Source organism: Arvicanthis niloticus, chromosome 30 (genome assembly GCF_011762505.2).
Source record: "Arvicanthis niloticus isolate mArvNil1 chromosome 30, mArvNil1.pat.X, whole genome shotgun sequence".
NCBI lineage: Eukaryota > Metazoa > Chordata > Mammalia > Rodentia > Muridae > Arvicanthis > Arvicanthis niloticus.
The window spans coordinates 11,121,598-11,243,525 of record NC_133438.1 but is presented as its reverse complement, the minus strand read 5'-3'; the positions used below and the strand labels follow the sequence as shown (position 1 = coordinate 11,243,525).

General features: G+C 37.0%; 1 protein-coding gene across 1 annotated transcript; it reads right to left on the bottom strand.

Annotated features, from left to right (window-relative positions):
• Positions 1 to 5,118: 5,118 nt before the first annotated feature.
• Positions 5,119 to 107,836, bottom strand: Clvs2 (clavesin 2). Its single transcript, XM_076927907.1, has 6 exons — positions 107,331 to 107,836; positions 105,937 to 106,813; positions 81,323 to 81,497; positions 27,360 to 27,470; positions 21,882 to 22,102; positions 5,119 to 9,829 (listed from the first exon to the last, which is right to left on the bottom strand). The coding sequence occupies exons 2-6, from the start codon at positions 106,323 to 106,325 to the stop codon at positions 9,742 to 9,744; spliced, it is 984 nt and encodes a 327-aa protein (XP_076784022.1). The 5' UTR covers positions 106,326 to 106,813; positions 107,331 to 107,836; the 3' UTR covers positions 5,119 to 9,741.
• Positions 107,837 to 121,928: the final 14,092 nt, after the last annotated feature.

The following is a 121,928-nucleotide window of genomic DNA, read 5'->3' as shown; positions in this document are numbered from 1 at the left end:
TGGTAGTTTAGTCCTTTGGAGCTCTGCGGGTCTGGTTGGTTGATATTGTTGTTCTTCCTATGGGGTCGCAAACCCCTTTAGCTCCTTCAGACCTTTCCCTAACTCCTCCACGGGGGTCCTTGTACTCAGTCTGATGGAAGTTTGGCTTTGAGCATCTGCATCTGCATTGGTTAGACTCTAGCAGCGCTTCTCAGAAGACAGTCATACCAAGTTTCTGTCAGCAAGCACTTCTTGGCATCAGCAATAGTGTCTGGGTTTGGTGTCTGCAGATGGGATGGATTCCTTAGGTGAGGCAGTCTCTTGATGGGCTTTCCTTCAGTCTCTGCTCCATTTTTATCCCTATTAGAATATTAGGATTTACAATGAAGACTTTAAAAGCCAGAAGGGCCTGAACAGATGTTATACCAACTCGAAGAGACCACGGATTAAAAAGCAAAGCATTCAATCACAATAGATGGAGAAAGAAAGACATTTCACAATAAAACCAAGTTCAAGAAGTATTTATCTAAATTCCAGCTCTACAATAGGTGCTAGAAGGAAAACTGTAATCTGAAAAATATAACCACATGCAAGAAAAAGTAACAAGGAATAAATAATCAGATCAGTAAGTCAAAAGACAGGGGAAAAACCTGCACCACCACAACAAAATAACATAATCAAAAACACTGCTCACTGTTAACACTTATCAATGGTCTCAATCCACTAAGAAAAAGGTATAGACTAACAGATTGAATCTGAAAACAGAATTTATCTTTTTATTGCACCCAAAAAACAGACCTTACCATCACTGATAGACATCACCCCAAGATAAAATGATGAAAAAACTATTCTAAGAAAGTTGACCCACAAAGTAAACTGGTGTAGATACTTTCATGTCTCACAAAATAAACTACAAACAAAAACCAAGTAGAAGAGATAGGGAAGGGCTATGTACTCAACAAAAGACAAACTCATCAAGAGAATGTTGTAACAAACCACAAGGTCACCCAAGCTCATAAAAGAAACAGGAGGTGTCCTGTAGCCAGGCAGGGCCTATAGTGTAAGGATAATGACACTAGCACACTGTTAAAACCTTTGACCAAAAATTTGTCCTGTCTACAAGAAATCCAGTGACAAATATGGAACAGAGACTGTGAGAATGGCTAACCAATAACTAGCCTAATTTGAGACCCATCCAATGGGCAAGCATCAAATCCCTAACACTATCAGTGATACTCTTACATTGTTGATATTCTTGTAGACAAGAGCCTAACATAACTGTCTTCTGAGCATCTTCACCCAATAGCTGACTGAAACAGATACAGAGACCCACATCCAAACATTGGATGAAGCTTAGGGACTTTAGTTTGAGGAAAAAATCTCCTGAAGAGGATCTGAAGAGGATAGGAACTCCACAGGAAGGCCGACAGAGTCAAGTAAGCTTGACCCTTGTGAGCTCTCAGAGACTGAACCACCAAGCAAAGAGCATAAGAGCATACATGGACTGGACCAAAGGCAACCCCCTTCCCCAGCACATAACATAAGCTCAGTCTTCATGTAGGTCCTGTGACAACTGGAATGGGGGCTAATCCTAAAGTCATTTCCTATCTGTATAATCCATTCCTCAACTGAGCTTCCATGTCTGGCCTCAGTGGAAGGGGATGTGCCTAACCCTGCAGAGACTTAATGCCCCTTGGTAGACAAATACCCAGGGGGCCTCACCTTCTCAGAAGAGAAAGGGAGTGGGGATGGAAGTAAGGGCTCTGTGAGGAGGAACTTGGAGAAGGGAACTATAATGGGGATGTAAAATAAATAATTAATGGAGAAAGAAAAGAAGCACTGGTACAAGTAGAATCATATTTTGATACTCATACAGTAATAGTGGCTGGTTGCAATACCCCATTATTGACAATAGAGAGGTCATCCAGACAAAAATTTAATAGAAAAATTTTGGAGCTAAATAATGTCATAAATCAAGTGGACATAGCAGGTATTTACAGAACATTTTACCCAAACACATACAAATTGTCCTTCTTCTCAGAAGCTCATGGAGATTTCTCCAAACTTGACACAAAGTAAATCTTAAAAGACACAAGAAAATTGAAATAACTCTCTGCATTCTATCTGATCAACTTGGATTAAAGCTATCAGTCACAAAAGAAACAACAGAAATCATACAAACTCATGGAAACTGAATAGTCAGTACCGAATGAAAAATGGGGCAGGGCAGAAATTGGGTAAGAAATTAAAGATGGTTTTAGAAATTAATGAAAATGAATATACAACATACCCAAACTTATGGGACTCAATGAAGGGGGTTCTAAAAGACAAATTTACAGTACTAAGTGCCTACATAAAAATTGGATAGATGTCATATTAGTAACTCAATGGCATACATGAAAGCTCTAGAGAAAGGGGAAAAATGAAATCTAATAGGAGTGGATGGTAAGGAAAAAATTCAAACAAAGGACCGAAATAAGTAAAATAGAAACACAATTACAGTAAAAAGAATTAATAAATAAATTATGCCAACTCTTCAATAAGCAAGCTATAATATATATAACCACAGAAGTTAGGAATATAGTACAGGAATAGAAGGGGTAGATGGGGAAAAAATAGAATAGTTATGGGTGCATGAGGAAGAGTGGTACAGGAATAGGAGGATTAAAGACGAAGAGGGAGAAAAGAGAGGCCAGTGGAAGAAATTTGGGGAGTGACAGTTAACTTAGAGGCTATTTGAGAGCCATATGAAATCTAATATAGTACATGCTTCTTAAAATGGGTACATGGAGTACACATTGCTGGACCCATGGTTCCAGCTGCATATGTAGTAGAGCATGGCTTTATCTGGAATCGATGGGAGGAGAGGCCCTTTGTCCTGTGAAGGCTTGAAGCCCCAGCGTAGGAGAATTGCAGGGTGGTGAGGTAGGAGTTGGTAAGTGGGTAGGGGAGCATCTTCATAGAAGCAGAAGGAAGGGGGTAGGGGGTTAATAGAGGGAAAACTTGAAAAGGGGATAACATTTGAAATATAAATAAATAAAATATCCAATAAAAAATTTAAAATATACATAAATGTATAAGGCAATCTAAATGATATTGGTCCAACATCTCTCATCCGTAAATGAAGCCTCCTATATGTACAATCGTGTGTCTCCGCATCTATATATGTTTCTTGTATTTTTTCTTTGTCTCTTTTTCTTCTGTTGTCTGGTTGTTTTGTCCAACTTAAGCTTGTTTGGTTTTTTTTTGTATCTTATCTTATTTTATTATTATTCTTTTGATGCCTGCTTGTTTTCTAAGTAGAGACAGAAAGGATTTTGATTCAGATGGGAGGTGAGGTGAGGGGATCTTAGAGGAGTTAAGGGAAAGGAGTTATACTCAGAATATATTGTATAAAAATGTTATCAATGAAAGAAAAATAGAAGTAAGAAATACACACACATGTGCATATGTTCAGAATTAATCTTCTCTGAACAAAACTTTACCCCCTGCTAAATATTTGATGGCCTCATCTTATTTTAATGTAGTTTCTATTTTGAAGAAACTATCCATTAAATGAAAAATATTGCACAGATTTAATAGGCTGCATAAGAGAAGAAAAGCAAACATTAAGATAATGATTGAACACATAAACAAACACACACACTCAAACATACAATAGAAAATTGGAAGTTTGGGAAAATACTAGCTCTTCAGTGAGGCTGAATATTTTATTTTACTTAACATTTCCTTCTGAAATTATTTTCAATTATATTTATGTAAATAAATATATATATAATTCTTATAATCCTAATTTCTGAATTTGAACTCTTGCCTAATCCAACTGTTTTCTATAAAGAAGTGAAAGTTATACCATGTATAAGGTTATTTTTCTCAGTACACACTGTTTTACTTCTTCACACTCTGTTGAAGGATTGTAAACTGCTCAGATGCTAAGTAACGTCTTAGTGAAGTGAATTATGCAATTATATATTTCCCTTTGTTTCAAACATACAAATATTAGGAAAAAATGAGGCATTCCTGCCAAGGAGGGTGGGAAGAATAATCTCTTTAAATAAAATTCTCATTCACTTTGAATATGTTTCACTAGTAAATATGTTTTCAAATGTAGCCCATCCAACACCTACAAACTCAATGGATACCCTATATAAAACAAATACAGTTGACAGAACTGTATTTTTACCAAAAATATTTGCTCTTTAATGTTTCTCTGTTAGAATAAGTTACTAAGTACATTATGCTTATCAAAAGTTTACTCGAGATTACTAATATTACATCCTTGTCACATTTCTAAGAAAAGAAATAAAAGTATTTCCCTTTGGAGTCATTTAACCAAGAGAGAGTCCATATTTGAATTCTTTGTGCTCCCAGTACCTTCTGGCTTTTGTCTCTCCATTATATGACTCTGAATTTGCCCCTGATTGAAGACTGTCTTGTGATTCTCTCCAATGTGTCTGTCTGTTTGTGTGATTGTCTCTGTGTCTACCAAAGGGCTTTGCTTGCTTTACTGGCCAGTATAGAAAACATCTAATGGAGAAGGAATGAGGAATATTTTACAGAAATCTTTATCAGGGTTTTACAAGTGAATAAGGCACTGGCTTCAACATACCCCAACTGACCAGATAACAAACAATACTAAGAATATCATTGTTTTTTAATCAATGTCCAAACTTGAGCACAAAATTTATGGTGGATATTCATTTTAGGAGACTGTTTTCAACAACTGTATTTGTTGCTTTCAGCAAATGATACAAATGCATTGTTCTATGTCAGGGCATGTAAGAGTACATAAGATTACAGCTATGCATTGTCATAGATTGCAAAACTTGATTACGTGGGAAACCCAAGGCAAGTGAGTTTGTTGTTACATTGTTCAGAGAAAATTGTACAAACAGGCTGAGCACACAGTAGGATAGCATTGTTAAATCTTCAGTGACCTCAAGGTATATTATTAATTCTATGAAGTCCTGCAAAGCTCTCAGTCTCTTAGAATGTAAGAGATATGTTTTATCATAATGCTTTACCACAAAGAACTCCCTCAAGAGATCTAATAGTAAATAATGAATAATGGAGTAAAAACAATATATAATAGAAATAGTTAATAAATTTAAGGAAATAATAAAGTGTCTGGCACTTTTGCAAAAATTGTATACTTTTATTTTAAATATTATTGGAACCTTAAAGACAAAGAATATGTATGCTTAGCTTTATCTTTAAATGTATTTTGTTTATTATAAAACTTTGCAACTAAAAAACATCATGCAATGACACAAAGTCTAAAACAAAACTAGATCAGGGATAAGACAATGGCTTGAACCTGTGATATGTCAATCAGTTATATAGATATTGAGATTTTTCAAAATCATTGAGGGTTGGGTCATGCTAAAGATATTGTTTAACTTCAATTTAAGATTCTATCTAGGTCAATTTTATTCACAAAAAAATAATGTCATAATCAACAATTCTGAAAACAAAGAACAGAAAAATTTGCATGGAGATCTGAAACTGAATCAAACAATGACAAATACCTTCTACATTGTCAACACTGGCCAACTCTTGCTCTAAAATGCAGTTATAGATATAAAAATTTGGTTTCTAAATAATTTTTATTTCTACAGTAACACTTGAACTCCTTTGAACAATAGGTCCAATTTGAGCATTTCGCTACTCACAACTTAAATTTTATGTTTTTATCTACAGTCTAGGTGGATTAATTCCCATACTTTTTAAATAGCAAACTTTATAACAGTGTGTGTGGAATTAAGTAACCTCTGAATTTTTATGAACTAAAATCTTGGATTCATGAAAACTCTTCTTTAGACTGTAAAGTCAGTCAGTGAGCTACTAACTGTGCAAAGGCAAGGCTTGCTTCTGTTTCTATTTATCCATCCAATATGAAGTGCTGCGCAATGACAAGTCATTAGAGTAACGCACCGGAAGCTGTTTTCCTCACATAAAAACAGGAAAGTCCATTTGTTCCATATGTGCCTTTTATTGCAGCAGCCTCACAGGTTCAAAGAGCACTGTTATTTCAGGCTCATTGTACACATAGCAGGGTTAAGCTGGAATGCCTATGGCCTACTGATGTCAAGTATCAATATCGTATGCACTAAAAGTTGAATTAGCAAATGCTGTGACTTGGGTTTGGTCATTTTATTCTGTGTGTTGATAATCTTTCTGGAATACCATCATGGCTCATGGCAACTTTTCAAGAATATTTAATATATATGTACTCAATGAAAGGAACAAAGGGATAACATGAACCAACCCAACTAGGCAGATTTTAATAAAGTGGCAGATATATAGTCTCTCAGCAGACTTTCTTAATAAAGCATCCTTAAAGGGCCATTGGTATGCTGATAAACCTAAATTTGCATGTGGAAATAGAAACAGCCCTCTATGGTTCTAAAGGTTTCTTTGTGGGATGACTCATATCTGTTTCTCTTGTAGCCTAAAATGATTATTCTTTCATGGTCTATAGTGTCTGTTCTGTTCCCTTGGGAATGTTACAGAAACCTTAAATGCTTGATTGAACCATGTGACCTGCACATCCATATTAAAGAGAATAATTTACATGATTTTTCTCTTTAGGGATATGAAAATTTTAATAGCTGTAGTGAGCATTTTCTATGAGATGGCTTATGGAATGTTTCTGCCTACACAAATGCAAACTATTTTCTGAACAAAAAAGCATGCATACCCACTTCAACAACTTGCTTAAAATTTACTTAATATCTTCATAATATTTTAACATAGTGCTCTGTTTTGAATAGCATGGATTGATGTTACTACTTTCACCTTACACAACAAACAATAATGTATGAAAATCATTAAGCCACTTCCTTGGATATCCTTCTTCAAGTGTTTTCTACATGTTACATTTACAATACTGAAGAACATATTGATATGTTGGTTTTTCTAAAAGCAGAGTGCAAATAAATTGAGTATGCCATGACTGATGCTTTATTCTATTTTTTTTAAGAGGCACTACTTCATATTCCTTAGAGTATATGTTGTAATATTATTTTATTTAGTATTCAACAAATTGTGTCACCAAGAACATGGTAAGAAGTGTTCTTTGTTTCTAAACCAGTTTTGGAAGCAGTTGTTTTTGAAACAACTGAAAGAAAGATATAAACAATGGAACAAAGTGAAAAAATAATTTAGGATTTGGCATAAGTCTCCAAGGGTAAAACGCCTGCCTTATACACTCAGGACTAGGGTCGATGCCCATCATTATTTTTAAAAAGTACACAACAATTATCTAGTGGACTATTTAAAATTGAAGTGGTATCTCTTTGAAGTTCACAAATGTCAAGTATTGAGACAATTTTTAAAGGTGAACTATAGAATTCAAAGCAAAGAGTAGACTCCATCAAGACCATCTAGTCTGAAAGAATACCGGCATGCTTATTCACTAGATCATGGACCATAAGCACTGTTACATGATGTAAAACACTACATGGGGGAAAGTCTGCCTAAACAAATTTTTTACATTTCAATAAATAGTCTTTAGCTCAGCAGCTTTCAACCCATGGCTAGAAAATCAAAAGGTATCATTGTTTTAATTTGTTCATTCATTTTATAAATATTCTATACCATCTAGCCAAATTCAGTTGCTTATGTGAATAAGAGCAAATGCTTGGCAAAGCCAGATGTGGGATTAGGAGAGAATGTAGATAATACTAGTTATTTTTATATGTAACACTAACTTTACAATAGGAGAAGAATGCTGGCCATGCTGGGTGACTTCTGAAGCTGGTAGTGTTCTGAAAAACTGTCAACAAATGATTCATATCAAGAGTATAAGGTGGCCTGTCAACACTTACATTATTCTTGCTTCATTCCAATGACTCCTAGTACCAGATGCATGTTTATAACAGAATCTATGTCATGTAGACAACCACAATAACAGGTGCATCAGTTCTGCTCAAATAGAATTGCCCTGGCGTTTAATCCTCATTTCATTCCAATCTGTGACATGATGTAGGACAATCAATCACTATTACTCTGCACCCAACTGAAGGTTGTCATTCTTACTTTAAGAATAAAGCTGTTTTGAAAAACTCATTATCTTTGTAATTTTGTAAGTAATGTTGTAAGTAATTTTGTTACTTACAAAATTTGTTGATTCAACTTTGAGATTTGAGGCTGCATAATTATAACTGGATTTTTTTTTTTTTTGAAGTTTTTAGCTACTGTCTGTCAGGACTGTGAGATGCCTTTACATATACTTGTTTCCCCTATGGGGAAAATATCTTAGAGATATTTTTTTCTTTTAGACAAAGAGTGGTACGTTTTCAATCTCAAAATTCATCATGCCAAGAGCATGATGAAACTGCTGCCTTTTTACACAAGAATTAGACATTCAAATTAAGATGTTTAGCATTGGGTATAATTATAATTTATGAAATAAGTCTTTAAATTATATACAAATTTGAGTCTATACTTAAACTGTTATATGTTGTCACCAGTGTTCTCCATCACTCAAATTGTATTTGCCAGGTGTCATCTACTCTTTCTGCCTTTTTCTCAAAGGAAAAGGCAAGCATGAAAACAACAGGATAATTAGTTTAAATGTAAGAAAACCTCTTTTGCTCCTCATTGCCTGATACCTGTGTCACATTGAGATTTGTTGATTCTTAAAATGAAAGTAAAACCAACCACATTTATTAAGATGATACACATTCAAGATTTTATTTTATGATGTACTAATCCCTTGAATAGGTAGGTGTCCTGAAGTCTGTCACATGGTTTCATTTCTGTTTACTTCAACCGTCATTTTCCATGACATCTCAAAGCCTGTCATATCAAGAATTTATTAGAACTCAATAAAATTGTATATGTTGTAAGTGATATTTATACTTTTAACACTTCCACGATGATCTGAAATTAGCCCCCATTTGTAAGTGATAAATTTTGTGTTCAAAATTGTCTGTCAAAATGATTCAGGAGCTAATTCTCATTTGTTTTGTCAAAGATTTGGGTGAACATATGTTCTAAAGCACATCAGACAGGGGTTACAATGGGAACTTAATTAAAGAAACATTGTGAAGACAGGTATTTAGACAAAAAACAAAAAACAAACAACAAACAAACAAAAACAGAATTTCTCATCTTAACATGTAAAAACACATTTTCTTGAAAAACTCCAAATCAAACAACAGAGAAGAGCTCAGGTTTGCTTCAGTTTCCAAGCTCGTCAATCACTCTTTTTCTTCAGGGATGTTTCCAGAATAGTTTCTCTGAAACAAAAATCACTAAACAGGAAAACATTAATCATAACAATTTCCTGGAAATAATTGACCTTGCTGTGACCAAAGTATGTTGAATACTGACAATGTTTTGGACATTGAAACAATTCCCTATGATAGCAGATACATGGCTTCATAGGAAACAGGGATACAATTCATTAAATTTTATAGGGTATGTGTCCTTATTCTTCTTATTATAGTCCATATCACTGGCTCAAACATGTGAGTCAATCTTTCCCAAATTAAATTACTACCAAAATTTACAAACTAGATCTGAAGACTATATTGTATTTACAAAGAACTTGGCACTTACAGAATAAATTATTGACCTTTTAAAATCTAGCCCAGGGCACCCATGGTTTAGGCAAATGTGAAAGCCAGATGCCTTGTGCATTATGCTACATGAACATGAATAATGTTTTCCCGCAGGTAAATCCACAGTGCTGTCCCTGCTGCTGAAACACAGGGCCTCCCATTTTTAATCCATGGTCTAAGGGTGGAGAAGTTCTCAGTCCAGAGAAAGTAAAGGCTGCATGTTTTCTTCTTCACTTTTATCCATGCGTTTCAGTGCTGTAGGGTCCACTACTGACTGAGATCTGGAAAGAATAATGCCAAGGTCAATGCAGCCCAAGTAATTACCCACAATTATTCTCTTCAGCTTTTTAAATTCACCACTGCGTCCCAGATGGCCCTGAATTCTCTTCCCCTGCATCAAGATATTTATGAACTATGGATGCATACATGTAGAGTTTGGCATTAGAGTGAACAGACAATCTCCTGGCCTCCAGGGTAGTGAGCAGCAAGAGGTTCTATGCAGAGAATAATAGGATTGATGTTCTGATAATTTAACCAGAATATTCGCTTTGAAATACTGACATTTTCTAATATAGGACAGATATTTTCTGATAAAATATTTATGGATGGAAAAAGAAACTAGTGGAAAGATGATTTTGCCATCAGCAAGAGACTTTATTCCTGCTTTAAAATATCCTATTAGAAAAATCCAAAATATTTATAACTTATTTTTTATCATCTCTTAATTAGAATTATGATGTCAACCAAAAAAATCAGAATTTCAGTGTAATTTTGTTATGTTTCCCACTAGAGTATCCAAATAAAAGAAACCATATGCTTGAATGTTTCAAGAAATAGTTAAAGATATTTAAAGTAAAAATATTTATTTGGTCAAGACATGGATGAAAATGCAGGGCAAAAATGAAACAGAGACTTAAGGACTGGCCCAACTTGAGATACATTCCATATGTGCTCAACAAATCTTGACACTATTATTTGAGGCCATATTTTGTGTGTAGACAGAAGCCTTATTTTGTGTGTAGACAGAAGGCTGTCCTCGGAGAGGGTCTACCAGCAACTGACTGAGACAAATGCAGATACTTACATCCAACCATTAGATTGAGGTTGGAAACCCAATGGTAGAGTTAGAGAAAGGACTGAAGGAGCTGACAGGGATTGCAACTTTATAGGAAGAACAGCAGTGTCAGCTAACCTGCATCCCTCTGAGCTCCCTGAAACTAAGCTAAAAACCAAGAAGCACACATGGGCTAGTTTATGGCCCTGGGCACACATGTAGCAGAGAAGTGCCTTGTATGGTTTCAGTGGGAAAGGATGTGCTTAATCCTGTGGAAACTTGATTCCCCAGGGAAAAGGGATACTGGTGGGATTGAGGTAGGCATGGGAGGGCAGGTGGGGGATTACACTTTCAGAGGTGGGGTGGGGGTATGGGAGGGAAGAACTTGAGGAAAGGAGTACCAGGAAGGGAGGCAGCTTTTGGAATGTAAATAAATACAATAAATTAATTGTAAACAGATTAAAAAAGAGAAAGTACATGATTTGAAAACCCATATATATATGTGTGTGTGTGTGTGTGTGTGTGTGTGTGTGTGTATGTGTATGTATATACATATGTTATATGAATATACTATGCATATACATGTGTACACACATACAATTATACATATATACATACATATGCCCATTATACATATACATATATGCATAGAAACATATACATGACTGAAAACATACATACATGCATATATACATATATGCATATATAGTTATACATACATACATGTACATATATACACATATATGCATATGCATGTATACATATACAAAATGTGTGTATATATATACATATATGCATACACACATGTATGTGCTTTTATTAGTAATGTGGAATTGTATTGCAGATACTCATTAGGAAAGAGAATTAAAATGGTGAGGAGAGAAAACAATGACACATGCTATTATAGTGGCAGGAAGAACCCATTTTAATGCCTATAGCATTAAGAAGCAGATGCCCTTTTAAAGCCCCCTCCAGTAATTTCTTCCACACTGCTGCATTCTACCTAATTGCTTTTTGCTGTAGTAATATGCTTCTTAGCAGACTTCATTAACTCCCAAAAAGGAAGACTCTGGGCTGAATCATAATTGCACTTCCTAATAAAAACAAATGTAATGGAACTAGTTATATTATTAAAAGTACAAGATTCACCAGAAAAGACTCGATTTATTTAATAAACAATTGTTTCATAAAAGAAAAGGAAAATAGGTTTCTTTTTTATTAATAATTTTATTCATTTACATTTCAAATGATATCCACCTTCCAGGTTTCCCTTCCACAAACACCCTATCCCATACCCCCTCTCCCCATCCCCTTTGACTCTATGAAGGTGCTCCCCTACCCACTCACACACTCCTGCCTCACCGGTCTAGCATCTCCCTATACTGGGGCATCAAGTGTCCATGACTAAGGGCCTCCTGTCCCATTGAAGCCAGATAAGGCCATCCTCTTCTACATATGTATCTGGAGATCTCGCCTTTGGTTTGTGGTTTAGTCTCTGGAAGTTCTCAGAGATCTGGTTAGTTGATATTGTTCTTCCTATGGGGTTGCAATACCCTTCAGCTCCTTTCATCCTTCCCCTAACTCCTCCATTGGGGTCCCCATGCTCAGTCTGATGGTTTGCTATGTACATCCTCATCTGTATTGGTCTGGTGCTGATAGAATCTCTCAGAAAACAGTCATACCAGGCTCCTAACAGTGAGCTCTTCTTGGCATCAGCAATAGTGTCAGGGTTTAAAGTCTGCAGATGGTATGGATCCCTAGGTTGGGCAGTCTCTGGATGGCCCTTCCTTCAGCCTCTGTTTCATTTTTATGTCACTGTCTTTCCTTTGGACAGGGACAATTCTGGGTTAAAAATTTTGAGATAGATGTGTGATCACATCCCTCAACTGAAGGACATGTCTGTCTACTGGAGGTGGTCTCTACAGGTTGTATTTTGTTGGGGATTTTGGCTAAAGTCACTCCTGTTGGGTCCTGGGAGCCTCTCACTTACCTGGGGTCTGAGACTTTCTAGTGGCTACCCTCAGTTCCCGATCTGCCACTGCTACATATTTCTAGTCAATCACCTGACCCTTTGTACTTTTCTCCTATTCCTTCCAATACCTGATCCTACCATCCTTTTTTTCCTTTCCCCTCCTGTTTTCCTCCCAGGTCCCTCCCTCCCTCTATGTCCTATGATTATTTTCTTCCCCTTTCTATGTAAGAATGAAGTATCCACATTTTGTTCTTCCTTCTTCTTAAGCTTCATATGGTTTCTCAGTTGTATTGTGGGTATTTTGAAATTTTTTCCCACTATCCACAAATCAGTGAGTATATAGCTACCAGGTGTGTTCTTTTGTGACTGGGTATCCTCTCTCAAAATGATATTTTCTAGTTCCCTCCATTTGCCAGTGAATTTCGTGAACTCATTGTTTTTAATAGCTGAGTAGTACTCAATTGTATAAATGTACCATGTCCGTTCTCCTAATGAAGGACATCTGGACTGTTTCCAGCATCTGGCTATTATAAATAAGGCTGCTACAAACATAGTGGAGCATGTGTCCTTGTTATATGTTGGACCAACTTTTGGGTATATGACCAGGAGTGGTATAGCTGGTTCCTCAGGTAGTACTCGGTCCAATTTTCTGAGGAAATGCCAGACTGATTTCTAAAGTTATTTTACCAGCTTACAAGCTTGCAGTCCCACCGGCAATGGAGGAGTGTTCCTGTTTCTCCACATCATTGCTAGCATCTGCTGTCATTTTGATCTTAGCCATTTTAATAGATGTGAGGTGAAATCTCAGGGTCTTTTTAATTTGCATTTCCCTGAAGATTAAGGATGTTGAACATTTTTTTAGGTGCTTCTCATCCATTTGAGTTTCCTCAGTTTAGAATTCTCTGTTTAGCTCTGTGTTTCCTTTTTAAATAGGGTTATTTGGTTCTCTGAAATCTAACCTCTTGTGTTCTTTGTATATTTTGGATATTAGACCTCTATGGGATATAGGGTTAATAAATATTTTCCCAATATGTGAGTTGTTGTTTTGTCCTATTGACAGTGTCCTTTGCCTTGAGTTTTATACAAGGAGATAAGAATGGATCAATTTGCATTCTTCTACATGCTAACTGCCAGTTGAACCAGGACCATTTGTTGCAAATGCTGTCTTTTATCCACTGGATGATTTTGGCTTCTTTTTCAAAGATCAGGTGATCATAGGTGTCTGTGTTTAATTCTGGGTTTCCAGTTCTATTCCATTCATCTACCTCCGTGTCTCTGTATCAATATTACACACCTTTTTATCACTCTTGCTCTGTGAATTACAACTTGATGTCAGGGATGGTGATATCCCTGGAAGTTCTTTTATTGTTGAGAATAGTTTTCACTATTCTGGGTATTTTGTTATTCCAGGTGTACTTGAGAATTGCTCTTTATATCTTTGTGAATAATTGTGTTGGAATTTTGATGGGGATTACATTGAATCTCTAGATTGCTTTTGGTAAAAGGGCCAATTTTACTATTTTAATTCTGCAAATCCATGAACACGGGGGGTCTTTTCATCTTCTGAGGTCTTCTTTGATTTCTTTTTTTTAGAAACTTGAAATTCTTGTCATACAGATCTTTCACTTGCTTGGTTAGAGTCCCTGAAAGATATTTTACACTATTTGTGATTATTGTGAAGGGCTTCATTTCCCTAATTTGTTTCTCAGCCCATTTATCCTTTGAGTAGAGGAAGGCTACTAATTTGTTTGAGCTAATTTTATATCCAGCCACTTTGCTGAAGTTGTTTATCAGATGTAGGAGTTCTCTTGTGGAATTTTTGAGTTCGCTTATGTATAGTATCATATAGACTGCAAATAGTGTTATCTTGACTTTCTCCTTTTGAATTTTTATCTCTTTGCCCTGCTTTTGTTGTCTAATTGCTCTGGCTAGAATTTTGAGTAGTACATTGAATAGACAGGAAGAGAGTAGGCAGCCTTGTCTTTGTCCGTGATTTTAGTGTCATTGCTTCAAGTTTCTTTAAGTTTAGTTTGATGTTACCTATTGGTTTGCTGTATATTCTTTATTATATTTAGGAATGTACCTTGAATTTCTGATTTTTTTCAAGACTTTTAACATGAAGGGGTGTTTTTTTTTTTTTTAAGTGGGAAGATTTGTTTCTTATGTCAATTTCACTTTATCTGAATATTAAATAGGTGCTAGATATTAGATCATGTGATTAAGTTTTGCTGTGTTTCTCTGTGTGTTTCTCAGGGGAAAGAGATATCAGATAAGGAGAAAAAGTTGGCAGAGAGAAAAGGGAGTAGGCAGATGGAAGAATCACAGGGTAAGATTCATAGGAATATTTTAATCTCTGAACTTACAAATGAATTTCCAAACAAAAACAATAGTATTACGTATTCATAGTGAAAAACAACAAGAAAAATGAAAAATTAATTCTTTACAACAAAACAACATAAGTGCATCTACTGCCAGGCAGTGGTGGCGCACGCCTTTAATCCCAGCACTTGGGAGGCAGAGGCAGGCGGATTTCTGAGTTCGAGGCCAGCCTGGTCTACAGAGTGAGTTCCAGGACAGCCAGGACTACACAGAGAAACCCTGTCTCGAAAAACCAAAACCAAAAATTTAAAAAATAAATAAATAAATAAATAAATAAATAAATGCATCTACTGCTTACACTTTGTATTCTGTATTAATCATTTTCAATATGTAAATGGCAAAGCTGTTTAAGTTGCACAAAGCCCACCATTAAATTATTTGTGTTTGCCATATATTTTGCTAAAACACATATAGATAGATACACACATATATTGTTTGAAGCTTGGATGGAATCTGACATTTTAGTAATATAAAAAATATGGTAATTTTCTTCTCCAACCTAGAATTAAATTGCTACATTATTTCCTCAGGCATTACAGTTATCAGAATAGTGAATGGGTGAACGTTACCTCCATGTACACAATTTCAGAAAAGAAAAGTGCTCAGAAAGATGATTAAGGCTGCCTTTGGTATTTAGTTGCCTCAACTGTACTGTACTTAGCATATATGAAAGAAGAGAATGGTTTGTGTAAGATCATAGCTATTACTATTATTCCACCCATTAAAGGAAACTCTCTTTCATAATTTTACCAATTATATCCAGAAGTTCTGTTTAACTCTTGTGTCTTTGCAGTGAATAACTTATTCCATTTTTTTTTAATGTTAAGGACTACAGAAATAAGTTTGCTGGTAAAATTACTGCCATGCCTATGTGAGGACCTGAGTTTAGATTCTTTAACACCCAATTACAAACTGAGTATATTACCAGTGCCTCTAAACACAACTGTGGATGTAGAGATAGGAGGATCCTTGAAGGTCACTGGCCTGCCAGTGAAGTCAAATTGTTGAGTTCCCAATTCAATGACCCTGTTTCAGACAATAAAGTAAGGAGTCAAGGAAGGCACCTGACATTGACCTCTGGACTCCATATTCACGTACACCAACCCACATAAACATACACCTACACACAAACACATACTCATACACATATGAACATTATGTAGATATGCACATGATAAAACTTAGAACGTTAAATTTAGTAATCCAATACTTATTTATTCAGTAACTATGCAGCTATAATAGGTTGCACCAAAATATTTTAGATCTGCATTTCAGAGTCAAGTATTTTAATACTGGATGCTTTTGTAGCTAATTTACTTGCTCTATAATTGTGGAAAGGCTATTAAAACTCCTATGATTATGTTCTTTTATATGTATAATTGTGGGAGAACCTTACTTTACATTGTGATTGTGAGGATAAAATATAATAACACATACCTAAACCTCACATGCACACATGACCAGCAGAAAGGGTAAAGTAAGTAGCTCACAAAACAAGGTTGTCAGTTAACTGAAATTAGAACTAGAATTCACTTAACTTATTGTATCTTACTCTCCTTATTAATAAGATGAGACTAGTACTATCGTGTTAGATAACTTCAAGAAATATGAGCGTCGATTTATGCAAGTCAGTAGAATACAGACTGACATGTAGCAATAAGTGTTCATACCTTTCAACAAAATGAATATCTGCAGCAAAACAGCATTTTCAGATTAAATGAATTCATAGTGGCTATGACTGCATGCACAATACCTGAGTAAGAACAAGCAAGCCAAAGTCCCTGCATGGATGAGCAGTTGCGGTCAGGAAGTGTTGGAATAGCTGCAACTCATGGGGTACTAAATCCTTACTGAGAAACTATTGGCAATTGGTGACTTCTAAGAAAGAGTCAGTTTTCTTTAGAATAGTAGTCCCTGAGAGGTTACTTATTATTCAACAAAAATATATTAATCCTACCGTTGTCAGGCACTATCTTAGGACTTGAAGGGTATAACGTAAATGACATCTCAAGCACTAAAGACAGACATACTCTAGTGAACTTTGCATGTTTTCAACTAATCATGTTCTCTCCCTGACAAATTCCAACAGCAAGACAAAATCCCAATAGGATTTTAGAACCTTCCCACATTATAAGCATACCTGAAAGAAAAAGAACCTTTAAAATTCTATTCAGCTCACAGCAAAGGCAAAAATACTGCTTGGGTAGTGAGTGGGCTAAAAGCCTGGTAGTCAAGAAACGAAATTCCCCAATTAATTGGACAAAAGAAGCAGGATGCAAACTGATTCAAATTATGGCTATCCAGCTTATCTAACAAGGACATGTTACTCCATCAAAATGATGTTTTTTTAATAAAGCGAAATGCAAAACATATCATTAGAAGGTTGTGACTAGTAGACTAGTAGAATGCTAGTTTAAGGCTATCAATGTGAGTCAACAACCCGCTTTGACTTCTTGCAATAGCAGCTATTGATAGAATAGAAGCTCACAAGATCTACACAAGAAACCTAGGTAAACTAGTCACACCCAGTTCAAATGTCACATGTTAGTCATAAATACTGAAGATAGACTACCACTGAATGCCAGAAAATTCCCCCACTCTTTCTCTCAACTAGTATGTAGTGTGCCACCTCAAAGAGCCCACTTTCTCCAGGAACAAAGGATTCAGACAATAGAAAAACACAGCCACAATAGAATCCATAAAGTTTATGCTGTAAACTAAATATCAAACTAGCCCCAGTCATTTCACAGCACAGCTAAGTGGTATGAAAAATAAAACATTTAAAGGAAATGTGGTTGATATACAATTACTAGAATGAGCAGCACACAGGAATGGTTGAGACTGGGTGGTTGAAAGGGGACAGGGACACTTTTGAAGAGGTGTTTGACGGCTACTGAGCCATTTGAAGAGCCATGTGGAAAGGACTCCAGCCAGAGGTGACCAGTAAAGGATTTAGAGAGAGAGAGAAGCTGGAGAAGCTGAAGAGCAGAGAGATAGTTACTAGATCTGTAAGTAGGAGAGGAAAGAGATACGATTACCCAGTGGAGTGTAGACAGGGCAGGTGATGCAGTGTCTTATAAAGCCATAATGAGTCGTTTATGATATAATCCACAGTCGTTTAAATTTTAAATAAGAGTTGTATATAATGACTTAAATCACATTTTTTAAAAGGATTTTTGGATTTCCATGTGGATTACAAATGAGAGAAGGGAAATTGTCAGGAGCCATCTAGGATAGGCTAAGACTAGCAGGTGGCCTTCCTGGCGGTCCCCCATTTTTTGCATGGTCTGCAATGCATGAGCTCAATGACAAGGTCCTGGAGAGACTTTATCTCAGGATTGATTCTTGCAGCTGATATGACTTTCCTATCGTTATTAAACTAATATAATAATCCCTGGGCATTAGCTCACTGGGACAGCGAGCCTTCACAGGACCAAGGGCCTCCCCTGCTGGTGATGCCAGATAAGCCCATCCTCTACTACACATGCATCTGGAGCCGTGGGTCCCTCCATGTGTTACTCTTTGCTTGGTAGTTTAGTCCTTGGGAGCTCTAGGTAATCTCGTTGGTTGATTTTGTTGTTCTTCCTATGGGGTTGCAAACCCTTTCAGCTACTTCAGAACTTCTCCTACCTCTTCAAAAGTGTCCTTGTCCCCTTTCAACCACCCAGTCTCAACCATTCCTGTGTGCTGCTCATTGTAGTAATTGTATATCAGTCACATTCCCTGTAAATGTTTTTTTTAATACCACTTAGCTGTGCTGTGAAATGACTGGGGCTAGTATGATATTTAGTTTACAGCCACTGAGGTCCCTGTGCTCACACCCATGATTGGCTGAAAACATCACCATCTGTATTGGTCAGGCTCTAGAAGAGCCTCTCAGGAGACAGCTATATCAGGCTCCTGTCAACAAGCACTTCTTGGCATCAGCAATTGTGTCTGAATTTGGTGGCTGCATTTGGGATGAAACCCCAGGTGGGGCAGTCTCTGGATGGCCTTTTCTTCAGTCTCTGTTCCAATCTTTATCCCTGTTTTTCCTTTATACAGGAGCAATTCTGGGTTAATATTTTTGAGATGGGTGGATGGTCCTATCCCTCAACTGGAACTGTGCCTAACCTCTATGGTCTCTCCAGGTTGTCACTCCCCTTTGTTGGGCATTTCAGCTAATGTCATCCCTAAGGTCCTGGGTGCTTCTCACTTACCTACGCTCTGGGATTTCCTAGTGGCTACCCCTAGTTTTCCATCCCTCACTGCAATACATCTAAGTTCAATTTCCTGACACTCTGTTAATTTCCCCCATCTCCTCCCACACTTGATCCTACCCCCTTGTCCCCTCCCCCTCTTCTATCCGTCCCATGTCCCTCGCCCCCCTCTACCACTCATGATTATTTTGTTCCCCCTTCAAAGTAAGACTGAAACATCAGCTTTAGTTTTCCTTCTTGAACTTCATATGGTCTGTGAGTTGTATCATGGGTATTTAGAGCTTCCTTTATAATTCAGAGCAATTACTTTTTTCCTAATATCCACTTATACATGTTACATAGTTTTACAGTACGTAACATGTATGTTCTTATGTGACTGGGCTATCTCACTCAAGATGATATTTTCTAGTTTCTTCCATTTGCCTGTGAATTTTATGAAGTGATTGTTTTTAATACCTGAATAGTACTCAATTGTATAAATGTACCACATTTTCCGTATCCATTCCTCTGTTGAGGGACATTTGGGTTATTTCTAGCTCTGGCTATTATAAATAAAGCTTCTATAAACATAGTAGAGCATGTGTCCTTGTTATATGTTGGAGCATCTTTTGGGTATATGATCAGGAGTGGTATATGTGGCTGCTCATGTAGTACTATGTCCAGTTTTCTGAGGAACTGCCAAACTGATTTCCAGAGTGCTTGCACCAGCTTGCAATCCTACCAGCAATGAAGGAGTGTTCCTCTTTCTTCACATTCTCATCAGCATCTGTTGTCACATGAGTTTTTGATCTTAGCCATTCTGACTGGTGTGAGGATTAAGCCAAAACCATTCAGTGAATAAAAGACAGCTTTTTCAACCAATGGTACTGGCTGGCTCAAGTGGTGGCCACCATGTAGAAGAATACAAATTGATAGATTTTTATCTCCTTGTACAAAGCTCAAGTCCAAGTGGATCAAGGACCTCTACATAAAACTAGATACACTGAATCTAATAGAAGAGAAAATGGGAAAGAGTCTGAAACACATTGGCACAGGGAGAAATTTCCTGAACAGGACATCAATGGCCCAGGCTCTAAGATCAACTGTAGACAAATGAGACCTCATGAAATTACAAAGCCTCTGTAAGGCAAAGGACCCTATCATCAGGACAAAATGGCAACCCACAGATTGGAAAAAGGTCTCCTAAGTTTTATATAGCTCACTTCCAGAGAGGAAAGTCACACTGTCATAAAAGGGTATACAGGCTTTCTTTCAACAATTTGAAAGTCTCCAGATGAAACTTATACACCACACACAAACACACACACGCACACGCACACATACACATATGCAGACACAAACAAACACACAAACAGAGGAAGTGGGGAAAAACAGTGAGAATACAAGTTTCCATGAGAACTAAATATATTATTTTAAAAGAGACACACAGGCCTTTTATGATAAATGTTGGAGTATAATGACAAATTTCAGTAGATTTGCTTCTCTTAGATGACAGTTATCCAACAGCAATTACTTTACGGATTTTTGTTTTAGAGACTCTCTTAGAGTTGGAGAAACTCAAAGATTTTGTTACATAATTTCTAATTTTAAATGCAACTCAGCACTGAACAGAATCTTCACAAGCTATCAAACAATAATTCAGGAGGTTAATGAATCCTCGGGTGTACTGATACTTATTGTATACAGATGTCAACTGAAGCCTAAAGTTGGCTTAAAGACAAACTTGTTAACACATGAGAAAATGATTGCAGGGAAGCATTCCATTTCTTTACTTTTACTCCCGGGAGATGTTCAGTTGCCTGTAGTGAGCAAAACATCATCATCATCATTAACACTATCATCATCATCATCGTCATCATCATCATTACACAAATATACTTGTATGTGCATATACACATGAGACAGAGAGAGATAGGGAGAGAGAGAAAGAGAGAGACAGACAAACAGAGACAAAAGGACAAGACAGAAATAAACATAAAAAGACAGGCAGAGACAGAAAAGAAGGTAGGAAAAGAGAGAGAAAGGAAAGGAAAGGAAAGAGAGTCTTTAGGACCATTCATGATACTACCTGAATCAAAACCAAAACCAAAGAACCACCAAGCTTTCATGAGAAAAGGGTGCAAGATAGGCTTTAGCATGACAAGTGAACTGTGTCTTCCTTGAGGTAGCTGGGAATGACACACTTTTATGAATGATGATTAGATTTGAGTTATCTGTAATCATCATTATGTTGCACTCTCCTGGGGTCTGTAGATGCCTGAGACTCAATCATATTGTTTGCTACAGGAAGCGGAAGCAATTGAGCAGAATGTGTCTACCATTTTCCCACCCACTAGCGGCATAAACCATTCTGAGGCAAAACAGGAAGATAGGTTCTATCTCAACAGTTAACCTTTTGATGATTAAGCCTATACTGATAGAGAGAGAGCTTGGCACACAAAATGGCTACCTTCAAACAGACTGGGCTGAAATACTGACAGGTAATACAAGTTTGAATGTAGTGTTTGAAAGTGTGTGTGTGTGTGTGTGTGTGTGTGTGTGTATTGTTTGTGTGCCTTTGTGTATGATTTGCACGAATAAATATATCTTTGTCACTACAAGACTTTAAATTGCTATCTGAAAGGAAATAAGACAAAAAAAATGAAAACATTTATGGTGAGGAGGGGGAGTTAAACTCGGCCTGCCTTCTCCAACCAGCTTTGCCCCTTCCTGGTCTCTCCATAGCATACCTCTTCATGGATTTTGGAGAGAGTTCCTTGTCCACTTCCTTCACAGGCATGCTATAGGAATCCACGTTGTACTCGCTGTCATCATCATACTCATGGTCTAGCAGGGTTCGTGCCCATGTCCCCATGTCATATGGGGGCAACATTCCTCCAAACTCAGAAGGTAGGATCTCAGGATGAATTAGTTGGTGTAGACTGTTCAGGTTGTTACCATGCAAAAATATCTAGAAATGCAAGGTGAGAGGCAGGGAGGAAACACATAGAGAAAAAACTAAATACAATCCAAAGGCCGTGGGGAAGGGGTGAGGCTAGAAAAACAAATTCAAAAGGCTTAAACGTTTCTTGTCTCTCCTCTATTCTATTAAGCAGACAAGACTGTACCATCATCTAGCATTTCATATAAAGATCCTGAGGGTCAAGAATGTTTCGTTTTTGGAAGTACAGATAGTTACTGGGCCAAAGACTTAGAATCACAAACTTGATTTTCTGCTTCTTTGATAGGACCATGAGCAGAAACTAAGCTCCACATCACCTTGGTGTTGGTTGTGCAAACATGGTCATATTCATAATGGATGCTGCTCAGTCAGCCTCTTCCCATGAGAGAATTATCAGTTCCAGTGCCATCCAAGGTTTCAAAGCCAAAAGCTGCTGTTTCTATTTATTGTCAATAAAAATCGGAATATTGTTACTGCTCTATTGTCGCTTCATAATTTGAAGTGGATGCCATAAAGAAGATTAAATTAGAATCCTCATAAGAAACAACAGAGTGAGGCCCATGTCCCAGAGGATGTGTGATCTGAATTATTGTCAGCACCCTCTATTTTAGAGATTTACATATTCACTGTCCAAATGAAAATTAGAACAATGAATTGAAAAGGAACATATCATAAATATACTTAAATCATTTGTATTATTGTCAACAGAGTATTTTTTTAAGATAAAAACTAATTAAAGTCACAATCTCAATTATATGTTACCTCTATCAAATGGCACCAATTTCTCCATTCTTTTTGTTAAGAATCACTTATATATTTCTATTTTAAAATATTTTTAACATCACAATTATTAAAACTCCATTTATTAACATATTGATATAACAAAACTTTCCATGAAATAAGATTATGCCAGTGAATATAGCACAACTTTCAGTAGTTAATAATACACACTATTATTAGTAGTCAGGTCTCTAAAGGAAATATCACACACTATATATATATATATATATATATATATATATATATATATATATATGAAACTGAGCTGGAAGTTTCCTACCTGTTGGCTGGATCTTGGATCTTATAGTTTCTGAAGGTGCTGTGAATACTGCTTGGGAAAAAAAGACATCAGCAGTCTTACCTTGCTACTATCTTGTTAAGTGCTATACCAACCTGTCGGGCAAAATTTGCCCACGGGTATAATACGGGTACAACTGTTATGAGGCATCCATTTGTTCTTAGATTAGTTCTGAAACACGATTCACAGAAGGAATTCATAATGTATCCTTTGTAAATGATACTAAAAAATATGGCTAAAGGATGAATCAGTGTATGGGTATAAAAAGAAACACCCAGATGCCCCTCAATGGAAGAGTGGATGCAGAAAATGTGGTTTATTTACACAATGAAACACTATTCCGCTATTAAGGATGCAGATATCATGAGTTTTGCAGACAAATGGATGGATGGAACTAGAAAATATCATCCTGAGTGATGTCAGACCAAAAAGACATCTTTCATGGTATGTACTCACTAATAAGTGGATATTAGACAAAAAAGTACAGAATACCCAAGATATAATACACAGAACTCAAGAAGGTTAAAAAGCTGAAGGGCCCACATAAGGATGCTTCAATACCAACTTGGGAAAGAGAAAAAAGCAATCATGGGGGGGCAGAAAGAGGGAGGGACCTGTGTGAGAGAGGGGACAGGGAGAAGAAAAGAGGATCAGGTATTGGCAGGGGGAGGAACAGGATTGAAGCCCTGAAGGACAGCAGAATGAATACAAGCAACCTCTGGAGGTCAGAGGTGGGAAAACCCTCTAGAATGTACCAGAGAGCTGGGAGGTGAGAGGTGCTCAGGACTCAGAGGAAGGGACCTTAGATGAAATGGCCAACAGTGGGAAGAGGGAACTTGAAGAGTTCACCTTCAGTAGAAACACAGGGCATTAAGTGGAGGGATGGGGTTGCTATCCTATAGTCAAAAACTCTGACCCAGAATTGTTCCTGACTTAAAAAAACTGCAAAGACAAAAATGGAGAAGAGATTGAAGGAAAGAAGGTCCAGTGACGACCCCAAATTGGGTTCAGCTCAAGGGGAGGCTCCAAGGCCTGATACTATTACTGGTGCTATGGTGTGCTTACAGACAGAAGCCTAACACGGCTGCCCCTCCAAGAGGTCCAACAAGCAGATGACTGAGACAGAAGCAGATACTTACACCCAATCAATGGACTGAGAAGGGGACCCTTGTCATTGAATTAGGGAAAGGCTGGAAAAAGTTGTGGAGGAAGGTGACCCCATAGGAAACCCAACAGTCTCAACTAACCCAGACTCCTGAGATCTCTGAGATCTCAACCAGGCAGCATACACTAACTGATACAAGGCCCCCTGACACATATACAGCAGAGGACTGCCTGATCTTTTCTCAATGAGAGAAGATTCACCTAACTCTCTAGATACTTGAAGCCCCAGGGAGTGGGGAGGTCTGGTCTAGGGTATGGGTGGGTTTGTATGGGGTAGGGACATCCTTTTGGAGAAGGGGGCCTGGGGAGGAATGGGATAAGTAACTGTTAGAGGGCAGACCAGGAGGGGGATAACGACTGGACTGGAAACAAAAGATTAAAGATAATTTTAAAAAAAGAGGTACTGAGAATCAGTGATGATTGAGTGCTCAGCCTTAAAAAGATATTTTATATTATTTCATCCAAGGCTCTGGAAACATTGCAGAAGAAAGCAGAGAAAGATTGTAATAGCCACAGAAATTATACTTTCTGGACATGGCCTATTCAATGAAGTGATGATCTCATAGTACCTGTAGTTGCATTGCAACTACTCTGCATAAGATTAGGCCTACCAACAGATAATCATGAGATGGAAGGGGATGCTCACATGATCCTACCCTTTCTTGCTGACCTATTAGACAGTAGCTCTTATGGGATTAATCATCTTCTGCAATTGTATGCCCACTTATGAGACTACAGGCTTCAAGGATCATAGAGAAGACCCTGGTTAAACACAGTGAATTAGGAGGTGAGGTTTAAGGTGATGGGGTAGAAAGAGACAAGAGAAAATGGGTGACAGTAATCAGAATACAGTATATATGCATATACATGTGCATATATTTCATTATGCCTTTATGTGCATACACATGTGTGTAAAATTGTCAAAAATCGAATTTTGGAAAGTTCAAATGTATGTGACTGGCAAGTCTCCCTTTCTAATCAAAAGTTTTCATCATCAGTTATGTATCTTTTATTCCCAATCTGATGAGAGATTTTTAAAGTGTAATGTTTTCTTCATTTTCGTTTCTATCATTACAAAAGTATAGATATACCTCTCAAAAAGGCATCATTGATATTATACACAAATTTCTATAATATTTCTTTTAAGAGTATAGTTTATAAGTAACAGATGAACAGAATAACTACATTCATATTTATTGTCTGTACCTTTACAATCCACAGAAGTGAATATATAGAAAAATATATCCATATCATTATGTAAACTCAGGGGAAAAACATTCATCAATACACTAATATTTTTCACAATTTATGGAAGATTAAAAACAGATATGAGGCAAACCTTGGCCAAAATGTACAGAACAGATTTCTAAATAGGCTATTACAGTGGTAGAAGATTTCACCTGCCTCATGGTAAACAAGGTTATTTGAAAATATAACACCTTTTTACTGCAGTTTGTAACACACAGAGAGACACACAGACATGTATACATTACCCTACAGCATTGTTGAAAGTGTTAAATGAAACACACATTATGCCTTGAGAACAGCATGTGGCAAGAGTGAACACACACAAGTAGAATTTGTGCTAAAAAAAAAATCCCCAGCCAATGTTTGGGATAGCTTGATTGCCACTTCATTAAACAAAGCTTGAAGGTGCATTTGCTCAGCAATGCTATGTACTTTTGAATTGTAAAATATGCATAATTTCATACTTAATGGTAGAAATAATTCAGTATAAATTACAGTTGTTTTTAGAGTTCTTTCTCCTGAAGCACTAGAATATTTTTAACAAATTCACACACCATCAACCCTCTGCTTGCTACTGCTTGATCTGAACATATAATTATTGTGCTTTCATGCTTGGAATGAGGACTTTGCAAGACTGGAAGGCATGGAGTGCTTAATCACTGAGATTCGCATTGCTGTTGTCATCCACATAGGTTTAGAATTAGTATACTTTACAGTGTCACTAATTGTTTCATGATGATTAGCACAGGAAGGTAAATAGAACTGGAGGCTTTGAAGGAATATTCTGGCTTGACATTTTCCCATCTGGGTCTATTAGGAAGCAAGTTGCTTATCAATTCTCAAACTTCCTTTCTCGGCCCAGAAATAGGAGAGCATGTTCACTAAATTTACTTTTCAGAATTCAGCATAAAATCAGTAATCAGAGCCTGGCAAAGAAGAACTAGGAATTGGTTGATCTGTGGCTATAAGGAAAATAAGATGATGACGCCAGCTAAAGATAGTTCACTATATGTATGTGTGTGAGTGTGTGTATGTATGTTTGTTTGTATGTATGTATGTATTTCTTAAGCTACAAAAAATATTTGGAATGTTTTCACTGCAAAGAAATACTAATTTTTAAAGGGATATATATGATTACCTTCATTTGAATTGTTTATGAAGTATATATGTTTAAATACATAGTTGAACAATGTTTTAAATCTACTTTACACAGCTGTTAAATGGATAATTGAAATTCTGTGCAATTAAATACATTTTAAGATTCTGTGTTCAATAAAAATACCTACTCAATTTAACATGTACTATGATGCTAGTACTGAATGTTTTAAATAATTATATAGTTATTGATCATGATTGTCATTACAAAAATATATCAGAGTCTGCAAAATTTACTTCATTTTAATAAATATTATAAAACAAGCACTCATTTGTCAGTAAATAAAATAATGATTTACATTTAGATCTTACTTGAAAACTAAGGGTACCAACAATAATAGAATAACATAGCAGGGGTTTTTGAGGTTTACACTGACATTTCATTATTTGGTAAGAAAGTAGGAAAACTTGTTTTCAAATATCCCATTCATGAAACATTATTAAGAATTCAGAGAGCTTATGGGCTATCTAAGAATCTAAAAATGTCTTCTATGATGAATATTAACATGAAAGGATAAAAGAAATTTTATCGTGGCTGACATTAAAAACCAGCTATGTATAACAAATCATTGAATGGGGGTGAGGACAGAGATCAGATTTTAAAACAAAGAAACAAAGTACCCTTTTCCGAGTCTTCTCTTTCAGGAATGGACGAATCACAGTATACAAGGCATGGATATACCAAGGTTGATTGACAAAATGAATTCCTCCAAATCTTGCAGGGAAGCTGTCCTAGAACAAGAAAGGTATAGATGTTAGAACAGGTTTTTCTACACTGTATGGTTCAGGAAATATTACATGTCATTCAAAAGTGTTAATCATATGCTAAAGAAAGGGATCAAGCTTAGCCACAGTAAGACTCTCATAAGACATTAAAACAATGCGCAGTAAATCAAATCTTTTCAAAGAGCAGGTTGCTGAAAAGAACATCATTTTTCAGACTGTGTATTTTAAGCCCGCTAAATTCTAAGTTACTACCATCACAGAAATATAGAAAATAAACATATTAGAAAAAGAGTTAAGTACTAGTTTTATGTAGAGTAAGTGATTTATTTAAATTATTTATACATATATTTTATACATATTATTTAATAATATCATAAGCCTCAAGATTTAAGTTCAATTCCTGGGACCTATATATGACATAAGAAGAAAAATGCAGTTTGTCCCTTGACTTTCAAACTTACACTCTGATGAACCCACCTACCTTTGACCTCACAGTAAATAATAAATAAATAAATAAATAAATAAATAAATAAATAAATAAGATGACTCAGTGGGATGGGTAAAGTCACTTGATAGCCTGAGTTTAAGCATGGGAACTAACTTAGTGAAAAGAAATAAGCAATTTCCATAATGTGACCTCTGACATCCACAACTATAACATAGTTTATACTCCTAATCACATCAAAATTTAAAAATTAAATTAAAGCACAGTTGAGTTACATTAAAAACATACCTTATTATCCTCCTATTATTTCTACACTTTATTGTAAACATTCACCTTTTCTTATTTATATATTAAAAAGGAATCATGCTTAAGGAAAACAAAAACCTGAGGTTGTGGTGCAGGAATTTTCAGGATTCGTTCAGTAGGTTAAATAAACATCAAAGGCACTCTGAGTTCACTCCAATGGAGAAAAGTGGTACTCTAGTAAAGCCTACTTCTTCTCAGCAAAGCATCCCTGGGGTAGGTTTGAGCCCAGAGTGATGAAGAGAGGTCTACTCTGCCTACCTGTGGCCCAGTGCCTAGGGTAAAGGGATTCCTAACCCAGATCACTCCCAAACTTGACACTTGGTTCAATATGCTGAGAATCATTTCCAAAGGGCCTCCATATAAAACCAGAAACACTGAAACTAATAGAAGAGAAAGTGGGGAAGAACCTCAGACACATGGGCCCAGGGGAAAAGTTCCTGAAGAGGACACCAATGGCTTATGCTCTAAGATCAAGAATTAACAAATGGGACCTCATAAAATTGCCAAGCTTCTTTAAGCAAGGGACACTGTCTATAGGACAAAATGGCCACCCACAGATTAGGAAAAGATTTTTACCAATCCTACATTTGATAGAGGGCTAATATCCAAAATTTACAAAGAACTCAAGAAGTCAGACACCAGAAAATCAAATAACCCTATTTAAAAATGGGGTACAGAGCTCAATAAAGAAGTTTAAACTGAGGAATATCAAATGGCTGTGAAGTACCTAAAGAAATGTTCAACATCTTTAGTCATCAGAGAAATGCCAATCAAAACAACCCTGAGATTCCTGTTGAGACCTAAGCTGGCCCACTTTGGACGGCCAAAATAATGTTGGGAACCACACTAGTCCCTGTTCGGGCGGCCAAAAATGTCCCAGCCCGAACAAAATGTTGAGGCCCGGTCCGACCCACGTTTGGGAGGCCACTGTATCCCGGCCCAAGCTGCCGCTCTGGTCCTCAGGTCGGGGTTCAGCAAGAGAGAGAGTGAGGACGGACTCGAAGAATGCAGACCAGACAGAGTGTAATTCAATCCCATTTATTCTTCAGTCTAAGTCCCAAGTCTTGAGTTCCTAGTGCCTAGTCCCTAGCTCCTAGTCCCTTCAAGTTCCAAGTTACTTCTTCCAAGTTCTCTTCCAAGTGCCTGCTACCTGTCTTCTCTCTGCTGTGTCTGGTTCTCTCCTCTGTGTCTTCCTAATGTCTGATGTGTCTGATTCTGATCTGTTCTGTCTCTGCCTTTTATATGACTCACTTCTAAGCCACGCCTTGTGGTCACACCTTTAATCTTGCCCTTAGGTCTTGTCTCTAAATCTTATCTCTAAATTACACTCTTAAGTCACATACCTTTAATCTCACACACCTTTAATCTCACGCACCTTTAATCTCAAGGTATCTAAACCAAGATTATCAGAGTGTGCTCAGCTGTTGTAGGCTATTGTAATCCAAGTCACATGTCAGGGTATATGGCTCAAGATGGCTGCAAAGCTGATAGCTGCTTTCTGCTTTTTCTAAAAGTTGGCCCCCAACAGAGTCCAACTAACACCAGTCAGAATGGCTAAGATTAAAAACTCAGATGACAGGAGATGCTGGTGAGGATGTGGAAAAAGAAGCTTGTACAACCAATCTGGAAATCAGTCTGGCGGTTACTCAGAATATTGAATATAACATTAACTGTGGATCCAGTGATACCACTCCTGGGCATATACCCAAAAGGTGCTCTAACATATAACAAGGACCTAGCTCCACTATGTTCAGAGCAGACTTATTTATAATAGCCAGAAGCTAGAAAGAACCCAGATGTCCTTCAAAAGATAAATGGATACAAAAAAAAATGTGGTACATCTACACAATGGAGTATTACTCAGCTAGTAAAAACAATAAATTAGTGAAATTATTAGGAAAATTGATGGAACTAGAAAATATCATCCTGAGTGAGGTAGCCCTATCAAAAAAAGAACACACATTAGCACGCATATTCCTTGGTAAATGGATATTACCCCCAAATCTCACACTACCAAGACATCACTCACAGACCACATGAAGCCCAAGAAAAAAAAGGCCAAAGTATGGGTGCATTGGTCCTTCTCAGAAGGAGTAACAAAATACTCACAGGAGCAAATATGAGACAAAGTGTGTGGCAGAAACTGGAGAAGAAACCATTCAGAGACAGCCCACCTGGAGATCCCTCCCAAATGCAATCACCATATGCAAACACTCTTGTGGGTGTCTAGAAGTGCATGCTGACAGGAGCCTGATAAACCTGTCTCCTGAGAGGCACTGCCAGAGCCTGACATATACAGAGCCGGATAGGTGGATACTCACAGCTAACCATCAAACTTATCACAGGGTTCCCAGTGGAGGAGTTAGAGAGAAGACTAAAGGAGTTTAAGGGGTTTGTGGCCCCATGGGGAGAGCAGCAATACCAACCCTGGGTCTAAACTGCTAGCCTGGGAACACACATGGAGGGACCCATGTCTCTAGCTGTATTTGTAGAGGAGGATGGACTTGTTAGACATCAGTAGGAGAGGAGGGCCTTGGTCCATTGAAGGCTGGATGCCCCAGTGAGGGGAAATTGGAGGGAGGAGAGAGGTGGGAAAGGGTGGGTGGTTGGGGGCACACCTTCATAGAAATGGGAGGAGGGAGGTAGGTTTTCTGGAGGTGGATAATGAGGAAAGGTGATAACATCTGAAATGTAGATAAATAAAGTACCCAACTTTTAAAAAAGAAGAAAAACAAACAAACAAATATTGGAATTGGCTATGACAGTCGAACATTTGAGACTCTTTAGCAGCAATTTAACATTACCCATATTACAGGGATTTCTTATAATTGTCAAAGACAAGAGACAGTGGAACGGGCCCATGGAACTTTAAAACAATATCTTCATAAAATAAAAAGGGGGGAGATATACCCCTGTAGACCACAAATTTATTTAAATTGTATTATTTTTCTTTTTTATTTTAAATTTTTAAAAAATTTGGATGCCAAGGAACTTTCTGCTGAGTGTCTATGGTGCTCAACAGCTAGGCATACTTATGCATAGGTAAAAGGGAAGGATCCACTTTCTGGCATATGGCATGATCCTGATCAGGTATTAAATATGGGGAAGAGGGCATATTTGTGTTTTTTCTGCAGGATGCTAAAGGAGCATGGTGGCCACCAGAGCAATGGTTGAGATGTGCTGATACCAGGACAAAGAATGATGCTGACCTGTGAGCTTGCTGAGTGCCCTGACAATGGTGATTTGGACGCTGTATTGGACATTAGTTCCCAACCCACCATTGCTTACCTATACTCCTGCTGAGACAAGTTGCCTTGCCTCAAGTTCTTAGACCTTGTGGAACAGAGAATCAAAAAGAGAAGTTATAATGCCCCTTGTATTGTTATTAAATGTGACCTGTTATAAAGACTCAATCATAGACTGGTCCAGAAATCAATCCAATATTAGAAATAACAGTCTTCACTTGACAGTCTGGTTCTGGACATTTTCAGAGACATATTTGGAAATTAGCTGCAGTTCTCTATGATGTTATGTTAGCAAGAGATAAAGTTGGGGCAAGTTCTGGATTTCAAACAGGTGTTAGCAAATGTGTTAAGGCTCTTTTATTTGTCAAGTTAAAAATAGTTTTGTTTCTTTTACAATACTTAATGTAAGTAGCATTAATTGTATAGCTTCTAATTGTGTTTGTGTTTTTGAAATCTGGCATGTCAGTTATGGAGGTCTATCAACCAGCTTTTGTTTTAGTGCCCTGAGTATCACAGAACCTTGGTATTCTAAATATAGCTTGCAAGTACTGGAAGAAATGAATCAGGCTTTAACCAGATGCAAGAGGGTAACAGGATTGATTATTGCTGGTATAACAGCTTTAATTACATTAATTGCTAGCACCACTGCTTCTGCAATTGCTGTGACACAATTAGTTAAGACAGCTACTTTTGTTAATCCTTTAGCAAAAAGTGTTACTTATGTGTTGAATATACCAGAGGATTTAGATAGGCATTTGGAAGAATGGATTGGTGTTCTTTATCCTATTCAAATTACTGAAAGGAGGTTAAGATTTAAAGGGTAAAAAGCCATCTTGAGTGTTAGTTCTACAATTTACAGTGGTAGTCATTAGAATTAAGAAAAAGTTTAAAGACACTTTCAGTGTATTTGGCATAATTCTAACACTTATCTGGATGTTTTAACTTTGCATAGTGAGCTTATGAATTTTAAGAATACTGTTCTTCTGAGCATTGATTCTTTAGATACTGCAGATAAAATTACCCATAGCCTGAGGTCAGTATATCTATTTTGGTCCATCTTCAAAAATGGCATATATAGCTCGATCATGCTAGCCCTTTTTGTCCTGGGAATACTTTTATTCCTGCCCATTGTGTTAAATTTTTTCTTCAACAACATCAACATGTTGGCAGCCAAGGTCATCGTTTGAATCTGAAAATGGACCCCCAAACAGGTATTCAAGTAACAGGCTGGCAAGCCAAGGACAGGTAAGATTCTTCACAGAGCCTTACCAACCTAAGACAGAAGTGCATTGCTTTTGATAATGCATATTCCATAATTAGTAAGGAAGGCATTCTTGTCAGAACGACCTAAGACAGGCTCAGTCTTGTTAATAAAATAAAACATGGGGAGAAATGGAGAGCTTTAGGCTGCTTGGCAAGAATTCGACATGGGCCTAGTACAAGGAAATGGGCGGCTTGGAATAAATATGACATTGGCCAAGGACAAGGAAGTAGGTATCAGGCAGGAATCTAAAATGAGGCTAGAACAAAAGTGATTTCAGGTAGAAATCTAAATCTTAGGCTAGAACAAAGAAGTAATATCAGTCAGGAATCTAAATTTTAGGCAAGAACAAGGAAGGAGACCTCAGACATGAAAATGACTTTGAGCTAGGATAGGGAAATAGGCTCAGATATTTTGGTCATCCTGATAAGTACTTAGAAACTGTTCATTGGAGTGTTCATGTAATTGGGTTTAATGCCTTGCTTTTTCCTATTTGTGTTTATAGTCTTGCTTGTTCCTTGACTATTTGCATCTATTATATTGGTAGAATCTCAACCTAGAACTGACCGTAATACATGCATGCAATCAAAGTGGTATAAAAGCATAAACGAGGAGGGGGGAATGTGATAGGGGATTCTAGGGAGGAGAAAGGGGGGAAAGGTATGACATCTATATTGTAAATAAATAAAATATCCAATAAATAATAAGGGGGAAAAGCAGTCTGTCAGCCCAGAATACAACTACAGAATACAGGATAACATACAAGGTGCCTATCATTGACCATGCGTAAATCCCAGCTTTACCCTGCAAACAGGGTATTAAAAAAATGCAATTCAATTAGGGATGATGTGCTCAAAATAGGTTGAAGAAAATATATGAGTTATATCTTCTAAGAGTTCCCACTGGCTCCCCGTTCCCATTCATTTATGGTTTTTCTTGGGCAGAGCACTTAGTGCACGATGCACAGAGTTTATTGTCTCAACGCTAGAGAGAATAGAGAATAACCCACCAACATCCCACTGACATCAGGATTTCTCCCAGCCTCTGCTAACAAGACACTCAAGCAAATATCCTCCTTTGTCAAATGATAGATTTAGAAGTAGCCCCGGCACTCAGCATAAGTTCCCTCCAAAGTGGACACTATTACAAATAATTACAAGATGAAGATGTGTCAAAAGCAAAACCTCTATTTTTTTATCCAACTCTCCAGACTTTGTGAATGAGGAGAGCATATATCTAATACATGTGCATATCAGAAGTGCTCATATGGAAATTTTGCCTATTTTTCTCACAATAATGTCTGCCTTAGATAGAGATTTTGAACTATTATTATGATAATTCAAATTTGTAAATTAATTTTCTAGAATACAAAACTGTAATATTACTGTTAATAGTGTTGCCAAGTGGGAAAGAATAACATAATTTCTGATACAGTCAGGATGTGTAGTTATTAAGCTGCAGATGAACCACTTTATAAGAATAGAAGCCATAGTTCTGGAACCATTTAAGTCTAGAATTTATGACACAAATGTGTAGTTTTAAGAAGTGTCATTACTTGTCAGAAGATGTATTTGTAATTTACTCATTCATAATTATGTCAAGGTTTCTTTCCATGTTTTTGAAGCAATTTGAAGTACTTCAAACACTGTGTGTACCACAACAATACACATATAATTTTAAACTTTAGCAATCAATACACAGTGATTACAAATTTCATACTTTATTTCTTGTAGACCTGAGAATTGAACATACAGTATTCTGCTAGATAGGATAGCATTGTAGCATTCACCTACTTCCCTGCAGCCTTATTTTACTTTAACAATTTTTTATTAAAGTAGTTTTTACAGTATTTTCCTCTTTCCTTTCCTTCCTTTGACACATTCCACATGTCTCCCCAACTCAGACTCACTACTTTTGTCATTAATTTTGAGGAAAAATCTGTCTAACTTGCCTAAACTGCCCTTGAAATCACTCTGTAATCCAGGGAGAACTTGAAATTAAAATCTCCATTACCCTCTCACATAGCTAGTATTACAAGCTTGTACCAACATGCCTGGCAACATGCATCTACTCTTCAAATTTTACTAGAATATAAATCATTGCATCATACCTTTATGATTGTTGTGATATAAAGTGATACATGTTTTTAGAAGTGTTTACTATTTTTTAAATACTATTTAAAGCACCACTCATGTTCTTACAGTTTAAAAACAAAAGCACTATTATAAATATCTTGGTCTACGTTTCCAATCTTACTCAGTTAAGCATTATATACATGACATGGAACTCTATAAAGAAGCTTTGGAACTGTAATAATAGGTATTCATAATAGCCATAGATATACAGCACACACAATATTACTTTTTGTGCCATAATGTAGGAAGTACAAGTGATTACTATAGCAGTTGGTATAACTGGTTCTCTCCCAGACTCTCTATTAGTTTTCTTTCACTGTGTTTAAACCCACCACAATTTCTGTGCTTTGACATGCTAACCATATTGCTTCCCTTAATACATCTTGTGGAGATATCATTTCTGAATAGTATGGTAATGTAGGAAACTATTACACCCATATTTCATAGTTTTTACTAAGTATATCTCATCTGCTAAAAATGTCAGATTCCTGAAAGAACTCAAACTGGCACTTGTTCACCATCCAAACTCCCACCCCTACATTGCTATCATCTGCAAAAGAAAAGAAGTAGATTATAGATGTGGTTTTACACCCTTCATCATTGTTTCTGGACAGAGAATTCAGACAAGTTGTTCATTATCTTCCACAACATTGTTCTAGCACAAACATTCCAGCTTTTTTTCAGAGCTGAGGACAAAACCCAGAGCCTTATGTTTGCTAGGCAAGCGCTCTACCACTGAGCTAAATCCCCAACCCCACATTCCAACTTTTATGTGTTGTGCCAAACTGAGGAAAGACCACCAAGAAACTATTCAATTGCCAGCTAATAAGAATGTCTTTTTCTGTTCCAGCCTTATAATTAGTAATCACTATACTTAAATGGATGCAAATAATGGGTTGGAAAACAAAGAGACTGATCCTCATAGGATACATATAAGAGGATTCAGCTTCCAACTGTACTCTTACTATAGCTAATCTCCTTTCTTGTAGCTACTACCTGTTCCTTAATGTGTCATGCTACCCAAGCAGACAATGAACTTGGTTAGATGCAGAACATTATATAGAAGCAATTGTCTAGCAATAAGTAAAACAAATTGTGCTCATCTATCTGTAGGGAAAATAATGAGTCACATATTCTATAATAAGGCTATTTGACACTTGGTAGTTTATCACAGAGAAGAGGAAATAAAACCTAGTTAAAACAAAATAAAGAGCCAAAGTCCTTTTATAAGAATCAAGTCAACCTCCAAAGATAAGTGGCATATAGTGATTTTTTTATCTAATATCAATCTGTGTAGCAAAATGTATGCAAACCACATATTTATATGCTCATCATTCATCTACCAAATCTGTGTCTTAATTTAAGTGTCTTAATAAGGGGCCCTTGGTCCTATAAAGGCTCAAAACCCCAGTGTAGGGAATGCCAGAACTGTGAGGTAGGGGAGTACCCTCATAGAAGCAGAGGGAGGCAGGATGAAATAGGGGGTTTCTGGAGGGGAAATCAGGAAAGGGGATAACATTTGAAATGTAAATAAATAAAATATCCAACTTTAAGGAGTAAAAAATAAAGAGCAAACATAACAAATAAGATTTAAAAAATAGGCACATACTAAGTGGTTCTGGTTGTATTAGAAAGACAGCAGGTCACATTACTAAATAGAGTCTTGGAAAAAATGAACAGCTGTGCAAAGGTGTCAGGGAGATGAGAGCATTAGCCATCAAAACATCGAGAAGCAGAATGTTTTGGTGGTGGAGTGTCAAGAAGACTGGTGTAGGGTAGAAGCTCACATCATTTGTTCAAGGAATAGTGGGATGTTCTTATACCCAACTTCATTCAGTCCAGTATCACTTCAGAATACAGCTAGGTCTTGCATTCAGCTAATTATTGCAATATCAAGTCCATGTTCATAAATAATTTTATTTTATTGACAAATGTTCATATCATCACATTACTGTGCATTTTACAATGCTCTTACATTCGTATTACTTTCATTATGCTCTAAGCATCAAAGTAATGCACTTACCCTCTATCATTATATTTTCCAGTATATTTTTCTGAATTCAACAAATGGAACAAATGTTTCCAGCTTGAATTAAAAAAGAAAGAAGAAAAGAAAAAAAAGTAATGTGGATTTGCCCTAAATGAATCATTTAAAAAATGTTAAGAAAAGACTGACTTGATTTTTATGTGGCTTTCTAAGTAGAGTTTGTTTGTGGATTTTTGATGTTTGAAATATTGTATTTTGAAATGATTTTGCTTGTCAGCCATTTAAATGTTAACCCAAATACACACAAATACATAGATAACATTTGAGATGCAAGTTTGAATCAGAGGACTGATTTTCAAGGTTTGCCTTGTAATTGTTTTAGAACAAAATATCTGCTATTGTTTTGATTGTCTGTCATAAATTCACGTCAGTATGTACATCTCACCAAATACATACTGTGCTTAACTATATATACATCACTTCTGACATTGTATTTAACTTTTCATCATTTTTAAAAATCTTTCTCTCTCTCTCTCTCTCTCTCTCTCTCTCTCTCTCTCTCTCTCTCTCTCTCTCTCTCTCTCTTTCTGTCTTTCTTTCCACTCCAGATTTTATTTCCTTCCTGGTCCACCATCTGACTGTTCCACAACCCATTCCTCCTCCCTGGTCCCCTGTTTCCAGGAAAATGTCCCCAATCCCCACCCAACCCCATTAGACTCTCTGGAGCCCCCAGTCTCTTGAGGGTTAGGTGCATCTTCACTGCCTGAACCCAGACCCAGCAGTCCTCTGCTCTATTTGTGTTGGGTGCTTCATATCAGCTGGTATGGGTATATGCTGTCTGGTTGGTGGCCCAGTGTTTGAGAGATCTTGGGGGTCCAGGTTAATTGAGACTGCTGGTCTTCCTCCTCAGCTTCTTCCAGCTTTTCCCTAATTCAACCACTGGAGTCAGCAGCTTCTGTCCATTGGATGGATACAAATATCTGCATCTGACTTTTTCACCTGCTTGTTAGGTCTTTCAGAGGGCAGTCTGATAGGTCCCTTTTTGTGAACACTTCGTAGCCCCGGTAATAGTTTCCAGCCTTGGGACCTCTGATTGAGCTGGATCCCACTTTGGGCTTGTCACTGGACCTTATTTTCCTCAGGCTCCTCTCCATTTCCATCCCTGCAGTTCTTTCAGACAGAAACAATTATGGGTCAGAGTTTTTTACTGTGGAATAGCAACCCCCTCCCTCACTTGATGCCCTGTCTTTCTACTGGACGTGGACTCTGTAAGTTCCCTCTCTCTACTGTAGGGCATTTTATCTAAGGTCTCTCCCTTTGAGTCCTGAGAGTCTTTCTCTTATTTCCCGGGTCTCTGGTGCATTCTAGAGGGTCCCCCCCAAACCTCTATCTCCCAAGGTTGCCTGTTTCCATTCTTTCTGCTGGCCCTCAGGGCTTCGGTCTTTTCCCTCACCCAAGACCAGATCAGGTTCCCATACCCTCTCGAGCCACTTTCCCTCCCAGTTCCCTCCCTTCCTGCCCCCCCCTTGACTGTTTTCTTCTCTCTTCCAAGTAGGACTGAGTCATCCTTACTTGAGCCATTCAGCTTATTGACCCTTTTGAGCTCTATGGACTGTATCTTGGGTATTCTGTACTTTTTTGGGATAATATCCACTTATTAGTGAGTACATACTATGCATGTCCTTCTGTGTCTGAATTACCTCAGGATGATATTTTCTAGTTGCATCCATTTGCCTGCAAATCTCAGGTTGTCCTTGTTCTTAATAGCTAAGTAGTATTCCATTGTGTAAATGAACCACATTCTCTCTATCCATTCTTCTGTTGTAGGACATCTGGGCTGTTTCCAGCTTCTGGCTATCACAAATAAGGCAGTTATGAACATACTAGAACACGTGCCCCTGTGGCATGGTGGGGCATTTTTTGGATATATTTTGGGTATTACTGGGTCTTCAGATAGATCTATTTCCAATTTTCTGAAGAACCTCATGATTGACTTTCAGAGTGGTTGTACCAGTTTGCAATCCTACCTTCAATGGAGGAGTGTTCCTCTTTCTCCACATCCTTGCCAACATGTGTTGTCACCTGAGGTTTTGATCTTAGCCGTTCTGATTGGTGGAAAGTGGAAGAGCGTTTTGATTTGCATTTCTCTAATCACTAAGGACTTTGAATATTTCTTTAGGTTCTTCTCAGCCATTCAAGGTTCCTCTGTTGTAAATTCTCAGTTTAGTTCTATAACCCATTATTTTGATTGAGTTGTTTGGGTTTTTTGATAGTTAGCTTCTTGATTTCTTTATATATTTTGGATTTTAGCCCTCTATCAGATATGGGGTTAGTGAAGAATTTTTTCCAATCTGCAGGTTGCTGATTTGTCTTATTGACTATGTCCTTTGCCCTACAGAAACTTTCCAGTTACATGAGGTCTCATTTTTCAATTTGTGATACTAGAGTTTTGTTAGGAAATTTCTCCCTGTTCCAATGAGCTCAAGGTTCTTTCCAACTTTCTCTTCTATTAAATTCAGTGTAACTGGTTTTATGTTGAGGTCCTTGATCCACTTGGACTTGAGCTTTGTGCAATGGACAAATATGGGTCTATTTTCATTTTTGTACATATAGCTTTCTACATACATTTTTCTACATACAGATAGCCATTTATTGAAGATGCTTTCTTTTTTCCATTGTATATTTTTGGCTTCTTTATCAAAGATTAAGTGTCTGTAACTGTGTGGTTTTATTTCCGGGTCTTCAATTCTATTCCATTGATCAAAGTATCTGTCTGTGTATAAATACCATGCAGTGTTTATCACTATTGCTCTGTAGTAAAGCTTGAAGTCAGGAATGGTAAATTCCCCAGCCATTCTTTTATTGTTAAGAATTGTTTTCACTATTCTGGGGTTTTATTTTTCCATATGAAATTGAGAATTGCTCTTTCCATGTCTTTGAAGAATTATTTTGGGACTTTGATGGAGATTTTATTAGACCTGTAGATTGCCTTTGGTAGGATAGCCATTTTTACTATATTAATTCTGTCAATCCATGAGTATGGGAGATCTCTCCAATTTCTAAGGTCTTCTTCAATCTCTTTCTTCATAGACTTGAGGTTATTATCAAACAGATCTTTCATTTATTTGGTTAGAGTTACCTCAAGATATTTTATATTATTCGTGGCTATTGTGAAGGGAATTGTTTCCCTAATTTTTTTCTCAGCCTATTTGTCATTTGTATAAAAGACAGCTATTGATTGGTTTGAGTTAATTTTATATCCAGCCACTTTGCTGGAGTTGTTTATCAGCTGGAGAAATTCTCTGGTAGAATTTTTGGGGTCACATGTATGCTATCATATCATCTGCAAATAGTGATACCTTTATTTCTTCTTTGCCAATTTGTATCCTCTTGATCTCTTTTTGTTGTCTTATTGTTCTAGCTAGCACTTTGAGCACTATATTGAATAGATATGATGAGAGTGGGCATCCTTATCTTGTCCCCAATTTTAGTGGGATTGCTTCAAGCATGTCTCCATTTAGTTTGATATTGGCTGTTTGTTTGCAGTAAATTGCTTGTATTATGTTTATGTGTGGGCCTTGAATTCTTGATTTCTCCAATACTTTTAACATGAAGGAGTGTTGCATTTTGTCAAATGCTTTCTCTGTATCTAAGTGGATGATCGTGTGATATTTCTTTGAGTCTGTTTACATAGTGGATTACATTAATGGATTTTCGTATATTGCACCAAACTTGCATCCCTAGGATGAAGTCTACTTGATCGTGGTGAATGACGGTTTTGATGTTTTTTGAGATTCAGTTTGCAAGAATTTTTATTATTTTTGTAATGATATTCATAAACAAGGTTGGTCTGAAGTTCTATCGAGCTTGTTGATTCATCCACAGGGAGATTATCAGTAGTTGGATTCCCTCCAGGGCTACACAGTGAGACTTTGTCTCAAAAAGCAGCAATAATAACAACAAGAAGCTCTCGTTTTACCATTAATAGTTGGCTAAGAAAAACTTCATGATACCATGGCCCACAGAAACAAAAAAATTTTTTCCCGTTGCTGCTGTTCTTTCTTGGTATTCCGTTTCTGTACAGTTACAAAAGAATCTAATATTTTTTTCAGTTTTGTCCAGGGCATTTTTTGTTAAATTAATTAGACATGATGTTCTAATCTAATAGTGTTGCCTAAAAGATAGGTTGCATGTGAAGGGCACAGTGGAGGGACATATTTTCCCACTGCACACCATTAGCAGAACTGTTATAACAGTGAATCCTCTGGAATATAGCCTTCAAATGGTCATAGATAGATACATACCATAAGGAGACCAAGTATCAAACAATATTTGGAAGGTAGTGGCATTTGGCTACATTGTTTTGATAAGTACAATCAACATTCATTATTTAAATAAGGTAAGTTTGGAGTTGTTTGTTTGTTTGTTGTTTTGTTTTGTTTTGTTTTGTTTTGTTTTGTTTTGTTTTGTGTTAGGTGCCATCCAACAAAGTAGAAAGAATATTCTCAGATCACTAAGCCCATGATGACTGTCAGGGCTACTCTAGTTCATGAAACTTACATGTCCAGAGAAGAACATTGCATGGCTTTCCTCTTACCGAAGGCTGAATTCTACTGAACCATGTTAATTAAGGGTCTTTTTATGTCCTGTCATTACTATATATAATGCATGCCATAATTTCCAATTTTATCTTGATTTTTAAACATAAAAAAATAGTGGAGTTGTTTAAATTTCTCACTTTTCACCACTAAATTATCACTTGTAAGGAGAAGTGGTATGTTTATTATTTATGAAAAATACCTCTATGGTTAATCTTTGTATTTCCTTTCTCTTGCTGTATTTTGAATACATATATAATGAAATAACATGTAACATGCTTGGCTTATCAGTTCTAATAATAAATCCACTATTATTCAAAAGAGAGCTAATACAAATAGCTAACTTGTAACATACTGAGTTATCCAATAACTGAATGAGCAGAATGCCTCTTTTATGTGCAAAATAGGTGTAATGTTCTCTCAGTTGTTTCTCTGTCAAAGGAGACTAATTATATATTGAAGGGCACCACAATCAGCAGTCCCCACATGAAACATTGAGTCAGTTCTGTCTTTGACTATTAATATATGCCTGAAGCAATCAGGTGAGGGACCCCTGAGAACATAATAGAAACTGATCTCATATGTTTTCACAATTCACTAGGCATCAAGTTCAGTAAAACCTCACAGAAGAGAACACATAATAAAATTACCTATCTTCCAACAAAAGTCATTCCAACAGGTTGCTAAGTCAGCTCTTACTAAGACTTATAGCTTCTATAAGTCTGACAGCAAGAATGTCTTACTCATACACTGACCTGTGTGCATCAGTAATGGATCAGGTCACCTACTTGACTTTTAAATTACATGAAATAATGTGTATTCACAACTGCTGATCCCACATCCAATCTTGCCTAAAGGCCAGTCACATAACGAAATATTCTAGGAGAACTGAAACTAGTGAATTACAATAAAACCAGACAGAGCTTCATAAATGGATATTCCAGAACACTGTTGACTTATCTATCACATGTGAAACTAGAGGCAGCTTTGTTCTGAATAGGGCTTGGAAAATGGGAATTGTCATGTCTGTTAAAGGTACATAAACATAAAATACTCTTGGAAAAATTTTAAAAATTATTGTTCATGTTCCCCCATTTTACTTTTTGTCATCAATTATAAGAAACATAATAACTGAAGCAAAATTCTATGTACAACAATGTTTACTTGACTTATATATTTGGTAACTAGTAACATATTGTAATCAATTTTAATTTACTTCATTGGAAAAAAGAATAAATTAATAATGTATTTGTAGTGTAGGATAGTCAAGAATCACTGAATAGTATTTTCTATCATTTCCTAACTGCAAAATGGAGCCAATAAATAAAAAAGTAACCTATTTTTCAAAAGAATAGACAGCATTTGAAAAAATAAACCTAAAGGTATCTTAGTTAACTTTGTGAAGTACAATAACAAATGACTTTGTACATTATATGTGCTTCAAATGTTCTGAATGAACATATATTCATACATGTTTATATGTATAACTATATACCTTCATAAACATGCATAGTAATGCAAATCTTACCTAATTTTCAAAAATCAGTACAAAAATAATAATATTTAGTATTCCAAGCATCAAAGAAGTTCAATAATAAATATTTATTAAATTTCAGTGCTGAGAAATGTAAGGGGAGTGGAGAGGAAGAGTCTTCTTTCCCTAGAGAAACTTATGTTCTGATAGCAAGAATAATAATATTGAAAAAGAAAAGATCATTGCCACAAGATGTCATGAAGTTTAAAAAGAAAGGATAAATTGTTGTGGAGAAGATTAGGAAAGATGAGGAAAGAGATCACGAATTAGACAGTGTTTGGGAGATATCATTTAGAATTTGTAGAGGAATGTCACTGGAGGAAAGAATAGAGAAAGAAACATAGTAAGGCCCAGTTCTCTTTATAATACAATTACTATGGTGGTCAGTAAGCAGCTAAAAATGTGTTCACAAAGGCTTGGCATGTCACAAAGAAGACATTTTTGAGCCTTCTTAACATTGAGAATTGTTTGGTTTGGTATGTCTCTTAGCACTGGGTATTACTGAGAAGAGAGTGATATGGAAAAATCATAAGTAGGACAATAACTGTACCAGAATTAAATAACCTAGAATAAAGATCCAGTGTTTTAGTGTTTATATTTTAGTGCAACAAATATGGGACAGCTAAATTCAAGATATTAAAAAAGAAAAAAAGATGTAGAATTTTAGTTTCATAATTTTTTTCAATTACCAAGTAATATGTCAGACAAGTAAGTACCTATATATCAGGACCCTCATAATTCAAGTTCTGGCCACCATAGGCATCGAGGAGGGTTATGGGTATGTTAGATAGAAGTGGGACACGAGAACCAACAGACATGAGACTAAATTGTCTCTGGTACAAATTTGTTGGAAAAACAAGCAGATGGTGAATTTTTGTTTTTACCTACAAGTCTCTTAGATAGAGAGATATAGAAATATCTATTTGATTTAATTACAGTGAAAGAAAATATAGTGATGTTTAAAAAATAATTGAGACCAAGATCATGGCATTATGCAAGTTGTTAATCCAGAGTCTTAAGCTATATTATTGTATAAAATCTAAAAGGAAAATAAAGCATGTACGTTAGAAGTAGAGGAAGGCAGAATCTCTACACCTTCATAAATGACTAGATGAGAGGTATAGGAGAGAATACCATTCATTTTAATCTTGGTTATACTATATAAACTATAAAACATATATGCAATGATGAAGATGGTGGTGATGATATGATATTTTTCTCCCTAATTTAAATTATTGGCCTTTGTCATGAGACTGGACAGAGTACAGAACCTCAGGGAATACATTACTGAAGCCAGAATCATTATTTCTAATAATTTGCAAGGACACTTTAAGCTCTGGACCATTTTCCAGATCTGTGTAGTGTCCATATGGATTGTGAAGCCTGAGCCTATAAAGATAGCTTGAGATAATCCAAAGATTGTTCAGGCACATGTTTTTCAAAGAAGTTCACATGAACACAGGTTGTGGCTCAGACTATATGTAGCTACTCTGTATGATATGGCTACTGATCAGTTCCTGTTTAGTTTCCAAACATTTACTGGATGGTAGAGGGTGATGAAGATGGTAAATCATTTTGTCTATTATAAGAAATTCTGTTACCTGATAGTTTTGCACCAAGATAGAAGCAATGAGTGCATTTGGGGGCCATTGCCCACTTTCAAAATTCAGAAACCATGGACTATATCTCTAAATATCATTTTAAGATAACAGTTCAATGTTTCAAATGTTTTTTTCTTTAATTTTCTTACATTTATTCTCAAATCCTGTTGATACTTAAATTTTTCCTTATCATTTTAATAGTCACCAGAAAATTCATTTATCTCACGGACTTTTCTTTTATTTAACCTCTCTCTGGATCACTGACAGGAAATAACCACCCAATGTATTCCTTGATTTTCTTTCAAATAATTGGTCTCTTCCTACAAATAAAGATTTCAGAACATGGAACTCAGCAAGCTGTTGGACAGCAGGGCACTGTACTAGTATTACAACCTCAGGGATTAGCATGTATATTTGCCATAAAATTACTGTCTATTCAGGGCCTCTATTCATTCTTAATTTCCATGATGAGAATTGAAAAGTTAAATTAGTCATGTGGCCGACCAGCACATATGATCAAGACATACAAGTATTTCTATATTTCCATGCATAAATGTCTATGATCTTTGTCTCCTAAATCTCAACCTAGATAGATAGATAGATAGATAGATAGATAGATAGATAGATAATAGATACATAGATACATAGATACATAGATAGATACATAGATAGATAGATACATAGATAGATAGATAGATAGATATATAGATACATACATAGATAGATAGATACATAGATACATAGATAGATAGATAGATAGATAGATAATAGATACATAGATAGATACATAGATAGATAGATAGATAGATAGATAGATAGATAGATAGATAGATCAATCTTCATCTTGAATATTTGAGACAGGCATTGACAGCACAGCCAGAACCAGTATCAAAGAAACAAAATGAAAACAGAGAGAGTAGAACTATTCCAAATTTTAAATAACATGTTCACATTTTAAATAACATTTATCAAAATAGATTACTGAACCACCTTTGCTCTGTTTCTGATTTTGGGGGAAATCAATAAAGGGATTAGCAAAATGTCTTTTCAAGAATTCCCAGGGAGTTTAATCTATAGATCTTTGAAACACACACCCACACACAAACATACACTCATATACACATAGACATCCCCACTATAAAATAAATTTCCTTTCCCACAGAAAACGTGTACTTTCTTGAGAACTTTATTCTGCAGTGATTTATTTGGCTGGAATTTCATATATATATAAATTATTTACTGGATATTTTATTCACATTTCAGATGTTATCCCCTTTCCCCATCCCCCCAAGAAACTCCATATTCCACCCTCTCTTCCTGCTTCTATGAGGATGTGACCCCAACCCATCCACCTACCCACTCCCAACTCCCCACCCTCGAATTCCCCACACACTGGGGCATCAAGCCTTCACTGGACCAAGGACTTCCTCTCCCACCTATGCCTGTCAAGGCCATCCTCCCCTACTAATAGAGCTGGAGCCATGGGTCCCTCCCAGGCTGGTGGTTTAGACCCTGGGAACTCTGTTTGGTTAATATGGTTGCTCTCCCCATGAGGCCACAAACCCCTTCAGCTCCTTCAGTCTTTTTTCTAACTTCTCCATTGGGAACCCCATGATTAGTTCAATGGTTAGCTGTGAGCATCTGCCTCTGTATATGTCAGGCTCTGGCAGACCTCTAAGGGGACAACTATATCAGGTTCCTGTCAGCCTGAATTTCCTGGCATCCACATCAGCGGCTGCCTTTGGTGACTTCACATGGGATGGATTCCCAGGTGGGGCAGTCTCCGGAGAGCCCCTCCTTTAGTGTCTGTCCCACATTTTGTCTCCATATTTGCTCCAATGAAAATTTTGCTACTCCTTCTGAGAAGGACTGTAGCACCCATACTTTGGTCTTTCTTCTCCATGACATCGATGTGGTCTGTAGTTGTATCTTGGATATTGCGAGCTTTGGTGCTAACATCCAGTTATCTGTGACTGCATACCATGTGTGGCTTTGTGTGTGTGTGTGTGTGTGTGTGATTGTGTTACCTCACTCAGGATGATATTTTCTAGTTCCCTCCATTTGCCTAGGAATTTCACGAAATCATTTGGTTCTTAATAGCTAAGTAGTACTTCATTGTGTAAAGAACCATGTTTTCTGTATCAATTTCTCTGTTAAAGGACACCTGAGTTCTTCCCAGCTTCTGGCTATTATAAATAAGACTGCTATGAACATAGTGGAGCATGTGTTCCTGTTATATGTTGGAGCATCTTCTTGGTATATGCCCAGGAGTGGTATAGCTGGGTCCTCAGGTAATTATTATTTATATTATATCACAGTTATGTTCAGCAATATGTGGCTAGCTGATCTGCATCATTTTAAAAAAATATTTGCTCTATTCTTTTTTGAATAAAAGTGGAACTCATCTTTGCACAACTTAGGTGGACTTCAGAAGTTTTGTTGAGAAAAATTTGAAGTCCTTTCACCCAATTTCTTCATCTATAATAATCCATCCTATCTCTCATACACAGAATTTGTCTTTAGCTTAAGTACTATTGATATTTATTTTTTACTTTTCATATTCCATTTCTTCAACACTGGTCTCATGTGTTTTCATGTTCATGTGGCTATATTCACATATGTGTGCCCAGTAGAAAGTTTCATTTTGAGATTTCCATAATATTTAAGATCCCCAATATTATGAAAGCCATCAAAATGTTTTCATATTTATAAGGTAACAAATGCTACCAGAAAAATGAAGTAGTATTTGTCAACCTTATTTTCATCCAGTGCATACCACCTTATGATCAAGTAACATGGCAAATATGAACAAATAAATCAGAGTAATAAATAAGAGGATGGGGAAGAATGTTGTGAAATGCAATCTTCTAGCTGTGACATGGGTAGTACTTCTTAACTTACAGCAGCTGTGATTACTTAAACAAACAAAAAATTCAGTCCAGCCAAAATTCCAGCACAGATGGGGAAGGTATTCTCTAGGCTCCATCCCTTACTGTATGTAGATCAAGAGGTTGTTGATGGCTTCTTCTAGGTAAAGGGGAAGTGGTTTTCAAGGGGTTGGTGGTTGTTAGGTATCCTATGTTGGCCACAAGTCAATGCACATATGGGCAGCACTAATTGTACTTAATGAGTTATCAACAAATTTAAAAAAAAAAACAGTTAAAAGTTGGTAAGAAAATATGTTGAGGGAACAAGTAGAATTGGAGGAGAAAATAAGGAATTGTATGTAACCATATTTCTATTGTACACATCTAAAAAGTTCTTAGGAGCAAAGAAACTCAGAATGGCATGACTCTTTTGTAACCTCAAGATCTGTCTCAAGTGAAACACCTCCAGAAAGGCCACAATTCCTAATTTCCAAATAATTTCACCAACTGGGAATAGAGTATCCAAACTTCTTAAGAATTTAACAAATAGGCAGATTTTTACTTTGAAAATTTTTCTTTCATTTAACATTTTTCCTAATACATAGATTTGCCCAAAAAAACAATAATAGCAAAAGTCATATTCCTGTTGTTAATTATACAAAATGAAAATGTTTACTGATTGTAATTGTACAAAGTTATTTACTTTTCTGTTGCTGTGACAAGATACAATAACCAAAACAACTTATAGAAGAGCTTTTGGGGGGGTAATAGTTAGTCATGGTGGGAAGCATAGCAGTATGCAATAAAGCATGGCACTGGGGAAGTTGCTGTGGGTTCACATCTTGAATTATAAAAAGAAGGCAGAGAGAAAGAGAAACTCAGGATGGTATGATTGTTTTGAAACCTTAAAGCCTTGTCCACTGACATACCTCTAGAGAGGCAAGCCACAATTCCTAATCCTTCGCAAAAGTTCCAACAGTCATCCTCATTCAAGCCACCATGGTATTCTTCAAAGTAGAAAATAAACATCTTCCTCACTCACAAAGTACTTCCTGTGCCTGTTATATTGGCACAAGGTGACCTCACTCTCCATTTCATTGTTTCAAATACAATGTTTCATTGACTCACTGACTTTTATTTCGACTTTAAAACTGTTAAAATCTCATATGAAGTTTGCAAAAAATCTAAGCTGTGTAGTCCTGTAAACCCATTGTACAAATTTAGGATTGAGTTAGTTCACTAGAATAAAGCACCAAACCCAGAACACTGGCATTACTGCAATCCACTGGGCTTATCCGTATACAGTTTGTTTTTCTATCTTTTTAATATGGTATTTTAAAAGGCATCTTTAAAATTTATCACAGAGGGAAGGCAAGGCAAGAACTCGGGGCAGGAACCATGCAGGAATTACTTATTGGTTTCTTTGTCTGACTCAACGGCGGCTCATGATTACCTAGCTTTCTTATACAGCCCAGGATCACCTATCTAGGGATGATTCTGCCCACACACATTAATATGGGTCCTCCTGCATCAATTTATAATCATGGTAAGCTCCCAAAGTGAACCTAAAATTACCAACAATCTAATCTGACCTAGGCAGTTTGACACTCAAAGTTTTCCTCTCAGATGATTCTAAACTACTTCAGATTGACAGCAAATACTAACTAGAATACCTAACTAAAGTATCATTTTGTTATTTACACTCTGTGTTTGACTAGAAAAGCTTTGGATAGGTTATAATGATACAAAAGTATTGATACACTGTGATGTATAATTGTTAATGCAAATAATGATATGTAATTATTTAAAAGTCAGTGTTTCCAGAAATAAAAATAATAATGTGGATGCATTTATTTGTCCCCCCTACTCTTAAGAGACATCTTTAAAAGTTATGAGAAAAAATGTTTTCATGTGTATATGTGTATGGGTGGTATATGTCTATCTATCCAACATATGATATGTGGGTATGCATATATGCACAAAGGCAAATGTATGGTGTCTCTCTCTATTCTGCAAGTTATTTTATTTAAAAAGTCGTCTGTCACTAACCCAGTAATTCAGGTTTTAGCTACAGTATCGCTCAGGAAACCCAAAGGATTCAGCTGTCTCCTCGATCTTATTCTCAGACCAGCTTTTACATAGGTGTTGATCCGAACACAAGTCTTCATTCTGACACTACAAGAACTGTAACCACTTTCCCAATTCTTAAGCTCCAGAAATATTTTAAAAGAAAGAAAATAGCTGCAGAAGTGAAGAATAAACTAATTACTTCAATTATGCTGAGGATTCTTTAAGACAGTAAAAGTAGATAAATGAATACAGCAGAAACAATATAAGCATAAAAACATTGAAGGCAGAGGATCAGCAGACAAACTGACCAAGGATTAGTAGATTTAAAGAAGTGTTAAATGAAAAGCAGTCCAAAGTGAAAGTTATAGAGGGCAGACAAAGCTAGAAAAAAACTGTGGGAAGGCTAAAACAAGAATGTTTTTAAGAAAGAATCAGAATAAAAGCTCAAATAAACATTGTAAAATGTGACTATAAAATACTGATGATGGACCATAGGTGTCTTACTAGGGTCTTTATTGGTTTTAAGCTAATACCTGAGTGGAACAAATTAAAAATTTAAGAATTTATTTGTGCTCACTTTTCAGAGTATTCAATGCATGATTGCCATGTACTTAAACAGAACAGCATGGCCATGGAACACATGGCATGAGTCTGCTGTCCACATCGTTTGGACATAAAACAGAGAATAAATCAGAAATGGCATGAGATAATGTATCTTCAAAAGCCCATATGCAGTAACTTCCAGATTTCACAACTTTAGAAAACGGGACTACTATGTGACCAAACAGTCAAGTCATAAGTTTATGGGAGAGCATCTTTATTCAATCCATAATGCTGCATAAGTACTGTTAATTAAATGCCCTTCTAGATTATCATTTTATACATATATCCTTACTTAATACTATCATGCTAAGGCAAGTATGAAAAGAAGAACAATAAGGTTAAGTATCTTTCTTAATGAGACCAGTGTAATTTGTTAAATATGTCCTATAGGAATACATTCAGATACTTTAGTAGAAGAACTTGAAGCTTTACTCTCTTACATTCTTCTGGAGAAAAAAAAAATCATGTAAATTATCATATTTTTGTCTTTAGCCTTATCAAATGTATAAACTGATAATTAGAATTGCATATAATTAGAATTGTATATAATTAGAATTGTATTTACATATGATGCAATTTAGTGATTATATATATATGCAATGTGAAATAATAGTAAATCTAATTAATATATCATCACCTCCCATAGTATTTGTGTATGTGTCTGTGTGTGTGTGTGTCTGTGTGTCTGTGTGTGTGTATGTGTATGTGTTAAGAGCTCTCTTAGGAAATTTTAAGCATCCTATGGTACTATGGCATTATTCACTTTGGTCATCATTCTGTATGATTAATTCCTAGAGCAGAATCATTTTGTAGAAGTGAATCATTTTGTCTTTTAACCAACCTCCCCACATTTCTACCTCTTTTACCAGACATGAGATCTGGAGTCCAGATTGGCATTTTCTTGTGAAAACAGTTATCCTCACAGATGACAGTCACAGAATAAAAACCGCCCCTTTCCTCCAGTCTATGAACAACTCAGTGACAAACATTCAGAGAAGATTGTGAGTATTCTTGCAAAATTGTTTTAATCCCATCCTAAAGCTAGCTGATATAGTTTCTTGAGAACCTGGGACTTACTTTATTTATTTGAGCAGAGATAGTTTGGGCATCAGATGTTGACACAGAAGAAAGAAGTGCTTTCATGTGAATATGCTCAGAGCTCATGTCAGTCCAATAACAGCTGGACTTGAGGATTGGGTTCCAGTTGTGGAGGATGGCAAAGAGAAGATCTGGAGAAAATGTTACCAAAGGTCAAGATGACCTTTATGCTTCACCAGTGTGTAGAGATCAATTTTGAAGCAAGCAATCACATAGGAGTCTGAACAACGTAGTGTTCATTGGAAGAAAACATGACTTCAAAATGACGCATTCCTGGCTCACACTGCCAAACATTGAGAACATTAGAGCTGGACATTAGAAAATGTTCTTGAATAACTGGGATTTCACTGAAGATTAAACATTGCTCAGTGAATTTAAGAACCCACTCTCTTATAATAGCTGCAAAGAGCCCGAGATAAAAATCTAAGATCAGGCACAGACAGTGCTGAACAAGAAAAGACCTAAATTTACACACTTTATTAACAACCTCTTTGAAAATCTATTTCAAAGAAGAGAGGAAAGTAATATTAAAGGGAGACAGTAGGATATGGCAAGATAAAACATGTGTTAGTGAAAAGCCTTGCATCCTTTCTCAAGAGCATTGGCACAGCTTTTACTGTGGTCTCTTTGGCCTCCGAAAATCATTCAGAGGTGACAAGCACTAAACTAAAAGAAGGCAATGTTTCTTCAGCTCTAACAGCCATTCTCTATATACATCAGTAGTTCTCAACCTTTCTAATGCTGCAACCTTTTAACATAGTTCCTCATATTGTGGTGACTCCCAGCTATAAAATTATTTTTTGCTACATTATATCTGAATTTTACTACTGTTATAAATCACAATGTAAAAATCTAATTTGCAGAATATATAAATGAATCCTGTGAAAGCATCCTTCAGCTCTGAAAGGGGTCACAATCCACAGATTGAGTAGATAACTCAAGAGATCTGGTCGCAATGCACTTTAGACAAAATCTATTTCACCAATCTGTGTTTTGATGCATAACCTTCTTGGTACCTAGATTTGCCATCATCAGGTTGTATTTGGAAAATATATGGTTTATGATCTGCTTAAAATGAAAGTGCCAGCGTACTGCAACTGCTAAATATATTTCTCATTAAATCATCTTTTATCAAAAGATCACTAGCTTTAACTACTAAAATACACTTTTCTGATCAAATCAAAACTTACACTCTAGAAAAATCTTATTTTAGAATTTTAAGTACAGTATTTGTATATAGCTATGGTGATTATTGTTAATTGTCAAAAATGACAAAACTTTAAATCACCTGAGAGATGGGCCTTTGAGCATGCCTGTTAGAGATTTTCTTGCTTATACTAATTGAGGTGGGAAAATCTAGCCACTGTCAGCAGCATAGTTTCTGACAGGATCCTGAACTGTATACACAAAAAAAGGAAGCTGAGAAGCCACAGAATTTCATTATTCTCTGTTTCCTGATAGTAGATATGATGGGACCAGTTGCTTCAAGTCACTGGTACACTGATACCCTTGCCATGATACAAAGTGCCTTTCAACTGTGAGCCAGAAGGAACACTTTTGTAAGATGCTTTTGTCAAGAGTATTTTATCACAATAGGAAAAGTAAGATGATGACCTTCTATTTCACCTCAAATGAAGTCTAAAATTATTTCCTACTTTTTTTAAAATTAATTTTTGAAAGTGTATTTTCATTCCAACTTTCCTTTCTCTAAGTCCTCCTACATATCCTTTTTCAATCTCCTTCAAACTTATGGTCTCTTCATTTCTTTATCAATTGTTATTTTACTCATATATACAAGGTTACTTGTATATATTCAGAGCTGACCATTTGGTACTGGACAACCAACAAATGCTAAGACATAACTGAAATAGGCTACTTTCTAATAGCTAGAATACATCACAAATATAATTACTTCTTTCCCTGTCCCTCAACATATACTGCCTTAATAGTGCATTGCCTTTCTCTTTTTTAATCTTTTTAAAGGTCCTCTATTCAGTGTACTTAGGCTCTTTTCCTAACAAAGATCTAATTGCCTTTCTTTTTCAGCACCATTGGTAAATTATTAGCACTTTTACTAACCAATTTACAACTTAAAATAGCATAATAATGGAAAATTTAATCACATTTTTCTAATGATGGATATTTGATATACTGAAAAATATACATGCAGTTATTCTTTCTTTTCCTCGGTATCTTACTTTGTGTACTATAACATAAACAGTACACATTGCTTGGCTTAAACACCACTCAATTCTCATGGTCATGAGGGCTTAGAAGTTAAAGACTAAAATGCTACCATGGCTGGCCTCTCTTGAGGGCTGGCTTCAATACTGCCTCACATATGTAAGCTGACAAAGACAGGAGACAAACTCTTGAGTAAATGTATGAGGAGCATAATCCAACATGGTAACTTCAAAAAGCATCCAACCTGCTTCCTTTGAAGATAAACCAACAAAATATAAATTTTGCAGAAAATATAAAAGAGCTGCACTCTTTTCAAAAATAGTTTCATAAGACAAAAGGGGTGGTGAGAAAAAGGCAAACTATATAAATTATACATATTGAGGAGTACGTGGATGCAAGAGAGAGCCAACTTATGAGAGGAATTATTTGGTTTCAGAGGTTTCAATCCATATTGGCAATGGTGATAAGGCAGAGCAGAGCAGCTCAGGTCATGGAAACAAGGAAGCAGACATTAAACACACACACACTAACTATCTGCTTTCTTTCCCTCTGTAGTCTATTAATGCCCTCAGCATTTAGAATTCTGCTGCTCACATTCAAGGTGTTATTTTCAGAAGTTAGTTTCTTCTGTAACTGCCCTCATGATGCACCCTCAGATGTGTTTCCAAATCCAGTCAGTGCTGTGGTCAAGATTAGCTATCACAGCCCATTGTCAATTGGACATACAAACACATTTTTTTAGTGTTGAAATTGCTTCAGATTTTCAAAGGAGCAGACCTTCCATGTATTTGAAAAATAACTTATGTACAGAAGAGTGTATTAAGAATACAATAGTAATCCTGTGGCCAACAGCTTCTGTACAACCAAGGTTCTCATGCATACTTCAGCGGAATTCCAAAAGATCCTGGTTGCCAAACTGTTAGAGAGTCTGCTCTTTGGGTTGTGCTCCATGTACATAGAGAAGCTGAATCTTAAGAGTATGCAGAAATAATCTTATATAGAATGTTCCATGCGATTTCTAAGATTCCCAACATTTTCTCTACAGTATTTTCCTTTATACAGATTGACACACATGCATCTGCTAAAATTGATTTAGATCTGTTTGTTCTGGTAGATAATGCCAAATATAATCCTAAAATGTCAATAAATAACATTTATGGGTTGGAGAAAATAGCTCTTGCCACAAAAGCATGAGGACTGAAACCTCCAGAAACATGTAAAGCTCAACACAATACCACACATGCATAATCCTAATGCATCTATGCAAAGGTACAAAGAAGAAACCATGACATTTTAGGGCCCAGATAAGGAGGATACACAGTAGGAAGCCTGTCTTAAACAAATAAAAAGAGTGGTAAGAATGAACACTTCACATTACCCTCTGACTTTCACAGTTGAACTGGATCACAAGGAAGCTTGCCCTCTCACATGAATGTATACATGCATGCATACATGCACAGAGTACACACATACACACACACCAAAAAAGATAAAAGTAATGTCATTCCTATTATTTAAGAAAGATTGCCTTGGGGTTCTAGAGTTTTTATTTTTTTATTGGATATTTTATTTATTTACACTTCAAATGTTATCCCCTTTCCCAGTTTCCCCACTAGAAACCCCCATCCCATCTCTCCAACTCCTGCTTCTATGAAGGTGTTCCCCCACCTACCCACCCACTCCCACCTTCCCACCATGGGATTCCCCTACATTGGGGCATCGAATCCCCACAGGACCAAGGGCTGCTCCTACTACTGATGCCCAACAAGACCATCCTCTGCTACATATGCAGCTGGAGACATGGGTTGCTCCTTGTGTACTCTTTGGTTGGTGGTTTACTCCCTGGGAGATCTGAGGGGTCTGGTTGGTTCATATTGTTGTTCTTCCTATGGGGTTGCAAATCCCTTTAGCGCTTTCAGTCTTTTCTCTAACTCCTTCAGTGGGAACCTCGTGATCAGTCCAATGGTTGGCTGCTAGCAACCACCTCTGTATTTGTCCAGCACTGGCAGAGCCTCTTAGGAGACAGCCATATAAGGCTCCTGTCAACAAGCACTTCTTGAAATCTACAATAGTGTCTTGGTTTGGTGTCTGTATATGTGATTGGTCCCCACGTGGGGCAGTCGCTGAATGGCCTTTCCTTCAGTCTCTGCTCCACACTTTATCTCTGTATTTCCTCCTGTGAGTATTTTATTTCCCCTTCTAAGAAGGACTGAAGCATCCACACATTCATCTTCTTTCTTAAGCTTCTTGTGATCTGTGAATTGTATCTTGGGTATTCCAAGCTTTTGGGCTAATATACACTTATCAGTGAGTGCATGCCATGTGTGTTCTTTTGTGATTAGGTTACCTCACTCAGGATGATACTTTCTAGTTCCCTCCATTTAACTAAAAATTTTATGAATTCATTGTTTTTAATGGCTGAGTAGTCCTCCATTGTGTAAATATACCAGATTTTCTGGGTCCATTCCTCTGTTGAAGGACATGTGTCCTTATTATATGTTGGAGCACCTTTTTGGTATATGACCAGAAATGGTATAGCTGGGTCCTCAGGTAGTGCTATGTCCAATTTTCTGAGGAACTTCTAGATTGATTTCCAGAGTGGTTATACCAGCTTGCAATCCCACCAATAATGGAGGCGTGTTCCTCTTTCTCCACATCCTCTCCAGCATCTCACCAGCATCTGCTGCTATTTTTTCTTTCATTTTTTATTGGATACTTTATTTATTTACATTTTAGATGTTATCCCCTTTTCCCATTTCCCCGAAACCCTCTATTCAATCCCCCCTTCTCCTGCTTCTATGAGAGTGTGCCCCAAGCCATCCACCCATTCCTACCTCCCTGCCCTTGAGTTTCCCCACACAGGGGCATCCAGCTTTCACGGGACTAAGGGCCTCCTATCCTATTGATGCCAGACAAGGCCATCCTCCACTACATATATAGCTGGAGCCATGAGTCCTTCCATGTGTGTTACCACGCTAATGGCTTAGACCCTGAGAACTCTGATTGGTTGATATCGTGACTGCTTATGGGGCCACAAGCCCCTTCCGCTTCTTCAGTCTTCTCTCTAACTACTCCATTGAGGACCCTGTGTTCAATTCAATGGTTAGCTATAAGCATTCACCTCTGTATATGTCAGGCTCTGGAAGAGCCTCTCAGGAGACAGCTATATCAGGCTCCTATCAGCATGCACTTCCTGGCATCCACAACAGTGTCTACCTTTGGTGACTGCACATGGGATGGATACCAGTGTGGTGCAGTCTCCAGATGGCCCATCCTTCAGTATCTGCTCCACACTTTGTCTCCATATTTGATCCCATGAGTATTACTCCTTCTAAGAAGGATCGAAGCATCCACTTTTGATTTCCTTCTTCATGGGCTTCATGTAGTCTTTGAGCTGTTTCTTGGGTATTATATACATGCTTTTGGGCTAATATTCACTTATCAGTGAGTACATACCATGTGTGTTCTTTTGTGATTGGATTACCTCACTCAGGATATTTTCTAGTTCCACTCATTTGCCTAAGAATTTCATGAAGTCATTATTTTTAATAGCAGAGTAGACTCCATTGTGTAAATGTAACCATTTCTCTGGTAAAGGACATCTGGGAACTTTCCAGCCTCTGGCATGTGACACAGTGAAGCATGTGTCTTTGTTATATGTTGGAGCATCTTTTGGGTACATGCCAGGAGAGTTATAGCTGGGTCCTCAGGTAATGCTATGTCCAATTTTCTGAGGAACTGCCAAATGATTTCCAGAGTGGTAGCACCAGCTTGCAATCCCACCAACAATGGAAGAGTGTTCCTCTTTCTCCACAACCTCACTAGCATCTGCTGACACTTGAGTTTTTCATCTTAGCCTTTCTGACTGGTGTGAGGTGGAATCTCAGGGTTGTTTTGATTTGCATTTCCCTTATAACTAAAGGTTTTTGAGCATTTCTTTAGGTGTTCTTCTATCATTAGAGTTTCTTCAGTTGAGAATTTTATGTTTAGCTCTTAATCGCATTTTAATAAGATTATTTTGTTGTCTGGAGTCTAACTTCTTGAGTTCTTTGTATATATTGGATATTAGCCCTCTATTGGATGTAGGATTGGCAAAGATCTTTTCCAAATCTGCTGGTTGCCATTTTGTCCTATTGACAGAGTCCTTCGCCTTACAGAAGCTTTGCAATTTTATTAGGTTCCATTTGTCAATTCTTGATATTAGAACATAAACCATTGGTGCTCTGTTCAGGAACATTCCTCTTGTGCCCATGTATTCAAGGATCTTCCCCACCTTCTCTTCTATTAGTTTGAGTGTATCTGGTTTTATGTCTGTGATTCACTTGAATTTGAGCTTTGTACAGGGATATAAGAATGGATCAATTTCCATTCTTCTACATGCTGACCTCCAGTTGAAACAGCACTATTTGTTGAAAATGTTGTCCTTTTTTCACTGGACACTTTTAGCTCCTTTATCAAAGAGTAAATGACTATAGGTATGTGGGTTCATTTCTGAGTCTTCATTTCTATTCCTTTGATCTTCCTGCCTGTCTCTGTACCAATATCATGCAGTTTTCATCACTACTATTCTGTAGTACAGCTTGAGGTCAGGGTTGGTGATTCCCCCAGAAGGTCTTTTGTTGTTGAGAATAGTTTTCACTATCCTGGGGTTTTTGTTATTCCAAATAAATTTGCAAATTTTTCTTTCTAACTATGAAGAATTGAGTTGAAATTTTGATGGGGATTACATTAAATCTGTAGATTGCTTTCAGCAAGATGGCCAATTTTATTATATTAATCCTGCCAATCCATGAGCAAGGGAGATCTTTCCATCTTCTGAGATCTTCTTTGATTTCTTTCTTCAGAGACTTAAAGTTCTTCTCATACAAATCTTTCACTTGCTTATAGTCACACCAAGGTATTTTATATTACTTGTGACTATTGTGAAGTTTATCCTTTAAGTAGAGAATGGCTACTGATTTGTTCTAGTTAATTTTATATGTAGGCAGTTTGCTGAAATTGTTTATCAGGGTTAGGAGTTCTCTGGTGGGAGTTTTGGGGGTCACTTAAATATACTATCATATTGTCTGTAAATAGGTATATTGTGACATCTTCCTTTCCAATTTGTATGCCTTTGACCTTTTGTTGTCTAATTACTTTGGCTGTGACTTTGAATAGAGAGAGAATGGGCAGCCTTGTCTAGTCCCTGATTTTAGTGGGATTGCTTCAAGTTTCTCTCCATTTAGTTTGATGTTGGCTACTGATTTGTTGTATATTGCTTTTACTGTGTTTAGGTATGGGCCTTGCATTCCTGATCTTTCCAAAACTTTTACCATGGTGTTGAATTTTAGCAAATGCTTTCTTAGCATCTAGTGAGATGATCATCTGTTTTTTCCTTTGAGTTTGTTTATATAGTCGATTATGTTAATGGATTTTTGTATATTGAACCATCCCTGCATTCTTAGGACAAAACCTACTTGATCATGATGGATGATTGTTTTGATGTGTTCTTGGATTCAGTTTGTGAGAAATTTATTGAGTATTTTTGCATCGATATTCATAAGAGAGATTGGTCTGAAGTTCTCTTTCTTTGTTGGGTCTTTGTGTGGTTTAGTTATGAGTGTAATTGTGGCTTCATAGAATTAATTGGGTAGTGTTCCTTCTGTTTCTGTTTTGTGAAATAGTTTGAAGAAAATTGGTATTAGGTCTTCTTTGAAGGTCTCACAAAATTCTGCGCTAAAACCACCTGGTCCTGGGCTGGTTTTGGTGAGGAGACTTTTAATGATTGCTAATTCCTAAGGGGTTATGGGGATGTTTACATGGTTTATCAAACCTGATTTAATTTTGGAACCTGTTATCTGTCTAGAAAATTGTCATCCAGATTTTTCAGTTTTGTTGAGTATAGGCATTTTCATTAGGATCTGATATTCTTGAATTTCCTCATTTTCTGTTGTTATGTCCCTCTTTTCAGTTCTAATTTTATTCATTTGAATGCTGTCTCTATGCCCTCTGGTGAGTCTAGCTGAGGGTTTATTTATCTTGTTGATTTTCTAAAAGAATCAGCTCCTGGTTTTGTTTGAGTCTTTGTATAGTTCTTCTGTTTCTACTTGGTTGATTTCAGCTCTGAGTTTGATTATTTCCTGCAGTCTACTCTCTTAGGTGTATTTGTTTCTTTTTCCTTTAGAGCTTTCAGGTGTGCTGTCAAACTGTGTATGCTCTCTCCAATTTCCCTTTGTAGGCACTTAGAGCTTATGAATTTTCCTCTTAGCACTGTTTTCATTGTGTCCCATAATTTTTCCCATGATGTGTTTTCATTTTAATTAAATTCTAAAAAGTCTTTAATTTTTTCTTTATTTCTTCCTTGACCAAGTTATCAGTGAGTAGAGTGTTTTTCAGTTTCCCCATGTAGGTGGGCTTTCCATTATATTTCTTGTTAGTTTCTTAGCCTGTGGAGATCTGATAGGATGCATTGGATTATTTCAATCTTCTTGTATCTGCTGAGGCCTGTTTTGTGAGCAATTACATGGTCAGTTTTGGAGAAGGTACCATAAGGTTTGGAGAAGAAGGTATATTTTTTTGTTTTAGGATAAAATGTTCTATAGTTATCTGTTAAATCCATTTGTTTCATAACTTCTGTTAGTTTCTCTGTGGCTCTGTTTAGTTTCTGTTTCCATGATCTGTCCATTGCTGAGCATGGGGTGTTGAAGTCTCCCACTATTATTGTTTGGGGTGCAATGTGTGCTTTTAGCTCTAGTAATGTTTCTTTTATGAATGCAGGTACCCTTGCATTTGGAGCATATATGTACAGAATTGAGAGTTCATATTGGTAGATTTTTCCTTTGATGCATATGAAGTGTCCTTCCTTGCCATTTTTTGATAACTTTTGGTTGAAAATCAATTTTATTTAATATTAATATGGCTATTTCAGCTTGTTTCTTGGGACCATTTGCTTGAATTTTTTTTTCAAGCTTTTTACTCTGAGGTAGTGACTGTCTTTGTCAATGAGGCGCATTTCCTGTAGGTAACAAAATGCTAGGGCCTATTTATATATCCAGTCCTTTAGTTTATGTCTTTTTATTGAGGAATTGAGTCCACTGATATTAAGAGATATTAAGAAAAAGTGATTGTTGCTTCCTGTTATTTTTGTTGTTAGAAATGAAATTTTGTTTGTGTGGCTATCTTCTTTTGGATATGTTGGAAGAAGATTACTTTCTTGCTTTTTCTAAGGTATAATTTCCCTCCTTGTGTTGGACTTTTCCATTGATTATCTTTTGTAAGGCTAGATTTGTGGAAATACACTGTGTAAATTTGATTTTGTCATGGAATATTTTGGTTCCTCCATCTATGTTAATTGAGAGTTTTGCTGGGTATAGTAGCCTGGGCTGTCATTTGTGTTCTTTTAGGGTCTGTATGACATCTGCCCAGGATCTTCTAGCTTTTAGAGTCTCTAGTGTGAAGTCTGGAGTAATTATGATGGGTCTTTCTTTATTTGTTATTTGAGCTTTTACTTTTATTGCTTTTAATATTCTTTCTTTGTTTTGTGCATTTCGTTTTTTTGACTATTATGTTATGGGAGAATTTTCTTTTCTTCTTTAGTCTATTTTGAGTTCTGTAGGCTTCTTGTATGTTTGTGGGCACCTCTTTCTTTAGGTTAAGGAAGTTTTTTTTCTATAATCTTGTTGAAGATATTTACTGGCCCTTTAAGTTGGAAGTCTTCACTCTCTTCTATACCTATTATCCTTAGGTTTGGTTTTCACATTGTGTCCTGCATTTCCTGGATGTTTTTGGTTATGAGCTTGCATTTTGCATTTTCTTTGACTATTGTGTCAATGTTTTCTATTGTATCTTCTGCACCTGAGGTTCTCTCTTCTATTTCTGGTATTCTGTTGGTGATGCTCACATCTATGACTTTTCATCTCTTTCCTAAGTTTTCAATCTCCAGGGTTGTCTCTCTTTGTGATTTCTTTATTGTTTCTATTTGTATTTTTAGATCCTGGATGGTTTTGTTCAATTTCTTCACCTGTTTGGTTGTGTTTACCTATAATTCTTTAAAGGAATTTTGTGTTTCCTCTTTAATGTCTTCTACCTGTTTACCTGTGTTCTTCTATACTTTTTAAGAGAGTTACTTACGTCCTGCATTAAAGTCCTCTATCATCATTATGTGATGTGATTTTAAATCAGAATCTTGCCCTTGTTGGTGTGTTGGGGTGTCCAGGACTTGCTTGCTGTGGTGGAAGAACTGGGTTCTGATGATGCCAAGTAGCCTTGGTTTCTGTTGCTTAGATTTTTGTGCTTGCCTCTTATCATCTGGTTATCTCTGGTGTTAGCTGATCTTGTTGTCTCTGACTGAAGCTTGTCCCTCCTGTAAGCTTGTGAGTCTGTAAGCCTGTGTTCTCAGATGTGTCAGGACTCCTGGGAAACTAGTTCTCTCTGTGCAAGATTTGGGTGTTGAGAGCTGTGCCACAGGGTTAGCTCTGGGGCAGGTATGGAGACTGCAAGGATCCTGTTCCTGGCTGCTCCACTGATCCTATGACCTGTGGTCTCCTAGTGGGTCTCTCTTTTACCAGTTATTGGAGCAAAAGTGGCGGTCTCACGTGTGAATTGTGAACTTGGGAATGACAGCACTCCTGGGCATCTAGCTCCAGGCATGATTTGGGTAAGAAGAGCTGTGCCACAGAGTTAGCTCCAGGGCACAGATGGTGACCGGAAGTGGGTTCTAAAGTTTTAATATTGTTTTCTATTCATGTGAGCCTAACTATTAATCTAAAAACGTACATAGAAAAAACTGTTAAAGCATGCAAATGGTTATTTTTGACTTAGCAATATTTGATCATATTTTTGAAGAAAAAGAATGATGTTTTAGTTTTTTAATGTTTTCAGTTGAAATGGAATCGCATCACATTTTACTCTCTCTTCTCTAGCTTCCCACTTTTCCCCTACCCCCAGCTACACTTCCGAAAACCCTATATATGTCCTCTCACACTCAATTTGATAGCCTCTTTTCTTGATTATTATTGTTACATATATATGTATAAATGCACAACTGTATATAAATGCAACCCTCTGAGTCCATTTGTATTGTTGATGTGCATACAGTTTCAAGGCTGAACACTCTGAATTGGATAATCAATAAGGGGTCTCATCCCTGGAACATGCCCATTTCTTTCCGCCAGTGGTTGTTACTTGTCAGTGATTCTTTGCTTTGGGGTGAAATTCTGTGAAATTTCCTCACTTTTATGTTACCATGCCAACAATATTGCTATAATTTCAGTCTTCTTTATGGAGCTATTTCTAAGAGATTGTTTCACAGAAGAGTTTTTTATATTCTTGCAAATATATTCCTCTAAAAATCCACTGTGTAGCAATATGATAGGCAGAATGTATCTAGAGCCTAAGGAAGTGCAATGCAAAGCTTTTTCTGCAAATCTTTCCTCAAGAGATATTTAATCTGAACAACTCATTTCTCTTTCAATACTAGGTTTTAATTCTCTTGTTCAATTGGGTCTCAAACCCATTATTTTTGTCTAAACCTCTAGTTCATTACATTATCTTTTAAACCAGATGGGCTTTGAGTTCTGGCAGGACCCTTGGTTCTCCTCTATGCAAAGGAATTGGAGAGTGTCTGCTGAGAGAACCTGTGTAGGGAAATTAGTATGTAAAAAGTTATGGGACATCCGTTTGTAAAAGGGTAAGTGTCAGTCAATAGACAAATCTACTTATCCCTTTCTAAAAAAAAAAATGCCAAAGTGGTGTGTGACAAAGAATAAAGTAAGATGGAAAATAGGTAAGAAATAAAATAACGTGGACAAAATGTGTCCTGCCATTTAGCATAATATGTCCTGACCAGAACTGTATGGACTTCTGTCATCTCTATGAAAGGCTGTGACATAAGGCTCTAAACTCAGGCTGGCGAAATGGTTCAACAGTTGAGAACATGTATTTTTTTTTTTTTTTCAGAAGGCCTGATTTTGGCTCCCAAAATTCAAGTTGGGAGACTCTTACTACTGCCTGTATGTCTAGCTCCAGGGGACACTATGCCCTCTTCTGGTGTCAGTGAGTACCTGCACTCATGCACATATACACTTACATTCATGCACAGATACAAAATGATGCATCCATAAACATAATTTTTATTCTTTAAAATATCCCGCTTCCTGAGTATAAGCATAATGAAACCATGATAAAATAAATGACACATTAGATTTTCATTATCCTTTTTAACTTTTGTTAATTACATTCAATATGTTTCTTTCTTCTCTTTCCTCTCTCCAAACCCTCATAATACCCCTCCTCACATACCTTCAAATGTATGGCTCATGTTTTATTAAATATTATTGCATACATAATATGTACATTTACATATATATTCTTAAATGTAATCTACCCAGTCCATATAGAGTTATTTGTATGTATGTTTTTAGGACTGACTATTTGGCACCAAACATCTACTTATAATACATACTTTAAATTAAAAGAACCTCCCATTTTGCTCAATCAAATCAGATTTTTTCAGCTTCTCTTTCTTGACCATCTTAGAACATTTCCCATGAGATTTCTTACACTCATTGTGTCTATAGTGCAATGTATGAATGCTTATTTAATTAACTTATAAGTATATTTCTTCCTATCTCTCCTACTTAACTACCTTCCCACCATCCCACATTCAGAGGACCTCTTTTTTCTTTAATCACTGCTGTTACATAGACATATAAACAAATAAATAGTCATCCTTTGTCAAATCTTCATATAACCATTATGTTTTATTAAAAGATTTAGTTCATTTTTAAAAGGCTTCATCCACTTTCCAGCATTTTCACCCGGGCATCATGAGCAGTATTTGTAAGTAATTCCCATAGACAAAATGTTTTTATTGTGTTTCAAAATGTTTCAATAACACAAGAATGTAACTTATAAACAGGAAGAACATATGTAGCAAAAGCATATGTGTCTTAATAAAATGCTATTTGTTGCCATTATTCTATCATCAACTTATTTCTTTATTTATTTTGTAGCCATATTATTCTACATTTGCAAAAAAAATAAGTCCTATTTTAAATGTTGCTACTAGTGGTTACTGGACTAAATTCAACTTTCTTTCTCCAACCAAAGACTGCTTAGGGTATGCTGAATATAATATTACAATAACAGTTGGCATTTTATATATGTCTGGTGGCTTCAAAATCAAACTTTCTAAAACATGTGTGCTTTTTTTCCAATAATATATATTTGGATTTTTACTGATCCTGCTTCTCTGGATCTTGTTGTGACTCTCATTTGGGCTGTGAGCCTGGACATTAGCCCAAAGGGGAAAAAATTAACATTGTCGTTATCATCCAGCAAAAATAGCCTTAAGATTAGCAGCTACAGCTGTCTTCGTTTTATTAATTAACTCATCAAATTATGCTAATACTATTTTTAAATAGAACCTAACTTTTAAGCACAGCACACTGTATAATGATTTATTAAATGATGTTTTGTTCTTCCATTATATACCACGACTCTTTGAAACAAAGTATCTATGATTTAAAACTCCTTTATTCTAAATGGTTCAGTTTAGGAAGGTAGAAAGCGGAAAAGATAAGATTTTATCATTGCCATTCTGATGCATTCCACTCATTTCTCTCTCTCTCTCTCTCTCTCTCTCTCTCTCTCTCTCTCTCTCTCTCTCTCTCTTCTCTCTCTCTCTCCTCTCTTTCTCTCCTCTCCCTCAGTGTATTAGCAACATAAACATGGCATTGGTTTACATTCATTTATGTCACATATGTCGTATTCCACTTCACACAATATGTAACATTTCCCATATTATCTGTAAATCCTCAACATGAAAGGAACATCTTTTACATCTCAAGAACAGAATTCATCATAATCAAGGGAAATATAAAGGCAAAGATGAAGCAGAGACTGAAGAAATAGCTAACCATTGAACAAACAAACTTGAGACTCATCCCATGGACAAACACCAACCATTGGACAAACAAACTTGAGACTCATCCCATGGACAGACATCAACCCCTGACACTATTACAATGTCATGTTGTGCTTGCAGACAGAAGCTTAGCATGGCTATCTTCTCAGAGGCTCTAGCCAGCAGCTGACTGAAACAGATGCAGACAACCACCGCTAAACATTGGACAGAGGTCAGGGACCCCTATGGAAGAGTTAGGAGAAGAATTAAAGGAACAGAAGGGAATCAAAACCTCATAGAAAGACCAACAGTCCCAACTAACCTGCAACCCTGGGAGCTCCCAGAGAACTAGCTACCAACCAAAGAGCATACATAGACTTGTCCAAGACCCCGGCCACACAGGCAGCAGAGTACTCCTTTATCTGAGCTCAGTGCAAGAGGATACACCTAATCCTGCAGAGACTTGATGCACCAAGGTGGGTGGATATGGAGAGGGCATCCTCTCAGAAGTAAAGAGGAAGGGGGCAGAAAAAGAAACCTTTTAAGAGGGGACCAAGAAGCAGGGCAGTATTTTAGATGTAAATACATAAGTAAATTTTTAAAAATCATGAGAAACAGCCAAGTAGCCAGAGAAAGAGAGAGATACAACAGGTGCAGCAAAGGCCTCACCAATCCCACAAAATTCTCCAGGTTGGGGTCCTGCAGGGCTGCTCAGAATAGAAGAAAGGAGACAATAAAGTTGATTTCTATAATGCCCTGACTCCTTGTGCTTGTAGACTCCCTAGGAATAGAACCTCTGGGAAAGTTCCCTCTGAACATGACTTTTGAAAAAATCCCAGGTTAAACTATCAGCACTGATCTGTAACCCTCGATACTAGAGAGAAATCTGGGAACCCACTGCACTTATATGTATAGCCAGCCATTTGTGCCACTCCACTTGTTTTGCATAACAAGTTCACCACTTCCATAATAACAGCCCCAGTGCTGTTTTCTTTTTCTTTTTTTCCACATTGAAATTTTGAAAAGAAGAGTGTTGTATACAACTCAGCTTTCACTAAAGTTACTGGTCTCAAAGACTTTCCTTCTAGCTATGTATTTCCCCAAAGACAAGTGAAATGTGTCAGGAGCCATAATGGGACAAGCTAATAACTAGCAGGTGACCATCCTGAAATGGCCTGCTTCGGATTATTATATAGTCTGCAACAGGTGATCCCTTATTCAGCAAGCTGTAAGAGATTCATTTTAGGAAAGATTCCTTCTATTAATATGCTTTTCCTATTATTATTAAACATATATATCAATCACTAAGTAATAGCACACCCCTTTGGAGCAGATCTCTACAGATCCATAAAGATATACTGTCTAGCAGTGATGCTATATAGACAAATAGATGACGTATTAAGCCCTAATGATGATTCTATGAGAATTCCTAAAATTATATCAATGATTATTGAGCTCTTTTATAATGGGACTGCTATTAGGTCCTTTCCTGATAGTCAAAACTGTGATGAGAACTCTGCCAGTCTCCCAAATGTCACCAGTTAATTACTCTTAGATAGTAACCAGACTTTCTTCTACTCTAAGTTACTATGCACATTCCAAAGGTTGTAAAACAATTAACCAAAGGTCATATAAAGGGAACTAACTATTTATTATAGGTGCTAGGACAGAAGATAAAATATTGACTTGAGTTTATCTGTACAAAACTTCACTAATAACTTATGGTTTTAAACCTTCAGTGAACCTGTGGATCTGTGACAGGTGATGGATGTTTAGCCAGATAATTACCCCTAATGGATATGCATGTAAACATTCTCTGTTGCAAACTTCTATTTCAATTTATGATTTGAATTTTTGTGTAAAGTTGTGATGAACTTTGTAACATGTAATCATGTATTCTGAAAGATGTATAAGTTCTGAGGACAAAGAGGTGAGAGAGAGAGATAGAATGTTTTCTCTTTCCCCAGAAAGAGTAGAATTTTTTCCTTTTCTCCCACCTAGAAGACTCTTAAGACAAAGCCTTACCCCCAAATCTCATAAAACCAAGTCCTACCTTCCGCTACCTCAAGAAGAACTGACAGAAAGAATCCCCCACGCCAGGGCTAGCCCCTAGCAGAAATGAACTCCAAGATCAAATGAGTATATCACATACCACAAGTCAACTTTTTTCAGCCCCACTTTTTTTCAATTTTCTTGTTCCTACAGATTCCAAATCTAAATGTAGATAGAGGATTTCAATTAAAGTGTTTTATGTCCCCAGATATGGATGTTACCTTGGGTCATGTTCAATTGCCCTAGAAATGACTTTGTAACTTCCTTATTCCAGTGTACTGTGATCCGAATAAATGGCAGTGAATCTATATAAAAATGGAAGTATCAATTAGATGTATAGAGTCTCTTTGGATATACAAGGCAAAGGGTTTGAACTTCAAAACCAGAAAAACTGGGTATTGTCAAGTAAACCCTTCAATTCCAACACAGAGACATAGAAACAGGGAGAGCAAAAGTCACTCTTGGCTATAGAACCAGCTTGAGGCTAGCCTGGATTAAGTGAGTTCCCATCAAAAAAATTAAAAAGCAATGAACAGTTCTCTTGTGCTTCATGCTATTCCGGGTGGAAATCTTCACTTTTTATTTTGTGGATTTGAAGTCTGAAGACTGGTTCAGGGTAAGAATGAGGCGTGGTATTCAAACATTTATTGAAATCATTGTCTTTCCTTTGTTAATTTTGTTTTGTTGAATATTTTAAATGAAACCTTTTTGTCTTCTCATCTATATTTTTTCTGTGTATAAATGTATATTTGTGTATAAAAGTGTTGTGTGTGTGTTTGTGCATGTGTTTGTGTCTGTCTGTGTGTGTGTGTGTGTGTGTGTGTGTGTGTGTGTGTCTGTGTTTGTGTGTGTGTGTGTGTGTCTGTGTGTGTGTGTGAAGGAAGTACACATGAGTGCTTGCTATGTTGAGGCCAGAGTTCAACGCCATACCTTTATCAATTGGTTTCCACTTCATTGTGTGGGTTAGTGTGTGTGCATGCATGGATATTTGTGTTGCTATACATGCATATGCACATGACAAAGGAGGCCATCAAATGTCTCTTATAACTCTATTATTCAAAGGATCTCTCATCGAACATGGAGTTCATGGTTTTCTCAGCTAAGCTGCAGGTCAGCAAGCACAAGAGGGCCTCTTTCCTCCATTCTCGTTTAACCCCTTTTTCTGAAGCACTAAAGTTAGAGGTATGTATAAACATGCCTCACTTTTTCCATGGGTGCTAAAGATATTAACTCAAGTCCTCAATTCTGGGCAGTGAGTTCTTTTACACACTGAGCAACAACTCTGGCCTTCTCAACTCATTTTTTGAGACACGATCTCTCGCTGAATTTGGAGCTCAGTGATTGCTCAGAGAGCCCCCGGATCCTACTTTCTTCACATCTTAAGCTCTGACTTTCCAGGTATTACGCCTTCATTTTCAATTGGGCTTTGAGTATCCACTCTCGGGTCCTATATAGTGAAGGCAAGCTTCCCCTTTTCCCTCTCAAGAGAGGCTGCGAGTTTACCAAGCTTATCTGAAATCTGATAAAGTGTCCCATTTACCCACAGTACTGCAAAGGAAAATGACATTCTCAGCTTTTAGAGTGTGAGTTCCATCTGCTCAGATTTATTTATCCAGAGTTCTTGATATGTCTCTTAAAACTTTGACAATAAGTTCATTTCATATTTCACCATATAAGTCAATATACCCTAAAATTTCATGCTTATCAAAGAACATCAACTCCATCATTGTCATCAGATTATCATCTTACTATTATGAGTCAGAAAAATAGGCATCACCTATGTGACTTTTCTTACAGCACCTTTTGTGGCACTGCAAAATAGATGTATATGATGTGAGTACTGAAAGAGATAATATACCATCGTTCTATATAATTTTATAATTACATGTATGTCTTCAGTTATCTAAATTGTCTAGGTTTAATAAAATACCTATAATTATGATACATACTCATGGTATACAGCACAGAAGATTGTGAACACAAATATGGAATCCAAGATGCAGAAGCATTACAAAGAAGTCGGAGACAAATTGAAAGAAAAGAACAATGAAATTGTTTTCTTAACTAGTTCATGAATCCATCAATTTAGTTTATGTAGGGAGTATGGGAAAAGATTCATTGTTCAGAAGTATGTTTATAAAACAGAGACATGAAGAATTGTCCTAAGAGCTAGCAGAGAAACTAGACTTTGTTTATAGACAGACTTCTTCTCAGAAGCAATAGATGCGTGAAAACTATGGAATATTGATTTCAAAGGAAAATCCATTTGAACATATGTTTGCATTTTGAATATATATGTATGTGTATAAATATATATATTTGAGATGTATATATATATATATATATATATATATATATATATATATATATATGTATTTGAGAATAGGCTTTTTATACAATGTATTCTGATTACAGTTTTCCTTCTCCTTCCCCCTCCCACATTAAATTCCCATCTACATCCATACTCTTTCTGCCTCTGGTAAAACAACAAAACAGGCATCTATCACATAAAAGTCAGAATATGAAACACATATAGATACATAAATATACATCTTTGCACACGTAGTCAGACGGGGTGGCTCAAGCCTCTAAATATAGCACTTGGGAGAAAGATGCAACAGAATTGGCACTAGTCTGAGCCAGCCTGTGCTACGTAGTGAGTTAGAGGCCAAACCATATCTCAGTAAAACCAAAATAACTTTTATAAAGAAAAAAAAACACACTTCCGAGAACATTTGAGATTGAGTAAAGATCACTCTTTTCTGAAGAGGAACTGAAGTAAATGTGGGACAGGGGCAGCTGGGTGAAGCTAGGAGAAGTGAACAGTGGGGAAACTGAGGTGGAGTGTACTGTATAAGAGAAGAATGTATATTCAATTTTAAAAGTTTAAAAAATAAAACAAATTGATGCTTAACATTAGAGAGAAATAAAATGAAGACAGAAATTCAAATAGATTAAAAGCCTGAATAAAAGAATAAACTGTTCTTGGCTTTTTCACCATAACATTAAGTGGATTGTCCACAGGATACTATAAATGCCATCTCTTGCAAATTTATATACTTAAATATGTTCGATTAACATTCTCAAGTATTAAAGACAAAGAAAAATACTAAGCAGGCATTTATAGCAATACTATGAAATCTCCAATCACTGCTTTGACTGTTGCCTTCTGCTCCTTAGTGCACCCTTTCTGCATTGTAGTTGTTACTTTTCTTTACATTTCCCACTGCTGACTTTAGAGTTAAGTACGTGATCACCTAGTGTTACAGCCACCTTTCTTATTGTACATGCAATGTAACAACACACAGTTTGGGTGCTTAACCAAATTTTTCTTTAATAAAGAATATGTATTTGAAAAAAGATAAAATAAAACAAAAAGAAAAAAGAAAAACAAAAACTGCCTCTGGACCTCTCTTTATTTTTTCACTCTCTGTCTTAGACTTGTTCAGGTTTTCTCTTCCTTCAGTCCTGGGCTCAGATTGTGTCTTGTACCAGACTCTTCTTTTTATCCATATTTCTCTGACCTTCAGACTTGAATAACAACTACTCTGTCAACTCTCTGATTCTCAAATTTGTTTGCAAGTCCCAGGTTCTCCCAGACTCATTCGCTTTTTCTCACTATACCTAGACCATGAAATTGGCCCCAGTTTTCTATAACCAAGAATACAACTTTCTGGGAACAACCTTAAAAATTTAGAGCTTTCTAGAAACAATCTTAAAAATGTAGAGGACTTAATAATTTAAAATTATAGCATTTTAATTGGCATTTCAAAAGATATTAAGTTCCCAAGAGAAAAAAAAAAAACTCAAAAGAAACATTGGGTATTAAGTATCTCTAGGGAAATAGTTGTGACTGCTGCCCAAGCATGAGAACCCAAGTTCAGACCTCCAGGAGACATTTACAAGTCCAGCACGGTGACAGGCATTTAAAACTTCAGCTTTGAGAGTGTAGAAACAAGTGTGTCATTAAATCTCATTGACTAACCAGTCTTCCATTTTGTGTTCCAGATTTAATGAGACAGCCTTGCTGAAAGAATAAAGTAGAGAGCTGTAGAGAAATGAACCAGTATCAACCTTTGGCCCCCATTGTACACACATCCACATTAACACACATGGGTACCACAAAGAGGAGGGAGAATCTGGATGATTTATTTCTTGTCCTTTTATATTAAAAATGTTACGAAGTATTATCGTTTAGAGATAAAAGTTACTTGTGGAATGCTGGACTGATTACACTATAGCTGTTACAAAGACATACTATGCCACCATAGAAAAATAGAAATTGCCTACAAATTATGCAAAGCTACTTAGGTACAAAATGGTAATAAAGACATAGATAAATTATAGGAATGATATATTTACTCCTTTGTACTTAAATATATAAATTAAAGTTCCTTTAAAATGATCTAATTATCTCTTCCTTTCATAAACATAAGCAAAACTTTCCTTAAAGGACTGATTGAAGAGTCACCAAAGCTACTCCACTGTTTAGTACTGTGAAAGACTGCTACTTCTTTCTGGTGTCACGGGGATGCCTTGCTTCTTCTTTTGCAACAGAGAACATTTCAGTTCTAGCAAAGAGAATGCCAAAGACAACATGCATACTACTTACAAATCTGGCTTGTGAGATCTGCGACTGTGAGCTTTCAAGTTTGCCAGCTTACAAGGTCAATGAATGAAACTGAGAAAAGTCACTGGAAAGTGCATGCAAAAGATGGCAGACAATGAGGAGGAAGAAATCCAGTCCATTGACTCAGGAGCAGCACCATCTGCTGATAGCAAATGCCTACAGAATTCATGGAATAAATAGTTGATGTATGTACGTAGGTTTGTCAGTTACAGCAGCCAGCACTCAGTTAAGTGCTTTTCTCTCATTTATCATTCCATTTGCTTGTGAGATTTTTAAAATGCAACCCACTTCAGACTAGAGAAACACCATACAATTACTTGTGCATAAAACATTTCCCTGGAAAAGCTCCAAGGTAGCATTCCTCTTATGACTGTATCCTGGCTTCTTCAGTTGTAGAAAAGAAAAAAGAGCCACTTTTAGGGGAAATGGCTCTCAGAATAGTAACAGAGAGTGATGGGGTATATTTAAACTTCTAGAACAACCTTAAGAGAACAGAACCAGAGTGTTACTCATCAACTAGATAACATAATTACCACCTCCAAGACTGTGGCAATATCATACCAGAATTCTAAATATAAGAAAAATGAAATAGTGTTTTTAATTGACATTTCAAAAGATTTTAATTAAGTTTCCAAAAGATAAAAAACTGAAAAGAAACACTGAGTATAAGTTTGAAGTCTAAGTGTATAAATCTGTCTGTAATTAGACCTGATGCCACTAAGGTGGCAAAGTAATATTTAAAACTATATGGGGATATTCATATTTAGCTCTGTGTGTGTGTGTGTGTGTGTGTGTGTGTGTGTGTGTGTGTGTGTATGCACACATGTCTCCATAGGATCATGTTTGGGAATGGAGGCACACTGTTGCCACAGAGGATAGAAATAGAGGGCAACCTCTGGAATCATTTCTCCATTCACCTTATTTAGATAGGAACTCCTGTCCTCATCTAGTTGACTGGACACCAAACTTCCAGGGGGTCCTTCTTAAGTTTCCCATCTCTCTGCATAGAGCTAGGATCACAATGATCATGCTGTTCATCCAGCTTTTATGTGGATTCTGGTGATGCTTCCATTCTGGTACCCATGCTTGTGCATGAAGCACTTTACCCAGTGAGCCATCTCCCCAGCTCCAGTGTAAGGAGCAAACAAGCTAATAACTAGCAGGTGATCTTCCTGAGATGGTCTCCCTCAGATTGTAATAATCCATGACAGATTTGCTACAATACACAAGGCCCAGGAAAAAAATTAGAAAAGATTCCTGCTGTTAATATGCTTTTCCTGTTATTATGAAACATATATGGCAATCACTAGGTATTAGCCCTTTTGAGTACATCTCTGCGGATCTATGAAGATGTACTATAGACAAATAGATGACTTCAATTCTTTATGATGATTCTATAAGAATTTCTACAATTACATCAATATTTATTAAGCTCTTTTATAGTGGAACTGCTACTAGGTCTCTTCTGATAGTCAAAACTACAATAAGAACTCTGTCAGTCTCCCACATGTAACCAGTCAATTACTTCTAGATAGTGACTTTCTACTATTCAGAGCACATTTCAAGAGGTAATATAACCATTAACAAAAGGTCATAAAAATAACCATTTATTATAGGTGCTAGGACAGAAGATAAACTATTGACTGAGTTTATCTATACAAAACTTCAGTAATAACTTAGTTATGGTTTTTAACTCTTGAGGAACTTATGGAGCTGTGACAGGTGATGAATGTTTAGCTAGATAATTACTCCTAATGGATATGCATGTAAACCTTCTCTGTTGTAAACTTCTTATGCGAGTTATAATTTGATTTTATGTGTGAACTTGTGATGAACTTTTTACCATATGATCACATATTCTGAAGATGTGTGCAAAAAGAACAAAGAGAGGAGGCAGAAGAATTTTCCCTTATCCTTGTTTTTCATTCATTCCACTTTTCCCCTTTTTGTTAGAGAGCTTTCATAGGAAACTTTTACAACTCAGAAATAAATGCTAAAATCACTTTGTCCTTTTTTCTTCCTGTGACTTCAAGTATCAGGCTGAAAGTTAGAGCTGAGCAATTCTTGCAGAGATAGAACAAAGGCTAGATTACTTAATTTGTGTCTGTTAGACTATAGGTGTTAATCACCTAAACCAGCAGCTTTTAAACCTCAGAATAAGCAAGAAGGTTTTTAGGACTTTTTAGAAGTTATCATCAGCATTCAGTATAGTTAAAGAGCTAGAACGTCCAGAGACCATCAGTCTTTAAAGCCACACCTACTCTGTGTCCTGTTTCAACCCGTTTCTGCTCCAGACCTGGAAGCTCCTGGCACTAAAAGCTTTGACTTGAAGATACAGAAAAAAAAAAACAAAACAAAAAAAAAAACAAGCAAACAAACAAACAAAAAAAAAAAAAAACGAGGTTCTGTTAAGAGGACTAGATGCCCAATGCATCCATATGAATGCTGGAATGAATAAAAGAAGCTGCATTCACTCATCTCTGTCCTCTAGCTCTAGATATATCTAAACACAGGCAAAGAAATGAAATTCAGAATAGCTCATTCAATGCTTGAGTTCATGATAGAGAATTGGTTTCTAGCCATTGATCAAAACCTCAATGGCGTAGAAAAAGAGAGTATAATTTCTTTACGTCCTTTTTGTAGCTTAAGTGGTTCAAGCATTTGAAGGTAAATGAAACTAATGCCTTTGTCAATGGTTGAAAGAAGACAGGTACTCAGTTTTATTGATAATTACTACTATTCTTTTACTCATCAAATATGGGTTAAGTAACTCTACAGCACGCATCTTTGAATTTGTTCAAGTTTAACACCTATGTCCCCACAAGTAGGTGTATTGAACAGATTTTTCTATTAAACATAAGAAATGGATAACAGTTTTGATCCAGTAAAAAATGTATTGACCACACACACACACACACACACACACACACACACACACATATGTATATAGAAAAATGGTGTACTAGTTAGTGTCTTGACCATTCATTGAACTGAATTTATATATAGGTTTTATATACCTAATGTCAGGTTTTAAGAGTAATTGGGAACTACTTCTGAGAATTAAACTTTCAGCCAAAACTCAAACACATCTCATCACAAAATTGAGCACTCTCAGTATTTCACTCATTTTGTTTTAGGCAAAGTAACAACTTCCTGCAAGAAAGCATACTTATCTCAGACAGCTATGCATGAGATGAGGAAAATGTGACTTTCTTTACACTGCCATTGTCACTGTTTCTCATTATAGTTCTGCCTGTGCACACAAAGTGCGGAAGTAAATGTTCCTCCCTCTAATCGGTCTGAATAAATACAAATCATGAGGCTATGTGGTTGTTTTCAAGACAGGTATCATTTCAACACTGTTTAGTCAATGCTGCCTTATAATTCAAAAATAGTTTGCAAGAAAGATGTATCTACCTATTATTCAAATGCTATATACCTGAAAACTACTAGTAGATTAGCAACCATCATAAGGAACACTGGTAACGCAGTCTGTAGGTTTACTCTGAAGCATTAAGTCCATCAACACCCACAGTTTCTTTTTTATATTCTTCCTTAGCCTCTTTAAACATGTGCTTGCACACATGTGGCTTCATTAGCTACCCACATTAACACAAAGGGTTTGGATGATGGAATGAGCTAAATCTACACTGAAGTTAATGACGCTCCTCCACTAACTGGCCTTCAACCGCAAAGCTCCAAGTCATTAGCATATACTTTTATTTTGGGAAGATACCCTGTGTAACTGGGCTTCCAAAGAGTCAGAATAACGATGTGTGTGGCAGTGTTCTTTGGTCCTTCTGCATGAATGATCAGAGCTCTCTGAGTTAGCAGGGTCCTTGAGTCAAAGGAAAGGGCTAGTGAATTGATAGCATATTCTTTATTCTTTCTCAAGTCCTACTTAATAAGGAATTTTGGAGTATCTGGCACCATGTTAGGTATTTTACATCTGAGTTTTATGTAGCAATCAGAGATCTATTCAGCCTCTTGTCACAGCCAACCCCATTGCTAGCCAGCCTGTCTTGGATGCATTATGCAGATGGAATTAGGGGATTCCAGGAAAATTGTGAAAGCAAAAGCAGAGACCCAGCAGGATAGCACCAAGGAGAATAACAGACAAGCATATCTGAAAGGCAGCAAGCAATGCTGGGAGGAGGAGAACAGATTTTAAAATTTTTATAAATTGTTTTTTCATTACTAAAGAAGTTTCCAAGAAAATAATAGATCAAGAGAAATAAAATATATTCAAAAAGAACATTATTGCTTCACTATGAATTCAAAGACTGAGCTATTCCAGGTATTTCAAACATGTTATGCTTTAATTGGCTTCCCAGGAAGGTACCTTAAGTCTCCAAGTCACATTAATTGAATCTTATATTGATTTTCAATGAAACTTCCTGTTTCTATGACTACACTAATCAATTAAATTCTTGTAAGCGGCAAGACAATTTTGTCTTTTCTTTCTCTCCAAAGAAACCTGAATATATTCTTCCTTCATATTAGGCATGAGCTAATGGTGGCCATACCTATCAAGAAAAGGCTCTGTGTTGGGCAAAACATTTGGTGCCTTTTGTGCTTTGAAAATGTTTGTTATTCTTTACAGACAAAGCATACAAACCCCCTTTGTACTAAAACTAAATGTCGTGTTAGTGTATAGTGGTATTGATAAATGGTCTCTTGGATACTAACAAAATATGTCCATCCCTTCATCCTCATGCTATATGCCAGAAAAATTAGTCAGTTGGAAATCAAGAAGGTTATTTACTAGAGAACAGACAACAGATCTTCCAGTGAACATCAACAAAGTAGAAAAATATAGGGCAGTCATTTGTGACTTAATTAGAAATGAGTCAATAATTCATGTGTATTTAAATGTGAGGATTGGAGGTAACTTTAAGCTACCTGATATCTCTTAGAGTCAATCCAGGAGTCAACAATAACAACAGAAAACAACCCTTGGGACAGGCATTGATGTCCAGACTCAGATAACCTGGACTCAACACTATAAATCAGCTGAGAAAGTGTGGCTAAATGCCTTAAACTCACTGCGGTGAAAGAACTTGATTGACTAAGGCATAGATTGGGATTTCCCAGGATCTGGTTTCTTATTCTTTGCCCCACATTTCTTCTCTTACTCATAAAATCTTTCCAAAGCAGAAAAATGATCAAGACATTCCTTTGACCCAGTTCCCTTCTGTCTAGAGAGCCAGAAGTGTCTTCTGGCCAAAGAGCACAGCTTGAAGGCTTCTATCCCAGCGATCTTAACCTGCCTTTCTGATCCCATCTACTTCAATCCACTTCTTATTGCAGCCACATCAGAATGAATTCACTATATATTTCCAATTCTCTCTAGTTCTGTGCTGTCCAAAGTATTTTCTGGATATCCCCTTTCCTAAAAGTCCCTTCTTGTTCTTGTTTCTTTAGCAAAGTTTTGCACAATCTTCCAAGCCAACACTATCTTCACAAACACCACCTTTTCATCTATGGCCGGATTGCCCACCTCATCAAAGAACAAAATACTAAACTGCTCCAAGGTAAATCATCTCACTCTTTTTTTTTCTGGCTCTCCAATTGAAATAGTATTTTATTTTATATCCACTGTGAAATTACATAGAACCTGTCTAACCACAGGGAAGAAACATTAAAAAATGTACTTATTTATATGCAACATAAAACCCAAGGTGAGGAAAAAGAGACTATTTATATTCCCAATGTCAATCAACTAGAGTTTCTCAGATTGAGGAATTACTGAATTTCCAATTTCTCAAACTTCTCAAAAAGGAAATATAGTACACACTCATTACCAAAAAAAAAAAAAAAAAAAAAAAAAAAAAAAAAAAAAAAAAGTCACCTGAAAACTCAGCTGATCCACACATCCAGACTGACTTTAGCTAAGATATCACCTGCTAGGTGCATAATAACACTTTACATTGGTGTAAAGACCTAGAGTGGTATGTAATTTCACAAGTACTTGATGTGTGGCAGGGTGGCCATGTGGATGTAGTTATGTTTGGCTCCTGAGCATATCCTGTATCCACCCTTCTTAAACTCTCTTAGTTGACTTTGTCCTGTGACCACATGTGGACCTATGCTATTTTCCATGTATCTTTATAAAGTAGCTATGAGATCTTAACTCTACTCAGGTCACTCAAAATAGTGTGCTTCAGGGGGAAAAAAGTGAGCAGGTGATATAATGACATATTATACAGATGACTTCAGAAGAAGAGAAACATGCCCTCTTCAAAACAATGGCATCCATGAATTAAACGGCATTAAAACAAATGTCCCATTGTCCATTGGGCTTACTGGAATACATTTTTATTAGACTGTCATTTATATCCATCTAATTACAAGTCATATTATAGCAGAATCGCAGTATACTTTTGCTGAGTCTAAATTTCTTAATGGCTGTAATTGACTTAGTTGGTGGGACTTACTGTTTTGGTAGTGGTGGTAGTCTTATTTCTGGTCATATAAAACAACCTATTTGAATATATAGAAATGCTCAGTAATACTTTTTTTCCCTAAATAGTAAATGCAAGCTTAACTAAAGACTTAATTTTAAAAGTCAGGTTCTGTTACTTCAGTCACAGTTATCAACTAATCAACCATAAGCCCAGCTGTGTCACAATGAAAAACTTTTAGAAATCTTAGGATACAAACACAGATACAAGAAGCAATCAACTTAGACTGAAGATAATTTGAAGGTAAATCTCGATACATCATGTGCTGGTTCTAATGAGATTTTCCCACAGCCCCTCCCAGAGGCTCAGATATCTGAATATTTGATCTCGGTTGGTCATTTGGTTATGTTTAGGAGTGTGTGGTCTTTTAGGAGGAGGTGTGTCACTGGCGAGTCAGACTTTCTTGAAAGCTTAAAGACTCATAATTTCATTTTGTCTCTCTCCTTGAGCTGGTGGGCTCAAGTTATGAGTTCCCAACTTTCTGCTCAAGTCACTTTGCCTCCACTCTATCATCAGAGACATTTAACCTCCTGGGACTACAAGCCCATATAAATTCTTTCTCCCATATGTGTCTCGGTCATGGTGTTTTATCTCAGCATCAGAGCAAAAACTCATACAGGGTGTCAAACACATTCTCAAGAAGTCCCCTCTTTTAAAATATCTGTTTCTTTAATACAGCTGTGAATCAGGATATTTAAGCCTGCTTACAGAGTCTGTAGTTTGGAGAAAAGGGTGGCTGAGAATCTTATAAAGAATGAAGAGAAGGAAGCCCCACATGTACAATAGAAACCTGTGCAGAGAATGGAGATCATTCTCTCTAACCACAAACACAGTTTTAATATGATAATTTAATATGTAATTCCTGCTGGGTTCACACCAAGCACTTAAAGTTCTGACAATAGTCACAAAAATGAGAACTTCCCACAAAACCCTATGATGCTTGTTTTTTCAGCAATAACTTATGAAGTTATTAAAGGGGCTCCCATCTAACATGTGTTGAATGTCATATGAGTTCCCCATTGTTCCCATAACTGTAGGCCTACCCCAGCTTCCATACAAATAAAAATGAGACCCGTGCTAAACAGAAATAAGAATTGTGGTAAGTGATCATTCTATGTTATGTGGCAGTTAGGGATAATCAGTTTTATTTGCAAGTTGAAGAACACTTGCATGATAGGCACACTGGAGACTATGCATTATGCTTATCCTCTCTCAGTTCTTATTAACAGTCTCTGGGGAGTAATAAAAAGATAAGACAGTGGCAAGGCTGGCTCATCGAGAGCAAGTCAGGACTCTTGCTTTAGGATAAACCTCTGTGAAGAAGAATGGTTTCTCTAAATCTGTACAAAGGCAGGCCACAAACTTGAATTAAATTTAGTTAAGGTGTCCTTCAGCAAAGAGGAGGCACCTTGTTAAAAGGTACGTGGTCTTCAGTGTAACTGCCTGCACACCCCAGAAAAGAGCAAATGAGATATAGATTATTTTGCTTTCTTTACCATTTAAAGAAAGAGTGGCATCTTCCATTAGGGAACATTAAGTTATAATTTGTTATTTTAAAATAAAGATTTTATCTGACTGATTAATGTTAAATTGAGTATGTCAAGAATGTGTGTTGGGGCTATGTGAAATAAGTACCAATAATATCATTTTAGTGAACTTACAAATGTTCCCGCTCAAAAACCAGTTCTACAAATTATGCAAGTAGAAAGTAGTAGAAAGGAAGAGCAATAGGACATTCTAAAAGTTTATAAAAAAAAAAAAACTTACAGAGAAGGATTATGCATGCATAATGATTTATTTTTCAACTTATAATTCCTAGCAAGTTAAATAGTATTCTCAAGGAAGGTGTACCATTATTATATAAATTGTATATCACAGCCCTTGTTTACCAATGAAGAGATAACAATCAATAACTAATTATGTCTAAAGAAATGTTTCAAAGCAAATATTTTTATACCTTAAAGAGCAGGAGAGTCATTGATGAATTTTAGTTAGCATGATTCAACCTCAAATTCACTAGTTTAATAGTCACTAAACAAAATTTTGATAATTTGCTAACATAACAAAAAAATTAAAACAACATCAACAACAAACAATTCTAAATATTACTACATCAAAACCAAAAAATTAATGTTGTATGTTCCATGTATCAAGACAAAAATATCCATTTAACTCTTATATTCATGTGTAACTATAGGACTTTCTGTGACCACCTCAATTCAAAAATAGTGACTAGGTATTGTTTCTCATTTGCTTGTAACTAAATTATTCCATTTATACTAATCCAAGTCATGCCACATGGCTGGTTAATTATATCTCCTTCCTTGCCGGCATGCTGCTTCTTCTGTTTGGCTGCCAAAGCCTCCCATGCCTAACTCCCATAGTTTTTATCTCTTCTCATAAGTTCCACCTTCTACTGCCTTTGTTATAGGCCATCAGCTTTTTAATGAACCAACCAGAAGGAGAGAGAGAGAGAGAGAGAGAGAGAGAGAGAGAGAGAGAGAGAGAGAGAGTGTGTTTACAAAATAAGATGTGTCCATATGAACAACAAAACCAAAGTTCAGTCTGCAGTCAACTCTTTGGGCATAGGAATCAGCAAGTAAATAACATGATGACAATCTTAACCAAGTGCACAAAGACATCCTTCAGCACTTATGTGTCCACATAAAGCAGGCTCCTGCAAGAAATCACAAACCTTCTTTATTACAAGACTCTCATCCTGTATTCTCTTTGTTTGTTTGATCCTTATTTAATTATTTCTTTGAGAATTTGTACTAAAAATCTATAACCTTTGGTTTGGGGGTTTTATTATTCCATAAGATATCCAATATTCTAACATACAAGGCAAGTATCACACAGGAGACAAAGAAACAATAGCAGTGATGTGCCCTTACCTGAAGACCTTCAATTGCAAGTCGCAGCATGCTTGGTGTAAGCTTAGAAGCTTGCTTGAAAGTAAAATTACTCCAGTCTATGATCAAAACAAAACCATTTACTTGAAGCTCTGGGTCTTCAATCATGGCTTCTAAAGAAAGTAAGATGGCACGCAAAATATCCACCAATGTGTACCTATAAACAACAGAGAAGTATTGAGTCTAACAGACACTTGTCATAGCCACTTGGATAAAAATTATTGAGGCTTTATATTTAGGTGCATTTTGGGAAAGTTGTTATTGATTTTTTGTTTGATTTTACTAATTTTTAGCAAACTAAACATTCTCTTTAAAAGACCTCGAGTTTTTTTTTTTTTTTTTTTTTTGGAATATTTTTTTTAAATTGGTTTTTAAAAAGAGATTGTCTTAAATAGACCATGAGAACAAAGTAGAAATTAGCAAGTAGGAGTTGTAGCAGAGATTCAGCAGTTAAAAAGTTTACTAGTATGCATTTCACTTGCCAAGTTCAATTCCCAACAATCATGTCCAGTGGCTCACAACCTTCTGTAACTTTATTTGTAATGGAATGCAATGACACTGTTGTGTAAGCTGCACTGATGTAACATACCACCTGTCACTAAAAAGTATATACACAATTTAAAATAACAAAAATAAAATTTAAGACATGAAGCATATATTCTACCCAATCAAATAACAATGCTTTTGAAAACACTACAGCTAATTTTCCTCTAGATCATTACACAGTTTCTAAAATCTCATTTTAACTACCTCCAAAGGTAAGCATCACATTTTCCATTAAGGATTTTTCAGGATATGTACACTTTATTTGGTCATACAGTTGGCATTCCATGTGTGTGAAACATGCATCTGAGCATTCAGTCAACTGATAATGAAACACAATCTGTAAATGTATAAACCATGAACATGTATGGACACTTATTATCATCCAATAAATGTAACTATTTACCTACCTTTTGTATGTCATTAGAAATTGCAAATCATCAAGAGATACTTAGAGACACTAAGCTATACAATAAGAAGCTTTGACATTATACACATACAAGTGTACACTTATACAAGTACATTGCCATTTTAGAGAAAAGACCTAAGCATCTTCAGATTTTGTTGTCTATGTGGAATGCTTAAACCATGCTCAAAGGACACTGGCTAATGTCTTAACAAAATGGTAAATGCTGGGACCTTCAGGACAGTTCTTAAGGTTGCATAAAAGAACTCTAAAACCATGAGTTCAAAAAAACATAATTTTTCAACTATGCAAAAATATAAGAATGCAATATGAATTGTATAAGGAGCCTTGGAGATCTAAAAGAACAGAAAGCAGCTACACTATGAATCAGCCTGTCAGAAAGATACAAAAAGCCTGTCTGAAAGATACAAAGACAGGCAAATACAAATGCAGGCAGATTTTTGAGTTCAGGGTCAGCCTAGGACACAGTAAGTCAAGACCCAGGCACAGTAGGAATAATAATTTCAAGACAGGGTCCCACCCAGATAGCTTATTGTCTGTACTTAACAGAAGCAGACAGATCTCTGAATTCCTTTGCAGTATTAAAAGTGAATGTGTGCTTACTGTTTCCTAAGAATTAAGGGCTGGGGTCACAGAATGCTGATTCATAGAATAATAAAAAGGAAACCTGGAGTAAATAACTGGGTTGACTTGAAAAATGAAAGGCTGTGCTTATGATCTGCAAGAGATGAGCTATCCAGAAAATGTTTTAGAATAGCAAGAGAGAACTGCTTGAAAAACCGTCTTGAGCAGAACATAGAGAGCTGTCTGGAGCTCTCCAGAGAGAGAAGATCAGAGAAAAGGAAAGCAGAACAGAAAGAAAACAGACTGGAAAGCTGTCTGGAGCAGAGCATAGGCCACTAGCTTGAAGCCACGTTTGACTTTGAGTTATTTGTTTTCATTACTCCCAGACACTTCTCACAGAACCCCTCTTCAAACCAAGGTGTTCTTTAGCAACATACAGCAACAAAATAAAGGTGACATATGAAAAATTCATACTAAGAACATGCTAAATGGAGAAAAAAATGAGCAGTTATATTAAAATAGGAACAAGATGGGGCTTTATTCACACTGTTGCCATTCCTATTCAATAGACTATACAAAGTCTTAGTTCAAGCAATAAGATAACAAGTAAACATGTAACAAACGAAGTCAAAGTTTCCTTGTTTGCCCATTATTTAGTTCTAAATATTAAAAAAGTAATAAGTAGATCAGAAAACTTATAGAAGCTATTAAACTTTCAGCAAAGGAGCAGGATACAAAATTTAAAAATAAATTGCTTTCATTCATAAAACAAAAACAAAACAAACAACAGATTGTCTTTCATTAGAAACAAATGGGCATCTAAGAAATAATAGTAAAATAAACAAACTAGAATAGAACAAAACAGAAGAAGAGCCACAGATAAAGCACCAGGAACATATGAATGCAAAGGACACACACACTGGAACACACAGGAATCCCAGAAAAACACAGAACTGGTAGCCACAGTCGATATGCAAAGGACCTGTAAGCTTTTGGTTTAGAGATGCGGACCATGTGTTCACTTTTTTTCAGTTCTAGAATTGTATCTGGTACAGACTCCTCCAGCTTCTGTGCATGCTGCCTCAGTCTCTGGGAGTTTATATGTGCATTATTCAAATGCACATATAAACTGTTTTTAAAAGGCCTGTTTCCTTGGTGTCTCCATCCCTTTGGCTCTGGTTAAGAGGGCGATGGTGGGGGAGAAACTGAGGTGAATAGAAAGAGGAGAAACCATAATCATAATACATGATATGAAAAAAAAAACCTATTTCCTTTTTTTTCTTTTTTCTTTTTTTTATTAGATATTTTATTTACACTTCAGATGGCATCCCCTTTCCCCATTCCTCCCCACCCCCCTTAGGAAACCCCTATCCCATGCCCCCTTTTCCTTTTTGCATTTATACATTTTTTAAAAATAATGTTAGTCATAGGCTTTATAAGTTTGGAATTGTTCAATCAGAGGTGTAACCCACTGACCACCCTAGATATAACAACTATCTTTGACTGGTGGAGATACTTGAACCTCTGCCTCCCTGTCTCCCCCCTCTTTCTCTCTTTCTTCACCTAGCTTCTCCCCTCTTCTTACTCCTTTTCTTCCTCTCAGTACTCCTCCTACCTTAGCTCCTCCTACACTTCACCCTTCCTGTTAAAATGAAACTTTTCTCTCAAAATACAATTAGAACATAATTATGCCAATTTGTACCAGTGAGGTACAGGATAGTCCTAATACCCAGTCCATCCTTTTGTTGACTAACCAGCTCCTCTGTCATCTATTCTAACTAAAACATGTAGTTCTGAACCTGGCTTTAGGATGAATGTCAGCTGACGACCATCCACTCAAGTCTTTTCTCTTAAGGTCAATAGCTATATGTTTTCAACCCCATCAGAAATCCAGAATGACTGAGTTAACTATAATTGTGGGAAGCACAAAGCATAGCTTCTAAAACTTAGCCAATTTATAGAGACCTCTGAACACCTGGACACTCCCTATACTACAAAACGTTGGAGCGTCTGTTCTTCTGCCTTCTGGCCCAGGATCATCTGACAGACCTTAGTGCTGCAGAATTTTTAAGGGCTGATTACTCTGTCGACTATTCTGCAAGTGTGTCCTTTTCTGGACAGTAATTTGTCTGTAGATGGAAAGAGGCAATTCTTGTCTAGTGGCTGTCTCACCACAACTGGAGTAACTCCAAAGATGCTCAATTTCTTTTTTTTATTTTATATTTTATTTACATTTCAGATGCCATCCCCTTTCCCCATTTCCCCTCCCTAGAAAATCCCTATCCCATGCCCCCTTTTCCTTTTTCCTTTTATACAATTTTTTAAATGTTAATCAAAGGATTTATAAGTTTGGTAATGCTCAATCAGAAGTGTAATCTAATACCCAACCTAGATATATAAACTATCTTTGACTGGTGGAGACATGTGAACATCTGCCTCCATGCCACCCTTTCTCTCTCTTTCTCTCTCTCATCATCTAGCTTCTCCTCTCCTTCATCTTCTCCTCTCCTTACTCCTTCTCTTCCTCTCAGTAAGCTATGCTTAGTGCTTCCCATAATTTCAGTTAATTCAGTCATTTTGGATTTCTGACAGGGTTGAAGACCTATAGTCTCATAGCCAATCCTGGCTATTTACTTTGAGAGAAAAGATATGAGTGGATGGTTTTCAGCTGACATTCATTCTAAAGCCAAGAAAAAAGCCAGGTTCAAAACTAAGTGTCTTAGTTAGGAGAGATGACAGAGGCTCTGGTTAGTCAACAAAATGATGGACTGGGTATTAGGACTATCATGTACCTCACTGGTACAATTAGGAATAATCAATTTTTTCTTAGAATTCAATACAGGAAGCTGTCAGGAGCAGACAGGTCTCTAATCAAAATGAACATTACTACAAAAATGTTTGTAAAGTCAATTCTGTGGACTTCTGACGTTTTGAAAACCAACTATCCATGTAAGGTAATCTGGACTGTTGTCTGTTAACTCCTCTCAGCTATTTCTAGATAACACATAGAAAACACCCTAACAATAAACTCCAAGCCATGAATTTGCTATAGTCCCTTAACTCACAGGCTAACCATCTCGAATCTGTTAAAAAAGTTAAAGAAGGACTGGGTCTAAGCCTTGTATTCCTAAATGTGTTATGCAGGTACAATGCCTATGAGAGTATCAATATTCGTCTCACTTTCATATCAATAAGAAGCTCATACCAGTGAAAACCTTAAATTAAAAGTATATTTTTAAATGAATTTGAAAGGTCATGTTCTGCATGGATGGACAGTTCTGCTCCTATAATCTTTAGGCCATTATTAAATAAAATCTTAATGTCTATTAAACGAAATCCTCTTTGATGAGCTGTTTGTCAGGGAATCCCTATGGGACAACAAAATTATGGCAGTTCCTACCATTCCTTTTGCTGGCCCACCAGAATTTTATAAGAACCTATTTAGACTGGCAGTAAGTTGGAAGCTTCTTCCCTGGTGGCTAGCTTGTATAGTACCAGAAGAAGTCATGCATGGAACCAGAAGAGAAAAGGCATCAACAGTCTTACATACAATGCCAGCTTACAAGGGGGAGATAGGTGCTTTTGTGCACTAGTGACATACATGACTGCTATGGAGATAGTCAACCACTCGCTTATTTGCTTTAAGGTTTCACTGAGGACAATCCATTCCTGGTACATAAACCCAGCCAAAAAAAAAAAAAAAAAAAAAAAAAAAAACAATAGCTAGAGAAATGGTGAGTCATAGGTCTCGGGGATCTAATTAATTCTTTTACTTAGCTAAACTGATATCATCAAACTACCTTCCTATTGCTATTCCAAGGCATGCATGAGAGAGAAACTGTTCATTCCAGCCAACAGTTATGAATACAGACTCTAATGGCTTCTCAGGGTGCTGAGGGTAAATTTAAGTGCACATCTTTGAACAAGACATTTCTTTTATCTGTAATATAACCGTCTACACTGTGACTTGGGGGGGGGTGGATTCTAATCTTAGGAACTGGTAGAATGGGTAATGAGATAAGAGCCTGACCTTTGAATTTGACCCCTAGGACCCTGCTGATGGAAGGAGAGAAGTGGCTCTCAAACGTTGTTTTCTGACCTACAGAGAAGCTGTAGCGTGTGCACAGCAAAACCCATACTGCCCCACACAAATTTGAGTAGAGTTATCATCTTACATATTTGAGAAATATTTTTATTTATTTTTATTTTCTTCACTGTGTAAAAAGGAGAAGACAGAATATAAGAACCAGAAGATAGGGCATTGCTAACTTCAGGGGAAAATACAACAAGTCAAGGCAGATACTTTCTAATGGGTCTGTCAACAGTCAGGGATGGACTGGGAAAGGGGTAAGCTATCCTGAGGTCTCATTATTGAACTGTCTCCAGATAAATTCTTGGAGGGCTGGAGTTGTCTCCAGTTGTGTGCCCACCAGTGAACCTGCTAGGATCTAATGGATAATTCCAAACCAGCGATGGATGGGGAAGGGTTGTTAGAAGTGGGAGGGAAATAAGAGAACATGGGAAGTAATGATGCCTCAGTTCTCATGTCAGGGTATATGGCTCAAGATGGCTGCAAAGCTGATAGCCGCTTTCTGCTAAAAGTCGGCCCCCAACAAAGTAAGAGTAAAGAGAATGCATTATATACACATTCATAATCAGCAGCAAAAGCTTTTAAAAAGAATGATCTTATGCTAGACTATCTGTCTGCATAAAAAGTAAGCATCAAAAGATTATATTCAACTATCTGGAATATATCCAGGGTTCTGCATGCCTCAGTGTAAGAAGCCTAAAAATATTTCTCAACTATATAAGATAGAAACACTACTCAAAATTTGAATTACACTTATTCATTTGAGTGAGAGGAGAGTGGGTACTGGTGTGCATGTGTTACAGGTCAGAAAAAAAGCTTTGGGAGCCAGTTCTCTCCTTCCATCAACAGGGTCCTAATTGTCAAATTCGAATGTCAAGCTTAGTGTCCAGTGCCTTTATCCCATTACCCATCTTACCATTTCCTAAGATTAGTAAACTTTTTGGAGAGTTGAAGAGTTCTATAGCTTATGTGCCTTGACTCTGTGCAGTGTGCATGTCTATCTCTAGTACCACTCATGGCTTCATTATAACCATGATGCTCTGACAGTGTTGTGAACTGAAGCTTGTAAGCATGCAGAGACAGGCAAGTTAGATCAGAAATAATACATTTTAGGTTAAAATTGGGCACCTTCTCAAAAAAATCAAGTTAATTTCTGAAATTCACAATAAAACCATGTTAAAGACAAAAATTTTAATTCACATAAACCTAATTTGGATATTCTCCCATAGGGATGATTTAATCCTTGCATTACCCATAAGAATCTCAAATGTTATTGATATGAAGACATTATAAAATGTAATTTGAATATGAAATATGTTTCAAAGGAGTGATTAGTTTGTATGTAGTGAAAAGTAATCATGGCTCCAGTAAGGACAAAACAAGAGGCAGTTTGTTTCAAGAAACTTGCTTCCTCCTTCCAAACTGTGTCAAAATCAAGAGACTTATACACATAATTATTTCAAAAGGAATTAAATAAGGAAAATCACAGTATCAATAAAGAGGAGCCTCTGGCTTTCAGGCTTTCTATGAGGAAATTTAACCTCTTGAAAGATATCCAATATTTTGCTCCAAAAAGGGAACTAAATGGTCTTATAAATAAATCATTTTAATTTTTAAGTCTGAGAAAAGAAACATTGAAAAGTTCTAAACTAACTGCATTCAGAGGGCAGGCCAACAGCACTCTTGACTTCCTCTGGTCCTTTGTTGTCAAACATGTCATATTCTCACTATTAGCAACTCAGCAGGCACTGGCTTAATAGAACATTATTAAACAGATTCCTGCCAATGCCCGTAAAATACCATCCACAAAGACATAACATCTACTAAAACAAATCCACCTCTTTAGGAATCTTACCATCATTTTCTTTTTAAAATTCTTTTCAGATTCCTTTTTTTTTTTTAAAATTAAAGTTCACTTCAATGAAATATTTCACATGCTTATGTTTGGACTTTAGACCTAAATTGTGTGAGTTCAGCCATTGCTGTCCTTCTCTTATGTACTAGGAGTCATGAATAAAACTAGCACATTGTTGCAGCTCCTGACTTCCAGCTGTGCTTCCCAAAATAGTATGAACCAAGGCTTAAATCAGTTGAAAGAAAATTCAGAGCACATAATAAGAGGAAATCATGGTAACCATGTAAACCCATTGCTCTCAATGGAAATTAAAATTTCTATGTGTTTAAAAAAAAAGAACTATTGATAGCTACTTACTTCTTACTCACCGTGTAGTCTAAACTGAACCCCTTGTGAAGCCTATGTGTCATAAAAATCAGTACTCCTTACAGACTATAATACATCCCTGAATTCATAAATTGGGGTTACTTTTATTTAACTTAATGTCTAAAGATAACACTTGTAGCTGTAAAAATACAAAATAAAAGTGGGAACTTTTATTTCTCTAACCCCAACTTCTTTTTGTATGTTGAAGAAGTTGTTTAATATCACTAAGATTTTATTTCCTTTTTGTTAAAAAATTAAAGATAATACCATTGACTTCATAAGACATCATACAAAGTGTGTAGGCTTGTACCAACCACAGACCTCAAACTCTGGTGTTAAGTTCAATGATTTCTGCAGATTTTAGTTTTTTTTTTCTACATTCACTTAATCTATACTTGATGTGTGAACCTTTCAACCATATAGTCTTAATCTCACAAAAAAAAATTATAGGGTGAAAATAGAATAAATTATAAAGCTTTTAGCAGGGCTTGGCATATAATGAAAACAAGAGGAATATTTACATGAGACTGCCTTGCTCTGCAATATTACACAGAACTATTTCTCCTTCTACTTTCCCAAAAATTGTTCTGTTTTGTTGCTTCCACTCATTCCTTCCATCTCCCTAATGGAGAAATCAAATTTGGTATCTCAGTCTCATGCAGTATCTCACAGAATTCCAAAGTCATGTTTTTGCCCTAGGCCAATATACTGAGTAAGGCCTTATTGGTGGACTTAGCCAGTGCCCTCCTTAAATATACCCTCATCTTCCCAGCTACTGTGTAAAACATCAGCACTTCAGTATCCCTTAACTGAAATATTACATATTGATGCAACTCATTCCAATGCCACCCAAACCAACTGTCCCTCTGGGATTGCCTGCATTAAGAACTTAATAAATAATAACTCAGTTATTCCATATCCTTTTGAAACTATGTTTATTCACCATATCACAGCTATTCCTTTCTCTATATTCATGTATACCCTTCATCAAAGTTAGCCTAACACCTCAGTTGTCATTAAACCACATTTTTCTATTATTGAAAATATTTTCTGTTGGAAAGGTGCTTGAGGTTGAAACAGACACAGAATTGCCTTTATTTATGCCACAGTGTATCATTAGTGCTAAAGCTGATAAACATATCTAGTATTTTTGGTTTTTTTAATTTATTTTTTATTGAATATTTTATTTACATTTCAGATGCCATTCCCTTTCCCTATTTCCCCTCCCTAGAAAACCCCTATCCCATACCCCCTTCTCATTTTTGCTTTTATACAACTTTTTTAATGTCAACCAAAGGCTTTATAAGTTTGGTAATGCTCAATATCAATCAGAAGTGTAACCTAATACCATATATATATATATATATATATATATATATATATATATATATATATATTCAACTATCTTTGACTGGCGGCGACATGTGAATATCCACCTCCATGTCTGGCCCCCCTCTCTCTTTCTCTCTTATCACCTAGCTCCTCCTCTCCTTCTCCTCCTCCTCTCCTTACTCCTCCTCTCTGTACTCCTCCCATCTTAGCTCCTCCTACATATCACCCTTCCTGTTAAAATAAAACTTTTCTCTCAAAATACAGTTAGAGCATAACTATACTAATTTATGTCTGTAAGGTGCAAGATAGACCTAAGAATTGCCTCTTTCCATCTACAGACAAAATACTGTCCAGAAAAAGACACACTTGCAGAATAGTCGACTGATTATATCTGCCAAGACAGAGTAATCAGCCCTTAATAATTCTGCATCACTAGGTCTGTCAGATGATCCTGGGCCAGAAGGCTGAACATCAGATGCTCCAACATTCTGTACTATAGGGACTGTCCAGCTATCCAGCAGTCTCTATAAATTGGCTATGTTTTAGAAGCTATGCTTTGTGCTTCCCATAATCTCAGTTAACTCAGTCATTCTGGATTTCTGATGGAGTTGAAAACTTATAGTCTCATAGACAAACCTTGCTATTTACTTTGAGAGAAAACATTTGAGAGGATGGTTTTCAGCTGGCATTCATCATAAAGCCAAGAAAAAAAAAAAAGCCAGGTTCAGAACTAAGTCTTTTATTTAGGAGAGATGACAGAGGTTCTGCTTAGTCAACAAAATGACAGACTGGGTATTAGGTCTATCTTGCATCTTACTGACATATCTAGTATTTTTATAGCACCAAATGGTGATAAATAATAATAATAATAATAATAATAATAATAATAATAATTTAAGTAATAACTAAGATTTTAAAGCAATTTCAAATATGTTGTTCAATCTTGACATAATAATGAAATCTCAGCTAGGTTTGATTATATTATCTTGCAAAGGACAAGATGGATCTAAAAGAATTTCAGGTTTTTCCAGAATCTTAATGGAAAGAAAGAGCAGAACCGATATTAAAATCCAGCATCCTTCTGTCACCACTTAGACAAGCTTCTTTCCATTTCTTTTGGTGCTGTATACTTGAACAATTTAATGGACTTTATCTGTATTTTTGTGTCAGAATGTAGGAGATTCAGAAGTCAAAACACCAACATGGCACCTTCCTTTGGTGCCAGGAATGTTCCAACCTAGCCAGAGTAAGAAATTTTGTAAAGGGAAACTACGAACACATCAAAAAGAGTCAGAATAGAAGTGGCTCAGTCTGCAAGCCATGGAAGAAATAAAGATTCTGAAGTTTTTAATCTGTCTGGCGTCTGTCTCCAAACATAGATTAGCTGCTGCTGGGGGATGGAGGTCAAGCAAGAAGAAAACCACGGGAATGAGACAGTCACACAAAAGGTTTCACTCCATGGAGAAAAATGGCAAAAAGCATGCACCTGCTGCAACAAAAATGGAAACAGATTCATGCTGAATAAGCACAAACACATCAGGAATTTTGTGAGCTGCTATTCTAACCAAATGACACTTACTACAATCTTTGCTTTCAGAATGTTTTTTTCACCTTAGGTTTTGTTCCTTCCCCCACATAGTCTCTATAGTCTGAAGTTTAAACAAAATTTTTCTTTAATCACATGTGGATTTTTTTAAGCTATTAAGGTTGATTTATGTTGGGCACTACCTATACATGAAAAGTGCCTGATTTGCTAGTTAGAGAAAACCAGGGTGTGGGTCCTTAACATCGTGTATGCAAGATGCAGAGTGGTTTTGAATAAATAAATGGATGGATAAATGTATGTATGTATGGATGGATGGATGGATGGATGGATGGATGGGCGGGTGGGTGGGCGGGCGGGTGGGCGGGCAGATGAATGGATGGATGGGTGGATGGGTGGATGGGTGGGCGGGCGGATGGATGGATGGATGGATGGATGGATGGATGGATGGATGGATAGATGGATGGATGGATGGATGGGCGGGTGGGTGGGCGGGCGGGTGGGCGGGCAGATGAATCGATGGATGGGTAGATGGGTGGGTGGGTGGGTGGGTGGGTGAATGGATGGATGGATGGATAGATGGATAGATGAAATGGAACAGAATGGAATAGTGACTAAATTTTGTTAAGTAAATAGGTGATTGTTTTCCCTATTCTAAATGAGTAGCTCACAGCTAATTCTTTGCCCCCAAATTCCAGCAGCAGCATACAATACCTTCATTAGACATTTGGGCCCCAGCTGGAGGTTAGTCCCCCTAGATTTTTTCATTTTTCCCAAATTTTCCTTTAACTTTACAAAGAAAATTTATGAATTACATTTGTCTCTCATGCTTACACATTTTAGATCAAGTATCTGGCAGAAATTATTTTAAATCAAATTTAATGAAATGTTAATAGCTCTGTTGGTTATAATCACAGCATTATAACACATAGGAATAGATTTTCCTCAGGATGTTAAGCCTGCTTGTTATAACAGTGAAATTTTGTACTTACTCTAGGTGAAGTTAAAGGTATTCAACCTTCTTTCTCAAATAGAAGTAATGAATTTGTTCACTAAGCATAACCTGCCTATGTACTAAGTGTTGAATCCTGTGTTGATGCACCTTAAATAGTTCATTTGAGTCCTTCCCTAGTAAGGATTTACTTTTCTGTTCTTCAACCTTGCTTAAAGCTGCATATTTAAAACATGGGAATCCGGGAACAAACCATGTCAGCATGCTAGCAAGGGCTGCTACTCTCCATTTTTGCTACTATTTCAGGATTAGTTCACTAGTTGCTACATAATTGGCCCAGTTTTAAGAGACTGTCCTATTTTTTTTTAATCTATTGCTTTATCCCTTTACCATTTCCCAAGACAGCTTTTTAATGTCACTTTCAGTTTGCCATTGTCTGTACCAGACGTAAAGTTTACCATCAGTTGGTGTTTCCATAACATTTTTACAGTTAAAGGATGTCTTCTGGAACAGAAATAGGATGCGGTGCCCATCTGCCATTGTTAGCGTCAACCTAATGGACACCCCACACACACTTTCAAGGTGCCTGGTCTGCACTGCACATGACAATAACTCCTTAATTGAAACAAACAAACAAATTCCAGTAAGATGAGAAAGGAAGTCTATGAAAATCAGACCAAACAATTAACTTTTTAAAGGGATTACTATCACAGTGTCTCCTTACATCTCTGGCTGATTGCCCTTGAGTATATTAATCTATATTTAATCATTTTTTTGTTTTACTTAATCTTTTAGTGCACTTTAAAGAAGACTAAATCATTATATCTGGCACTAAATCACGTCAGTATGCTCTGTGACTATTTTTTAAGTGTAGGAGACTGTTTTAGTACTTTGCATTTGTTTTGAGTGCTGACCACATTGTTGAAAAAAAAAATAGAAGCATGATGTGGCTTTGCTTCAAAGCCACAAATAGCTGTCCACTTATATGTCTTCTTTTCTCAGAAAAAGCTATACAACACCAGAAAATATGCAAGAATAATGGACAAATTTCTGGGTATTTTGGTAGATTACAACCATATCTGAGCAGTCTGTTTAGAACTTTACTAGTGTATGTGATAGTAAGTCATCATGACAATTTTGAATAACTACTGTCATATATTTAATTGTTTTTCAATGACTCAGCTAGGTTCCAGATAAGCCTGTTACAATCTACAAATATATTAGTAGTGAGCTAATGACAATATACAAGTCAACTCAGAATCTGACATCTTATATTTCATATTTCATTCATGAATATTGTCCATCCCTGGAGGAATGTTTTCTCTCTCTCTCTCTCTCTCTCTCTCTCTCTCTCTCTCTCTCAAATCACATATGTATATATGTGTCTCTGTGTGTATGTATGTCTGTGTATGAATTTGTGTGTATACTCTACAGACACAAATAAGTCAGAATTGACAACCTTTTGTGTCAGTCCTACTCTTCCATCTTGTTTGAAATGGGGATTTTGTAGTTATGCCACTGTGTACGGCAAGTTTCCAAGGATTCACTTATATCATATTCTTACAAATAAGAGCCCTGGGATTGCAGAGGCACAGGCTATGTGTCTAGCTTTTACATTGAGGCTGGAATTCAAAGTCAAGTTTACTATGCTTTTGTGGTTAGTGCTTTTACACACTGAGACATCTCCACAGGTTTTATCTATGATTTTCACCTTCTTAAATATTATTAGCTCTTACAATCTGAGGTCTAGACTGCTTTCCTTTTTCATCCCAAGCTTTCCTTCTACAAGAAGCTATCTCTTCCATTAACCATTATCCTTCAACTCTTGACAAAAGCAGGTGAACAAATTGAATTTCTCTACTGAGTCTTAAGTACAGCACTATCATTGAGGAAGCAAATGAAACACGTGATATCTGGGTACTGGAAGGACTATGGCAGTCTAATGGTGCTTATACTTTCCTTGTGTTTACTTCTATTTTCAGAAATTATGTCAGATGACCTGAACAAAAGGAGACAAATTTATGTGTACAGCCTGCTCAATGAAATCCACCAATCATTTGAGCCTGTTCTGGTCCATTTTAAAAGAACCCACAGACCAAAGCCAAAGTCATTTTGACATTTTAGGATTTTGAGTTGCATTCGATTTATTATAAAATGGTTATACTGCAAATATTGTGCTTTGCAGGCTTCTTGATGACTCCATGTCTCATAAGTTTTTGGAAGTGGTTCAATTCTGTATACGTCCAAACTAATCTGTGCTATATTGTAGCAGAAAAGTCACTACTCTATGCTTGTCTCTCATACACTTATGGGACCAGTGTTCTAGAGAACACCAAAACTTTTCTTCCTTATTCAACATAAGAGAAAATTCTTCTCAAATAAATCTCATGTAAAAATTTTTAGTAAAAACTGTGTAACTTTTATTTGAACTCTGGTTCATTCTGTATCTCTCTACTCTAGGTGCTTCTGTTACCAAATTAACTTTCTGTAAAGTAGGCCTTTTAAAAAAAACATTACACATTTTCCTTTTTTCTCTTTACTTAGAAAATTGAATATAATCCTCTTTCCCTCAATTATGTGAGTTGTTGATTTTTCTCAATTTTGGAATTTCCCTGTAGAATTATCAATACTCTGCCTTTTCTTATCATAAAATATTACATTTTAAAAATAGCTACTCAATTAAAAAATGTGGTCTGAACTAACTTCAGACATGCAGAATTCTTGAACTTGGGTGATTTGGGATTGTGAAGATGAGGGAAAGAAGAGAACTAACATCTTAGTCACAAAGTACAAAAGAGCAGAGGAATAGAAGAGATGGCATGTGATTTGTACAGCTAACAGAGCAATATTACTGAGGTATCATATAAAAAGGGTACCAAAGACTTCTACAGGACTCAGGTAAGATAAGCCATGATACTATATGCAGAAAAAAAAGATCCAGTCTGAGATGAATAGGGAGGCCATGACACTGTGAGAGATTGCTTTCTTTCTATTTCAAGACAAAGATCAGAGTGCCCATATCCTGAAAATAAAGGTTTTCAGAAAATGCCAAGATGCATAACTGTGTATCTGTGTCACTGCCCATCAGTATTTATAGATTTGAAATCTCCAAATTTCAGGATCCAAGAGGGAGCCTGAGTCCAAGGAGCTCTTCAACCCAGGAGCTCAGGACCACAGGATTACAGAGACAGCTGGACTCTGAGGAGTTCTGACATAAGCAAGGTAACAGGACAGACAGTCACCAGTCAGAAACAGTGAGTGCAGGTAGCACTAGAGTTAATCAGATGGCAAAAGACAAGCATAAGAACATAAACAACAGAAACCAAGGTTACCTGGAATCATCAGAACCTAGTTCTCCAACCATAGCAAGTCTGGAACATCTCATCACACCAGAAAAGCAAGATTCAGATTTAAAATCACTTCTCATGATGATGAAAAGGGACATTAAGAAGGACATAAATAACTCCCTTTTAAAAATACAGGGGAACACAGGTAAACAGGTAGAAGCATTTAAAGAGGAAAAAAATCCCTTAAAGAATTGCAAGAAAACTCAACCATACTGGTAAAGAAATTGAACAAAACCATCCAGGATCTAAAAATGAAAGTAGGAACAATAAAGAAATCACAACAGGAGACTACCCTGGAGATAGAAAACATAGGAAAGAGATTAGGAGTCATAGATGCAAGCATCACCAACAAAATACAAGAGATAGAAGAAAGAATCTCATCTGCACAGTATACCATGGAAAACATTGACACAACTGTCAAAGAAAATGCAAAATGAAAATAGCTATTAACCCAAAATGGCCAGGAAAAGCAGGACACAATGAGAAGACCAAACCTAAGGAAAATCGATACAGAAGAGAGTGAAGATTCCCAACTTAAAGGGCCAGTAAATATCTTCAACAAAATTATACAAGAAAGCTTCCCCACGAAGATACCAATGAACATAAAAGAAACTTACAGAACACCAAATAGACTAGATCAGAAAAGAAATTCCTCCTGCCACATAATAATCAAAATATCAAATGCACAAAACAAAAAAAAATATTAAAAGCAGAAAGGGAAAATGTTAAGTAACATACAAAGGCAGACCTATAAGAATTATACCAGATTTCTCACCAGAGACTATAAAAGCCAGAAAATCCTGGACAGATGTGAAATAGACCTTAAGAGAACATAAATGCCAGACCAGGCTACTATACCCAGCAAAACTCTCAATCACTATAGATAGAGAAACCAAGATATTCCATGACAAAACCAAGTTTACACAATATCTTCCACAAATCCAGCCCTATAAAGAATAATAGATGGAAAACTCCAACGCACAGAGGGAAAATACAACCTAGAAAAAGCATGAAAGTAATCTTCCAACATACTCAAAAGAAGATAGCTACACAAATATAACTCCACCTTAATAACAAAAACAACAGGAAGCAACAATCATTTTTCCTTAATATCTCTTGATATCAACGGACTCAATTCCCCAATAAAAAGACATAGACTAACAGACTGTATACTTAAACAGGACCCAGAATTTTGCTGCATACAGGAAACTCACCTCAGTGACAAAGACAGACACTACTTCAGAGTAAAAGGCTGGAAAACAATTTTCTAAGCAAATGGTCTCAGAAACAAGCTGGAGTAGCAATTCTAATATCAAATAAAAACAACTTTCAACTAAAAGTTATCAAAAATGATAAGAAAAGACACCATACTCTTCAAAGGAAAAATCCACCGAGATAAACTCTCAATTCTAAAATCTATGCTCCAAATGCAAGGGCACCACATATATAAAAGAAACTTTACTAAAGCTCAAAGCACACATTGCACCTCACACAATAATAGTGGGAGATTTCAACACCCCCACTCTCACTAATGGACAGATCATGGAAACAGAAACTAACCAGAGACACAGTGAAACTAAAAGAAGTTATGAACCAAATAGATTTAACAAATATCTATAGAACATTTCAGCCTAAAACAAAAGAATATACCTTCTTCTCAGCACCTCATGGCACCTTCTCCAAAACTGACCTTATAACTGATCACAAAACAGTCCTCAACAGATACAAAAAGATTGAAATAAACCCTTGCACCCTATAAATCACCATGGATGAAGGCTGGTCTTCAATAATAACAAAAACAATGAAAAGTCTACAAACAACTAGAAACTGAACAATACTCTACTCAATTATAACTTGGTCAAAAAAGAAATAAAGAAAGAAATTAAAGACTTTTTAGAATTTAATGAAAATGAGGACACATCATACCAAACTAGTGGGACACAATAAAAGCAGTGCTAAGAGGAAAACTCATAGCTCTAAGTGCCTACAAAAAGAAACTGGAGAGAGCACACACTAGCAGCTTGACAGTACACCTGAAAGCTTTAGAACAAAAAGAAGCAAATACACCCAAGAGGAATAGATGGCAGGAAATAACCAAACTCAGGGCAAGAATCAACCAAATAGAAACAGATGAACTATACAAAGAAACAACAAAACCAGAAGCTAGTTCTTTAACCAAATAGAAACAGATGAACTATACAAAGAAACAACAAAACCAGAAGCTAGTTCTTTGAGAAAATCGGAAAGATAGATAAACCCTTAGCCACACTAACCAGAGGGCACAGAGACAGTGTCTAAATTAATAAAATCAGAACTGAAAAGAGAGACAGAACAACAGAAACTGAGGAAATTAAAAAAAAAATCAGATCCTACTACAAAAGCCTTTACTCAACAAAACTGGAAAATCTGGATGATATGGACGATTTCTAGATGGATACCTGGTACCAAACTTAAATAGGGATCAGATAAACCATGTAAACATTCTCATAAACCCTAAAGAATTAGCAGCAGTCATTAAAAGTGTCCCCACCAAAAAAGCCTAGGACCAGATGGTTTTAGTGCAGAATTCTATCAGATATTTAAGGAAGACCTAATACCAATTTTCTTCAAACTATTCCACAAAATAGAAACAGAAAGAACACTACCCAATTCATTCTATGAAGCCACCATTACACTCAAACATAAACCACACAAAGACCCAACAAAGAAAGAAAACTTCAGATCATTCTTTCTTATGAATATCAATGCAAAAATACTCAGTAAAATTCTCTCAAACCAAATCCAAGAACACATCAAAACAATCATCCATCATGAAGAAGTAGGCTTTATCCCAGGAATGCAGGAATGGTTCGATATATGGAAATTCATCAACGTAATCTAGTATATAAATAAACTCAAAAAAAAAAAAAAAACCCACATGATCCTCTCACTAGATGCTGAGAATCCATTTGACAAAATTCAACACCAATTCATGGTAAAAGTCCTGGAAAGATCAGGAATTCAAGGCTCATACCTAAATATAGTAAAAGCAATTTACAGAGAGCCTGTAGCCAACATCAAACTGAATGGAGAGAAACTTGACGCAATCCCACTAAAATCAGTGACTAGACAAGACTGCCCACTCTCTCCCTATTTATTCAGTATAGAATTAGAATTCCTAGCCAGAGCAATTAAACAACAAAAGAAAGTCAAAGAAATACAAATAAGAAAGGAAAAAAGTCAAAATATCACTATTTGCATATGATAGGATAGTATACTTAAGTGACCCCAAAAATTTCACCAGAGAACTCCTAAACATAATTAAAAACTTCAGCAAAGTGGCTGAGTATAAAATTAATTCAAACAAATAGGCTGAGAAAGAAATTAGGAAAATTACATCCTTCACAACAGTCAACAATAAAATAAAATACCTTGGTGTGAATCTAACCAAGCAAATGAAAGATCTGTATGACAAGAACATTGAGTCTCTGAAGAAAGAAATCGAAGACCTCAGAAGACAGAAAGATTTCCCCATGCTAATGGATTGGCAGGATTAATATAGTAAAAACAGCCATCTTGTTGAAAGCAATCTACAGATTCAATGAAATCCTCATCAAAATTCCAACTTAATTCTTCATAGAGATAGAAAGAGCAATTTGCAAATTCATTTGGAATAAAAAAAAAAAAACAGGATATAGAAAATTGTTCTCAATAACAAAAGACCTGGGGAAATCACCATCCCTGACCTCAAGCTGTACTATAGATAGTGGGAAAACTGCATGGTATTGGTACAAAGACAGGCAAGAAGATCAAAGGAATAGAACTGAAGACCCAGAAATGAACCCACACACCTATGGTCACTTGATCTTTGATAAAGAAGCTAAAACTGTCCAGTGGAAAAATGACAACATTTCAAAAAATAGTCCTGGTTCAACTGGAGGTCAGCATGTAGAAGAAAGAAAATTGATCCATTCTTATCTCCTTGTACAAAGCTCAAGTCCAAGTGGATCAAGGACCTTCACATAAAGCCAGATACACTGAAACTAACAGAAGAGAAGGTGAAGAAGAGCCTCAAATACTTGGCCAAAGGGGAAATTTTCCTGAACAGAACACTAATGGATTATGCTCTAAGATCAAGAATTGACAAATGGGACCTCATCAAATTACAAAGCTTCTGTAAAGCAAAGGACACTGTCAATAGGATAAAACAGCAACCAAAAGATTGAGAAAAGATCTTTCACAATCCTACATTCAATAGAGGACAAATATCCAATATATTTGAAGAACTTAAGAAATTACACTCCAGAAAACCAGATAACCCTACTAAAAAATGGGGTACAAGCTAAACAAAGAATTCTCAACTGAGGAAACTCAAAGGGCAGAGAAGCACCTAAAGAAGTGTTCAGCATCCTTAGTCATCAGGGAAATGCAAACCAAAACAACCCTGAGATTCCACCTCACACTAGTTAGAATGGCTAAGATCAAAAACTTAGGTGATGGTAGATGCTGGCAAGAATGTAAAGAAAGACGAACACTCCTCCATTGTTGGTGGGATTGCAAGTTGATACAACCACTCTGAAAATCAGTCTGGTGGTTCGTCGAAAATTGGACATAGTATTACCTGAGGATCCAGCTATACCACACCTGGCCATATACCCAGAAGATACTCCAATATATAACAAGGACACATGCTCCACTATGTTCATAGCAGCCTTATTTGTAATAGCCAAAGGCTGGAAAGAACCCAGATGTCCTTCAACAGAGGAATGGATACAGAAAATGTGGTACATTTACATAATGGAGTATTACTCAGCCATTTAAAACAATGACTTCATGAAATTTTTAGGCAAATGGATGGAACTAGAAAATATCATCCTGAGTGAGGAATCCCAATCACAAAAGAACACACATGGTATACACTCATTGATAAGTGGATATTAGTCCAAAATCTCAAAATAGCCAAGACATAACTCACAGACAGACCACATAAAGTCCAAGAAAAAGAAAGACCAAAGTGTGGGTGCTTCAGTCCTTCTTGGAAAGAGTAACAAAATACAGCAATATGAGCAAATATGAGACAATGTGTGGGGCAGAAACTGGAGAAGAGACCATCCAGAGACTGCCCCACCTGGAGATCCCTCCCAAATGCAATCACCACATGCAAACACTGTTGTGGGTATCTGGAAGTGCATGCTGACAGGAGCCTGATATACCTGTCTCCTGAGAGACACTGCCAGAGCCTGACATACACAGAGGTTGAAGATGCTCACAGCTAAACATCAAACTGATCACAGGGTCACCAGTGAAGGAGTTATAGAGAAGACTGAAGGAGTTGAAGGGGCTTGTGGCCCCATGGGGAAAGTGACAATACCAACCAACAAAAGCTCCCTGGGTCTAAACAGCTAGTCTGGGAACACACATGGAGAAACCCATGTCTCTAGCTGTATTTGTAGAAGAGAGTGGGCTTGTCAGGCGTTAGTGGGAGAGGAGGGCCTTGGTCCCTTGACGGCTGGATGCTTCAGAGAGGGGCAGTTGAAGGGTGGGGAGGTGGGAGTGGGTGGATGGGTGGGGGCACATCCTCATAGAAATTAGAAGAGGGAGGATGGGTTAGGAGTTTCTTGGGGGGTGGAATGGGAAAAAGGGATAACATCTGAAATGTAGATAAAGTACCCAATAATTTTTTTTAAAAAAGAAGAATGAAAGAAAAACAAACAAATATAAAAAGATAATGGAACTGGATATCGCAGTCGAATATTTGAAACTTTTTAGCAGCAAGTTAACATTACCCATATTACTGGGATTCCTTACAATTGTCAAGGACAAGAGACTGTGGAACGGGCCCATGGAACTTTAAAACAATATCTTATATCCCTGTATACCACAAATTTACTTAAATAATGTTCTTTTTATTGTCTATTTTAAATTTTTTTTTAAATTTTGGATTGCAAGGAACTTTCTGCTGAGTGTCTATGGTGCTTTACAACTAAGCATACTTATTCATAGGTAAAAGGGAAGGAGCCACTTACTGGCATAAGGCATGATCCCAATCAGGTATTAAATATGGAGAAGAGGGCATGTTTGTGTTTTTTCTGCAGGATGCTGAAGGAGCATGGTGGCCACCAGAGTGTCAGGCGAGACATGCTGATGCCAGGACAAAAAATGATGCTGACCTGTGAGCTTGCTGAGTTCCCTGACAATGGTGACTGGGAAGATGTAATGGACATGTGTTCTGGACCCACCATTGCTTACCTGTACCCCTGGTGGGACAAGCTGCCTTGCCTCAAGTTTTTAGATCTTGTGGAACAGAGAATCAAAAAGAGAAGTTGTAATGCCTCTTGTACTGTTATTAAATGTGACCAGTTATTCAAACTCAATCATGAACTGGTCTAGAAATCAATCCAATACTGGAAATAACAGTCTTCATTTGAAGGTCTGGTTCTCGACATTTTCAGAGACATATTTGAATATTAGCTACAGTTCTTTATGATGTTATGTTAGCAAGAGATAAAGTTGGGGCAGGTTCTGGATTTCAAACAGGTGTTAGCACATGTGTTAAGGCTCTTTAATTGTCAAGTTAAAATACTTTTGTTCTTCTACAGTATATAATGTAACTTGCTTTGATTGTACACCTTTTAAATGTGTTTGTGTTTTGAATTCTGGCATGTCAGTTATGGAGGTCCATCACTCAGCTTTCTTTTAGTGCCCTGAGTATCACAGAATCTTAGTATTCTAAATATAGCTTGCAAGTACTGGAAGAAACGAGTCAGGCTTTAAGCAAAAGCAAGAGGGTAGCGGGATTGATTATTGCTGGTATAACAGCTTTAATTACATTAATTGCTAGCACCACTGCTTCTGCAATTGCTGTGACACAGGAAGTTAAGACAGTTACTGGGAAGGCCAGCATCTAAAAACATAAAACATAAAATCAACAACAAAAATTGTTCTTTGGTGATGGGGGTGTGATAGATAGATAGATAGATAGATAGATAGATAGATAGATAGATAGATAGATAGAGATATGGATAGAGATAGAGAGACAGACAGACAGACAGAGATGTATGTATGTATGTATGTATGTATGTATGTATGTATGTATATGCATGTGTGTGTCTGTGTGTGTGTATTAATGATTTGTTAATCATTTAGCAAACCATGTTACTAATGTGTTGAATATACCAGAGGATTTAGATAGGCATTTGGAAGAACGAATTGATGTTCTTTATCCTATTCAAATTATTGAAAGGAGGTTCAGAATTTAAAAGTAAGGAGCCATCCCAAGTGTCATGCCATATACCATTGGATTCATGTTAGTTATAAAATTCACAGTAGTCATCATTATAATTAGGAAGAGTTTAAAGACACTGGCAGTGTATTTGGCATAATTCTAACACCTCTCTGGATGTTTTAACGATACAGAGAGCTTATGAATTTCAAGAATACTGCTCTGCTGAGTGTTGATGCAGTATATACTGCAGATACTGCAGATAAAACTACCCATAGCCTGGGGTCAGTATTACTATTTTGGTCAAGCTTCAAGAATGCCATATATAGCTTGATCTTGCTAGCCCTTTTTGTCCTAGGAATATTTTATTCCTGCCCATCATGTTAAAGCTTTTTTTAAAAACAACATCACATGCTGGCAGCCATAGTACATGGCTTGAACCTGAAAATGGACCCCCAAACAGAGTTATTAAATTAACAGGCTGGCAAGCAGAGGATAGGTAAGATTCTGCACAGAGCCTTACCAACCTAAGACATAAGTGCATTGCTTTGGATAATGCATATTCCATGACAAGTAAAGAAGGCATTCTTGTCAGAATGACCTCAGACAGGCTCAGTCTTGTTTATGAAATAAAAAAGGGGAAGAGTCAGAGAGTCTTTGGGGCTGGCTGGCAAGAATCTGACATGAGCCAAGGACAAGGAATTGGGCTGCTTGGCAGGAATATGACATTGACAAGGAAGTAAGCTTCAGGCAGGAATCTGACATTAGGCTAGAACAAAGAAGTAATTTCAGGTAGGAGTCTAAATCTTAGGCTAGAAAAAGAAGTAATTTCAGGCAGGATTTTAAATTTTAGGCTAGAACAAGGAACTAAGCTTCGGACATGAAAAATGACTTTGGGCTAGGACAGGAAAGTAGGCTCAGATACTTTGGTCATCCTGATAAGCACTTACAAATAGTGATCATGGGAGTGTTCATATAATTGTGTTTAATGCCTTGCTTGTTCTTTGACTACTTGTGTTTATTGTCTTGTTTGTTCCTTGACTATTTGCAACTATTGTATTGCTAGACCCTCAACGTAGAACAAACCTTAATACATGCATGTAATTAAAGTGGTATAAAAGCAAAAATGAGGAGTGGGGTGGGATAAGGAGGGGGTCTTTATATTTACTAGAAAAAATTATCAGCTGAAGCTCTCAGCCTATAATTATAAGAAAATATAACCAATAAAAATGAGGAAAACTATTAAAATATCCATTTACATGCTAATACTCTCAGAAGTTTGTCTGAAAAATCTGTTAGAGCTATTAGCTATCTTGTTGATTGCAGAAGTCAATTAGATCACTCCAGAAATAGTTTTAACTAACCAGATGCATTCAAAGACACAGATTCACACACAAATTCACAGAACTAAAAAGATACCAAGTGCTTTAACAACTAGCTCTGTAAATACTGTGAAATATGTTTAACTTTGTGTTAGATGGGAACCATCTTACCCAAGAGCCTTTTATAATTTCTGTGTCTTACAGTCTGAGGAAATAGTTGTGAGGGAGGACACAGAAATACCACTGTCTGCATTTTTTCCTAAAGTAAGAGTAATATTTATCTTCTAATAAACAGCAGCTGAGCTCGTAGCTGATGGATATTTAAGTTTTCCACTCTGAAAAAAGATGAAAAATCCTATCAGACAGGAAGCATACCCTTCAGATTTGTGACAGGCGTCAAACAGGAACACTAGTCAGCCTTTATTTTCAGTGTCGCTAAGCATGCTCAGCGACAGAGGGTACAACTCTTCCTTCTTATTGAAGTGACACGTATTGTATTATGCCTTCATCTACACATCACAGAGCAGAAAAGTTCTGAAGCAATAAAACTGTCTGCTCTTGGTTAAGCATGAGGCTGTTTGAGGGAGATAAACTCAGTACTGGGGAGAGAGAACGGTGGTGATGGCGATTATGACCATGAATCTGATGAATTACGACAGACTAGGGGTTTCTTGAAGAAGAAGAAGAAAGGAAACGTTGTCTCTATTCTCTCCTCATTTCTCCACGTGAGTATACGTCAGGATTTAAAAGCCAAAATTTTTAGAGGCTTTATTTAGTAGTTGTGTTTCATTCTCAGCTTAATAATATGGCTTGGGAGCACATAAGGGTGCAGGAGAAACTTGTTAGAGAAGGAAGAGTTTTAAAAGAAAAAACTGCAAGCCCTTCTCAAGGGAGCCCACCCAAAGCTCACTGTGAGTCCCATTTTCCCTTTGCCCTCTTCCACGGCACCAGGCAAGTAAACAAAAGCATTGAAAGTGCAACACTACAAAACTCCTCAGAATAAATTACAAAAGTGTCAAAAGATGATAAGTAAACTTTGGGATTCAGGATTTACCTGCTCTGATCCCAGTTGGCAGCAAAAAGGACTAGAATCTTCCTTCCATAATGGTCCAGATTTGCCAGGCCCCCGGGAAAGCCATCTTTCAGTGCCTGCTTGATGCCAGGGTCAGTGGCCTTGAAGCTTTTGAACATATCCAGGTTCTGCTGCCGGTACTCAAAGTATTGAGCCAAGAGGCGGAAAGCCTCGAAGTGATGAAATTTCCTGGCCCGCAAGAAGCGTAAGATGAAAGCGTCGTCTGTGCGCAGAAAGCCAATGTCTGGCCTAGTGATGACCATGTCTCTGACTTCTTGGATGTCCTGGTGCAGAGTGTCTGGGTTCTCATTGAGTTCCAGGCGAGCTTTCTCCAAGGTCTCAGGAGAGAGACCAGCTTGCAAATGAGTCATTGTCCCCTTGTATCCAAGCTGTCCACTTTGACTCTCTCTTTGTGTGTCCAACAATATACCTGGTACTTGTCACATCCACACCACACTCTGGCCTCCGCTTCTCCTCACTGCTGTCTGCTTCCTTTCTTGTACAGGAAATGGTTCCTCTTCTGTTTTAACTCAAGTATCCTGTTGCTACTGCTTTTCCCCACAGCTTTTCTGGAGAGTGCCTAAACTTCTCCCCCCAGCACCCCTTAAAAAACAATGCCTCTCATTAGAAGTGAGCCTCTGGACAGGCCTTGCAAGCCTGCCTCTTGTCCTTTACCACTTTGAATTTAAATAAAAAAAAAAAAAAAGAAAGAAAGAAAAAATTCTAATTCCAACTAGCATGGGTGCTTAGAGTCTTGGTTCTGTCTTCTCTTGTCTTGCAAGATGTAAAGAAAACAATCCCCATGGACATCTCAGCCCCAGCACTGTGAAGCTGCTTCAGTCCCTGCTGAAGGATGTGCCTGCCACAGATAAAGATGAGAATTCTGATTAATAATAAGGTGGCTCTTCAGCTCTGAGATCCAAGGAAGGGAGGGAGAGTATTTGGCAGAAAAAGAGAGAAAGAGGAAGGGAAAGACGCTCATTTCTTTCTGCTTATTCAAAGATGCTATTTTTTATAGGATGTCGTTGTGTCATTTTTACTTTAGGTTATTACGATCCAATTAGGGAAGACTGCAGATAGTGCACCTCTCCCACACATCGAGATCTCATAAGGCTCCAGCTGGGTTTGGGGTACCCCGTTGACTGGGGCGTGGGCTCACCCTCATCCCCGCCCCCAACTTCTGCCTTGTCTCTCCCTTTATTTCAGGGGACTTGCCAAGGAAGTGGAGGATAATGATAAGGACAGGAGGAAACCTCTTTGGGAGCAAAGATGTCAAAACCAGGGTGGGTGCAGGGAGTTGTGGAGTATGAAATAAAAATATCTCTATCTTTCCTATAGCCCCCCAAAGCCAGAAAGAAAGAGCAGTCAGTTCCTACCATCAAATCGGGAGGCAGAGACGCTAAGCAATGCGGCACTCCCCGGCATCCATCAGCCCTGGCTTCCGCGGAGGTGGTGGCAGGGGTGGGGGCGACAGCAGCGTCAACTTCTCTCAGAGGGATGTAGCAAGCGGAGAGAGATGGTGGCTGAGACCCTCCTGAGGATTCATCGGGGAGCAGCCTCGGCCACCTCATCCAAGGACAGCCCGCCTCTGTCAGCAGGAAGGGTGGGGACTGGCAGAGCTAGGACCTCTGCTGCCCCAGGTCCTCGCCCGGCCCAGCCATTTTCGCCTTCGAAAGGAGAAGAAGGGAGGGGATGGAAACGCCGGGACGAGGCAGGCCACGAGTGCTGCGGCCGCCTTTACCTTTGTGCGCCCAAGCGGTGGCACGGCGTGGCCCGCACAGGCTGTTTCAGTGCACCCAGAGCCGCTGGGTCCCGCGCGCCGCTGCGGCTGCTGCAGCTACTCCTGAACCGGTTGCTGCTAAAAGAGGATCCGGCTCAGCCCAACTCTTGATTATCCCAGAAGAGAGCTCCTAGCGACGACGTAAGCGTTGTAAGCGCTCGCGCACGCACTCCGCTTCTCTCCCTGCCTCTTAGGGGTACGACTGCAATTTGGGAGGTATTCAAATATCCCGAGCCCCAAGTTCAGACAGCTCTAGGTCCCCAAGTCCGAGCCAGGGCAGGCTCCAATTGGTCTGGAGGGACAGCTGTGGCCTCATAGCAACCCCACGCCCCTCGCCCACCCTTTGTGTGCATGACCCGGGAATGTGGGGTAGAGTAGCCCTTGCTTTTGCTCCTTAGTTGAGGTTGAATAAACCTTTTCTGGTTCCTGTAGGTAATTTTGATGGAGAAGTGGGTACGCAAACGTGTATTTTCTGCTTTCGTTATACACAGAGATTATTTAATTTTAAGAAAGCCCACAGAGGTTCCAAGGTTACTCTCCTGGGAAAACTTACAGGGACTTGTTTTCAGCTGTAAACTCTCCCTGCTAAATTCCCGTTGAAGAGGAGGAAAATGACAAACCAGGGCAAAAATCAACAATACCAACAAGAATAACAAAATTATCATAACAGGGAATTGGGAGGAGGAAGAGGGAGCTTGCCTCAAAATAAAGTGTATTACCAGTTACTTCTAGAGACATGCTCTTTCCTTGTAATGCATCTTTATACGGGAATCATTATAAACAGAAAGAACCCTTGAGTTTATGATGCCTGGAAATCTATTTTTTAAATTAATTTTTTTAAAAAAAGAAAAATGTGTTTTCAATTTTCAAAGCACAATGAGCTTTATTCAAACCATAAGAATGGGTCCTGAGTTTAGCTTACCCCAGTGCAGCAAGTCCTTCCTGAACTCCAGTGGTCTACACAACTTGCCATACTTTTAAAACTTTCAAGTGATACATCACTACTTTTGTGTTTCTTGAGTATGGTATTGACAAAAAGAAAAGAGTGTGAAATGACATACTACATCATTTGTCAAATAAATTATTGTGAAATAATTTAGGAACCAGAAAAAGGGGAATAAGTCATATACATATTGGTTAAAGTTTAAACACAAGAGAGGAGAAATTAGTCATATAAATAAATATGTGTGAGCTTATACATATATCTGGTGTGTGTGTGTGTGATATATATTTTACATATACAGTGAACATCCCTTGGGAATGTGGGGAACTGATTCCCAGGTCTTATGAATAACAAACTCTGCAAAGGTTTACATATATAGAATGCTACAGAATTTGTATATATTCTACACACATCTTTAAATTATCTCTATATTACTTATGCTAGTTAAATCAATGCAAATACTGTGGAAATAGTTGTCATGCTGCGTTCTTTAGGGAATAACGATGAAGAGGCAGGTCCATATGTGTTGAGTAAAGACAGAAATTATTTGTGCACGTATTTTAGCTCTCAGTTTGTTGATTTCACAAATACAGAACCCATAAATTAATCTTTATTCTACATGAATTTGCTTTAGTCGATATCTACAAGTTGGAAGAAATTCCTTTCTCACATTAACTTATAAACAAGTTTTAGCTATCACCAACACTGAAAATGAATTTTCTACAATTATCTTATGTTTCTAGATGTCTTACAAAAAAAGATACTAAGTGCTTGTTATCTAGACTAACTTTTATTTCCAGACTAACAGTAACCTTGAAAGGACTTTGAAAGATAGAGATAATGGTGCCTCCATCTAAAATCAATGTAACTTTATATCTAGGCATGGAGCTATAATATCTCCTTATTGAGCCAAAGGCAAAACCCAAACTTATGTAAATTTACTACTCCAAAAGTACCTCATGTATGTACAAGTATCACCTGACTCTCTTTTCTTAACTCTATAGGAAAAAAAAGCTAAGAACCCAACGCCTCACATTGACATTCTTGCTTCATACTGTCTTGAGAAACCAGATCAAACCATGTTTGATCATATCTGCTTCCAGAATTTCTGAAATTAGTTAACTTATGACCTTAAAATAATTAAAAGAAAGATGTCTCAGTGTATTTTAAAAACAACTGCTTAATATTACTGTCTGAAATGTAATTGTTTGACTGACATAGATGATAGATAGATAGATAGATAGATAGATAGATAGATAGATAGATGATAGATAGAGACAGGCCAAGAAACAGATTTTGTTGCTGTTATTGTTGCCTGAAATACTGATGTTGGGACTAAAACCCTTGAACATACTAAGGAAGCACTCTACCTAACAATGAAAGATATCTCCAGGCCCTTTTCAGATTATATTTTATTATATTCTTTGTTATTTAAAACAATTTTTAAAATTACATATATTTTGAAGATATACTTTCCCTTCTCCAAGTCTTTCCAGATCCTCTCCACCACCCAATATTAACTTTTTTCTCAAAAAACAAAAATCCAATACAACAAACCCCTCTCCAAAGCAAGAAAACAAAATAAAACCATACCCCAAAAAGGAAAAAGCAAAACAAAACAAAAACACCAAATTGTAACCAAATAAAAGCATGCACAGAAAGCTGTGAGGTTGGTTATAAGTTGGTCAACTATGCCTGAACACCAAGTCTGTCCAGGTTAGTGGCTGATATACTCAATGTCACTCTGTTGGAGAAAACTGATTTCTCCTCTCCTAGCAGGTTTAAGTGACAATTCACTTTTTAACCTTTACTCAGTGGCTAGCTTTCTCATTCATTCGTCAAATTTCTTGAAAATATATCAAATTAAAATCCATTAAGAAAAGACAAAAGTTATCACATCGAATTTGGACAAGACAAAACAAACAACAAAATAAAAAAAACCCAAAAAACAAAAACAAAAGGAGCTTAGAAGAAGACACAAGAACCAAAGACCCCCTTGTTCCCACACTCAGGGACCCCATAAAAACACTAAACTGGAAACCATAATACATATGCAGAAGACCTGGTGCAGACCTTGTGCATGCAACAATGTGGTCTTTCTCTCAGTTTGTGGAGAGCAACCTATATAGTCTTTGCAATAGCCTGGGGTTTGTGGGAGTTCTCATAGAACCTCTTCAACCAAAAACTTAAATACATGTAACCCCCACTCCATCCATCACTGACTGCACAGCTGATATCCACATATTAGCAAATACATACCATATTTGTATTTCTGAGTCTGGGATGCCTCATTTCTAGTTCCATCTATTTGCCTGAAAATTTCATAATGTCATTTTTTAATAGCTGAGAAATACTACATTGCATAAAGTTACCATATTTTCTTTATCCATTCTTATGCTGAGAGATATCTAAGTTGTTTCCAATTTCTGGCTATAATTATTAATAAAGAAGCAATAAATATGGTTGAATATGTGTCTCTCTGGTAAGATGAAGAATCCTTTGGAACAATGCCCAGGAATGGTATAGGTGGATATTGATGAAGATCAATCCTATTTTCCTGAGAAACTGCCACACTGATTTCCATATCTATATTTCCATAGCTATATTTCCATAGTGCACATAGAAGTGTGCACTCCCATCAGCAATGCATGAGTGTTCCTCTTACTGCATGTCCTCACTAGTATGAGCTGTTACTGTCTTGTTTATCTTACCCATTCTGACAAGTGTAAAATAAAATCTCCGAGTAGTTTTGAATTGCATTTCCCACTCCTTATCTTGACTCTTCTCTCTCCGATAACGAGGTTGTTTTCCATTATCTAAACATTTTTAATGTTGTTTCAATTTCCCCTTCTATGCCCTCTAAAAATGGTCCCTAGTGTCATTTCCTCATTCTCCAATACACCTTCTACAAGTCTCATCCTTCCCATCTCACATTTAGAATTCAGTCCACTTGGGGACATATATACTGATTTATGTGAGGAACACCTCAAATGATTTATTTCTACAGAGTACTCAATTATTTCTCCATCATGTATAGACACTATGTATAGAGAATACTACCTTCTCATGCCTTATAAGAGAAATAGGTCACCCATTTTTACAAGATAACTGTGTATATGCCTAGATCTTAACTCAACAAACAATTTAAATGCCCCAGAGTTTTATACCAGACTTTTATATACTCAAGACTCCTTGATGGTTCTCATAGTGGGACCCCAGCAAAAGCATCAGTGAATTGAAAGCTTTATAAGATATAGGAAGTTACAGAGTTTCAGGGTCAGTTCTTTGATTTAGAAATTATTATTATTGCCCTACTTACCTAATCTTTATACTTCTCATTGTTCCTCCCCAAATCTCTGAGTTTCAGTTTAGAATTATTTTTTGTTTTATTTTTTTATGTGAAAAACACCTTTTTAATAAATTCTCCAGTACAGCTCTAAGGATCATAAACTACTTGTTTCTAAATCATAGTTGGACATTTTACATCAACAGTACTGCGCTAATTGTTGATAATTAACTAATTCTAGATTGATAACTTTTTTTTAAGAGAAAGTAATCAACATTTATTTAGCTTTGACTTGGATGTAGTCTTTTTTCTTTTTTTAAAATTTTTTATTGGATATTTTATTAATTTACAGTGCAGATGTCATCCCCTTTTCCCAGTTCACTCCCTAGAACCCCCACCCCATCCCCCCTCCTCCTTTATGCTTTTATACCATTTTAATTACATGCAAGTATTCAGGTCAGTTCTAGGTTGAGGAACTAGCAATACAATAGATGCAAATAGTCAAGGAACAAACAAGACAATAAACACAAATAATCAAAGAACAAGCAAGGCATTAAACCCAGTTACGTGAACACTCCTGTGATCACTGTTTCTAAGAGCTTATCAGGATGACCAAAGTATCTGAGCCTACTTCCCTGTCCTAGCCCCAGGTCATTTTCATGTCTGAAGCCTAGTTCCTTGTTCTAGCCTAAAATTTAGATTCCTGTCTGAAATTACTTCTCTGTTCTAGCCTAATATTTAGATTCCTGCCTGAAATTACTTCTTTGTTTTAGCCTAATGTCAGATTCCTGCCTGAAACCTACTTCCTGATAACGTTTTAAAATACTTTAATTTTTTTCTATATTTTTCCCGACTTCTCTTGTTTCTGTTATAAAATGCCAGTATTTTCACCATTGTTTTGAAAGTAATTTTATTTTTCTCTGATGATATTTTGTCTAGTTATATTTAAATTTCATTCATGTTTATGCTAATTTTTGTTACTATTCTTTTAACCTTGCACTAACCTGCATTTTTAAAATTCTGCATGGAGTATTGGAACCTCTGTCTCCATTCAGCGTTCTCTTAAACTTTGGGATTGATATAAGTCTCACCGTCTTGAAGCACTGTTTATGCTTCATTATTGGGGGCTGACTTTTAGCAGAAAGCGGCTATCAGCTTTGCAGCCATCTTAAGCCATATACCCTGACATGAGACTTGGATTACAATAGCCTACAACAGCTGAGCACACTCTGATAATCTTGGTTTAGATATCTTGGGTGTGTGAGATTAAAGGTGTGTGAGATTAAAGGTGTGTGAGATTAAAGGTGTGTAATTTAAGAGTGTCACTTAGAAGTGTAGAGATCAGATTTAGAGACAAGACCTAAGGGTATGATTAAAGGTGTGACCAAAAGGCATGGCTTAGAAGTGAGACATATAAAGGCGAGAGGCAGACAGAAGAGAGATCAGAGAATCAGACACAGCAGAGAGAAGACAGAGAAGCAGGCACTTGGAAGAGAACTTGGAAGAAGTAACTTTGAACTTGGAGGCACTAGGAACTAGGAACTCAAGACTTGGGACTTGGACTAAGAAGAGAGACTGAAGAATAAATGGGACTGAAACACACTCTGTCTGGTCTCCATTCTTCGAGTCCGTCCTCACTCTCTCTCTTGCTGAACCCCGACCGGCGGACTGGAGCGGCAGCTTGGGCTGGGAAACAGTGGCCGCCCAAACGCAGGGCAGCCCGGGCCTCAACATTTTGAGCGGGCCACAACATTTTTTGGCCGCCCGAACGTGGGGCTAATGCGGTTCTCAACACTTCATTTTCTTTTTTTTATGCAGCTGGAACTCCAGGTATACATATATTGTATTTTTTTACTCCCTCTTTGTGAGAGTGTCTCACTGTGTAGCCCTGCCTGGATGGCTTGAATCTGCTATATAGACCAGGTTATCCTCAGTCTCACAGAAGTCCACCTTTGTCTGCCTCCCAAGTGCTGTATTCAATGCATAAGCCACCATGCTTTGTTTCTTATATGTCATTCTCTTCCTGTCTCCTACTTTATTTATAAATCTACCTTGAATTTTTCAGATCCTTCTTTATTGTTTCTTATTCACTTCATTTTCTAATCTCTCTTCACTCCTCTGTTGATATTTATCAATTTTTCAATAAAATCATATTTGTTCTTTCTAGAATTTCTTCTGATACATACACAGAGATATATCAGCAATATTATCAATAATGATTTCAGTTTTTTAATCTCTCCATACATAATAGTGATTTTTAAAATTATTTAATAACTATAAATTCTAAATAAATATTGTATTATTCCTTTATTATTTTGTCTTTGCTTATTGATTATATATATATATTACATTCTCTCCTTTTATGTCTATTATTTTATTTTAGTCATATGTAATCACAGAGATAATTTCTAATATGTGTGTTGTGACTTCGTGTCATAATGTGTGATGATGACATACAAATTGTCAATATATTATACTACACATGCCGGCTATATAGCATAGTCTATTGCTTAGGGCTACAAACATGTTAATATAGTGAATACTATGACCAAATATAAAACAACAGTTTATATATGTATGTCTATTAACATAAAAGATATGTAAAACATGCAGAAGATTGAAAGTTTTACTAAAAGTAAATTATTGTACGTGAAATATTGCATGAGACTTACTATGAACTGTAACTATGAAAGCTCCTCTGGTAATTCAGTGAGCAGAGTAAGGCCATGAGGGTACTAGTGCAAACTTTTTCAGTACTGCACATAGATGACATTCGTTTATCAAAAACAATTATTTTTCCTGTAGTTTAACCTTAGCCTACTATAACACTACTTTATTAACTTTTAATCCTGGAAAGCATTTGACCCTTTATCGTAAAGATGGCTGTCAGTGATCAGAAACCAGATACACATCAATTGTGTCTGCCTGGAACTTTGACTTCCTGGGTCTAGAACTGTGAGAAATGTGTTTCTGCTATTTATAAGCTCCACAGCTCAGTGTGTTTGTTATAATAGCCCAGAGGAGTTAAAACACTTTTCAAATGCTTTGCTTCTAATATACTCCACTTAGTTTGCCTTTGACACTAAACCTGCCTCTTTGACCTTTGAACTATTGAAAAAAAAAAGTACCGGTTAGCCTCTCAATCATGAAGGTGCATTTTCTTCAACCATGAATTGCACTCTCATGAAAAAGTGACAACAAATGCCGATTCACCACCTGTGACCTTCCTCTGCATCTACCTGTTTCTGACCTATACAGGCGAACTTTATTTTTATTTTTGTTGATTCTTGATTTTAAGCACTCTCAGCAAGTAGGCTGGTCACCAAATCACCTAAAATTAGTCTCTTAAAAAGAGATTATAAAATAAGTTTACTTCTAATTTTTATTATTAGTAGACATTTTAATGTCAGAGATCATAACAGTATGCCTTATATATTTATACGTGTTTGGCTAAGGAAAATATAGAAACAGTTTCACTGTAAGGAACCAGGAGTTCAAAAGCAGCCAAAACAAGCAAACAAACAAAAAACAAAACCACAAAAAACAATATAACAACAACAAAACACAAACCTCACATATTTTTAAGTTTTCCTGCAGTATTTATTTCTCTATTACTTCACATGTAGATTTCATACATGGACATTTAATAACTAAGCCCATAGTCAAAGAGAAAAGATTATAGGCTTAACTTAAAATTCTTACATTAAGAATTTTTATTTCACTTTTAAAAATTGGGTATTTTCTTTATTTACATTTCAAATGCTATCCGCTTTCCCAATCTCTCCCTTTGTTGGGGGGCCGACTTTTAGCAGAAAGCGGCTATCAGCTTTGCAGCCATCTTGAGCCATATACCCTGACATGAGACTTGGATTACAATAGCCTACAACAGCTGAGCACACTCCGATAATCTTGGTTTAGATACCTTGAGATTAAAGGTGTGTGAGATTAAAGGTGTGTGACTTAAGAGTGACCTAGAGATCAGATTTAGAGACAAGACCTAAGGGCATGATTATAGGTGTGACCAAAAAGTCGTGGCTTAGAAGTGAGACATATAAAAGGCTAGAGGCAGACAGAGAAAGTAACAGATTACTTGACATTAGGTAGAAGACACTTGGCTCTAGAGAGAATCAGACACAGCAGACAGAGGAGACAGAGAAGCAGACACTTTAGGAGACACTTTTAGGAGACACTTCAGAGAGTACAACTTGGAGTAGGAATTAGGCATTAGGTAGCAGGCACTTGTAAGAGAACTTGGAAGAAGTAACTTGGAACTTGGAGGCACTAGGGTCTAGGAACTAGGAAATAGGAACTCAAGACTTGGGACTTGGACTAGGAAGAGAGACTGAAGAATAAACGGGATTGAAACACACTCTGTCTGGTCTCCATTCCTCGAGTCCGCCCTCACTCTCTCTCTCTCTTGCTGAACCCCGACCCGCGGACTGGAGCGGCAGCTTGGGCAGGAATACAATGGCCGCCAAACTCAGGGCAGCCCGGGCCTCAACATTTTGCTCGGGCCGCAACATTTTTGGCTGCCCAAACGTGGGGCTAGTGCGGTTCTCAACATCCCCTAGAAAAATCCCTATCCCATACCCCTTCCCCCTGTTTCTATGAGGGTGTTCCCCCACCCACCAACCCACTCCCACCTCCTCACCCTCGAATTCCTTACATTAAAGCATCGAGCCTTCACAGGTCCAAGGTCCTCTCGTCCCATTGATGCCCAACAAGGCCATCCTCTGCTACATATGCAGCTGGAGCCATGGGTCCCTCCACATGTACTCCTTGGTTGGCGGTTTAGTCCCTGGGAGCTCTGGGGGGTCGGGGGGGTCTGGTTGGTTGATGTTGTTCTTCCTATGGGGTTGCAAACCTCCTCAGCTCCTTCAATCCTTTCTCTAACTCCTCCATTGGGGACCCCATGCTCAGTTTAATGGTTGGCTGCAAGCATCTACCTCTGTATTTGTCAGACTCTGGCAGAGCCACTCAGGAGACATCTATATCAGGCTCCTGTCAGTATGCACTTCTTGGCACCCTCAATAGTGTCTGGGTTTGGTGACTATATATGGGATGATGGATCACCAGGTGGGGCAGTTTCTAGATGACCTTTCCTTCAGTCTCTGCTCCTGTGAGTATTTTGTTCCCCTTTTTAAGAAGGACCAAAGCACCCACACATTGGTCTTCCTTTGTCTTGAGCTTCATTGTAGATTCACATTAAGTTTTAGGAAATAATATGAAACCATACAAGGTACTCTCCTCCTACATTCTCCCAATGGTCATATCTTAGACACCTACAATGTTTCCAAGGAGAAATCGACATCGAAACTGGAAGACATCACTTAAGTCAACAAAGGTCACACATAAGGTTGTCACAGCTAGATAATTTCCTGAAAGTTCTATTTAACCCTCTCAAAAAAACCAGTGCCTCTAAGTTAGATGCAATAAAATGCAATAAAATAGTAAATGAATATTTGTGGAGATTGATATTAACATAAATCCTTAGTGCCCTATCACAGATTCCTGGCTGTAGCCCATTTAGTTCTTGAAAAATTGTGGTTTATGACTAGTAATCACGTGACACAAATTAGGTGAGCACTAAATATACTGAAATAATAACTTGGCAATCTTTCTTGCCAACTCATTATCATCATTGGGGTTGAAGATTTAGCTGTCAAATCCCTGTTCCATCTCAGTGCTGTGACTAATCATATCACACATACTAGTAGCTGGTAATGGAAAAATCAATCCAGTTTTTCAGCTTGTGGTACAGATTCTTCCCAGGAAGATTATAGAATACATTGGTAACTACAGCAGTCACCTTTCCTCCTGAGAAGTCCATATAATAAAGATAGTGATATAGTAAATCTTGTTGATTTGGGAAGCTGCAAAGCAGTACACTACAATGCATACCACACACAAATATTTAAATAATAGTTTATATTATAGATCTGTTACCTTGTATCATTTTATGTTATCATATTAAATTCCACTTTTATAAATGTTATAAGAAAACAGATTCATTTTTAGTTTTTATTTTCAAGTGTCATTGATGTCCAAGTGTCATTATTTCCAACAATCATAGTTATATAGGTAAAACTAGACTACATATTTGAAAGGGAGTATGTGTTAACAAGCATGTGACCATGTACACATACAGAGTAGTATTGAATGAATGAACACACCCACTTCATGTATTCTAAACAGACCGGCAGCAATGGGCTTCCTTCATTAGCAACTTGGGGAAGCGGCATTAAATCTACTAAAATGAGTATGTGTGGGGTAAGAGATCTCTAAACAGAAAGATTTTCTGTTTTGCTAAACTTGACAGAGTTGACATGACTTAAGTGAGGGCAGTAGACATGCCTGTGGCTGTCACCCAGATAGTGATATCTTGTCAGTAGAAGAGAGCAAATTCAATTCTGCCTCATTGCTCGTGTTTTGAAGCATGTAATCTCGGTTGTAACATATTTTCTTACCAACTGTTCAAATTCAAATATAATTCATTTTGTCAAAAGAGATTCTTCTCTCAAAAACATCAACCGTCTTATTCTGTCATATAGTGGAAAAGGTGGAGTAAATAGGAGAGTAAAAAAGGTAAAACTCTAGAGAAAAAACAAGAACCCCACCAGCCAAACCAGCCAGGGAAACAGGTACATAACCTTCAGAACGTCACTCTACCCTCTCCCTCTGCCAAATACAATTTCCAAGTCTCACCCTTAGCTTTGTAGCCAACTACCTGATGCAGCTTCACCTTCCTTTTTGCCCCCATCTCTAGCAGATCACAGAGATCTTCTCCTATAGCTTCCCTTACTACTTATACCTTTGTCGCAGCCTCTAACTCTGTCAGAAATGTTCCTGGAAATCTTAGGACATGCTGGCTATGGGAACATTCAGGCCAAAGAAGTAGGTAGATGATCTTTATATATTCATTCTCCCTACTCTCCCTCGAGATCAATACCCAGTCTCATGCCCTGCTTTGTTGCAGACTATTGGTTATAGACTCAACTCCCTTTCTGGTCCCAATCCCCGAGAACTAAGAATATCCTGGTGTAACGCCCTGATTTCTTCCTCCTGGGGAAACCCTCAGCTCCCTCTCCTCACTTCTAACCCATGTCTCTCACTAAGTGTCAACACCAAATATCAAAAAACGCAACTTATCAGGAATCTCTAGTGACCAAACCCAGCAAGATCTCAAAAGCATTCATTACCAGGCAACCCATAGCCACCACACTCTCCTAAGAAACAGGGCAATAGAAATAAAGGAACTCAATAACTGTGCAGTTTACGCAAGCCCAGATATCAGTGCCTAGATTTACAATCAGCTCAAACATAGATTCCTAAATGCCAGCCTAAAAGTACAACCAATAACATCTAGACCAGAAAACAACCCTACTACAGATTACAGTAGGCCCTGATAACTGCAGTATATCTGAATCACCAAAGACTTGAAAATTGTGTTTATGAATATGTTAGATGTCTTTAAAGAAGAAATAAATAAATTCCTTTTAAAAATACGGAAATTCAGAGAAACTTCCCCAAGCAGCTGATGGTAATGGATGCAGAGACCCACAGGCAGACATTAAGCAGAAAGAAAGTCTGAATTGGAGGTCTCGGTCAAATCCTTCCCCTCAGAGGTGTGAAAGAAGAAGCTGAAAGACTGTAAGAGTCAGATGAAGGACACCAGAAGAAAAAGGTCCTCAGAATCAACTAAGAAAGATGCGTATGAGCTCACAGAGACTGAAGCAGGAAGTACAAGACCTATGTGAGTCTAGACCAGGTCCTCTGCCTATATATTAATTATAGCATTTATCTTAATATTTTATGGCAGTCATGAATAGGACAATGAGTATGTCTTTAATTCTTTTTTTATTAATCATTTTGTTCATCTACATTTCAAAAGATAACCCTCTTCCCTGTTACCCTTCCACAAACATCCCCATGCCATCTCCACTAATCCTCTTACCCTTTGCCTTTATGAGGGTGCTTCACACATTCACCACTCCCACCTCACCCTCTAGAAGCCCCCTATGCTGAGTCACCAAGCCTACCTCCCCTCCCATAGATGTCATATAAGGCCATACTTTGCTATATATTAAGCAAAGGCTCCTTCCATGTATACTCTTTGGTGGGTGGTTTAGTACCTGGGAGCTCTGGGTGGTCCAGCTAGTTGGTATTGTTCTTCTTATTGGGTTGCAATTCTCTTCACTCCTTCGGTTCTTCCCTAGCTCTTCCATCAGGGTCCAGGCTCAATTCAATGGTTGGTTGTAAGTATCAGCATCTGTATTGGTCAGGTGCTGGTAGAACCTCTCAGGGAACAGCCATATGAGGCTCCTATCAGCAAGTGCTTCTTGGCATCAGCAATAGTATAGTGGTTTGGTGTCTGCAGATGATATGAATCCCTAGGTGGGGAGGTCTCTGGATGGCTTTTCCTTAGGTCTCTGTTCCACTTTTTTTTAATTTTACTTTTTGGTCCTGTTTTTCCTTTAGACAGAAATATTTCTGTGTTGAAAATACTGAGATGCGTGGATGGCCCCATCCTTCAACTAGGCGCCAGGTCTATCTACTGGAGGTGGTCTGTACCAGTTGTTTCTCTCCTTTGTTGGGTATTTTGGCTAAAGTCATCACAAATGGCTTTTGGGACCTTCTTGCTTCACAGGAGTCTGGGACTTTCTAGTAGCTATACCAGTTCCTCATCTCCCTCTGATACATGTTTCTATTCTATTTCCTGATCCTATGTACATCTCTCCTGTCCCTTCCAATCCCTATTCCTGCCCCACCCCCTTTTTCCTTTCTTCTCTTCTTTCCTTACCTGGTCCCTCCATCCTTCTATCACCTGTAATTATACTGTTCAACATTCTATGTAGGATGAAAACATCTACACATTGGTTTTCATTCTTTTCAAGCTACACACAGTTTGTAGGCTGTATCATGGGTATTCTGAAAATTTGGGCTAAAATTCATTTATCAATGAGTACATACCATGAGTGTTTTATTGTGTCTGGGCTACCTCACTCGGGATGATATTTTCTAGTTCCATCCATTTGCCTGCAAATTTTATGCAGTCATGGTTTTTAATGACTGAGTAGTACTCCATTATGTAAATGTACCACATTTTCCATATCTATTCTTCTGTTGAGGGATATCTGGGTTGTTTACAGCTTCTGGCTATTATAAATAAGCCTGCTATAAAAACAGTGGAACATGTGTCCTTGTAATTTGTTGGAGCATCTTTTGGGTACATGCTCAGTAGTGGTATAGCTAAGTCTTCAGGTAGAATGATTTCTAATTTTCTGAAGAACTACTAGACTGATTTCCTGAGTGGTTGTACCAGCGTGCAATCCCACCAGCAATCAAGGAATGTTCCTCTTTCTTCACATCCTTGCTAGTATCTGCTATTTCCTGAGGTTTTTTTTTTTTTTTTTTTTTTTTTTTAATCTTTGCCATTCTAATTGGTATAAGGTAGAATCTAAGGGCCAATTTGATTTGCATTTCTCTGATGACTAAGGATGTTAAATATTTTTAAGTGCTTCTCAGGCATTCAAGATTTTTCTATTGAGAATTATCTGTTTAGCTCTGTACCCCAATTTTAATAGGGTTATTTGGTTCTCTAGAGTCTAATTTCTTTGTATATTTTGGATATTAGCCCTCTATCAGATTTAGGGTTGGTAAAGATCTTTACCCAATCTGTGGGTTGCTGTTTTGTACTATTGACAATGTTGTTTACAGAAGCACTTACAGAAGCTCTGCAATTTTATGAGGTCTCATTTGCCAATTCTTGATCTTAGAGCATTGGTGTTCTATTCCAGAAATTTTCCCCTGTGCCAATGAGTTCAAAGTTGTCTCCCACTTTCTCTTCTATTAGATTCAGCATATATGGTTTTATGTGGAGGTCCTTGATCCACTTGGACTTAAGCTTCGTACAAGGAGATAAGGATGGATCAACTTGCATTCTTCTTTAAGCTGACTGCAAGATG

What these genes read in the sequence shown, in the direction of transcription:
- Clvs2 (XM_076927907.1), bottom strand. Translation starts at nt 106,325, where the DNA reads ATGACTCATTTGCAAGCTGGTCTCTCTCCTGAGACCTTGGAGAAAGCT. An exon ending in GCCAACTGGGATCAGAGCAG is followed by an intron (nt 81,498 to 105,936) that starts GTAAATCCTGAA and finishes TGTTGTTTATAG; the next exon opens with GTACACATTGGTGGATATTT. An exon ending in TTGCAATTGAAGGTCTTCAG is followed by an intron (nt 27,471 to 81,322) that starts GTAAGGGCACAT and finishes TTCTTGTTCTAG; the next exon opens with GACAGCTTCCCTGCAAGATT.